Consider the following 144,179-nt stretch of genomic DNA (forward strand, 5'->3'; position numbering starts at 1 on the left):
CTTTGAGTCTAATCCTAAGGTACTCAACATCCCCTCTGCGCATAGTTCTCACCTTCCTGTCCAGAACTGTATCTTCCTGCAATTCATTGAGATATTCAGGTAACAGATCATCAATAGAAGGAAATTGACTCTACTCTTTGTGATCTTCAATCAATGAAGGTTCAAATAGTCTCAAGCTATCTACATTAACGACCGAGTAGATGCGCATGTAAGCTGGTAAATCAAGGCGAAAAGCATTCTCACCAATTTTCTCAAGTATCTTTAAAGGTCCATACCTTATTGGCTTCAACTTCTTACCTTCACCTTACATTTTGTCTTTGCTGATATACAGCTAGACTTGATCACCAACTTGGAAACTATGTTCAATCCGATGCTTATCATGCCTTGCCTTGTACTTGGCTTGGCTCTTTTCCAGCTGCTCATGTACTGCCTGGTGAATCTCTTGGATTTGTTCAATGAACTTGATTGCCTTGTCCACATCACTGTGTCCATCAACTGCTATGTCTTTACCAAAGACAAAATCCAAGGGAGACCTTGGTGTGAAACCAAACAGGTCTCAAAAGGAGATCTCTATGTAGAAGAATGTTTGGCACAGTTGTAAGCATGCTGCACATAACATAAATGTTCAACCCAAAGCTTAGGATGCTTGCTGCAATAGCCTCTGAGCAACTGGATCACTATCCTGTTGACCACTTCTGTTTGGCCATCTATTTGTGGATGAAAGGTTGTGCTCTTCTTTAGTCTGGTGTCCATTAATTCCCACGGACTTGACCAAAACTTCCCAACAAATCGGGAATCTCGATTAGATACAATGGAAGTGGGTAATCCAAAGCGAACCCATACATGCTGAAAGAACAACTCCGTAGTTTGTTCAGTTGTAATCTGTTTGTTACAAGGTATTAAAATACACATTTTGCTGGACCTATCCAAAATAACATATAAATAGTCATGACCTTTTCTAGATTTAGGCAATCCCCCAACAAAGTCCATGGAAACACTTTCCCATGGATGAGAAGGAACTGGTAGTGGAGTGTACAAGCCTAGTTTTCTATTGTTGGGCTTGCTTTTAGCACACATAGTACACCCTCTTACATATCTAGAAACTGTCTCATTCATTTTTGGCCAATAACAAAATCTTTGCAGTTGTGCAACTATTTTACTTACACCAAAGTGACCTGATATTAGAGAAGTGTGTGCTTCTCAAATTATCTTTACTCTTTCAGTTTGTGGAATGCATAACTTTCCAAAATGATACAAGAGTTGGTCCTTAACATGATAATCCAATTCTTCTACTCATTTGTCGCGACTTAAAGTTGCATATACATCTTTAAAATCTATATCTTGAGCATACTGTTCAATGTAGCTTTCATGCAATAGTGAATTATGCTTAAGTATAGTAGATGCATTTATGATTGGTCTGGAAAACATATATGCAACTTTATTGGGTATGCCCTTTTTATATCTAATGACAAGATGAAACTGTTGTAGAAAACCCATCCACCTATAGTGTATTGATTGCTGCAACTTAGTTTGGGAGTGTAAATATTGAAGTGGTTGATGATCAGTATGTATAACTGTCTCTTTGCCCATTAAATAATGTTTCCACTTTTTCACACTCTGTACTAATGCATACAATTCCTTATCATATGTGGGATAATTAACTATTGCAGAATTAAATGTCTCAGAATGATAACATACGGGTTTACCATGTTGCATCAACATTGCTCCCATGGCATAGTCACTAGCATCTATTTCAATCTCAAATGGTCTTTGAAGATCGGGCAGTGCTAGTACTGGTGCTGTAGTAATCTTTTATTTTAAGGTGTCAAAGGCTTTCTGTTGTTTGCCTCCCCACTGAAACACCTTGTTCAATCTGGTTAAAGCATGTAAGGGAGCTGCAATCAAGGAAAAGTTAGCAATAAACTTTCTCCAGTACTATGTTGCTCCTAAGAAGCTTCTAACTTCTATAGCAGATTTGGGTTTGGGCCAATTTACAATGACTGCAACCTTAGAGGGATTTATCTTCAATTCACCACCCCCTACAATATGACCCAAATAATTCAAAGATGTTTTGCCAAATTCACATTTTGAGAGCTTAACATAGAGATTTTCTCTTTTCAAAACATCTAGAGTCTGCTTGACATGCTTCAAATGTTCTTCCCATGTTTTACTAAATATAAGAATGTCATATAAATATACAATGACAAAATCATCAATAAAAGGCCTAAGCACATCATTCATTACTCTCATGAAAGTAGCAGGAGCATTAGTTAATCCAAAAGGCATAACTAACCACTCATATAATCCCTGCTTTGTTTTGAAAGCAGTCTTCCATGCATCTTGTTCTGCAACTCTAACCTGATGGTATCCACTATGCAAGTCCAACTTGGAAAAATAAATGGCTTCTTTTAACTGATCTAGTAGATCATCTATGCAAGGAAGGGGATAACGATTTTTTATTGTTATCTTATTCAGTGCTCGGTAATCAATGCACATTCTCCATGAACCATCCTTCTTTCTCACTAAGACAATTGGAGACCCACATGGTGATGTGCTAGGTCTTATAAACCCTTTCTCGAGCAACTCCTGAACCTGCTTCTTGATTTATGCATTCTCTAAAGCAGACAACCTTTTATACCTGTGGCTGTGATTGTTGTTTCTTCTCCTGAGTCTGACCCCAAATCCTTTTGAATAGCCGCAGTAGTCTTCTTCTTTTTGCCATTGAACTTCTTGGGTCTCAGCTCCAGATGTAGAATCCAGTAGTGTTCATCATCATGTCCATCCTTCTTGCAGTGAGTGCATGAAGGCTTGGTCTTTTGTACAGCATTTGTCTTCCTCTCTTTCCATTTATGTTTTTTCTTTTCCTTGCTTTTGCTTGCAGTGGGTTTTGATGATCCCCCAACTTTTGGGTTCACATTCTTGCCTCTAGCCTCTAGATGTGTAGCCTGAATAGATACCTCATCTATGCTAGTGGGATTAAACATGAGAATGGTGTGCTTTAAATAGTTGTGTAGACCACCTATATACTTCAACAGAGTTTCAGGTGAGTCTAAAGAAATTCCTAGAATCAAAGCTCTCTTTCTAAATTCTTGAGTGTAACCTTGTACACTTTGCCCTTTTAATTGGCGAAGAGTTTGCCAGCTCATCATGGCTTGCTACATATAAGCTAGTGGATAGAATTGCTTTTTAATTGCAGAAACAAATTCACTCCAGACAGAAAGAATTTTACCATGCTTCTTCATGTCAACTTGTGTCCTGCCTTCCCACCATACCAAGGCAGTGCCTCCAAGGCATAGGCTGGCCAGCTGAATCTTACTTTTGTCTGAATCAATGCTCTGCACCTTGCAATACACATCAATCTGTCTAATCCAATTATCCAGCTTCTCTGCATTCAACTCTCCATCATATATCAACAAATCAAATTTAACATCTAATTTAATCAAAGATGTTTTCTTTTTATTTTCAGGGCTACTAGGAGGTGTGGGCAACTTTTCTTCTTTTCCTTTTCCTTTAGAATGGTCATGGAGGAGAGATTCTTCTACTCCTTTCTCTTGTTTGGAGTTTGCTGAATCTTCTTCTCTACCTTTCTTAAATTATCTATACATTTCCTCCACCATGGCTCTCATGGTCATGAAACTATCCATGAATTGGGAGTCTAATTCCAAGGGACTTTCTTCTGACATTTTCCTATTAGGGTAGACTCTTCCAATTTCTGGGTTAGTTTCAACCAACTCTCCTCCTAATTTAAGCTTTGATCTAGTTAGCATTCAACAACAAAATCCAGCACAAGCTTGTCTAACCTTAGTAACCTAGAGCTTTGATACCACTTGATCCACTTGCATGTCACAGGCAGCGATGGAGGCATTGATCGACATAGCAGATTGGAATGCCTCACCCCTTCGAACCTTCATACTGATGTACAGTGCGAAGAACGTTGCGCATGTTTTATCGAATTTTGTCATGGATAAGATCGTCATGCAAAAGGTTGCATATCACATCGCGATAGGATTGTCAGTGAGACTGCACAGGAAGAAGAAGGCACCTTCGCCTGCTCTTCCTTTATGGATCGGATTGTATGAGATCTAGAATCTCAAGCATGCTGAGGCCGAGATAGAGGAATTCAAAAGATTCACTTTCAGCACCAGAAGTTTCAATATATATGACCTGCATTGCTTGGAGAAGGACCACTGTGCGAGAGTGCAACATCCTTGGATCCATGGGGCGTGTCATTGGCCTGAGGAAGACCCATGGAGATACTACTATCACTTCTCAAGGCTCAATGAACCAGTCGGCATAGTTGTAGAGTGGTTAGCAAAGTAGAAGGAAGCAGTATCTCAGAGAGTAGCATCATCAACAGCAGTAGAGGGTAGAAGACCTGTGCGTGACAAAGGCAAGAGAAAGGTTGTTGATAGAGTAGAGGCATAACAAAGTTGCAAGTTCAAATAATATCTACTTGTGTTGAAAGCAATTTTGGATATTGAGGCTAAAAGACGACAGCGTGACAGTAGGATCACGTAAAGGAAAAGAGAGAAGCAGAGGATGGAGGAAATAGAAAAGGAGTTGCAAGAGTTGAAGCGGCAAATCAAGGAAGAACAAGAGCTATGAAGAATAGAGAAGGAAGCATAGAAGGAACAGGTACAATAAGAGGCGCAACATGCATAGATTGATAAAACTACTCCCATACAGGTTATAGACTCATACGAGTAGCTAGCATAGAGCAGACAGGGTGAGCAGTCACAGGAGTAGGACTTGGCTCAAGAGATTGAACAGATGCTAGAGAAGATGGACACAAACATGGTTTAGCTAGAGTCTGATCAGGATATTGACCTCATGCCTCAAAACCAAGAGGTCACCCCACCAACTTCACCAGATCCGGAAGTAGAGCAAGTCCCGAGTGATCAAGAAAACACATAAATCCTTGAAGACAATCCGGAGGTGGAGATGCAAAACATATCTTTTGACGAGTCACAAAATAGACTTGTGCAGTCACGTAGATTTCCTACTCCGGATGTCAATGTATCTCCTGCACAATATGAATAATGAGTGATCATATCCGATGTGCGCAAGCATCTAGCTGCATTAGTCGATGATACCAAAGCATATTCCGAAGCCACCAACTCAAGTGTTAGATTCTTGATAGCAGAAAACGAGTGCATGACTAAGGAGTTACAAGAAACCAAGCAGGGAGGAGAACAAGTTATAACATCTGCTAGAGAAGAGTTGAGGAGAGCAATATTGGATGAAGTATCATCTCTCAAGATAGTGATTCGGAAGTTGTATTCCAGATCGTCAGCATGCATAAGTCAGTTTTCCATCTCGACGGTTGGCAGCAGCGCTGTGCTATGAGAGCACGCATATTGTCAGATCTGCACACTGTTGTCGATCACATGCAAACATGGACAATGTGGTATAAGGGAGCTCCATTGCACTTGTCAAATATTATGAAGCCAAAGGTGGTAGAGTTGAAGGCATGCATCCGGAGTCAAATTCGGAACTACACGGAACTCCCGTAGTTCATCAACAGTTTGCAGGCTTCACATGCACTGGTGTTCAGGAGCATGGATGTCATTGTGCGCACGCATGTGATCCCATCCATTGGCACACTCATCGAGGAAAATTCAAAGATCCAAGTCCAACTGGAGATGGACATGTACTTTGATGAGTTGATGCACGTAGCCACCAGCACTGACTTGGAGATCAGCGCCGACATTATGCATCAGTATTTTGTTGGTCTAATTGCACTCAAGACTATGGTGCGCATGTTATCAGACAAGTTGGACAGAGGTGCCAAATCAGTGTACCTGGATGCAACGAAGGCAAGGGTTCTCTTTCTAAAGGATGTAACCATGGAAAACATGGACACCATAATAGACTACCAAGCTTGGTATTATTTTGCCATCGTCAATCATCGCGAGGATATCAGAGAGTTAGTCTTCCCAGAACTGTTTGAGTCTTAGTGATGTCTTTCATGGCTTACTAAAGCATATATTTTTATCACATTAGTACATGTGCATATTGTAATGTAAACATTTTGTAACAGTGAAAGAACAAGTGTCGATAGTAGAATGTAACAGTCATGTAGTAGTTGAAGAGTCATGAGGGTAGGTGAAGAGTCACAAAGGGGTATGACAAGGGGCACCCCACCCTTTGCTATTTATAGAACCTCATAAATCATTGTACAGGTCTTTGGGAGCCAAGCTTCCTATAGGTGTAACTTAGAGAATGCTTGGAGTGTATTGTAATGAACCTTGGCTTCTCCACAATGCAGAGCTAGTACATCTCTTTGGAGGAGCAGGTGTCAGTGACTATAATGTTCCGCTTTCGGGGCTAGTGGAAGTCTTGGTTGTATGTATGATTGAATCTTTCACTTTCTTAATATAATAGAGCCAGCATGTGTTGTTATTTTTGCATGTATGTATGGACTATTCTGTATGTGTTTGTATGAATCTTGTCGAAGCGTGTTGTTGATATAACCCATCACTTTGGATCATCGACTATCCTTCTTTCCATCTCGTGATGTCTTATTGCTCGTGTGTTCCCTTTCAAGTTTCGTGCTATCACAAGTTTCTATTGGGCACACTCACTCCCCCTTTCATGTGTTAGAGACATGCATGCACCTTCCTTGACTTGTTGAAATGTCACTCCCCTTGCTACCAACAAGGACATATTACTTACCTCTACGCGCAACCGTGGTCAAGGTGATACCATACTACCCACTGTTGGGACTCCTACACCAAACAGTCTGAGGTCTAGTTGGGACTTCTTACCGGGGAGATCCCCTAACATGTTGGCGGGTCCATCACCATCAACAAATATGTAAACATCCCCACATGTGTGAATGGTTATGTATTATTTCACAATAATCTTGCAAGTGAGAGTGAATGTCCAAAATGTCATGAAGCAAGGTATAGACTAGGTTTGAAATCAATTGTGGTTCCTAGAAAGGTTCTTCACCACTTTCCAATAATCCCACGATTACTCTGAATGTATAGGTGCAGAGACATTGTTGAACTTATGCAATGGCATGCCCAAAGTAATAGTACCTATGTAAAACAATGACATGTGCCTAATTCTAAGACATGGATGGAATTTGATAATAGATGGCATGATTTTGCTCAAGATCCTTGTAATATAAGGTTAGGCTTCGCTCTAGATGGGGTGAACCCATTCTCGAATCAAAGTACTAAATGGTCAACTTGACCAGTGTTTTTAATAAATTATAACTTGCCTCTATGGTTAGAAACTAAACCATTTTTCTTAATGTTATAATTAATTATACCAGGAAAGAAAAATGTGACTTCAGATACAATCGATGCTTATTTAGATCCATTATATGATGAGCTAATGGAATTGTGGAAGGTAATTGAAGCAATTCAATATTTAAGGGATGGTCATTCAATCAAATGCTTTAAGAGTCTCCTTATTGTTTACGATTCATGATCTTCTTGCATATGTCACATTGACTCGTCTCACTATTCATGGATACTGTGGATGTCTTACTTGCAACTTTAAGGATTTTGTGAGGCCCTCAAGAAGTTTGTGTAAGTGTATTTATTGTTGACATTTTGCTTACCTTAAAATGGATCGTCCATATCATCAACAAAAAACTCATTTCAATGGTCAAGAAGAGAATCATGAAGAATCATTTCTTATAATGGGTGATTACATTGTTGAGAATGGACAAAAATGAATGTCATTTATTGAAAATGATGGGATTGTTGGTAATAGAGATGAAAAATAATGGTGCATATTCTATAATTAGTTTCCATACTTTAAGGATATATCCATTAGGCATATTGTTGACTTTATGCATACTGAGAAAACTATAGCCTATGTTATTATAGAAACTCTTTTTGGTGCTTCTGACACTATTTTTTCACGTGAATACTTTCGACAACTAAAGATTTGTTGAAATTTTTGGGTTGAAAAATATGATGATGAAAAATATAGAAAACCTAGTGCTCCTTATGTCTGGACAAAAGGAGAATGTGAAAAATTCTTATAGTTGATGTCTCGGACTCACTTTCCCACTGGATATGTAAGTAGTAGTATTCGAAGTCAAATTGACATTAATAGCTTAAGAGGCCTCATGACGACCCATGACTATCATGTCATAATAAAAAATATTTTACCTATTGTGGTAAATATATCAAGTTTAGAAAAGGGGATGAGATTGGAAATTATAAGGTTGGTTGTAGTATCAAAGAGAATGAGTTACATGTATTAGATCCTTCAAACTTTGATAATTTGAGGGAGGAGGTTGTAGAAGTCCTTTTCCTATTGGATCAGGTAATTTCCACCAACAATCTTTAACATTTCTATGCATATTTTGATATATCTAGAATATGAACTAGAGCATTGTGGCCCAGTAAGAATGATATGGATGTATCATATAGAAAAAATATATGAATTTGAAAAAAAATATTTGTACTAGGGTAAAACTGGAAGGCAGCATGTTTGAGGGATATTCAATGCAAGAGGCCATGGAATTTTGCACAAAATTATGAAGGATTTTAAAAATGGAAATCGATGTGTATGGGATGTTGATGAAGATGAGAGAGTTGCAGGTGAAGTATAAGAAGGAAATGTATGTCGCTTCAAGCTATCACATCAATAAAGAAGTGTGATACATGCCTATGTTCTTCAAAACACATATTTGTTCGATGAATGGCATAGGTTAAAAAAATTACACAATAATTTATTTACTCAATTTCATTTACACATTTATATTATTAATCTTACTATTTGTACCTTAATATTCTATGTAGAAAATATGAAGAAGAGAATCAAACATGGATGCAACATTGACCTCAAAAGCACATACATCACTATTTGATTAAATGTAATTATTTTCCAAAATTTGAAGAATGGATTGCTAATGTAGTTAGTGATGCAAAAGAAGAAGGTCAAGATATAAAAACGAAGGAAAGTGATATTTCACAATCTCCACGTCTACGAGCTACACGTTTTAGTGGAATGTGGGGTAAGAGTGGAAAAAAAGACAAAGGAAAGACAAATTATGACTGTGTTGTTAGTGTTCAATTTCTTCACGAAACTGAGAAGAAATTTTATGTTGGATTCATCCAAGAAATTATTCAAGTGGATTTTGGTGAAAATAGTCCTATATTATTAAAATTTAAGTGGATACGTCCATCCGCAATACAACTTGATGAGCATGGATTTGTGCGTGCAAATACACAACAATTTTTATTAGAAACAGATGAGCTCTATGTTTTCCCTCTTCAAATTGACCATTCATTTCTAATTGATGATGTAAGAAGCCCAGGATAGTCATATGTCATTCAAACAAAGTCTTGTTTGAAACAAAAATTCATGGAAATTTTTTATATAATGCCTGATGGGAAATATGTTAATTTACGAGAAACATCTGGAGTGATTGAAGATGATAATGGAATGTTTAAAGAATATATTTTGATTACCCATGAAGAGACTGGGAGAGAGAATGTATTACATGTCACATATGAGGATGAACATTGAAAATGAAGAAAATGCATACATGAGTGATTAGGATTTTAATCTTGGTGGCAATCCAAATGATTATGATGATGTTTTTCCACTTAAACTTTGGTTATATGTATGGTGTAATTTATTATTGAATGTAATAAAGATTTGAGTATAGGTGTGCTTATTAGTCCCTGCCATCTGGCATCCGGCAGGGACTATAGTAATCGTTTCCTGACGAGATAGCATTAAATCGAAGGTGTTATTCGGCTGTTTCGGTGGTTATGCTAAAGTTTCAAAATGCTTTGTTAGTCCCTTATGCTAAGTTTCATTCGCAGCTGAACTTCGCCATCTTATTTGGCCTCTTCCCAAGACGGAAGAGGCTCAACCATAGCTTAAAGCAATTAAGTCCGCTGCATTTTCCGCTAACCGTCACGGGTGTATGGTTTTAATGCTAGCATTACTTCTGCCGGGTATGCAAACTGTTACAATGTACGCGCTCTGTGGAGACATCACGCCCTTTTCATGGTTATATTAATCTCGTAATGCCTGCCCTACACCCGTGTCTTTGTGCATGCCCTGCACCCGTGTCTTTGTGCATGACGTCGGCCCACTGCATCTCATTAAATACACTGCTACCCTCCTTTGTCACCTTGCATTGTGATTGTGACTCCGGGGATTTTCGGTTTTTCTTTACAATCTGCGAGCAGCAGGGTTTAAACTGTGTACAGAGGCCGCCTATGCATGTGTTTACTTTATTGACAGTGAGTATATTTGCCTTTTCTCTACCGACTTTCCTGCTTATTGTATTTGTGGGATTCACTGTGAATGGTGACAAACTTTCCTTTGTAGCCTTATTAATATTGCTGGTATTTGCAGAATAACTTGATAATTGTGGGATTTAATGTAAATTGTTCAATCTTTTCATAGCAGTAATGCTTAGTAATCCCAAACTTGCTGTATTTGTACTTTGGGTTTTATGAAGGGTTTGGCATCCAACGAGATCTTGAACTCCGCTTCGATTGTAGTTGTGGGTGTTATCTGCCCGGTTGTATGTTTCTATTCAGAGAGAAAGCATCCCCTTAAGCCTCTTGATATCTCCTCCAGCGAACCTACCTTCCAGGTTGCGCCACCCTTTATTTTTGGCTCTGTTGCTATTCTGGCCGGGGGCCTTGTAATTTTACAGAAGTAATAATATGTATTTATATTTTCTTATCAAAGAACATGATTTGCGGCCACAGCCATGACAGGTTTTCTTTTATGATTATGCTGTACTGTTTCTTGGAATACCTTCCTTGGGTCGAGGTCGTTGATATCCTCCTGTGTATGCTATCTTGTTTTCCTATTTAATGTAATTTGAAAATTGGTCATATAAGGTTCTATTCATAGATTTACTGTTATTATAATTATGGGTTTCTTGATGTCACCCTATCATCATGAATTATTCTATGAAAGTTTGTTTTCGGAATTACGCACAGGTTTGCTTGTATTGAGTCATAGCTCGTTGATTACTAAGACTCAATTTTTTAGGGTTGCACATATGGAAGTGTGCATGATACATGTATCAATTAGCAATTTAGCTCTAGACCAAGCTATGTACAAATGTATCTAACTTACAGCAGTGCAGCGAAGACTCGGTGAGTACTGGAGAATTCTTCAGTCTCCTTGCGTAAATCCCTTCAGGCCTGTGCTAGAACAGTGTTCCTATTCGGACCTGTGGCAATCTATTTACACTATGATCAAATTCGGTATTGTGGTAAGCCTTCAACCTTGAAGCAACTCGCTAGACAGAGCTCAGATTACACTTTACCTGGACTGTGGCAAACTGTAACATTTGGGATCTGTGGCTTAAGCTTGCACTACCTCGGCACTATGGCAACAGACCTACTCGACACTGTGGAGGATTGTGAAAGGTCTATCAACTTCAGACTGTTGCAGACTTAAAGAGGAGCTCCATTTTGGACTATAGCAGACCTGTGGCACCTCAGACTCCAGAATTCGGACTTGCTTCTGTTGCAATTGGAACCGAGGCCTTCAAACTTGTAATCTCGAATCAGCAGCTTAAACATTCCTTGCATCACTTTGGACCTGTGGCAATCTCAGACTGTGAGAGGACTGTCATTCCTTGCATCACTTTGAACCTGTGGCAATCTCAGAATGTGAGAGGACTGTCTATTTTCGCTCTGTGGAGACTAGCCTGTGGTAGCTCAGACAAACCTGAGGAGTCACCTGTAGCAGCACGGATCTACCTCTAGTGTATGATCTTGACCTTGGAGCATACCTTTCAAGCTTGGCCTTATGCAGTGAAGCATTGTTGAAGCTTGGAGCAACATTGTTAGAGCATCATTGAATGCAATCTTTAAGCAATTATAGACATTTTGGGATCTCTTGCAGAAGAGCAGTCTTGGTCAAGGAATGAACAGACCTTAGCTGTTATAACAGACATGGGGCATCATTTGAAGTAGGCAATCTTGAAGTGTCTTTGAAGAACCTTTTACAGATCTGTTGAAGGATATCCTTCTTCCAGTCTCCGTTCATCGAGGGCATTTTCCAGTTCTTCTGCCAACATTGACGGGTTGCGAGCTTGCTTCAAGATTGTGGGTGATCCCGCAGAAGAGAAGTATCTATACGAAGGGCTAAAATAGACCCAACCATGGAGGGAAAGCCCTTTTGCAGGTCTGGAGAGCCATGTTTCACGTCTGGAGAGCCATGTTTCAGGCACAAGTGTTGCAGATTTGGAGAGCCATGCTGGTTCTCATGGCCTTGTTTCCCACGTTCCGTACAAACACGTTGCTGCATGCATGTCGATCACGTCTCCTGTGTAACGTGTGGCCTCGTCGTGAAAGTTACACGAACAGATCTTATAAACATATTTATTTTATAAAAAACTATGTTCAACGGTTCATAGCAAAACAATTTCATTATATCTATGTTCAATTGAGCAAATTAGCGATTTTTATGGTTGCGTGTCTTTCTGGAACTTTTATACTTTCTCACCCAACGTAACATAGCGTATAAATTATATTTTGGGAAAAGCGTGTTGTTGGGAGCTGGACAAAAAAATTGTATGCGGATTATAAAACAGTTTGTTACCTTACGAATTTTGTGGAACTGGCGGTCTGAGTAGGAATTTGGGTGAACTACCCACCAGCAATACTCTACCCCTTCCTTGCTTTCTTTTGTACAGGCACTCGTCATATCAATCGCCCTATGCTTTATAAGGAAAGCCTCCACCCATCTCCTCTCAAACACTAGACACTGCTTTCACTACGACATTGAACGGTTTAAGTCAAAAGCTATAATTTAAGATATTCAATACCTAACATATGTTGTAACTTTATCGGCAGTTATTCAGTCTCTCCTGAATATTTGCTGGCTGAATAAATCTGAAGAAGTTAGCTTTCTGTTTGCATTCTAACGCTCTATTTTCAGTTGTTCCTGAAGCAATCGCGTTTAAACAAATTGTTGCTTCAAACAAATTGTTTTTCTGGATTTTGGAGATCACAAAATTTAATATTATTTTTTCATATTTGGTATTTCAATCGAAATCTCTTACGCGCTGAGGCAATCTTCTTATTGAGTTTTACTTAGTCACCATTTTAATTGAACCAGATCTGCCATCAGATTCGTAGAGTGTTGTGTGTTTAGCGGGTTCAATACCTAACATATGTTGTAACTTTATCGGCAGTTATTCAGTCTCTCCTGAATATTTGCTGGCTGAATAAATCTGAAGAAGTTAGCTTTCTGTTTGCATTCTAACGCTCTATTTTCAGCTGTTCCTGAAGCAATCGCGTTTAAACAAATTGTTGCTTCAAACAAATTGTTTTTCTGGATTTTGGAGATCACAAATTTCAATCGATGCTGGATCTATTGCATAACCAACTGAAGAAACAATAGCTAAGTATGGTAGGTCAAACCACTGACTGATGAAACCACTCAAAGGTGGTGGTGCAGCTGATGCTACTGATGCTTAAAAGAATCATAATGTACATTGTTGCTGGGCAACTCTTTCATGCAGTGGCACACTCTTATAATTTTAACTTGTAAAAGTAACTTGGCAGGGACTTGCTGTAATGCAGCTTCTCTTGTTTACTATTGTTTTACTAATAAATTTATGAATCTAATCATTATTATTTTACTAGTACATTGTATACAAAAGCTAAGATGTTCACTACATATTTAAAGTGAATTTCACTTACTGTTAAGGGCTAATCATAAAACCACTTGATCATTTAAGCATATGTTTGGCTTTTGGGGCAATTACTAAATTAAATTATGAGCATTGTTATCATTTAAACACTATTGATTTGAATACGAAATCTAACCTTGTATTTCACTTATTTATTGTTGATTGATGGTTGATTTACTATAATAAATAGCTTGAGTATAGGTATTCTTATTCAGTGTTGTTTTACTCATAAATTTCTGAATCTAATCATCATTATTCTACTAATACATTGTATACAAAACCTCATTTCTTCATTGCTAATTTGAAGTGCATTACACTTACTATTAATGGATAATCATAAATCCATTGATCATGTTACTACATGTTTGGATTTTGGAGCGATTACTAAATTAAATTATAAACATTGTCATCATTTAACCACTGTTTATTTGAGTAAAAAATGTTGAGTTTGCATTTCACTTATTTACTATTGATTTATGGTTGATTTACTATAATAAATATCTTCAATATAAGTGTGCTTATTCATTGTTATTTTACTCATAAATTTTTGAATCTAATCATCATTATTCTATTAAAATTTGAGCTATTCACTGCTCATGATTTGAAGTACATTTAAGGGCTAATCATAAATCCATTTTATCATCTTATTACATGTTTGACTTTTGGAGCAATTACTGGATTAAATTTTGAGTATTGTGATCATTTAACCACTATTGCTTTGAGTACAAAATATGAGTTTGTATTACACTTATTTGATGTTGATTTCAAGATATTTTCAAGATATATAAGCAACACTTGAAGGGCTGATTTTAAGTGGCATTCGTTCTTTCACATGTGCACTTATTTTTTAGTACATGCACTAATAAAATATGACAAACTCATATTCCATTGTTGTTCTACTCATTCAAGTTGTTGATTTATACATTATTGTTTATTTGGACTTTAGGAAATGAGGAAAAATACTTTAATATGAAAATTAGATGATATTGATCATAATTTTGAAACATTGACAAAATATGAGTGCATTCACAAAGAATATGTTACCAAGAATAATGAATATTTATCATCTCTTGGTTTAACAAACATGCAAGTTGTAAATCCACTAAGTAGTATATTATTTGTTTAATATTGTTTAATGAAATTTTATAGGCAAGAGTTTCATGTATATAAGACATTATATGATATTATTTTTTGTTTTAGAGGCAAAAAAATAGTGCAAAGAAAATGTAGAGAAAAAACAAAAGGAAAGTAAAGATGCAGTGTCGCCAACTTGTAGAAGCCAACGCATTTGTGATTCAAAAAACGCAGTTGGTCAAAGGAATAGTTGTGATGATGTGTAGCTTGATATAGCACATGGGATGTGTAGCATGATATAGCACATGGTGATGTGCAACCTAATTATCTCTTTGCACAAAGTCTAAGAGATATTGTTGAAAAACATTATCAAAGCAAAGGAATAATAAGTTTGCAGATGATTTATTCAAAAATAAGGGATGTGTTTGAAGTGAAATTTGCAGAGACCGGTAGTGATCTACCTACTATCACACTTGGTGTTGCCAAGGATCATACAATTTTGGTTAATGAAAGTCATGAAGAGAGATCACTTGCATATTGTGTACCTCAAAGTACACATGTTGCATCTACAACTTTTGATGGAGCTAGTGGATCATCTAGAAATGTTGGTAGTGGTTTAGAAGATGTGTCTACTTTTGTCAAAAGGCATTGATCGAGTCAAGATTTGTACATATCTACAAAGGAATTAAAAAGTAATAAATTAGAAGGCATGAGGCCATTATTTCTTGAGGTATCGAGAGATGGTTATACCATTGGGAAAAATGCTACAAGGTGGGCCTCCGAGTTGGGTGTAAGGTGTAGGGCCCATTTGGATATTTGCAAATCAAGTTTTGCAAAGCAAGATCCATGAAGTGTGGAAATTGTTATATGAAAAATGGAAAATGTTTTTGAGACTCCTAAGGGAAAAATATCTAGAAAAAAATTACAAGAACAATATGAGATTTTTTAGAACAATTTTAGATACAATTGCAGAAAAGCAATCATGGAGGGAAAAGAGAGGTTAGAATCCACTCCGTCTCCCAAATAGTGGGAGTTATTGAAAGAAAGTATGTGTTCCAAATAATATTTGACAAAGAGGAACATAGGCAAGAGAGCAAGAGATAATGTGAGGGTTGCATATACATTTGGCTAAAGTGAGTTGCAAGCCAAAATGGGCAAGTTTGCAATAAGAGTATGGATATTTGGTTCAATTTACATTATGGTATTTATTTTGATTTTTTATTGAACTGACTATATCTTGAAATTGACATTATATTTTAGGTGGAAAATAGTAATAGAGAAGCAGGTGCAAAAGTTATTATCAATTATAATATGGAAGCACTAGATCCTAGTAAATCTAACAGTTGGACGAAGTGGAAATCTAGTTCGTCAACAAAGATTTCACAACCATCTATTAGAAGCCTAGTAAGAGCCTCTCCAAATCATGTCAACTCAAATGAAGGGTACCAAGAAGTAATGAGTTGCATATATGAACTCAATGAGACAATTTCATACTTGGTTCCCTTCACTAAACCTATAGTTTCTGTATGGAATGAGCATAATTTCACATATCCAGGTGAGGTAAAAGGATCTATTAATCTCATTTCTTCTTGTTTGGAAATTATATATAAAAATGCCTCTTAATATGTAGATTGAAAGGGTAAGTCTAGGATAATCCAACCCAATTTATTTATTGTTGGAGTGATCTAGACATCACAAATGACTATATAATAACACAGTTACTTGAGATGATGTAAACTGATAGAAATATAACTTGAAATTTTTAATAACATATTCCATTATCCACACATTAAGTAATATATAAATCCAAAAAACACTTAGAGGGCTTATTGGCAAACCTTTGGAATTATGCATGGTAGCAGGCTTTATAGTAGTGACTTTCTTCTTTATTTTCCCATTTACAACTCTAGAAACCCATTTCTCCTATGTTCCTACAGTTATGGAAGAATCCCCATCTCCTTTGTGCTCAGATATTTTTATAGATATCCTTTTTCTTTTGGATGATTAAATGGAATACAAACAATGGATGAAAAACACAGATTGAGTTGAGTACAACCTCGCTCCCATCAACTTTCTCGTCTGATTTTAGAGTTTCCAACCTATTTTTGGGTCATGGAACTTGCATTTTGAACCAAATTTGCATATGTCATAATAGTGAGTTCAATAGTATGAGAACCATCAAGGAAAAACAAAAACAAAAACAAAACTAAACTAAAAACTAAATTACAACAATATCAAAATAAATCAAACAACACAAAACATAATCTAGATTACATCAACACCAAAAGTATGTTAGTTAGCACAAAATACAAATCTTGAATCTCTTTAATATACAATACACTTGGGATTTCCTGGCCTCTCTGGCAGGGACTCATTGTTTATGGTGACAGATGGAACCTAAAGCCACACAACTAATCTACACACCTTTTGATTATTTTTGGATAGTCGCATAATATTCTATTGTCTCCTCACTCTCGCCAAAATAAATCACAATTCCATTCAAAACAATACTGAATGAACCATTCCAGTGTGTGTGTACACTTAATCTAGGGAAGAATTCATTCAAGGTTGAATTATTTCTCCTTTTTTGTCTTTCTAGCAGCATTCACCCTAATCATGGATAAGGGAACCATAAGTTGCATAGGTGTTTATGGCAGGAAAATTGTATTGCTAGATGAGCAAGTTTAAGGACTTTTGTTGTTCTCCCTCTTTAGATGGTTCAGTGATTATGATTGGGACAAATTTTGTCACCATATTTCTTGAATAAAGCTAGAGCTCAATACAAGTTAGAGCATCCTTTCTCTAACCTGAAAAATGCAGTATCAACAAATTCAAAACTCTTTCTACGAATGCAAGTATTAATGTTTCATTTATTTTAGTGCAAATTCAGTTGTGGTCTCCAAAAAATATTCTTTTGGACAAATTTATAGCTTGCATTCTTTACTTAACTATTGAATGCTTTGTATATTGTTTTTCATGATGGTAAAACCAGATGCAGAGAAATTTTATCAAAGAAACATGAAAACAAAAACACCTTGATGTCAACAGAGTTTCCGATATTGATAGTGATCATGATGAACTGGACAAGCAAGTGTAGCATAGTCATAATGGTGTTGAACTTGAGGTAATATAATAGTTTTTGTAAGTTATTTGTCCCAATGTTTTGTCATTCTTCATGTTGAAGATGTTTTCTTCGACAAAAATTCATAGCTTTTCCATTCTTTACTTGACTTTTATTAATTTTTGCATGATGATTAAACCACATGCAAAGCAATTTTATGAAAGCAAAATGAAAAGGAAAATGCCATGTCAATAGAGCTCTCTACAAAGTTGCATTACTTCATGCCAATGTTGATATTGATTATGCTGAACTCGATGAGCATGTGTATGATATTCATAGTGGTAGTGGTGTTGATGTTATGAAACCACATGCAAGTAAGTACTATTCAAGAAAGTAATGGTTGTTTTATTATGTAAATAAGGTTAATCATTTCCTATGTGATAAAAACAAGTTTGAATAGAAGTGAAGTGTAATTAGCTAGTATACATAGATTATGAAATAAGGATAATCTGTAAACTTACATATGGAAGCTCAGAGCTTAGTTGTAATAATGTATTGTTTCCATTGATACGGAAGCTTAACATGTTGTGGAATATGGCTCAAATTGTATGTTATCATATCACACTCAGATCACATACTCATTATCTACATAATTAAGAGTAATGGTGAAGTAAGATAGTCAATTGTTACCATTAAAGCTCATATCCAACTTAAAGTGTTCTATCTCATAAAGCTCAATACATGTAATAGCATAAATATAGTGTTGATACTTCAAAGGGCCTCATATAATGATTAGCTTTAATTAGGTAGATACTTAAGCAATTGGATAAGTACTATTCAAGGAAGTAACAGTTGTTTTCCTATGTAAATAAGGGTAATCATTACCTATGAGATAGAAGCTAGTTAGAATAGTAGAGAAGTGTAATTAGCTAGTATACATAGATTATGGAAATAAGGGAGAAGATATAACTTACATATGGAATCTTAGAGCTTAGTTGTAATAGTGTATTTTTTCCATTGATATGGAGGCTTAACACAGTGTGGAATATGGTTCAAGATTATATGATCTTCTATCACACTCAAATCACATATTTTCTATCTACATAATTTATTTTTTTAACAATAACCAATAATTTTATATTAAAAGGGTTTAGTGTTAAACTTAGAAGTTACATGCCATTGATATCATGAGAAACTCTCTCTATGATTTCTATTTCATCTTGTCTTCCATTTATATGAGCCAAAAATTCAAATTTTTTACCATAATGAGTATTTGTATTATATAGAAAAAGTTGTGCTTGATCACAAAGATACATAAGGATTACATTTTTTTTCATAGAGCCAAGGTTTCTTATGATATCTATCAGTTACAAAAACTTATGTTATGTTATAGAATTTTACCTAATTGACTACATGGAATGCCTAAAATGCAACAAAATTTTCATCCTTGCATAGATTAGTTGAAGATTTCCTCTGGCACTCTATTAAGGTCCAGGAGTCAATTTACCTCATGTTCACTCCATGCATTGGGTTCAATGAAATTATCTTGCATATATTGTAGTTGATCCTGCAAGACCACTATTTGTTGCCTCGGTGCTTCCAACTCATCCATTTGACACACAATCATGCCTTGAAAACAAATAAGTTCCTCAATTATTAAAGATTTTATTTCTCAATACTTCTGTTAGCACATAGCTATGAGTGTGATGTTCTCCTACAGATATTTCAGTTGATCTTTTAGAAGGTTAATATATGCCCATTATGGAAAGAAATGAGGCCTTTCTCTACCACTAATCATCTCCTCCATTTTCTTTCGATTCTTCCAATTTCCTTGAGTAAGCTTGGCAACTCTCCACCCATCTATAGTGTCAATTGTCTTCCCTATCACCTTCTGCGTACTTCCACATTGAAGCCAGAGCCTTCTTGCCTCCTTCATATTACCTCCACCTTGAAACCAAAGTTGTGAATCCCTGCAGGAATTTTTTTCCGCCAAGAACCTAGAGCAAGACACATCAAAATCAGAGTTACCAACACAAGATCCTTGTTGTAGATATATGTCACTATGCAGCTACTCTAACAACTGATAAAAACATTCAAAATTTCACAACGAAGGGCCCCTTTTAGGATAGACACCAAATGATCACATATTATCTCTGTAATGAGGGGAGGCCACAACAAAATCTTGAAATTGATCCCTTGATTGATGAGTAAACTAGAGGACTCACTCGCAAGATATTTTCCTATGAGAGATATAATCCCAAGAAACCACCCCTAACAAGTGTAGAGAACAACGATAACTAACACAATTTTCCTTACACAAATCTTTAGAATGGCGAAGGTTCATAACAAGGAAGAGGGAATTACCTAATTTCCCAATCCATCTCGAATAGCCAAAGCCATCACTTGTATTTACAAGAACTACCACTTCCATCAACAAGAACTTGTAGGAGCTTTGCAAATCTAATCTTAAAAATATCTCCCACAAACTCCCACATGTGTGACCAGTGTTGGAGGATTGAAGGTTCATAATGGAAATCCCATGTGAGCTTTCATCAAAATTAATCGAGGCGTCATATCAAAGCTTTGATTCACATACGGGAGAGGAAGAGCGTACTGATATACTTAAAGGGAGAAATGAAGCTTTCATTAGAATGAATGGAGGCATCATATCAGAGCTTTGATTCACATATAAGAGAGGAAGAGTGTATTGATATACATAAAGGGAGAAATTATGAAGGTTCATGCGTGGTGCCATGAGGGCAGTCACCGCAACACATGTTGGGTGATGTTGCTTACCTTGTCTTTCACATTCATACCTCATCGTGATTATTGTAAATATGATATAAGTCGTTATACTAAGGTAGAGGCCAAAGATTTAGTACCCCATTTAGTTCAATTTTCAAGGATGATATAAGTTGTTATACTAAGATACAAGCCATAGATTTAATACCCCATTTATTTCAAGTGGCAAGGTTCATATAAGTCATCGTACTAAGGTAGAAGCCAGATATTTAATACCCCATTTATTTCAAGTTTCCCCTCGATTGTCCAGCTTGTCCGCTTCAAGATTCTGAGCATGGAGAATGTGGTAGTAATTTATCTCTAGTATGTTTGCTAACGATTTTTTTATCATTTTCAACCAAATTGCCAAGTGTTTGTCTTTGGGTAGAGAATATTTGACAAGGTGTTGTATGATGATGATAAATTCACAAAGGATTCTAATGTTGGAGACTTAAAGATCGTGAGCCAGAATTAGTCCCTGAAGAACCATGTAACTCTGCTTAATTATTTTCCATTACTCCTAATCCCCAAGCATACAATTTTTCTAGGTTTCCTTTGGGTTTGTACAAGACCATGCTCACTCCTACCACCTCTTCCTTTAAGAGTGTTGTTAACAAAAGCATTAGTTTATATAGTTTGTAATAGATCATTGTTGTTTCTAATGATGGAGAAGTTCTAATAATTTGATCCCAGTTGTTTTTAATCATTTGATCCTAATTGTTGTTGTTTATAGAGTTATAGATTTATTTTGTTATCTTTTCATTGGGGAATATGCTAAATATAATTAGAATATAATTATTGTTGAAACATTTTTGATATCTTAATATAATGTGTCTTTTTTTATTTCTGCAGAAATGTATTGATAAACTCTAAGAAGAGGATAAAGTTAGGGTGTTGGATCATGATCATGATTGTTGTTGTCGATAGAGTTATAGATTGATTTTGTTTTTTGTGTGTTGAGGAATATGTTAAATGTAATTAGAACATAGTTGTTGTTGAAACATTTTCATATTTCAATATAATGTGTATTTTTTTTGTTTTTGCAAAAATGTATTAATAAACTCTAAGAAGGGGATAAAGTTAGGGTGTTGGATATGTTTTCCAGTGTTACTATAGGCATTGGGTGGATTCACTCACTATCTATTATGCATGGATTCAAATTGAAGGGAACGTGAGATGAAAATGTAAATATTTTAAATATCACAAGTAACATAACCCTTGCTTATGAAGACAAAATAGATGGATTTATTCATCTAAAATAGAAAGAACGAACCTTCACATGGTGGCCACTAAAATGTTTGCAAAAAATGACATAGTTGATGTTTATCATGTACTAGTTTCCAACACTTGCAAATACACAATCATAAATATCCCTAAACAACACATTCAAACAACTGCATAAAGCAGTGGGCCAAGTTGTCTAACAACTGTGTGTGTGTGTGTGTGTGTGTGTGTGTGTGTGTACTAGTTTCCAACACTTGCAAATACACAATCATAAATATCCCTAAACAACACATTCAAACAACTGCATAAAGCAGTGGGCCAAGTTGTCTAACAACTAGTGTGTGTGTGTGTGTGTGTGTGTGTGTGTGTGTATTGCAGTTCAGTAAAATTATATTATATTTTTTAATTATGGATTACCTTTTTTTGTCATGATGTTGAATCATCTTTTAAATTTTATCATAATGTAGCTTGTTCATGTATATAATATTTCTATTTTCTTTTATGTTTTAATTCAATTTTAATAATATGTTTATTTCTGAATTATATAATTTATGGTAATTAATGAATTATTCATATCATATAAATGAAAATTTACTATATACTAAACTAGTAGTTAACATAATGATTATGAAATTAATAAACAATGTATCAATCATTGGTTTGGATGGTGAGGCTTCCTAGAGTTTTGTCTAGTTCTTGGGTCAAAAAATGTATCGTTGTCAAGTTTATTCGCCCCCTGGATGCATTCAATGGCCTTTCGAGTGGCATGGCCATGCCCATCTCTACACTAGTCCAGGGTTAGGTATATCAAGGAATTAAAGATGGGCGTTGGGGCCTTCCCTATGCGGCGATGCACTCAAATCAGTGAGTGAAAAACCCAGATCTAGCTCTCAAAAGTTTACCTCTATTATGTCTCTTTGTATAGATGTTATTTGTCCCCAAAACGATAGAAATCCCAAACTCATATGCTCAGTAGATCTAGTGTGGTCTCGAAATGGGCAGCTTTTGTTTCGAAAGTATGAATACTTTTTATTTTTATCTTGGTTTTCCATCGAATACTCAAGCTAGCGCATTTGGTGGTGTGGGATGGAGTAAGTACTATTACTATTGTTTTGTTCCCCTATATGTATAGATTAATATGTTTTGGTCGTTGAACAATCAATGAATGAAAAAGACCCCTCCTTGTTTTTTGTGGGCATTGATATGGGTGTGCCAGAGTTAATGAAAGACAACAACTATGGCTCCTCTTGAGCTATAGACCAAATAAAATGGAATCATTCCCTCTCTCGATGGAGTCTTTTGTTCCTCTATCTTGGGGGGGAATCTTTTTCTTTCTAGGTTTTCATTAAAAGTGTTCATGGGTAAACATCTCCTTTTTGGATAAATGCTACAAATACCATTCATGACTTGAAACAAAATATTAAGAAAAAGTGGTATATTTTTTAGTATCAAAACCTCATATATGTATGGATTTTACTCCAGGATTGTACACAAATCAAAGACAATGGTATCTACAAGAATTCGTCCATTATTCTGAATTTGTGGCTGTGTGGTGGAGCTCCCAGATCTAGGACTCAAAATGGATCATTTTCATACAAGGATGCAGCCAAGGGAAAGTCTTCCCTTCCTACCGGTCTACCCCAAAAAAGTAATGGTCCTCATAGTCCCTACATTGTTGAACAAATGGAGATGTGCCTGACATGGATATAAATATTACATAGGTAAACATTATCTTTTCTTCTCTCAAATTAAAGGCTTTCATTTGTAGATTTAATGATTTTTGGCCCAATTCTGAGGGTCTTCAACAATGGATATCAACCCTTTGGAAGCCAAAATGTGACATTTACTTATGCTCCAAATGTTTTTTCATTGTTCAATTTGACACACAAAAATAAATGGATATTGTCTAGAATAACGGACCATGGATTTGGGGTAATGTGGGCCTTTTCATTACGCCATGGTTCCGACAATTTGATGCCACAAATATGGTGGTTTTTACGATGCCATTTTGGGTGAGACTTCCAAACCTTCCCCTTCCATTATGGCACCCTAGGGTCATAGAGGAAATTGGCAATACACTTGGGAAATTCAAGAAAATTGACAATGAATGGATAGAGAAAGGTATCTTTACATTCGCCAAAATATGTGTAGATATTGACCTTAGTAAATTCCTCCCTATCCATATATAAATAAAACATCAAGACTCCAGCTAGACCCAAGTTCTAGATTATGAGAACATGGATTTTAGATGTTGGGAATGTTTTCAAACTAACCATTTATAGAACACATGTCCCTTGGCCAAAAAGAACCCAAAAAAGAAAAAGAGGCCAAAAAATAGACAAAAAATTTGGCAGTATATAGATCCTCACCTATCAGTTGCTAAGGAGGAGGATATTCCAGAAAACTATCTAGAACAATCAGAAGATGATGATTATATACATCATGGCTTACACACAACTGGGGATGCGGTGACTCATGAGGATGCTTCTCCTAAACAAAACATGGTAGATATCGAAACTCTCGTGGTTTGAAAACATCATACTAATGAGAAATACATGGTGGATGGTTTGGTGGGCACAAAATGTGTCCATGTATATGAAAGATCAAACTCAAATAAGGATCATCCTCTGAAGATTTATGAGTGTTCTTTGGCTTCCGTTCTTGTTGGAACGAGTCTGGGGGTTTGGCAATAGGTCTAGAAAAAGAAAGGAAATAAAGGGAATATCAATGTCACTACTTGATCTTCCCCAATGTTTTACTTTTCTATTGTTGTATTTTCACTTCTTTGTATGTTTTTCTTCTGGGCCTTTTGGTCTTTCTATGATATGCTTTTGACTTATGTACGCCACTCATGGATCTAGGCAAATCCAAGGAGAATGCACACATGCAGTGTGTATTTATAGAATGTATTTTCTATATATTATTGAATGAAAGTACGGGTTTCTTTTTGTAGGAAAAAAAAAACAATGTATCAATATACTACCAGTTGGCATAAATTGGTGAACAAAACAATTTAAAAAATTACCAAATGACAGCAATTAAAAATTAAAATGACTAAGTTTAATACCAATTGATAGAAATCATCCAATAAAAATCACTAAATATATTACTAATTGATGTCAATGTAGGTTGGTGGAATTGTAGTTTCAATTCTCAACATTTACTTTTCAAACCAGGGTTTGATGCATGTTTCAGTTTCAAATTTTGCAGCAATATTCAAAAAACTTCAGGCATGTGCTACAACCTCCACAGAGCACTTTCTTGGGTCAAGCAGGAAGAATTTTTCTTTTCTCATTTTTTTGCAGGATTTTTTTTTGGGCGGCGACTTTGCAGATCAGATCTGAAACATTTGGTACAAAATTTACAAAATCAAATACCAGATCTAGATTCCTCTCGAAAAATCACCCAATTTCAAAAAAAAAATGGGTCAAATCGGAGTCCGGATGTGGGAGATATCGCTGATTTAAAATCAGCTATTTTATTAGAATTTTTGTGACGGCGGAACTGTTGCAACACAAATATGAGATCTCAGAGTGCCCAGATAAGGATTTCCATCACATGGGAAGATGCAAAATGGTCCTTCTGCTTCCAAAAACAGGTTATAATAAATATTCTGAGTTATATTGGCCGAGTTATGTCCATTTTAATTCTGGAGCAGCATTCGGAGTGGGTTTCCATTGGAGACGTGCCCTCCCACCCCACTTTAGTAGGCACCTGCTTCACATTCATCAGTTTCAACATAGCAGTAATCGGCTTGGGTTATTTGGAGATGTGCCCTCCCACCCCAGGCTATGTAGGCACCTGCTACTTCATCAGCAACCAACATCACGGTTGTGGGTCATCCACAAACCCACACTTCATTGAAGTCCATTTGCTAGGCCGTACACTGTTAGTATCACAGTTGGTCACAAGCATTACAGGGTATCTCTATCCTCGGATCTTCGTTCTTCATGGTTATGGGTCATCCACAAACCCACAGTTCATCGAAGTCCATTTGCTAGGCCACACACTGTCAGAATCACAGTTGGTCACAATCATTACAAGGTATCTCTATCCTCGGATCTTCATTTATCAGGGTTTTGGGTTAACCACGTAAAACCCTTATCTTCAGTGGATCTTCATATTCAACAAAGGCTTTGCAGGAGGGAACTTTACGCAATGGGGACCATTGCTTCTTAAGGAGGGAGGAATGATCCGAATGAAAAATGGCATCAACCCATGGTACTCATCCACCCATATTATTCATCGACCCATGGAATTTACCCATGGTATTGTAAATGGCATCCGCCCGTGGTATTGTAAAATCCACCCATGGTATTCATTCACCCATGGTATTGTAAATGGCATCTGCCCGTGGTATTGTAAAATCCACCCATGGTATTCATTCACCCATGGAATTGACCCGTGGTATTGTAACTGAAAAATACTATAAGTAACAAGTCACATTTTGTAAAAGGACAGATTGTCCGCCACAATGTAGCCTTTACAGTTATTATCGGTTTTAATAAAAAAAGTTTCTTTGTGGTTTTGTTTATTGGGCATTCTCCTATTTTTCTTCTGGCAATGCAAGTTTTCAGATCTTGGGGGTCTCTCCTCCCAAGATCCATTTCAATCTTTTAGATCTTGGGGGCCTATGGAAAATGGCATCAACCCATGGTACTCATCCACCCATATTATTCATCGACCCATGGAATTTACCCATGGTATTGTAAATGGCATCCGCTTGTGGTATTGTAAAATCCACCCATGGTATTCATTCACCCATGGAATTTACCCATGGTATTGTAAATGGCATCTGCCCGTGGTATTGTAAAATCCACCCATGGTATTCATTCACCCATGGAATTGACCCGTGGTATTGTAACTGAAAAATACTATAAGTAACAAGTCACATTTTGTAAAAGGACAGATTGTCCGCCACAATGTAGCCTTTACAGTTATTATCGGTTTTAATAAAAAAGTTTCTTTGTGGTTTTGTTTATTGGGCATTCTCCTATTTTTCTTCTGGCAATGCAATTTTTCAGATCTTGGGGGTCTCTCCTCCCAAGATCCATTTCAATCTTTTAGATCTTGGGGGCCTCCTCCTAAGATCCGGATCAGCATAACACAATTTATGCCAAAAGGTTTTGGACAAATTTTGTAAATCCTATCTCTATCCTTAATTAAATTAATCAAGTTCAAATAGGCTTCAAATAAAATCCTTGACTTCTATTCCTGTATTGTTCACACAGTAACACCAGAACCATTTCCAAAAACTGGATCTCCACACAAAAGAATAATCAGAGACTCTTCAAAAACATCTCATATCAAAGCAAAAGAACTCATGATTTAATGGCATAATCAATCAAATAAAAACTTTGTTCATGTACTACACAACCATTCGAAATAATTTGTTCATGTGCTAGAAACAAACTTTTTTCTTGCACTCTCAAAAGAATTTGTTCCTGCACTATGTGACAAACTAACTATTTTGGTGTGAAATAAAAACTTTGCTCAAATTAAAGGCACATTCTTAGACTCGACACACATTTTCTTGTAACTGGCAATCAAATCTTGACTTGGAATAGAAACTTGCATTAAACAGAAAGAGAGTGTCTCACATATGTGCACACAAGTTAAAAGAATACCTCGCCAATTATATTCAATCACTCAATGTTCCTTTTTAATTGAAACCCTCTCTCAAAATCAATCTATGTTTATGCAAGATTATGTTATAAGTTACCCAAAATAAGAATTATAATTTAATAATAGGAAAACTATGTTCTTGCACTAAAAATCTCAAGGCGACCGAGTTGCTAACCCGAGCTTCACAAAACCAGTGACACTATGTATCATTTGGATCATAGAACTTTACAAAGGAGAGAGTAAACCTACTCACCAATATGAAATTTCACACAAATATACTTAAGGTTTTTAACACAATACTACAGGTGTCTATCATACACCAGGAGTAGTATTCTATATGTGCTAATCAAAATTAAACATGCATATCTCCATTGTGGACTTAAGCCTTCAATGCAAAAAGGATCTTTTTCACAATAACCCAATCTCCATGTCTCGACTTGTTATCAAATAAAAGGAAATATTACAAAACTAAAAGCTAGGGTTCAAGCCTTGGTTCAAGAAATACCTTTGAAAATGGAGGTTCAATTTTAGATATGAATCACCATTGCTTCTCATACATTATTTTTTAAAATCCCATTCAAGAAATAACTCTTAAAAAAATAGAAACAATCTTCATATATAGACTATTCCCATTCCTCAAGAAAAAAAAAAACACATCCATTATTTTTTCACACACACCCAACACAAGCAACTAGAAAATGCACAATATCTCACACCAACTTCAACACATAATACACCACAGTAAAAGTATTTGAGGGAGAACAAGATGGGTTGGTTGGGCCCTAGCCAACCAACTCGTTTCCATTTGAGAAAGTAAATTAACTTATGTGAGATAGATTAAACATCTATAGAATTACAAAATAATTTCATGAGCCTTGCATTAAGATCATTTTATTGATCAAAAAGTTGTTGCTCAATACATTCAGTGAAATAACATATCCATCTCCAGAGGAGGTTATGGCGATACAATCCTTCAAAGTATCAACACCATAACTTGTCCACAATATCACTAACCTATCTATTCCTAAAATTAGGTATATATATACATTTTACACAGGCTCTCATCCATATCAAGCCAGTCACAAAAATACATATTGTTACCAACTGACTCCTAACAATAGAAACCCTTGCATACTTATGTTTTACTCGAACCATTTGCAGGAGGCCAATAAAAAAAACTATGTTGAAGACCAAGAGTAGAATCACATGATTCCTTCCTTGATAGCTCACATCAAATCCTCAATCAAACTGTCAAAATCAGTGGTCTCCCTTCTTTAGTGCAAGAACCAAGATTAGTGCAGGAATCTCAAGATATGATCTTCCTGTACCATAACACTTTGATTTTGAAATTAGTGACAACCATTGCAAGATATATTTTAGGTAACATGATGGTAAGGTTCTAGTTAAAATATTAATCTATTTGACCCTTTTAATATAGATAAGCAACATTTATCCATTATACCCAAAGAAACATAAGAAAAGTTAAAATTGTATGCATGGAGGCTTGTTTGATTTGTGAAATAGAGGTTAAGGTAGGGGTATTTGGGTAAAAAATAGAACAATTATAGGGCCTAACATTCCCCCAACCTCATCTTGTTGTGTGTCCTCACACAACTGCTCACTAACCTCTGCAAAAAACAAAAATTTGAAATCTTGCCTCCTCATTTCTGGATTTGAATATTAATTCCTGAGCTTCCCGAGCCTTCAACCTGGATATTCTTAACTTGTCTTTTGAACCTCCTTGCATGGGTTTTCATGTAGGTTGCTTGAATCCTCCATTTTGTAACCTAGTTCTTTAATCCAGCCACCTCTACAAGCAACTCTTCATTCCTGGTTGTAAGTGTGGCATTCTGAGTTTTTATGCATCTATTCAACACCTCTAGTTCTTGAACGTGTTGCTTCAACTTATGATTTTACTCAGCCTTCTTCTCACAAGGTGCATCAGGAACAGAAACCTTCAATTCCTTTTCCTTTTTCTTTTGTTCCTGAATTCCTTTGTGGGTCACCTTCTGCTTTTTAAATTTCCTCATCACGGACACTAGAGAATATCATCCTCATACTCTTTTCCTCGTTGCTCCTGAATGGTAACAGGGGTACCCATCGCTGCCACCCCTACTAAAAGATATATTTTCTTCATCAATCCCATTCTCCTTTCTACAAACTGGAACCCTATCACTAGCCATTCCATCATTTCGTTTAGGGATATCCAGTGGAGGCTCTCCCAAAGAAGCACCATCTGATTAATAGTCCCTAATAACTTCTACTTCAAGAAATCCAGGAGATCTTGATGTCTTCCCATGAGAAGAAGCACGACATATTTCCAATAACCCTCATGTTATACTTCGGGGTGGTTCTATCACCACGGCTTCAAATGTCATGATTTTCCTTGATCTATGACTCTTTTCCTCTTATTGTTCTTCTTGTAGAGGCCGAGTAGTTCTAGATTCATTAACCTTTTTAGATTCTCCTCCTTGTTCTTGTTCCTTTGTTTGAAGTTTAGTACCCTTGGATTATTTAGCCTTCTCTTGCTTTTCTCCTTTCTTATTCTTGATATTAATCACCCTTTACTCCTCCACTTTGATATAATTTGAGAAATTTCTCCCAGGTAGAACCCTGGTTTTTCAATTCCTCACTGACTAAAAATTTTATCAACCCATAATGGCACAGCTTGTAGCCTACTTGATTTTCTGAAGTTTTCTTGACAGTCCTAGACATCTTAGGTATGCTCTTTAATAATAAATATGGAAAATTAATTAACTTGTTAGAATCAAAGTGCATCAGGAGGCAAATGTGATACAGGTAATTCATAGAGTACCCACCTTCACAAGTTAAGAATTTCTATAACATAAACAGCTAATGTTGCCATTTCTCAATCATTTCATTCCTTGCTACTCCCTTCTTCCAATCAACTATGCATCCTTCATTTGCCAAAAACCTGCACCATACTCCTTTCACTACTTCACCTTTCTTAAACCATTGTTCCCCCGTGACAGGTGTCTCAATGGCTTGGGAAATGAATTGCTTTGTTAACTCAAATCTCAAGAAACCTATAGTCACCATCTTTCTGTCAAAATTCTATGCAAAAGCCCTAGTGACACTTGAATCATAGCCACTGAACTTATACAGGAAGGGAATCCATTCCACTTCCTGCAAAATGGGAAGGCTCGTTTCATATTCTATTTTCCCCTCAATTTCTTTAGCAGAGAACGGTTCAATTCTCACTAGTGCCATTTTTCCTGTGACACCAATTCAACTTGCAATTCTACAATTTTTCATAATTCAAATACATTCAACACTTGTGTTCGCATATAGGCATAAGACTATAGCGAAATTTGGATGGTGTGAGAATGATTTCATCTCAAGACTCGCACGATTCTTGTACCATGCATTCATTAAAATAGAAGCTCCTTCCACATCCTGATTCCTGCACTAGCACCTCATGCTTAACCCTTTATCACTCAAGATAGTATGCATGTCCCACGAGGTATGGGGTTCAATTAGAAACAATAAATTCGGTAATATTTCCAAATTAAGCATAAAAAAATGATTAGCACCAAAGTTTGAAAGATAACGATCATACAAGTCATAACCCCGAGGCATATAAATCTAGGTGATAGATAGTGGCTGATATTCACATGATGGGAAAGAAAATTCATTTAGTGGTGGCATTAAACATAATGACAAGGATAGATATTAACCTCCATACATGCATTTCAACCTTAATAATGATATTATATGGGGTTGGATTTTACTTATAATGATAAAAGGTTACTTAGATTTTATATTATTGTTATGCTAACCATTCATATTCCTTCAGAACCCTTAACAAAAATGGCCACTTTATATATGAAGGTTGAGGTACTCATACCCAGGATAAGATCATTATTTTGTCAATAAAAATAAAAAAATGACCCATCCCTATGATACTCAAAGAAGAAATTCTTATACTTGATTAAAATCAATTCATAAGGAATATTCCATCACTAAAATAAAAAAATTGACCCATGTTATGATCAAAGGGATTCTTGTATGGTAACAAAAAATAATTATTGCATTGTGTCAGTATTGTAAAAAAATGATTCCTGCACTGTGTTATGAGAAGTTCCAGCACTCTAATTAAAAATAATTCCTGCACTGTGCTGAGAGACTTCATGCACTTGCATTTGTTAAAAAAGTTTCTTGTACTATAATGACCAATCAGTTTGCCTTTGAAGAATTAGCTAGACAAGGTAAAAAACAAATTGCAGAGTTAAGGAGCATGATTCGTTAGGATCAAGTGTTACTATGCTTTAGTCCTGGAACAGACAAGGCTTCAAAGTTTCTAGAACCTAAAAAATAAGAGGGGTCAAAAGAAGTGGGATGGGGATATTGCATAATAAAAGGGAAGGAAAATCATTAGGGACACTTAGAATAAGGTGGACTGTTCCAGTGGGAGATAAGAAAGAGGGACAAGGGGAAAAATTTTAAGGGTATAAGAGGGAAAAAATAGAAGTGGGAATAGGGGATTAGTAGAATAATAGGGAGGGTTTCATTATATATTAAGGAATAAAGATGAAATCATAGGGAATTTTCAGAAAAAAGGAAGGGAAGAAGGACAGAGTATCCACCTTGAATGGTTGATGCCTATTCCAAATAATTTTGCGACATGTTTAAATCAATTTACTCCAGTGGGACATTTTATGCCACTTGTATAAAATTTTGACATGCCACCTACCTTGAACATTGATAAGGACGATGTTTCTGTTGGTTCTTTTTGTTGCCACCAGAAATCCCTGTAGAATCCTACCTCTTCTCAGAAGTAGGTTAGTCATGCATATTAATTACATGTGCCATCCCATTTTATTAGAAAAGAATCTTCCTTCCAGCAAGCTGGTTTTCAAGTAGATCCTTACACAAATGCGCCAGCGAGATGGTTTTCACAGTCATGTGTTATTATTTTTTTCATTTTTTTCTTTTTATTTATTTTTTAATTTTATGAAATTTTTTCTCTGTTAAATTATTCTAGGAAAAGAGAAAATCGAAAGATACTCACAGCAAGTTGGTATTCTCCCCTTCCCACCATTTTCAATTCTGAATGTTGTTGCACTTGCTGCATGAAATTTTCCTTGGTGGTGGGATGAAGATACACTCTAAGCCTATGTCCATTCACCAAGAAAATGGTACCCTATCCATAAATGGTTTTTATCTCCACTGCTCCATTCTCAAAAATTTTGACCACTTCATAGGGCCCCAACCAGCGTGTACCAAGCTTCCCCTTAAAAATTTTAAACTTTGAATTGTAGAGGAGCACCCAATTACCTGGTTGGAGTTATTTTTTCTTGATCAACTTATCATGCCATTTACTACGTTGTTGTTGCATCAAGGTATTATGTTGAACAGCATCCCTTCTTATCTCATCAAGTTAACATAACTACAAAAGGCATTGTTGTTCTACCTCTGAGAGATCTTGTCCCAACTAGACTGCAGTTCTGAAGGTCTTAATCTGGAATTCAAGGGGCAACAATACTTTTTTCCCATACACCAAATCATAAGGTGTGTGACCTATGTTCTACCTCCAAGTATTTTGATATGCCCTTAATGCTTCCAGTAATTTGTTTACCTAATCCTTTCGATGAATTTTTACATTTTTTGTGAGGATGGACTCAATCACCTTATTTGTAGACTCTACTTGGCCATTTTTCTGCAGGTGATATGGTGTAGACTTCTTGTCTCAAATTCTGTATTGATCTACAATTCCTTTTACCAGATTAGAAACAAACTAAGGTCCATTGTCAATAACAATCTCACGTGGTATACCAGATATCGAGTAAAAATTTCAGTAAATAAAACGTCAACAACAACCCTTTTAGTAGCATAAGAAACATCTTTAGCTTCTACCCACTTTGTTACAAAATATGTACAAACTAAGAAATGTCTTTTATTTAGATATGTTCGGGCTATAGGTCCCACAAAATCAATGGCTCATTTTTCAAAGGGCTCTAAGATTATTTGCGGGCATAAATGCATCTCATCGGCTTGACCAAGTTGGCTCATTCGCTGACAACTATCACTGCACTTAACATATTGTTTGGAATCATGTTGAAGCCTCGAAAATCGTTGCAACAACATGGGGGATGACCACCCAGTCCGGACCTTAAAGCAGCTCCTTTTCCATTTGGAATGGTGGTTCTGACTAGTTCAACTAGGTCCAGTTACCTTCTCTCAATCCCCAATGGCTTTAAAATACGATTTTCAATCACCAATGGAGAAGAGACATCAAATCAACTCTCTTGCTAATCAGGCAAGAAATTGATCCTTAAGCTGATTTGGGGCTCAGTCAAGTCACAATTAAAGTCTGTCTCTTTGGGAAGAGGACTTAAAAAAATGTAGAAATTAATCTAAATGCAAACTTATTCTATAATGCAAGCAAAAGGAACTAAATCCTAATCCTATTTCAATTAGGCAATATAGATATAACCCAACCAAGAGTAAGATATTTAAAGTATTGGGATTTAATTATGTCTGGCTTATAATGAATATCAAGCAAACGAAGTAGTTCAATTAGCTAACATTATGAATACCAAACACATCCTATTTAGAAACCTCTCAACTGAAATAATCAACCAACAACACTCAAGAAAAAGTTTGCAGAATGATTTTGATCATTTAATTAGTAACTTGAATTATTAAACAATAATATGCGAAAAAAGTTCACAACATATCACTATTTATTAAACCAGTATTAAAAGACAGATTTCTGAGTAAATAGTTACTTAGAAATCAGAATTCAACCCATAAGAATAGAGATAAATAATAACATAAAATAGAAACAAATTACCCATACTGACAAAAGTACACAAATATGAAAGTAAATTGACACATTCTTGTCATCATAAAATGAAACCAGTAGTATTATAAATACCAATTTATTGAATTCGTTTCTCCAGCTTCAGTCTCTAATAGTCATTTACAATCCCTGAGCTTCTGCTTTCAAAAGCAGAGCTACAATAGTGCAAACTCTGTTCATTATATATAACTCAGAATGTAAAAGAAAAACCTCAATAATCCCCAGATTTGAGATTTCCACTCCTCCCACCTACAACTCTAAATCCCTATTACATAAGTGCTTTTAGAATTCTAGAATTGCAGAGGAGAGAAGCCCTTATTACATTGTCCAATCTGCTATTTATAATATTTACAAAGGAATTCAAACTAGGAAAGTTTGTTGAATAAGAAATCTGTTTAATCAATTTTTATTGGTTCAAAATTTCATTCTTGTATTGCTGGAGCCTTCTCATTGATTGAGATTCTTTTATCTTCATCTCTTCAGCTGTTTTCCTGCAAAATCAAATCAAAACAAAATTAAAATGTAAAAATAAAATCAAAATGTCAAATCTGGAATTAAAACAAATCTAATCAAATTCAATTAAATAAATAATTGAAAAGGAAATATAGGACTTCTATTGATGTCTATGATGATTTAATTAGCTAAGGATATCATTGACGAATGGATTTGTATTCAGAAGAGGCTTGGGCAAATGAAAATGCAGAAAATAAAACTCAGAAAAAATTAGTTTTATTCAAAATTCTGAGCTTGATATTTTGCTAGATTTTAGATCCAATAAATGACCAAATTTGTTAGTGAAACATCCTCAGAAATGTTCTCCTTGATTTTATCTTTCCAATGAGCCATCCTGGGCCTCATTTGGCCAAGTAAAACTTATTCTATGAACCTCTAAAGTTGGTGAGTTAAAACTCCCAAAATTCAAGAATTTCTGTCGCTGGGCTAAAAAATCTTAAATTAAATTTTAATTATCTAATAATTAATTTTAATCTAACTATAAACTAAATTAATTATTTACAAATTAATTAATAATTAATATTAATCTAATTAACTAAAATATACCATTAATTTTAATTTAATTAAATTAAAAATATATATTATATATTAATTAATTTAATTAATTTAAAATTATTTAATTAATATATATTAATTATATTAAAATGTTTTAATATCATATATTACAAGTCTACTTACTCATATGTATGAGTGACGTGAGTTAAATCCCAAACACGCGTGAGGGGAAGTACTTTGGTTAAGTTTTGGTAATGAGCTTACATCGCATTACATGAAGGGACTCTATCGGGGATTTGAAAACTTGATTCATTGTCAACTTTGCGAAGTGCGATTTGCAATGGACGTGATTGTGTTATAAAAATTTTATTATTTATTTTATTTAGGGTCTAAGTTTAATGGGATTTGGTTAAGTTATAAAATGAAGTTAAGTGAGGTTTATTTAGAGTGAGATTTTTCTATTTAAACTACATTTATTCTTGGTAAAAATATGAACTACAACCACTTTGTCATTATAAAATTTTAAGTTTCGTGTTTCGTTTTTAAAATAGGAAATTAGAATGAATTACTAAAATCTTGAAAATCGTGTTTTTAAATGCCCTAAAATTTGGCTCAGTGCTTTAGTAGGATCATTAGTGAAAAATGAAAAATGTTAGTAATAACTGACTAAGAGTTAATATTTACAATAAATATATTTTTAAACTAAAGTATTTACAAAAAATGGAATTTTGTACATTTGATGCATTTTTTAACCCACGCGACACAAATGATCAAACTTCAAAGGTATACCATTTATAAATCGGTTGACCAAATGGAGCGAAACAAGTATCATTGGAAAGCTTGTGAAAAATCGGATTCAATGAAACAATCAAAATGGAAATCCGACAAGAATGAAAAATAACAAAATTGCAGGATAATTAACTTAATAAAAATCATAGAAGGTGTTTAGCCAAAAAATTAATAGAAAGGGTCCCATTATTGAAGTACATAAATAAACAAATGGGGGGGTTGTGTTTTACCAGAACACATCATTAAACAAGGAAGGCCAAAAGTAGCCAACGTGAAGGATTTTATATGATTTCCTTTTGTCGGGAAAATGGCCTCCACAAGGCTCATCATGGGTGGCTCTTAAGATATCAAAGACATCCTCTTCTCTTAAACATTATGGATAATAAGATCAAGTCCTGTGTAGAAAATATCTTCTTGAATCTAGGAGTATGAAGCAGTATTCTAAATGATTCACTGCCTTTCTCTAACGGATAGGTGTGGTGGTGTTTTCCCGTGACAAAGTAATTGGCTATGTCAGCAAACCAAGGGGAGTTTTTCGAAACATCAAAAAGATGTTCATCGGGAAATGAATCATCTACAGGAATTTCTTGACTAGGTTTATTAAATATAGAGAGGTAATCAGCTACTACATTTGATTTTCTTAGCCTATTAATGATGGTAACATTGAATTATTGTAGTAAAAGTAACCACCTAGTTATCTTACTGTGAGTTAAAGGTTTGTTCATCAAATATTTTATGGAAGAGTGATCGGTGTGTATAAATACTTCATATTCTATAATATAGTGTCTGAATTTGTTAATGGAAAAAATCACAGCTAAAAACGCTTTCTCTCTTATTATGTAGTTAAGTTCGGCAGATGACAAGTTTTTACTAATGAAGTAGATGGCATAGGATTGTTGATTTTCTTCCTGTCCCAATTTTGCACCAATGGCAGTATCTTAGGCATCTGAGGAGATATGGAATGGAAGGTACCAATCTCTCCTTCGGATTCTAAAAATCTTGTTATCAAGCCTCGGTCCAAGAGAAATCACTATCCTTAGCTAATAATCAAAAAAGGGGGGCAGTTATCCTAGAAAAATTCTCAATGAAACTTCGGTCATAACATGCATGACCCTGGAACCTTCTCACTTCCCTATGTTTTTTTGGTATAGGCAGGTGTATAATGACATCTATCTTAGCCAGATCTACCTGGATACCCTTATCAGAAATAAGAGAACCAAGGATCACCCCTGCTTTGCACATCAATCTACATTTTTTGTCACTCAAAGCAAGGTGAGCCTCTTGGCACCTATTTAGTACTTTATTTAAATTTTGAAGATCTTCCTTAAAAGAATCGCCAAATACTGAAAAGTCGTCCATATAAACCTCTACACAATAAAGGTCATCAAATATAGCCTATTAGTGTCGGTCTTGAAAGCCCTCCATCAGTGATCAAAGCTCTTTGCATTTGCATTGGTAGGTGTCTCATCAGTGTCAAAATTTGCATCCCGTTAGGCATGCCATAACCCTGATGGAGGAGCTGGTCTATTCATATCCCTTTTGGCTTTGTTGGATCAGGTCATATCAAGTCATTGAGTTTGTCAAAATGCTCTTGTTTGGTCTTAATGTCAAAATTCTAGGTCTAGGGTTTTGGTCAGTCGTCTTAGCAAGGTTAGCAAGGTCATGTTTCTGAGAGTCCTTGAGTGACCAGCAAGCCAGAGGGAGGATGGTAAACATGTTCCTTTGAAATTTTCATCATGTATAGCTCATTTTTAACCTTGGATTTAAAAACCCTGTTTTTAAAGCCAAGGTCATGATAATTTTTGTAAAAAGAATAAGTGTCCAAGAAATCTTCAGAAAGGCAGCAACAACCCTGGTCCCCTTGCCACAGTCCTTCAGATGATCTCCCTGCAAAAAGAATCAAGTGAAAGCACTCAAAAAGTCAACTTCAGGATAAAGGAAACCAAGAAAATCAGTGTTTTTTAAAAAGTGACAAAATAAACTTTATAAAGTGGGTTTTGGATGAAATTTTTTCAAAAGTGAGATTATAAAAGGTAATTCTCCCTCCTTACAATCTTATTATGCATTTCGAGCTTCCAAGAGAGATTGTGAGAGCATGCAAGGAGAAGAAGGCGAAGATACAAGTGTTTCGGGCAGTTTCCAGGTGCGCGACCCGTCCAGGCTCGTGCGCGACCTGTTGGGCGGTGCGCAACCCGTCCAGCAGCTTCCGGCAGTGCAAAAACACAACGGGCGCGACCCGTCCAGGGGTGTGCGCGACCCGTTCGTCTGCCAGCTTTCAAAACTGCAAATAAATTCCATCATTCCTCTTCAAACTTGCTAAATCAATCGAGGTAGGCACTCAATTCATGAATGTTGATATGGGTGGTGGAAATAATGATGTGTGTCATGGTTTCATCATTTAAATTTGCAAGTGAATGGATTAATATGGCTGTTGCTAATGTTTGTAAAATGCTAGGGTTTTGTGACTGTTTCAAGTGTTTATTGTCCCATTGATCCCTTCCTTTTTCCCCTCTTTCATTAATAATCATGCTTACATCTCTGTCCTATTTCATTTGCACATAAAATGTTGCCCTACCCCCATCCCTAAGTTATAAACCCTACCCCTCTCACAAGCACTCAAACCCTAATTCCCTCTACCATACACATGCAAAAACTAAAACAAAAAAGAAAAGATACATTGTAAAGAAAGAAGAGAGTCATGTAAATTTAATGTGTTGTATATTTAAAAGCATGTACAAACTCCTATATATCTTTGACATCTCCTTGTGCATGAACACTTTCCCTTTATGTGAAAATGATGAGTATGTACCCCTTAATGTGCATGCACTCCTTAAGAACAGAAAAAGAGCAAAATTTGCCCTATGCCACACATGAACTCCTGCAAGCAAATTTGTGTATGGTGTCTTTATGTCCCTGTTGATTCATGTATGCCCCTTCATGTTCATTATCATACATGTTTTGTCCCATAATGAGATGTTCTTTGCAAATGATTTCCCAATGATTAAATTGTTCCTATATGCATGACAATATGTAAAGTTTCCCTTAAAAATTCCCTGTTATTATCATATATTCCCATTCCTTGTTAAGAAGTTCCCTCCCCTAACATTCCCCTCATGTTTTTTCCCCTTGAAACAGCATAGAGTTCAGTACTTTTGCAGGCAGAGGCAACAGTTCATTTACTCCTTCAGTTTGCCCACCTTGCTCCAAAACCATGTCAGATACTGAGATTTATGAGCAAGGTGATGACCATTCATCATCTACAGAGATGGAGGAACAGAGGAGGCCTCATAGAGGGGGTAAAGGAGGTCACCATAGGAGGGAGGAGCCCACTTCATTGGCAGAGTTACAGGCTTGTCCTTTGGCACTGAGTTGTTTCCAGTACATGTCATGCTATCAGTTTTGTGAGAGGCTCTCTCAGATTCAGCATCATAGAGAGTTGGCCCGCTTGTTTGTCTTACACCTCCATGATGGACATGTCACTCTTGCAGGGGTGAATTTCATATTGACACCCGAGGTGATCTCAGAGGCTACAGGTATACCAAATGTGGGGGAGGTGTGGTCTAAGCGCAGACTTCTTGATTTTGTTCACTTTGAGCCATATATCCGGCCATCATTTGTGAAATTGTTGACAGGTGTTTTCCCATTCAGATTTCTTCGGAGTGAGTATGCTCCCCTCATGAAACTCATCATGCATTATTTCACATGTGAGGGCAGATTTTCACAGGTGTATTCATATCACATTCGCCTGTTGATGCATTTCACCCGGGTGAGGATGATGAACCTCCCAGTCTTTCTGTTTCAGAACATTCAGAGGATGGTACCTATGTTGCACAGGAAGACCCCGGCCCAGCAGTACAGGAGTCTTTGTCACTATGGTTTGATTCAGCTCATTGTTTTGCATCAGTTGACTCAGCAGGGCATCTCATGGGAGGAGTTCATCTCCCGTGAGTTTTTCACAGTGCCACCTCAGCCACATCAGGAGGCTATTCATGAGGAGGGAGGACCATCACAGCAGCCCGATGCTCCCATCACCCGACATGTCAGCTCTACTCCTATGGTCACCTATCAGAAAGGCCCAAGGGCCTTATTTGCAGCAGCCAGGCGAGTACTATCTCCACAGCAGGTGGAAGGGGTCTCGCCTTCATCTTCAGAGCAGCGAGTGTTATCTCCACAGCAGGCGGAAGGGGCCTCGCTTTCTTCACCAGCAGAGGTATTGCAGAGGGGCAAAGAGCCCATGGTTCATGAGGATCCAGTGATCGATCTTGAGGTCAGTTCTCCTAGCCAAGAGGCCAAGGAGATCATTCAGCAGCTTAGGGCCGAGAATGATACTTTGCAACGGAGACTTGAGGGTGCTCGGTGGACCATCACATATTTAGAGCAGCGGAACACTCAGCTGGAGGAGGAGAAGGCCCTTGATGAGATTTGGAGGATTCGAAGTGATCGAGTCCTAAACCGTAGGAGGCCCGGTGACCTATTGCCTGCTGAGAGAGAATCCATGCTCATCCGGGTCAATGCACACTTGGAGAGGCTGTTGGCTAAGGCCAACCAAGACAAAAGGCTGCTAAGAAACATGAAAAACCACTATTGGGCTAGGATGCACGTTTGTAAAGCAAAGATGAAAGTGTTTCAAAGAAGATTGACCGAGGCTCTTGGGAGGAAAAAGAAGGCCAACCCACTCCGCATCTTGGCCGAGGCTTCTCTCACTCATCATGACACTCACTAGCCTCTTCACAGCATCAAGTACAAAAAAATTTGGAAGTTTTGGCTCATTTTTGGCATTTTTGGGCAATTTACAGGTTTTGGCTTCTCAACGGGTCTCACCCCCGGTGAGACCCTTTGTCATCGTAGCTCCGTTTTGCGGAAACTCAGCATTGGTGGATTTTTCATGCAAATTTACATATGCCCATCCATTACCTTGAGTTTTCATGGAGTTTTGGGCCTCCAAAAGGTCAAAATACAGTCAAATTTTGACTTTCTGCCCCTTTTTTGAGCTGCAGAAGTAGTCTTGGGAGAATTAACTTTTGGCTCGGAAAATGACCTCCAAATCCAAAAATTCTGGTTGGTTTGGAAAGTAGACTCATAGACCTTTCCAACGAGCTATCCTGCACCTGATTCTGATACCGGGAAGGCCTCCAAACAGGCCTCCAAAGTGTGCGACCCGTTGAGCAGATTTGGCCAGATTTGACCAGTTCAGCCCAGAATTTGCAGATTAGCACCAGTTTGACTTGCTGAGGTCGATGATGATCTTTTTGACTGTACTTGTGGCACTTTTTGGGTACTTTTACTCTTGTTTTACTCTTCTAGATGTTTCTCTCATGTGAAAGGGTAAAATTGACTGTATGAACTGGTTTCCAAGTTTTTAGAGGCAAGTTGTTTTGACTGCCTATTTTGTAGTGCTTAGTTTAGGAGTTGTTCAAACAGCTCCTAGGATAGTGAGCTAGACCCCTAGAGGTGGGGAAGAGGTTAGATCATCTATATTATGTACTTTCATGCTCATTTTCATGGTTGGACTTTTGAGGGAGGAACTATCATTGTATATTTTGCTTGTATCTCTGCAATTTTTGGCTAAGGAAGACCAGGGTTTTGCAGTCATCATTGGGATTCTTGTGGACTCATTGTGTTGATGGTGTGTCTCTTCATGTTATTGTAAGCTTTGTTATGTGATTCATTTCCTTTCTATACTGCTGCATATTAAACAAATGAAGTGATAAAGTTAGAATTCATGCTTGCATGCTCTGCTTTAAAATTTGTTTAATTTCTATGTTTTCTACTGTCTAAAGAGAATTCAAATCCATTGTTTGCTCTCTTTAGCCTTCTTATCTTTCTTCCAGATCATCCATTTCAGCTAAAGACATCTACACAATCTCCTACCTTGCTCCAAAGACTTCCCTGCAGAAACTGTGTCCAATCCTCGCACCCTAAATTGCAGATCCTCAATTTGCCACCAAAAACCCCCAAATCAACCTTCAAATCAGTTTACTAGCCTAATATCTGTGTTACCTTGATTGGTCATCTCTTCCCGTTGAAAATTTAACGATATTGACCAGAGAGAGCCTTCTCCTGCCCCGTAGGGCTAGCTACGAGGCTGAATGGTTTGATGTAGCTTTTGAGATTTGCCTTTTCAGCCTGAGGTGAAATTTCAAACGCTAACATAGCCGATACTGCCCCTTGAAAGGTGGTCAGAGCATTACAAAGTCCATAGGGAAGTACTAGGTAAGCGAAGTTTCCCCACGGACAAGTAAAGGTAATCTTGTCCTTATCTTCAGGTTTGATCTGTATTTGGTTGTAACCACTAAAGCCATCTAAAAATGAAAAGTAATTTTTACCTGCAAGGGTATCTAGTACCTGATCAATGAAGGGAAGGGGAAAGTAATCCTTGAGAGTGGCTTTATTTAATTCTCTATAATCAATACAAATTCACCATCTCCCATCTTTCTTCAGGACTATTACCAATGGAGAGACCCACTAGATATCAGATATAAGATAGATAAAATCGGCATCTAAGAGTTTTGAAGTTATTATTTAACAACATCTCTTAGTGCAGGGTTCATTCGCCTTTCTTATTGTCGGACAGGTAGGGCACTGTCCTGAATATGAATATGATGAGTGCAAGTTTTATGAAGGATGTCTCTCATGTCCTCGTAACTCCATGGAAAGGCATCAAGATGATCTCGCAACAAGCTCACAAGTTGCTCCTATTGGGATGGGTCTAGGTCTAAACCAATGTGTAAGGATTTGCCTGGACTTACCTCAACAAGAGTAGTGTCAGGCTCGTGAACATCTGTGGTGGCTACCAAACTTTGTAATGATGATGATGATGAGGATTGGGGATCATAGTTTTCCTAGAAACTTGGACTGAAAATTTGATGAAGTGATTCAAAATTCTGCATAGTGTCTGAGTTATCCAAAAAATCCCAGATCACACTCTCCTCAGTCGACTCAGTATATTGATGAATCATATATAGATACTTATTCTCCTCATCACTATTATCATAATCCAACCACAAGGTATCATGAAGATCCTGGATAGATCTGGTAGGTGGGTATAAGGTGACCTTCTTCCTAGCATCCCCATGGAAAATATACATGTCACCAGAGCAAAAACCTATATAGGCATCTATTGTAGCAAGCCATGGTCATCCCAATATCAAAGGGTGTCCCCAAATAGGATTCTCTGGTTTTAAAGCAATGAAATCTATGGGGTACTCCCATGAATTAATTGAGAGAACCACATCATCTAACACACCCTCGAGCTTACTTTTTGTTGGGGAGAGTTGAGGAAGTTACGAGAAGGGTTTTTTGTAAATTTTTGGTTTCCTCGACCTCCGGATTGATGGATTCTTGGGGAATTGCAGGGACTCCCAAACACACAGAGGCGCTCCATTTATGCACAGAAGGTCTCGGGTTCGAGAGCTCGGACGAGACCGACAGCACTGCGTCCAACACCCCCAGGATCAGATCCTGCAAATCCGAGAAGCCTGACGCGGATGACCGAGAGCATTTCAGTAGTGATGGTCAGAGATCGAAGACTTTCTCCGCAAACGTCCCAGATCTGGTGATTCGGCGCACAGACATCTCTCCTGCAGCTCAAGAAAGTGAGAGTGATGCCAAGAATCCGCTCTGCCCCTTTTCTCCTACAACAAACAGGGCTGATCTTAAATTCCAAAGCAGCAGGCCAAGGATTCAGCCATGGATCTCTGTCTCCTCCTCATCCCATTTCCGAGGTGATCCAGGTGGATATTGGTGGCCACCTGCCAAGTCCACTTGGACCCCCACCATTGTTTCTCTCAACATTTTCAGTTTCCTTAATTGTAGCACAACTTACTATTTTTAGCAGTTTTTCGGGTCCTGAACTTCTGGAGCCGTTTTGAGGCCCTAAACGACGTTTTTTGGGAAATCTGGGGCAACATGGGTCCATGGACCCATGTTGCCTCCCAAAGTGGTAGTGCTCGAATAGATCATTCTAACGAGCTATTGTACGCGTCAAATGGAGATCGTATGCCAAAGTTACGACCCCGGGAAGTTGGTGTACCAATTTACCCAAACGGGGCCCACAGTTTAGCGTTTCATCTTCTAGGGTTAGGTTTTGGAATGTTAAGGGTTTTCCATTGTTTCTCAACAATAAATAGGCCTTCGAGCCTCATTGTAACAGAGTTCAGAGGCATGTAGCCACCACATCTCTTCTCAGAGATAAGTTACCATCGCCCTAGCTAGTTTATTTCCATTACTGTTTGTAAGCATATTTCAGTATTTTACATTAATGAAATGAAGTATTATTTCCGCTACATATCTGTGTTTATGGTTATCTCTGTAATTTGTTGCGTTCCTGTTTAAATCTGGATCAGTGGTATCAGAGTGGGCTGCTTTTTCTCTGTTTTTCTTTGCATGTCCCCAACAAGGTCGGGATATAAGGAGTTAGGGCTTGAACTGGTCGAACCTTTGCAAGACCAACCTCGCAAATCCCGACGGCCTCCCATTGCGGATGAGAAGAAAGACGAGGGGGCAGGAGATCCTATCAAAATCTTGCTCGAAGAAGCCCTCGAGCGACAACGGAACGCGATGATGGACAGCTTTGCCCAAATCCTTCAGCAGCTACCCAGAAGTGACGCATCAACTTCCAGCAGTTACTCTGGAAATGCCACGCCCTTTAAGGTACAAGTTAATTTTCAAATCCCCATATTCGAGGGTCAGATAGACGCAGATGCCATAGATAAATGGTTAAATCTGGTAGAGGGTTATTTTTTTGTTCATGAATTTTCGAGTCGGGAAAAGATTGTTTTCGCTCTTCTCAAAGCAGCCCCCCACGTCAAGGACTGGTGGGAAACCTACTGCGAGCAGAAGGATGAAAGTACTGGCTCACTATTTTCAGCCGCACCCACCTAGAATTCATTCTGGGAGGCCATCAAGGAGCAGTACTACCATGTCGGAAGCTATGAGGATGAATACATAAAGTGGACCACGCTGCGGCAAGGAAGGGACCAAGACGTGCCGGAGTTCACCAATCTTTTCCATACCCTTCGCACAAAGTTGCGTATCAAGGATTCGGAACAGCATTTGATACTCAAATACCGTGGCTGCCTGCACAAGTACATTCAGGAAGAAATACAATTCCTGAACATCTCCTCGCTCGGCACAGCATACCGATATGCCGTCAAGGTCGAGCAGAAGTTTAAACAAAAGAAGAGAGACTTTGGATCTGCGAATCCAAAGCAAGGGAAAGGTGCCCCTAAACGACAGAACAAAGGACAAAGCCAAGGTGGGGCAACCCAAGACAACCAGCCGAAGCTGCAAGCAAAGAACAGCGCCACGAAGCCGAAAAAGGACACGGGAAAATGGTGTGAGTTCCATAAGAGCTCCACTCTGAGTGTCGGGCCAAGCAATCACTGGTGGCTGAGCTGAAGGTTTCAGAATCAGATGCATGTTCCGACTCTGAGTCAAAACCCGATAAGGGGAATGAAAAAGGGAAGCATTACATTTTGGGGAAGGAAACGATCATCCACACAGACCACCGACCCCTGCAGTTCATACAGACCCAAGGGAAATTGCAGAATGATCGCCATCAGAAGTGGTCTACATACCTGCAACAGTTCCACTTGAATATCAAGTATAAGAAGGGCAACACCAATAATGTTGCAGATTGCCTTAGTCGACCACCGATCATGGCGTTAACCACCGTGCTCAACCCTTGTGGGCACGAGACCTCTGATTAGCCACTTCTCTACAAAAGCGACCCAGAATTCGGCCACACATACTAGAAACTCTTGGAGGGTCGGCATGTTCCAGATTTTCACCTCCAGGATACCCTGTTATGCCACCTGGGTCACCTTTGTGTTCCTTCAAGCGAGCGTGCCAAGATGATTTGGGAAGCACACTACAGTCGGGCTGCTGGGCATTTCGGGGTCGAGAAAACAGTGGCAGTACTGCAAAATTATTTCTATTGGCCGAATCTTCGACAGGATGTTGGGAAGTACATCAGATCATGTACTGCATGTGCCATTGCCAAACCGACCATCAAGAAGCACGGCCTCTATACCCCGTTGCCTACCCCTAGTCGACCTTGGGAATCCATCTCCATGGATTACATGTCAGGCCTTCCTTCCACTAAGCATGGAAATCACTGTGTTTTCGTGGTCGTCGACAGGTTCTCGAAGATGGCCATTATGGCGGCCTGCAAGAAGAATATCGCAGCAGAAGCCACTGCTAAACTCTTCTTTGAACGAGTGTGGGTGCACTTTGGGATTCCACAGTCTATCATCTCAGATCGGGACAGTCGGTTCCTCAGCACATTTTGGTCCAGTCTCTGGTCAATGCTGGACACCAAACTCACGAAGTCCACAGCCTTCCATCCTCAAACTGATGGCCAGACAGAGGTTGTCAATAGGATGATTTGCAAATTTTGTGCATGTATAACTCAAAGCATCCACGCACATGGGACGAGAGCCTCCCCTATGTTTAGCACAGCTACAACTGAGCTCTTCACAGCTCCACTGGCCATAGCCCTTTTCAGGTGGGTTTGGGATTCCAGCCACTCTGCCCCATTGATGTGGCCATGCCACTTGCAGCTACTCACATAAATTCAGCTCATGTCCAGTCCGAAACAGATAAGGCCATCAGCTTCATTGAGCACATCCAACATATTCGCCAGCAGGTCCATGAAATTCTAGAGAAATCAAATGCCAAGTACAAGCAGTGACATGATCAACATCGGGTGCCACACAAGTTTCAGGTGGGCGACAAAGTCTGGTTTCATTTGCAAAAGGAACGCCTTACTGGAGTCTATCGGAAACTGAGACCACTCCGATATGGTCCTTACAACATTACTAAGGCTATGGGAGACATTGCATTTGAGCTCAGCATTCCCCCATTCCTTGGCCTGCACCCAATGTTCAATGTGGACCGCCTTCGGCCATACTTTCCACCATTGCTAGACACATCCGACATTGCAGAACAGCTCACACCCACAGAATTAAATCTGGATTGCATGGAACAAGCTGCAACTGATCAGATCATGGACACACAGATCAAGAACACTCGCCAAAAGAATATCCAACTGTATCGAGTTGTCAAAGCAGGCCAACTCCTGCACCAGGGCAAGTGGCTCACCAGGGAACAAGTTCAGCAAAAGTTTCCTCATCTCATGGAGGAACTCAACGCAATGGGGACCATTGCTTCCTAAGGGGGGAGGAATGATCCAGGTGGATATTGGTGGCCACCTGCCAAGTCCACCTGGACCCCCACCATTGTTTCTCTCAGCATTTTCAGTTTCGTTAATTGTAGCACAACTTACTATTTTTAGCAGTTTTTCGGGTCCTGAACTTCCGTAGCCGTTTTGAGGCCCTAAACGACGTTTTTTGGGAAATTTGGGGCAACATGGTCCATGGACCAATGCTGCCTCCCAAAATGGTAGTGCTCGGATAGATCTTTCTAATGAGCTATTGTACGCATCAAACGGAGATCGTATGCCAAAGTTACGACCCCGGGAAGTTGGTGTACCAATTTACCCAAACGGGACCCACAGTTTGGCGTTTCATCTTCTAGGGTTAGGTTTTGGAATGTTAAGGTTTTCCATTATTTCTCAACAATAAATAGGTCTTCGAGCCTCATTGTAACAGAGTTCAGAGGCATGTAGCCACCACATCTCTTCTCAGAGATAAGCTACCATCGCCCTAGCTAGTTTATTTCCATTACTGTTTGTAAGCATATTTCAGTATTTTACATTAATGAAATGAAGTATTATTTACACTGCATATCTGTGTTTATGGTTATCTCTATAATTTGTTGCGTTCCTATTTAAATCCGGATCACGAGGCCGGCTTGATCTAGATCTCATCTCTGCCGTTAGCAAGCATCGAATCTACTCCTCGTTCTCGCTAGATATGATTGCAAAGGTTCCTCTCCTGAAACAGCCAGATCTGTCTGAAGAATCACAGGCATTTCAGATCCAAGTCAAACTCTTGGGTAAGACGAGGATGCAATGGGTTCGCGCAACAGATCTTGTGCAGGACCTTTTGCAAAATCTCGAACGTTGGCTGGGGATCCCTTCCTCTTACCTCAGATTGCTATATAAGGGTAAGCAACTTATGAATCCCCTTCCTCTCTCCTTTTACAGAATTCATAAGGACACTTCTATTGGGGCTTCTGTCCGTTTAAGAGGTGGTTCCTTTGGGTAGACCTCCTATGCCCCTTCTTTCTCTTACAAAGATGCAGCTCGCAAAGACGCTGCCCAACCTCAGTTCTCTTCGAAGGCAGCCCAACCAAATGGCACTCCAAAGTCGTTTCTGGTAGACAAATCAGAGGAAATTCCCTCCATCAATTTCTCTCATCCTGAGATTGAAAATCGCTACCAGATATTTGCAGAATCAGCACTCATATGTAGATTTAATGGGCTTTGGCCTCGCACAGCAGATCTTTACCAATGGGTCCATTCCTCTTGGACTAAAAAATGCAAGATCTTCTTATGTTCAAAAGGATTCTTCATGGTGGTTTTTGACTTAAATGAAGACTACCAGAAGGCCTTAACGAGAGGCCCTTGGTTCTGGGGTTTGGCTGGGCTTTTTCTCACCCCTTGGTTTCCAGACTTCGACCCTTCTACAGCTGTCATCTCCAAGCTTTCCATTTGGGTCAGGCTCCCGAATCTTCCGGCTCATTTTTGGCATTTCTCTGTCTTCTTCGCCATTGGAAATACTTTAGGACACTACCTGGCTACAGATACCTCAAGAAAGGTAAATGGTCTCTACACCTACGGCAGATTGTGTGCAGAAATAGATATCAGCAAAGGACTGTCGGATCAGATTAATCTCAAGTTTGGAGATTTCCACTGGACTCAGCCCTTGGATTACGAGAACACAGCCTTCCGCTGCCACCATTGTCATCAAACGGGGCACCTCCAGAGTACATGTTCCCAGTTCATCGATAAAAAGAAGAATCTGAATCGCAAGCCCAAATCCAAGAGCTGGAATCCTTTTGAGCCTCCCCGTCCTTTGGACGATTTAGATTTCTCTAGTTCGGATGAGGAGGAATCTGAAGCAGTTGTGCAGATTAATGAGGAAATTGAAGCAGATATGCAGAATGATGAGATTCTGATGGACACTCCCTCGGTCGGTCCTACGGTCCCCTCTGACCCTCAGATTTCTCAGAAACGTGCTCATTTATCTTTGTCCTCGGACTCCGATAAGGATATTCCGCTGCCAAATAGTCTACAACTTGTTATGGCTCAGCCAAATTCCACTAGGTGGGTCAAAGTGAGCAAGAAAAAAGGCAAAAAAATGTCGTGTGGCAGGAACTAACCCCTCGGGTTAGCTTTCTCTGCTTAGTTCTATCTTTTTGTATTCCAGTGTTTTCTATGGCCCTTTACTTGACTGTCTCTAAGGAGCGAGGTTGATAGCCCATCACCTCCGGCTCCCTTGCTTCTCTGCTTTGCTTGTATGCAAGCTTGATTGTACTATACTTTTCTTATCTTAATAGAATTAGTCTTTATTCAGAAGAAAAAAATAAAAATAAATAAATAAACACCCTCGAGCTTGATTTTAGATCTATCAACAATGTAATAGCCCTGGTGAAAATTCCATGTAACAAAAGTTAATAAATTCAAAATAAGACCACGGTTAAGGCACACTTATTCCAAGTTGAATGTTGGGAAAATATATCCTAGTGGGCATCACTGGATGTGTTTATGGCTAAAATAAATTGGAAAAGGAAAAGGCAAAAAGGCATTTTTGACACATTTATTTATTAAAATAAAGAAAATTAGGAGAAAAGGGAGGTGAAAGGTCACAGGTTGCATGTGAGGAGGAAATTGAAGGAAAATAATGGAAAATGAAGAAAACAAAGGCCTAATTGATAAAAAGGCTTCTGAGGATCAATTTGTAACCTTTTGTTAGTTCATTTTTGGAGCTCTCTCATTATTCTCTCTCTCTCTCACTCTTGGACACTTAGAGTTTTCTTGGAGCACTCTAGCCTTGGAGCAAGGAAGGAAAAGCAAGAAAAGGAAAGGAAGGAAAGCAAGGATCAAGCAAGGAAGAATAGGATCAAGCAACTTCAGCAGGAATACTTGCAGGTAACATATTGCATGTGTGATTTCCTAGCTGGTTTTGACATGCATGGCTTTGCATGTTGGTGTATGGTTCTCTTGTTGTCGGTGGCATGGTTTTGTCAGGTTATGACAGTGGTTTTTAGCCTAGCCTTGCCTTTTTCCAAATATACATGGTGTGATGGGATTATTTTCTTGGCTTTGAGCTTTGGAATTACCGGATAGTTTCGGAATCTAGGGTGGAGGCGGTCTCAGGAAAATCCCAAAGGCCTAGGAATCCCTTGACCTATTTTAGCGAGATACATGATAAAGCCTGAGGGAGGAATGTTGGTTTAGGGCCTAGTGATTTGGTGTGGATTGTGGTAAAGACTAAGAGACTAGTGTCTCAGTTTATGGCTTATTGATCTGGTGTGGATTGCAGTAAAGCCTGAGAGAAAAGGAGATAGAAAAATCCTCAAGGATAGTGATGGAGTCTAGAGGCGTTCATAGCTCAGTTTGGTTTTGTGATCTCGATGCCGATTTCAGTGACATCCCGATTTGGTGAGGGTGGAGGTGGTTTAACCTCTGGATTCCCTTGGTTGTTTTTAGATTGGTTTATCCGTGAGATCCCACATTCATGCTTGGAATATGGAACAAGGGTGACTGGTTGAAATAAATATTTGGTTCAGCCATGTCTATGATCGAGTGGTACGTGGAAGTCTCAAACCTAGTCGGTCTTGCCTATGTTTACTAAAAGCTAAGTTTTCTTGCTTTTGTACTTATTAATATGTGGATTTAATGGTTGTTATCTCACTGTTATTTTCATGGTTTAATGTTGGTTATAAGCATCGTTATATGACTGGTTATTATCATGGTTATTTCATGTATTTACTTGTAACTAAAAGGATAATGGATATAAGACCTAATTGATGTAAAAATAGTTAAGGGAAGAGGGTGTTGATCCTTCTTATCAAGTCTCATACGAGTTATCAGTCATTTATGCACTGTCTTGTATTTATTTCCTGTAGATTGCATTGACATCAAGTGTTTGACAAAATGATAGTCCTGGTTGGGGATGGTCAGGCCTAGTCCTAGAGTTAGTTTTTAATTTGTAAGACTTGTTATTATGTAAACCATGGATTATGGAAGTGTCATTGAATTTGGGGTAGTGACCTGGGCTTTGGGCCTGAAAAAGTGGCTCCAATCTCGGGGACATTGGCACAGCAATGAGAAAAATAGTCCCTCGATGATGGCATGCCATGTTGTGGGAGCATTTAGAGCCCTCTGGATGCTGGCATGCCCATAGCACGGGACAGTCCGGAAGTTAATTAGTCAAAAAACTTAGTGGGACTCAGGGGTTCGTTACCTAAGAGATTAGGATAATTCTTGAGGGTCTTGTTACTATTGTGGAAGGTTTGTATGGTGTGTTTCTGTTTGTTCCACTTCCTTAAGGTGACTTAGGAGGTCGAATCATATCATAGTAACTTCTCGTCACATGTTTACCTCGGTTGGTTGGTTACTTGGGTAGATGTGGGAGGAGGGTGTTACAAGCAAGTTCAAGCAAAGTGGGGGTAGGACAAATGTGAGTTAATCAAATTTGATCCATGGTTTTCTTAGTCATGACATTAATAGTTGCTCCAATATCTACTAACACATTGGGAATGAGGGTGTCACCTATCTGAACAAAGACAACTGGGTTTCCAGGATCAATATATTTTTCAACTTGAACACATCCTGTCATCAACTCATTTTCTCTCCCAACAAACTGGATAGTGTGGGGCTCAACTCTCTTCCTTCTTGGATTTTTAAGACAAAGTTCCCTAATAATTTTGGTACAAATAGGAATCTCTTTTATAGCCTGCAGTAGAGGAACCTTTATACAAATATTCTTCAACTTGGAAGCCAGGTCATACTCAGGGGTGGGGTCAAATTTCTCCACAACCAGCCTCTCTGGAAAGGGGGGTTGGTTTGAAGAAGAAGGTAAGGACTCTGAGTGTATGGGAGGCTGATAATCAGAATCATTGTTTGAAAGATTAAGAGTTTCCTCCTCAGTTTTCTCCTCAATGAGTATTATCAGTTTTTTTTGCTTCTATTTGTATTTTTCTGAATTTATTAACCTTTCCCATCTCAGTTGGAGGTCATCGACCCCAACTAGCATGGTCTAATAAATAGAGAAAGGGAGTGGTCCAATGGAATGATTCATTTGTACTACTTTATTATTTGGGTTGGGCATAGTCTATGCTAGCAACTGAGGTGTTCAAAATGGTGGTGGTAATGGCAACGGTGGTGGCATGGGTTGCGTCTACTGAGGAAAAGCAACTGGTAGAGTAGGTTGTGTCATAGGATAAGGTGCATACAATGTAGGATATGACTATGTAGGCATGGGGTAAGGAAAATTAGAGTGTGGTGGTCCCCTCCGTCCTTGTTGTCAAGGAGGAGGAGACTACCCATACTAGGAATGATACCCATGTTGTCAAGATTGAGGATAATTCATATTTCGAAAAGAATATTGTGATGCATTATAACTAGGAAAATATGGTGCAAGTTCAGAAATCATACATGTACTTACCTATGGGCATGGTTTTTGTACTCCCATAGTGTGCAAAGGCTTGAGTATTGAATGTTGTCCTTCAAATGTTACCTTTAATCCAAGTATGGATGGCCATTCCTCGATAGGATGCTTTCTTGAACATATTACACAACTATTAACACTTTTGAAATCTGTAGGACACTCACATAAAAGATGTTTTTTTTTACATTTTGGACAATAAATGGACAATGTTTCTTGTTCTTCTACTAATTTCTGCTAAAATTTTAAAGAATCTATCTGTTTACTAATAGTATTCATAATTTCATCCTTCATGTTATCCATTTTATTTTCCAAATCAATAATCATAGCATCAGTCAATCCAAATTTGTTGTTCCTAGAATTATTTCTAGTTCCATTACCAGATTTGGATTGATTTCGTGAAAATTTCCTGCAAAGGTGACAAATATGATAAAAATAATTATGAGCAATTTCCCCTTTCCTAACAGGTTCAAATTATTCCTAGAATCATCAGATACTCACATTGAAACAAGTTCTAACAATGCTCATATCAAACTTATGCTTTTACATTTGAAGGATATATAAAAATCTCTCTAAATAATCCTCCCAAGTTTCATCATCACCCTATGCAATGGTAAAGATTCCATCCTACATTTCTCGTGTTTTGCAATATTCCTGATATTTAGTCAAGAAACCCCTCTTCGTTTTCTCCCAAGAAGTAATAATGTTTCCTCCCAATCCCATGAACCAGCGTATTGATGAGTCCTTAAGGGTTGCAAGGAAAATATTTATCTTTTGGGCATCCAAAGAGTAGTCATAAATTCTACAAACTATATCAAACTCAAAAAGAAAAAAGTATGAATCTTCATGCACCTTACCATGAAAATGTGGAAGAACGGATGGTGGAATATTTTTCATTTGAACAGTTTCATTTGGGTCCACAATTCGAAACCCAAAAGTGGACTTTTCTTCAAGTGGTTGGTTCTCACCCATCCCTTGACCATGCACTTCTTCATTATCTGACATCTTTCCTCCCCCATACAGACCACTTCCTGCAAACTATGAGAGCTGACTATTTTTTTGATTTAGCTTCTCAGTCCAAATGGTCTCCTTCTTCCCTTCTACTGGCTATGAGATTCATAAATTACTATCTCCAGAGTCTAGGTAAAAGGTACCAGCATGTAGCACTCGCCTCCCACATCTACCCAAGTAACTGGCCAACTGGGGTAAACATGTAACGAGAATTTACTATGATATGATTCGACCTCCTAAGTCACCTTAAGGAAGTGGAACCGACGAAAACAAGCCATACAAACCTTCCACATTAGCAATAGGGCTCCCAGGAACCATTCCAACCTCTCAGGTAAAGAGCCCCTGGTTCCCATTGAGTTTTTATGCTAATTAATGCCTGAACACTCCCATGATATGGGAATGAATGCGTCTAGAGTTTGAAAATTCGAGAATCCCACCTGAATCTACTACTACAACCACTGATTAAACTTCTCCTAATTTATAATTTCTAAAATAAACTATTTATTGTTTCTTGTAGCAAATATTGAAGCTAATACACTATATCCTACACCAATTAATTAATTTTCCCAAAACAAGAACAAAACAATAGAGAAATATACACACAAGTGACAGTATTTTTTGGACAAATGTCCCCAGAAAAACCCAATGCAGGAAAACCAGTGTAGCAGATGTGAGGGTTTTTATTATTATGCAAAAGTATTTTGAATACAACTTTGGATGCCCTCCCATAAATCCAGTTACAGAGAAAATAATTTGGCAAGAAAGATTAGTGATATTACCTGACTCAACATTGTTGATCCCGGTTGATCCGGCAACTGAACTGTGAGTTCCCCGACTACTTCTGCGATGCCTTTACGTGGGCCCTACGTCAGCCTCTAACTCACTTTGTTAGCCCAACTGAGAATCAATCTACCTTCAGGAGCCTTTTCAAGCCCTCCTGGCTCAAAAATGTCAACTCCTTCAGCAAATTCGTACCTCTGCACGGGAAGTTGTTGTGTTGCTCTGGGTGGGGCCTACGTAAGCCCTTCCTGGCTCTATGTCACCCTCTTTGCCCTCTACCCTGCCTCCTTTGCGTGTCTCTCTACCTCTCTATTGAGTATACTTGTCTTCAAAGAATATGCCCCAGTCAAAAATCCCTCTGCCCCTCTCTGCAAAATCTCACTATCGAAATTCTCCTGGCAGCTGCTCTGCTTCAGAAAATCAAACTTCTAAACTCTCTATGTGTATTTCCAAGTGACCCTCAAGCCTCCTTAAATAATCTCCTCATTGACATTCAATGACCCAAATTAGAAGTTAATCAATGGCTAAGATCATTTTTGCTTGATCCTCGTCTTCTTCTAGAAGTTACACCCTTAGTTTATATTAATTCCTTTTAATTATTTTATTTTCCTAAGTTTAGACTTACGGTCCCTTTAAAAATAATTATTATTTTAATACAATTGTTTCTAAGTGGAATTTCCCAAAATGCTCTCTGGGTTCTTTGTAATACATGTGCTTAAGCGTCTCTATAAAATTTTAGACTTAGATCACATCCGATGCTACCAGAAATCAACACTCCCTCCTAGCGAGGAATGTGCTCTAGTAATGAAACCTGTTGAAGCATCATTATGTTCTGTAACATCTCCCTCTACATTGTTGATGTCTGACATGTTGTTCACCAACTACTGTGCAAATGCTGCATCTTTATTGTTGCTGACCCTTCCACTGTCAACACTGCATCTGTACTGCAACTCCCTCTCAGTTTTTTCATCTGTGATATTAATGACACTGCCACTTCCAACTGCCCCTACATTTCAAACTGTTGTTGCTATTGTATCAGCTATGGAAAAACATCCCAAATTACTAAAATAATTGTGTTCAGTATGATACCATTTGAATGTTGGAGCCTAATTGTTGCTAGTCTCTGCGCTGGCCCTCTGAATCTACTGCGTTATTGCTAACCTTTATGTTGTGCCATCTACACTACTACCAACTCTCCTTTGTGTTGTTCATTCTCTAGCACTCCTAGCCACTACAACTGTCTCTCCGACACTAGTCCATTGTGCTACCACAAAACTAGGATCTTGTAGCAAGGTAATGATCCAAGAGGTTGGTTCCTCAAGGATCTTTCCCATTTGTAGCTCCTTCAAACTACAGCTCCAAATCAACCCACCTCCCTCCTGGAGGTATCTCAGCTATCATGGCGAACTCCTCCTCCTCTATCTTCACGGGTGTAACCTTTGGATCATGCTTCTCATCCTTTTTCTTCTTCCTGAGAGGACATTGTGTTGCGTAGCGACCCATCTCACCACACCTGAAGCACTTTATCTTCGAGATGTCCTTCTTCTGCCTCTGTTGCTCCTACTACCCCTTAGATGCAAGGATTGCATTCTCCTCCTCCTCCATAGGCTTCAACCCACTGCTACTACTTTCGTCAAGCTTAACTTGACTATATCTCTCCTTAAAGCCTCTTGCTTAAGAGCTGCCCACATCTCATCCCAATTCGGCAAAGTCACCCTGCCCAAGATACTCTAGAAAAAGACTTGCCACTCATCTGAGACAGAATTGAGAGCTAGTCTAACCAACTCGGAATATTGAGGTATAGACCCCACGGCTGATAACTCATCTAGGGTCTCCTGAAGCTTCATGAGGAATGGAGTCACACACTCCCCCTTCTGCATCTAAGCAGATCTCAGTTTTTACTCAAGGTACATCTTCTGCTGCTCGGAATATCCTTGATACAGCATAGACAATGCATCCCACATCTCCTTAGTAGTCCCTCTGTTAGTGATGTGATAGACGACATGATCCTTCACTCTGTCGAGGATCATTCTCTTTGCCTTTGCCATTTCATCCTTGTACTTCTTCAACAGATTTTCATATTTAGGCACAGCCACCACGCTGTCGACATATGACTTGAGGGCATGCTCATCTAGAAGAAATGACAATCTTTCCCTCCATATGACATAGTTGGATGCTCCTTCCAATATATCCTGATCCCTCAAGCCACTGATTTCCATCTCTGCCACGAATGTCAAAAATCTACTCTATGCTTCTCACTGTTGTTGCTCAGCTAATGAGTAAACGAACTTTTTGGTGGGAAGTCATGTGAGGAAAAATTCCCTCATCGTGCTTCTCCTCTTTTGATGTCTTTCTACCAAGAAAAATAGCCTATAGAAAAACTTCTTCCCACCATCTCTTCCTCACACTGAGGTTTCAGTGTTTCTCCGTCTGCCATGGCCAGATCACGATCTGGTAGCCCTTCTCTCTGTCGACTCACTCAAAGAGAGACTACCTTGAAATTCATCCTCTGGATAGGACTACACAAACCCTCTGAGGTTTCGAACTGCTGCCTCCTGCATCTTTTTTTATCTCCCTCTTCTGCTCAGTGTTGGGTTCTCTGGCACTATTCTTCTTGCTTCACCTGCACTCCTCTAATAACATGTGAAAATTCGAGAATCCCACCCAATTCTACTATTGCAGCAACTGATTAAACTTCTCCTATTTGTTAATTTATTAAAAAAAGTATTTATTGTTTCTTACAGCAAATATCGAAGCTAATACACTGCAGCCTACACCAAGTAGTTATTTGCCCAAAACAAGAACAGAACAATAGAAAAAGATACACACAAGTGACACAGTATTTTTTGGACAAATATCCTCGGAAAAACCCAATGCGAGAAAACTGGTGTAGCAGGTATTAGGGTTTTTATTATTATGCAAAATTATTCTGAATACAACTTTGGATGCCCTCACGGGAATCTAGTTACAGAGAAAATCACTTAGCAAGAAAGACTGGTGAGATTACCTCAATCAACATTGTTGATCTTGGCTAATCCAATAGCTGAATTGTGAGTTCCTCGACTACTTCTACGTTGCCCTTGTGTGGGCCCTGTGTCAGACTCTAAGTCATTGTGTTAGCTCAACTGAGAATTGATATTCCTTTAGGAGCCTTTTCCATCCCTCATGTCTCAAAAACGTTAGCGCCTTCATCCAATTCGAACCTTTTCCCTGGAAATTGTTGCGTTGCTCTACGTGGGGCCTGTGTGAGTCCTTCCTGGGTCTACATCACCCTCTCTGCCCTCTATGATGCCTCCTTTGTGTGTCTCTCTACCTCTTTGTTGAGTATCCTTGGCTCTGAAGAAGATCCTCCATCCAAAACTCCCACTTCCCCTCTCTGCAAAAGCTCAATATCAAAATTCTCGTGGCAGCTGCTCTGCTTCAGAAAATCGAACTTCAGAACTCCGTGTGTGTGTTTCCAAATGACCCTTAAGCCTCCTTAAATAATCTCCTTGTTGACATTCAACGGCCTAGATTAAAAGCTATTTAATGGCTAAAATCATTTCTGGTTGATCCTCGTCTTCTTCTAGAAGTTACCCCCTCAATTTATATTAATACCCTTTAATTATTTTATTTTCCTAAGTTTAGACTTAGGCTCCCTTTAAAAATAATTAGTTATTTTAATACAACTGCTTATGAGTGGAATTTCCCAAAACGCTTTCTGGGTTCCTTAGAATACATGTGCCTAAGCCTCTCTGCAAAATTTGAAACTTAGAGCACATCTGATGCTACCAAAAATCAACACAAAGGGCTCTGGACGCTCCCATAGCATGGTATGTCAGCGTCCAGGGACTTTTCTACCCAGTACTGTGCTAGCGTCCCTGAGGTTTGAGCCACTTTTTTAGGCCCATAGCCCAGGTCACTGCCTAAAATTCAATGATACCTTCAGAATAGAAAGATAACAATGGGAAGATGATACAAATGCAATTACTAGACCCCTACTAGGCTTGACAAGGCATTTCATCAAACATATCACAAATATGTAATTTACATGTGTAAACAACAGATCTAAGCATAGGGGTCTCATACTCATCTGAGAATCACTAAGAAGCATTGATGCCTCAACACATTAGTTGCAGTTTCATCCATTAGACCATAGATACATTGTTCATTCATTTACAAGTGAAAAAATGATGAGAGCAATACATAGCCTCTGGCATAATACATATTCATAACCATCATAATAGCAACAGAAATATCAAGGAAACAGCAGCCATATAATCCACATATAAACCAGTATAATGCTAGAAAATGTAACTATGTTCGGTCTTCAATAATGTACTTGAGTCATCAATGTAATGTACTTGTCAAAATAATAAAGAAAAGAATTTGTATTATTATTATTGTGACTTATTAAAGCATGGGTTTCATGCTTCGGTCACCATGCTTTTATTCTGAGTCTATAAAGTCATTGTACATTTAAAGAGACCCTTCTTGGGCTTTTGAATTATGTAAAAAGGTTAAGTTTTGAGTCAAATATGAATTATTTAACCTCCACACCATGTCGGCCTAAGGACCCAATTCAACCCCTCAAGGAGCCTATAAAAGGAAGGTCATCAAATTCATTTGGAGCATCCTTCTCTCAGCAAGTTCGAATTCTCTTGTAGCTAGGAAGAAGTTCGAAAATCTCTTGTTGCTGGGTAGAAGTGTGAAGTTCTCTTGTAGCTAGGAAGTCAAAGAGAATGCGAGTTTGGGGAAGTATAAGGAAACAAAGAAAATAAAAATTTTGTTGTCTCTCTCTCTCTATTTTGTGTCCTGGATTGGGAGATCGAAGTCTTCCAAATTTCACTTTTGTCAGAAGCTTCCAGTTGTCGTAAGTTACTACATAGTCGAAGTTGCTAGGAAGAGGTCGAAATTTTGGGAGGCTGACTTGGTGTGGAGGGAAGGTTTGGTCTTGGCCTAGGGTGAATAGTCTCAAAGAATACTATTGAAATGAAGAATTATCTTGACTGGGTTTTCCCCTTGAGGGGGATTTTTCCCTAGCATGTGCCTACATCTGGTGTCTATTATTTTATGTGCTACTGATTTTGGTAATTTCTTGATGAACTAAAGAAAGAATATATAAAAAAAAATCGTAATAATAAGAAACATCACAAGTAATTATCAAGAACAATAAAATCTTTACTTCCTTTCTGATTTTCTAACATGGTATCAGAGCTTTGGTGAAAAAGGGAGAAAAGGGAAGTCTCAAGCACTTGATCCATTCATAGGTACTATCTCGAGGAGGCAGTTTATTATATTCAAGGAAGATGTCTAACTCAATCAAGGGTGAGAACAAACTTGAAGGAGCATCTAACTTCAAATCTTGGAAGAAAAGGATTGACCTAATCCTCGAGAAGAACAAGGTGTTGGACTTGGTAAAAGGAAATGTAAATAAGCCTATAGAAGAAGCCAGTGATGCTGACAAAGTGAAATTCAGGGATTTAGAATTAGTGGCCATTACTCTTATGGTAGAAGGGATAAAAGACAATCTTGTCCCATTCATAGCTAACATCGATCATGCTCGGGAGATTTATAAAGCCTTGTCGAAGTTGTTCACTATTAAGAACATTGGTTAAGTAGCAAGTTTGAAGAATGAGCTAAGGACTACAAAGATGACTAAAGAAGATATTGTGGCAACCTTCTTTGTGAAGATATGTAGACTTAAGGATGATCTCTTGGCCATCGATGATATTGTTCCAGAAAAAGAACTGATGATCAATTCTCTATTAGGTTTGCCACCCTCTTGGGGTGCATTTGTTGTAGGTGTCGATAGTTGGAAAGTAGCTCCCACCTTTGAATAATTATGGACCACATGTAGTCAAGAATATTTAAGGATCTCAATGGTTTCCAATCCTGAAGGAGTATCAAATGCTTATGTTTCTCATCATTAAGGAAATATATCGAAGGGACCGAGGAAGAAAGTTGATGTGTCCAAGATAGAGTGTTATCAATGTCATAAGAAGGGTCACTACAAAATTGATTGTCCCAAGAATTCAAAGAATAAGAAGAGAGGAAGAGATCAAGCCTACCTTACGATAGAAGGAGACTCAAATAAATTCAAGCCTGAAGAACCTAACAATAGGGACTTACACTATTAAGTCTTTTGTGTGTAGCTTTACGTATCTTGTTTAATATGTTTTAGAATTTTTAGGTTTTTAACATATTTTAGAGAAGACATTTTGTATTGTTTTAAGTTTGTAGGTTTCCCTCAAGCTTTGGAGGGAGCTCCCAACAACTCCCAAAGATAAGTATCTTATGTATTTTCAGTTTTGGGTTCATGTACTCATTTAGTTTTGATTATATTAAAATACTAATCACCTTTCTCCCTTTGTTTTCTTGATTAGGAAAAACATATGCAAGAAGGAGGATCACTGAAGACAAGGTTGGTCAAGAAACGAAGGTATGATTTAAATACATTGATTGAAGGGATTATTCATTTGATGATCTATTACTAACTTTGTTATGACTAGCTATATTGAATCTTAGTGATTCTTGTTTGGGTGATTCATCTCTTGATAAATCTACCCACCCTATTCATATTCTTGATTAACTATATAGAACCCTAGACAGGCTCTGGAAAACCCTAACCGAAGGGTATGCAAACGTGAATATCTAAAACCCTAAAACTGCTTAAGGATAGTGTGAAATGTTAATTGAATTTTTATCAATGATGACATGTTTGGGATTTTGGTATAATCAGGAAAACCTAACTTGTTAGGATGATATGATAAGGTCTAAAATCCCACGTTTTTGAAGTTTTGGTTATGTTGGGTTTTCTATGTTTCTACATTGGAACCCTAGCTCATTAGGGTTTGGTGGAATGTGTGAGAAGGACCTTTATATTGACTTAGAAATGATTTCCTTTATATGTGTGTGTTTTTCTAATCAAACCCTAGCCTAATCTAGTTTGTATATCTAACTCTTATTGATATTTGTGAAGTTGGGATTGACTATCACATGATATGAAATGTATTTGCATGATGATGAAATCTAGGCATATATAGATATGTCCTTTTGGTTGAAATCCTAAGTTGGTCTAGATCATATATATTAATGTTGTTGGATATATGATATGCTTATGTATGATATGTTTGAACTCCTGGATACATGGGTTGACCTAGTAATTGATGGTCATATGTTTTAGGATTTAATGTAAGTCCTCGTCTGAAATTCTAGGATAATGATATCTGGAAATCTAGGGTGTTGTAAGCTAAACCCTAGTGAAGTTAAATTGTCTAGTATGTGTGATATAACAATCTGAAACCTATTAAATGATTGTTGCAAAATGAAAATCTAGGGTTGTACAGTTAAATGCTAGTAGTAACATTGTCTAGTGTGAAATGTAACAATTTGAGATCCATGTATTTAATGGTTGTTGAGATTGTGGAATTATAGGGTTTTGGAGTTAAACCTTAGTCAAAGTAAAATCTATGAAATATGATGATATGTGTAAGATTGTTGAATTTGTGAAAATGGAATTCTATGGTTTCGGAGTTGAACCTTAGTTGAAGTAGAAATCGCTTATGAATGTTGGCTATATGATAATTTGAGATTTGTTGAAATTTGGGTCTTTGGTTGAGATTGATGATTGAATGAAAATCTAGGGTCTGCAACTAACCCTAGTGGTAGTTGGTCATGTTAGTGATTGATTGAAGGTTGATTGAAAATCTAGGGGCTGGAACTAACCCTAGTGAAATCTAGTCAAGTTAATGACTAAGTTGTGATTGACTTTGATTGATTCTTTTGTATGAAATATAGGATTTATATGAATCCCTAGTGAGAAGTCTAACATATGAATATTGAAAGGTTGTTAGATTCCTTGTAGATCTATATTTATCTGAATTGTTTCTAGGGTTTGATATATGTTGGAGTAAGGTATGACATACCTTTGAAAGTAACATTGAAACCTTGGATGAAATGAAAGTTGTTATGAAGTAATCTAGGGTTTGTGAATAAGTCCCTAGCAATATAATGAAGAGTATATGTCTCTTGTTTGTAATTAATTCTAGGTATATGATATGTATAAATTTGAAATGCTTTTGTGGTTAAGATATGACTACCTACATGCTTCTTTAGATTTGGTTGTACTTGTTATCTAAGTTGTGCAGGAACACAATCTTCAATTTGGTGTAGATGGTTGTTCATAAGCATGTTGAGGATGATAGTAACTCTGATGATATGGTTGGTAGCCACGCAATATTCTCTAATATCATAAAGAAAAAGTAGAACTCCCTAGGTTAAGAGGGAGCCTGAATGAAATCTCCCTAGGATAAGAGGATGGTTGAGAATATTCCTTGTATAGGAATGATTAGATCTTCTCAGTTTAAGAGGGAGTGACAGATATGATTCTCTACTTCATGTATCATGCACTAGACTAGGACTAACAGCTATAAGTTTTAGTGAAGGCCATGAGTAGGATAAGGAAATTGGAGAATGCATTTTGAGGTGCTACTAAAAGCAGGAAATCAAGATCCAATTGAATAATATGTCGTTACATATGAAGTAGGAAGAAAAATGTATGATTGAGGAATCTTATGTCAAAGATTCGATTGATAGGCCTACTATGGAAAGCTGAGAAGCAACATTTGTCATCTGGAAGACCCCGGAGGTTTGTATTTAATTATGTGAAAATATTATTGATTGACGTTCTATTTCTACAGGTGAATCTCTCGAAGGTGTTGATAGCATGTTGGTTACCAATCAGTTTGATTGGGAGAGATTGGTTATCCTTGATCTATTGGATCAAGGGATGTTGAGGCTTTGTGAGTGAAGCATTGTCCGGGAAGAAATCTGGCCAACGTTCTGTGTTGATGTCTGGGTCCCGAAGTTGGAAAGGTGGTGTTGGTTATTGAGCTTTCTTTTGGATACACACCTAGATTTTTGGGTTGATGGTTAGAAAGTAGGCCTTAGGGTATCTAAAGGGGTTGAAAGCTTGATTCCATCTTAGTCCCACCTGGATAGGTTGCCTTGTTCAGTAATCTAGTCCATGGCATTGTGGTGCCTAAACTATTGAGTGATTCTTTAGATATATTTCCATCGTCAAGAATCTAGTCCATGGCATTGTGGTGCCTAAATTTCTTCATGGTTTATATAGCTTGAGATCTTCCATTGTATATGTACATTACGAATACCTCCCTAGTTAAGAGGGAGTGTTAGAAAATTTAACTATGTTCAGTCTTCAATAATGTACTTGAGTCATCAATGTAATGTACTTATCAAAAGAATAAAGAAAAAAAATATTATTATTATTATTGTGACTTATTAAAGCATGGGTTTCATTCTTAGGTCACCATGTTTTAGGTCAAAGTCCCCATTGAGGACTTATAAGATTTATTCTGAGTCTATAGAGTCATTTTACATTTAAATATAGCCTTATTGGCCTTTTGAATCATGGAAAAAGGTTCGTATTGAGTCAAATATGAATTATGTAACCTCCACACAATGTCGGCCTATGAGAAGATCAGGTCGGCCTAAGGATCCTATAAAAGGAAGGTCATCGAATTCATTTGGAGAATCATTCTCTCATCAAGTTCAAATTCTCTTGTAGCTGGGAAGAAGTGTGAAAATATCTTGTTGTTGAGTAGAAGTGTGAAGTTCTCTTGTAGCTGGGAAAAGGTGAGAAGTTTGTTTCCGGGAAGCTGAAGTGAATGCGAGTTTGGGGATGTCTAAAGAGACAAGGAAAAACGAAAATTTGGTGTCTCTCTCTCTCTCTCTCTCTATGATTCGTTTCCTCGACTGGGAGATCGAAGTCTTCCAAGTTTCATTGTTGCCAGAAGCTGCTAATTGTCATAAGTTGCTGCATAGTCGAAGTTGTTGAGGTCGAAATTCTAAGAGGCTGACTTGGTGTGGAGGGAAGGTTTTGTCTTGGTCTAGGGTGAAGAGTCTCAAGAATACTATTGAAAGGAAGAATTATCTTGATTGGGTTTTCCCCTCAAGGGGGGGATTTTCCCTGGGATGTGCCTACATCTGGTGTCTATTGTTTTATGTGTTGTTGTTTTTGGTAATTGCTTGATGAAATAAATAAAGAAGATATAAAAAAATTGTAATAATAAGAAACATCACAAGTAATTATCAAGAACAAGAAAATCTTTACTGCATTTATGATTTTTTAGCATATAATACCCATGAAATAACAAGGATAAATAAACTCGTATTAATGATGCAAAGGCCAACTAGTTGTGGGACTTCCATGAACCACCCAACCATAGACATGGCTGAGCCAAAACTCTCTTCAGTCAATCACCTCCATGCCATATTCCAAGCATGAATGTGGGATTTCATCAAATATATCAATCCAAAACCATCTAGGGTTTCCAGAGGCCAACCACCTAAACCCATCAAACATTGATTCCACCTCATGGTCAGACATCATAAAAACCATCATCAGATTGGTCTCTACCCAAGCCCTCCAAGGCTCTAGAGTGCTTGTTCCAACCAAAGCTTCCAGGACTAGTAACTCAACCCACAGCTTACTCTGGGCTTCCAGATTGTTTGTCCAACCAGGGATTCTAGGACTAGTAACTCAACCCACCAAGGGCTTCCAGAGTGTTTGTCCAATCAAGGCTTCTAGGACTAGTAACTCAACCCAAGTTGTTACAGGGATTCCAGAGCATTTGTCCAACAAGGGCTTCAAGGAACTAGTAACTCAACCCAAGTTAAAGGAAACATGAGAACCAACCAAAAAATAAGGAAATAAAACCCGCAACACAATGGTTATCCAGGAAATGGAAAGGCTAGGAAAATCCATTGCCAATCCAGGCAATCCTCCATGCCAATGACAGATCATGACCAAGAAACCACATGCATATGCCATGCATGCCAAAACTAGTGAGAAAATAATACATGCAACTTGGTACCTGCAAGAAAAACCTATTGTAGTTGTTGATCTCGATGTCCTCTTGCACTTTCCTACTCATCCTTTTCCTTATTGCTCCAAAACTCCAAGTATGCCACACGCTCCAAGAGTTCTCCAAGAAAACTCCAAGTGTCCAAGAGTATGAGAGAGAGAGAATAGAGAGAGAGCTCCACAACTGAATTGACAAAAGTCTGTGAATTAATCCTCATAAGCCTTTTTATTAATGAACCTCTATTTTCTTCATTTTCCATTATTTTCCTTCATTTTATTCCTCACATGCAACATGTGACCTTTCACCTCCCTTTTCTCCTAATTTCATTTATTTTCATAAATAAAATGTCAATAAATGCCTCATGCCTTTCCAAAGCCTTTGTCATTTCCTTTGCAAAATTCCTTAGCCATAATAAACCAAAGTGACACCCACTAGGATGTTTTTGCCCCCCATTCAACTTGGAAAATGTGTCCCATGACTGTGGTCTTATATATTTGTACATGGATTTTTAACCAGGGTTGTTACACAGTGTGATTGGTCTGTGTTTGCTTGGAATTCTTGCCTACAACAGAAGGCCCACCATGAGAAAAACTTTTCGATTCATCAATATTTCCTCTACCCTTCTTGGGCTTCGAACCCCTACCTCTCCTATTCATGCATTATAAAAAGAAATCAAATGAGAAATAATCAACAGAACTGTGAAAATTATTGTTGGAACATTTCAATTGAAACCCAAATTTAATGTTGCACTGAATTCAAAAAGTATGTCTAAAACACACAATCAATGCAAAATAAATTCCTTCAAGCAATATAAGTGCACTACAAATCAAAAACAAAGCAGAAATTACCTCTACTGCAGAGAAAAAAATCATAACTTTACCAGAATTCCTTTTAACGCCTCCCTGGAAACGGCGCCAAAATATTGGTTGGAATTGTAGTTTCAATTCTCAAAATTTACTTGTCAAACCAGGGCCTTGTAGACTTCAATGCGTAGCACAATTTATGCCAAAGGTTCTGTATTAATTTTGTAAATCCTATCTCTATCCCAAAAATTAAATTAATCAAGTTCAAACAGGCTTCAAATAAAATCCTTGACTTCTATTCCTGCATTGTTCACACAGTAACACCAAAACCACTCCAGAAACTGGATCTCCACACAAAAGAATAATCAGAGACTCTTCAAAAACATCCCATATCAAAGAAAAAGGACTCAGGATTTAATGGCATAATCAATCAAATAAAAATTATGCTCCTATACTACACAACCACTCGAAATACTTTTTTCCTGTACTAGAAATAAACTTTGTTCTTTCACTCTCAAAATAATTTGTTCTTGCACTGTGTGACAAACTAACTATTCTGGAGTGAAATAAAAAATTTGTTCAAATTAAAGGTGCATTCTTATACTCAACACACATTGTCTTGTAACTGGCAATCAAATCTTGACTTGGAATAGAAACTTGCATTAAACAGAAAGAGAATGTCTCACACATGTGCACACAAGTTAAAAGAATACCTCACCAATTACATTCAATCACTCATTGTTCTTGTTTAATTGAAACCCTCTCTAAAAATCAATCTATGTTTAGGCAAGATTATGTTACAAGTTATCTAGAATAAGACTGATAATTTAATAACAAGGAAAGTTCATTCGTGCACCAAAAATCTCAAGGCGACCAAATTGCTAACCCAAGCTTCACAAAACCAGTGACACTATGTATCATTCGAATCATAGAAATTTACAAAGGATAGAGTAAACCTACTCACCTATATGCAATTTCACACAGAGATCCTTAGGGTTTTTAACACAATACCACAATCGTCGATCATACACCAAGAGTAGTATTCGATAAGTGCTAATCAAACTTAAACATGCATATCATGGTTGTCAACTTAATTCTTTATTGCAAAAGGGATCGTTTTTACAACAGCCCAATCTCCAAGTCTCGACTTGATATGAAATAAAAGCAATTGTTACAAAACTAAAAGCTAGGGCTCAAACCTTGGTTCATGAAATAACTTTAAAAATGAAGGTTCACTTTTAGATCTGAATCACCATTGTTTCTTATACACGATTTCTGATCATCCCATTCAATAAATAACTCTTTAAAAAATAGAAACAAGCTTCAGATCTAGACTATTCTCATTCCTCAAGAAAAAAATATGCAAGGTCCCTTGTTGTTTCACACACACCCAACACAAGATATCGGAAAATGCACAATCTCACATTAGTTCCAACACATAATACACCACACAGTAAAATGATTTGAGGGAGGACGGGTTGGGTTGGTTGGGCCCTAGCCATCTAGCTCATTTCCCTTTGAGAAAGGAAATTAAATTATTCAAGACAGATTAAACATCTACATAAGAATAAAATAATTTCGTGAACCTGGCAATAAGCTCCTTTTATTGGTCAAAAAAAAAATTTCTCAATGCATTCAGTGAAATAACATATCCAACTCTAGAGAAGGTTATGGCAATACAAACCTTCAAAATATCAACACCAGAACTTGTCCACTGTATTGCTAACCTATTTATTCCTACAACTAGGTATATATACATTTTGCATAGGCTCTTGACCATATCAAACCAGTTACAAAAATACATTTGGTTACCAACTTACTCGCAACAATAGAAACCCTTGCATATTTTTGTTTTACTTGAACCATTTATAGGAGCCCAATGTAGATTTTCTTGTAGATTCACAAGCTCGTGTAATCTACTAAAACAAGAGACAAGAATCTACTTCTACTTTCAACTAGCGGAAGCCAATTGATCGATGAAAACAAAATGAACAAGAAGAAGACAAATCAATGGCACATAACACAATATGTATCCGGGGAAAGCAACAGCTCAAAACCCCTACTATCTATATTGCATTAATCATAAATCCAAGATGAAAATACAATGTTTGTTCTCACTAGAACACTTCTTGCACAAGTATAATCAACTCTCTGCTCACAAGATAACTCAAGCCAAACTCTAGGCCTATTTTGCAGCTCTCTAAGCCCCTATTTCCTTGCACAATTCCTAAGATGAATATCCCTTATTTAAAGGGAATTATTGCTTCCAAAACTACGCAATCCTAGTTAGGTCCTCTTCTTGATTGCATGCATGATATTTACAACTCAAATCACTCAATTGATAGTACACTGTCCATGCACTCTATTCTCAGCTAGGTCTTCCTCTAAACTGACATGCATGATTTATCTATGAGTGAATCTTCAGTTAGTTGGTGTGGCACTAAGGATGCACCAGTGCACTAACTCGCTATTAGACCTCTACTAGTTCCTCTAATAGTTAGAACTAGTTTAACTGACTATAACTCAGTCAAACTGAGTTATCTAATTACAACTCCAATAAACTCAGCCTGGACCCCTAGAACTTAGTAATCACACTTACATGACTTCAAATAGACTTCTAACTCAAATTTCCTAAGTTAACTAAGTCAACTTAACTTAGTTAACTATTACAAGTTTCTATGAGGAAAGAATTACAATTTAATTCAAGGACAAATTAAATTGGAATTTCTAGATGTTATTTTTAACATTTCTTGTTGCAAATTTCAACACTCCCTCTAAACAATAAAGGAATTCAACTCTATCTTGATCCTGAACCTTTGGAATTTTCTAAATGCAACACTTCTTTCTAGTGTTGTAGCTACAGCAACTCCTAAAAAAAAACATCCAACCTGAATCAGTATGATGCATCTATTACCAAAGTCTCTGACTGCTACTGCCTTTGTCGACTAAAAACTTTTTGCTTCTACTGACTCTGCCTTTCTGCACTATTGTCAACTCTTCTCTATGCTCTTCAGTATCTGACTACTCTAGCCTCTATCTCTCCGATCTCTAACTGCATCAATCGCCATTGATTCCTCCTACTGTTATGTACTTTGGGCTCTCGTAGCATGGTATGGTCCAAGAGACAAAAAACTTTCAATGTACCCTGCCCATTTTTTTGCCCTCTTGGGACTATTACTTCACATTTCCCCACCTCACACCCAGAGGTATGGTTGCATGTGCTCCCTCTCCCCACTTGGCTCGAAATTTCCCCCTACTAGAGGTCTCTGCATGAGTGGATGCCTCCACTCAATCTCCTCTTTGCTTCTCCAATTGTTGCTTCTCCACAATTTTCTGAGACTGCTTCTTCTCTGCTTGAGTGGATCTCTCCACTCGGTCTCCTCTTTGCTTATCCAGTTGTGGCTTCTCCATAATTGTCTTAGACTGCTTTCGAGGTTGCTTCAAGGGTTGCATGTTGAGAGGTAACTCATTCTCCCTCTCAACCACCAAGTCTCTAACCTTTGCCTTTCTCCTCAAGGCTTTGTATGCATCATGTAACTCAAGTGCATACAGGTTCTTGACTCGCACACTGATCTATTTCACCTATCCCATGGTGTTGTGTCTAAGGAAAACCTTTCCCTTACTAAAAATCACATCATAGCCACAGTATTCCAATACCATGACAGAAACAAGATTCTTCTTTAGTCCTGGAACATACATCACATCTATGATCTTGAGAGGGAGCTAGACTCCCTCTTAAAGGTAACCATACCGATCTCGGTATCTATATACCTCTCGTCATCTCCAAACTCTATGCTCTGCTTGAGGTCTTTCTCCTCAAAATAACTAAAGAGATCTATGTTCCACGTCATATGGAATGAGGCACCACTGTCAAGATACCACATGCCTCCCATTATAGTGTTGTCCATGCATGAAATGAGAGTGAAATCAAGTTTGAATTGTGAAGTTAGAGCTTCACCTGTTGCAGTTACTACAGGCTCCTTCTTACTTTCTTTCTTCTGTGGGAAATTCATGGCATAGTGCCTGTGCTCGTGACAGTAAAAACACTTAACTTTCGACAAGTCCATCTTCTTGCCACCCACCTCAGCTTCAGACTTATTTTCCTTGGCCTTCTTTGCCTTAATCTCTAAAGCAAAATCCTCTTCCACTTCCCTGGAAGAGGTCCCATATTTGGTGTTCTGTTGAAACTCCTCTTGTACCAAATTTCACCATAGTTGTTCCCAATCTGGAAGCTTCTCCCTCCCATTGACAGAGTCCTAATAACTATTCCAACTCTTGGGAAGTCCTAAAAGAGTTTGTCTCACCATATCATCCTCGGCAACAGTGATTCCAACACTTCCAAGCTCATCTCGACAATGAGTGAACTTGGTCAAGTAATTTGGAATTGATTCGCCCGCCTCCGTCTTGATTTTTCGAAGTTTGTCCTTCAGTGCCAACTTCTTGTTCTGAAATAGGTATGTCAATGCTTTCCACATAGCATGTAGAGTTTCCTTTCCATGGAGACTCAAGACAATGTAGTCTTGAAATCCCTCAAGGATAATTTACCTCGTCCTTGCCACGCACTTCTTCCATTCAACCAGATCTTTTGCATCTGATGTTGGTGGCTTAGGAATGTCTTGATCAATGAATTCCTTCACACCATTATCCTCCAACACGACCTCCATATTGTCCTTCCAGGCTATATAATTCGAGTTGCCATCCAACGCATACTCGAGCCGCAAACCGTAGAACGCCATCTGTTGATCCTGAAATATGTAATGCAAATTCGAATTTCACCTGTAACCCTGAACTCAAAAACTTCGAAATATCCTCTACTATAGTGTCTTTAGCTCCGATTCCATGTAGATTTTCCTGTAGATTCACAAGCTCATGTAATCTACTAAAACAAGAAACAATAATCTACTTCTAATTTCAACCAATGGAAGCCAATAGATCAATGAAAACAATATGAACAAGAAGACAAATCAATGGTAACACAATATGTATCCAAGGAAAACCACAACTTAAAACCCCTACTATCTATATTGCATTAATCAGAAATCCAAGATGAAAATGCAATGCTTGTTCTCACTAGAACAATTCTTGCACAAGTATAATCAACTCTCTGCTCGCAAGCTAGCTCAAGCCAAACTCTAGGCCTATTCTATAGCTCTCCAAGCCCCTATTTCCTTGCACAATTCCTAGGATGAATAGCCCGTATTTAAAGGGAATTCATGCTTCCAAAAGTGTGCAATGCTAATTAGGTCCTCTTCTTGATTGCATGCATGATATTTACAACTCAGTAAATCACACAATGGATAGTACATTGCCCCAACACTCTAGTCTCAATTGGGTCTTCCTCTGAAATGACATGCATGAGTTATCTATGAGTGAATATTCAATTAGTTGGTGTGGAACTGAGGATGCACCAACTCACTACTACACCTCTACTAGTTCCTCCAACAATTAGAACTAGTTTAACTAACTATAACTCAGCCAAACTGAGTTATCTAATTACAACTCCAATAAACTCAACCTGGACCCCTAAAACTTAGGAATCACACTTACATGACTTCAGATAGACTTCCAACTCGAATTTCCTAAGCTAACTAAGTCAACTTAACTTAGTTAACTATTACAAGTTGCTATGAGAAAAGAATTATAATTTAATTCAAGGACAAATTAAATTGGAATTTCTAGATGTCATATTTAACATTTCTTGTTGCAAATTTTGACACTCAATAAACAAAACTATGTTGAAGACCATGAGTAGAATCGCGTGGTTCTTTCCTTGATAGCTCACATCAAATCCTCAGTCAAACTGTCAAAATCAACGGTCTCCCTTCTTTAGTACAGGAACTGAGATTAGTGCAGGAATCTTGGGATATGATCTTCTTGTACCACAACACTTCGAATTAGAAATTAGTGACAACCATTGCAAGAGATATTTTAGGTAGCATGATGGTAAGCTTCTACTAAGGTGTTAATATATTTGACCCTTTTAATATAGGTAAGCAACATTTATCCATTATACCTAAAGAAATGTAGGAAAGGTTAAAAATGTATGCATGGAGGCTTGTTTGATTTGTGAAACAAAGGTTAAGGGAGGGGTATTTGGGTAAAAATTAGAACAATTATAGGGCCTAACAATCAATTAATATTTAAATTGACTCAATATAATACCGATTGACATAAATCAGTGAATAAATATGACTAAATATATGACCAGTTGATGACAAAATAATGAATATAATGACTAAATATCTATCGATGGACGGAAACCAATTAATACAAATAACTAAATATAATACCAAATGGACAGAAATCAGTGAATAAAAATGACTAAATATACTACCAATTGATGGCAATTAATGATTACCATGATTAAATAAATAATCAGTTAACAACAACGAATGACTAAATATACTGCCAAATTGAACAATCAAAATAACCAATAAATGACTAAAATTGGGTTAGTCATAAATGTGGTTGCATGATTAATCACCAACAATAAACTATTAATGATCACATGACTAAACTTAGTCATTTATATGCAATTTTTAGTAGTTCTTTAGTCATTTATTGTTGTTTTTCTACTAATTATTTCTCAACACATCATGGGATGAGAGAGTTTGACACCTTTGTGAGACTACAAGGGTTGAATATGAAAATCACTTTTTTTTTAGATTATCCAACATATACCTATATTATATCTCAATTTCAAAAGATTTATCACACTACCAACCTTCCTGACCTTTTAATTCAATGAAACTATGGTGATCTCATAATGCTTCTCCTAATGCTTTATGAGCATAGAAATAAAATGTTAGAGAATCTTGAGTAATCTCTTACTTTCTTAAAGTTTTATAAACCAAAATTGGTTTAACTAGACATTAATCATCATCATCATCAATAAACTTATCCAAATCATTATTGTGCCAAGAGGTTCTCTACAAGTTGTTGTAGTGGTAAGTTAGATGAAACATACCACCACAAGTCTTGAGAATGGACCGAGTTGGAGGTTCTGAAACGTCGACCATGATAAAAAAATATGTGGATCTTCCATCAATCAGTAATCCAAACCACAAAAATCTTAAAATGTTAGATGAAATGTTAAATCCAAAAATATAATAATAAAATATAATATTGTCTCAATTAAAAAGGTAACAAAAAGTAAAAAGTAATAAAAGTAATAAATCAATTCAATTCAATTTGTTATATTGTAATTTTGATTTTATTTATAAAAATTACAAACAATTAAAAAAGAATCATAATATGCATATCACCCTAAAATGAATTTAAACAATAATTTTTCATAGTAGTAGGGTGCTTACAGTTGGATTAGGACTCAACCTCCATGGAAGAAGAGCTATTGGACTACTCAAAGGATCTGTATGAAGGCCTCCAAATTTGGTCCATTCCGAGTGGGACCTCTCCATTGGAAAACCTGACAACTCAGGTGATGGCTTTGTTGGTATTATTATTGCACTTAGAGGGGTGTGTATTAGTGTAATGTCTATAACCAAATTAAACAATTTCAAAAATCATCATAATTGACATCATAATAGTGCATCAGTAAGAGCAATCATCACATCAACACAGGAGAACACCATATATACATGGAAACCCTTGCAAGAGAAAACCACAATTCTTTTTGTCTTATTCTTCAATCTTTGATTATAATAATTCACTAGCACCAACTAGCTTTAGGCTACAACCTGATTGAGGAACCAACCTCTGAAACAACTTTGCAGGCACCAATTTACTACATGTTATACCCTGATTAAGGAAATAACCTCTAAAATATGTGATTTCCCACTTGTTGTAGGAAACAACCTGATTAAGGAACCCACCTCAGAATATCACAGTGAACTCCCTTTCACAATATTTCAAACTAGATCCACAACTGTCAATTCATTCTTCAAATTAGGCTCATCAAAACTACTCAGCCTTCCACATCACATATGAATAGGCTTAGACTCAAATTTGTTCAATAAGTTCAGCTTCTTCAAGCAAATGACCTTGGCCTGGCTAACAGTAGATAAATTCATCCCTTCAAACCATAACAAATAAAAAATATATATAAACAGAACACACTCTCGGTCATGTGGCTCATCTGTTATCGATTACTTCACTCCTCTCTTCAAATGTCATTGTGCTACTCTGCAAGACTATCCAAACACACATGGTTTTATTCACAATTCCTCCAAAGTAAGATCCACACTCAACTCCAAAGCAATCTAAATTATTTATACTTATTCAAGGAAACCATCCATAATAGGGCTGACAATTCAAACAAACATTTTGTATATTTTCCTTCTTGGAAATCTCATTTAGATGACCTGGCTATAGCTTGGCTCCATGGATCTTTGGGGCTTCAACAATTAACTCACATGACTAGTTGATGGGACCACATCCCAAAAACCTTGATATTGTATTCATGGTTCAAGTCCATCATAAAAATCCAATACTCTCAGATGGCCAACATACAGAACCATAACCATTGGAACTTTGACCAAGTGACCTTTTGCAATTATATTATACATTTTGAATGCCTTGGACTTCTTCATTGTATCTGAATCGGGGAATTTATGGAAAATGATGGTATGCCTAGATTTCTTGTAGATGTCAGATATCTAGATAAGCCTTCTGCATATTTAGGGCCATTTGCCTTAGTTGCCGATAATTTCGACAAAGAATAATACACTAAAAACCTTCACCAAACCTATCTCTCGAGCAAGTTCTGAGACTACCACATTAAATATTCAAGAACCAATCATAATCTGCCATGTGTAATATTCGACTATGTGATATCTACCATGTCACTACCACATCACTACCACATCATTTTTCTACCATGTGTCGTGCCATGTCATTTCCATGTGTCACTCAAAATAGGGCCACTTGGCCACCGAAAAAGCCCAAATATTATTTCCATGTATCATGCTCGTAGAGTGCCATGTCATCACTAATGTAACGTTACTACCACTTAGTGCCATTTGTAATCCTACATGTACTTCCATGTTAGTTGGGGTCCATTGCCTGTGAATGAGAAAAAAAATTATCCAGCTATTTTAGAAAGTGGTAAACTTGTTGCATGTCTGGAGGACCGAATACAGTTCTCGGTTCCATGTCAATTAGCCATCCCAGCTCCAAATTCATCACATCATCCAATAATTAGTTCTCACCTGTCATCTTTTCCATGTGGATTCCACATCATTGTTTTTTGGGATAAGTCCAAATGAATCTAGTTCTGAAAAATAATGAGACACCTAGATACTTCACACTTCCTAGATAAGTCTAAATGAATCTAATTCTAGAAAAATAAAGAAACATGGGATACTTCGCACTTCCTAGATATGTCCAGATGAATCTAGTTATGGAAAAATAATGCAACCCTAAATTTCTAAGATGTTCCCGAATATCCAAAATGCCTTAGCCAGCATAAATTACCTTCACTTCAAAACATGTTTTCTCATCAATCCTTGGGATTTTGACCAAGTGCCATGTACCGTTGGAAATATCTTTGAGAGCGATTTCCAACTAAACACTTTGCATGTGATTTTGAATATTTTACCTAGAGACAAAATTCATTCAAATATTACTCGTATCCTTGACCTTGGTTAAGAAACAAAACACATCAACACACTTACCATGCTCCCCCTGCACTTGACACAACCGACTTCAACTGTCAGCATGCTCAACAATCTCATTGGGCTTGACATCTATGACTAACCTTTGACATCAATGACAACACTTACTCAACCGGCTTTGTCAGAATAACTCACCCCCTTCAATATGATGTCCACCTCAATTAACATTTTATAAGGGTTTATTCCATGGGCCACCTCTAGCACATCTACATGTGAATTCTTCCTTACGGTGCTCTCTCCTCTTGACATCCTCGAGAAACCCTACACCACCTTCAATACAACCACTTCTAGTTTTCTTTTGTAAGCAGATTTAGTCATCCCACAATTATCAAAACCATCTTCTATCACCATGTTAGATGTAGAGGACCCAATAACGCTTCCTTTCTTTGCGTTAGTAAACGACTCTACTATTCCTTTCTCCCCTCCCAACTTCCTTAGTAAAAGTTTAAACATGGAAATGCATAGTGGTGGTATATCAGAAAAAATTAAGTCGCCTTACCTCCAAATGGTGAGGAAGGATTCATTAAAAAAAAATGTGTAAAGAGAAAGGTTGACAAGTCGAACCTTGTCCCTGGGGAAGACATCAAACTCAATGATATCATGAAGATGGAGAAAATTGTGTTGGTGGGTTAGTTTGCAAGTAAGAGAATGGCCATGGTAGTCATGAGAAACTGGAACATAAATCACTTTTCTGTATATTGGACTACCCCCCTCATTGCTTAATCCTCGTAAAAAGATGGATGGATCAGCTCATAACATCTCAAGAAGATGTGGAAAAATCGTTATAGTGGTAGTGGCAATGGGGTTCACAACTTTGTATCTGAAAAAAAATGGACTGTAGATTTTGATGTTAGAATGGAATGAATCTTAATGGTACCCATTTGGGTTCGACTTAGGGCCCTTCCACTATAATTTTGGTCTGATAAAGTATTTAGAGATATTGGAAATATTTTTTAGGTTTCTTTTATGAGGTGGATCTCATACAAAAAAGCGAGTTACATGGCAATGGCAAGGATCTTGGTTGGGCTAAATCTAGCCTCTGGACTTCCTCATTATATCTCAATTCATGTTAGGTCCAAGATTCAAAAGTAGGCTTTGGATTACAAGGGCATACCCTACAAACATGGGTGATGCCACTCGTATGGGAACCTAGGATATGATTTCCCTTTCAGAAAGGTCAAAAAGAGATAGATTCACGTATCCTTGAGGGGAACATACTTTGATAACTACCCCCTTCAAACCACAATAGAAGGAGATCAAATTTCCAAGGAAAAGATTTCAGTTCCCTCATCCAACTCAAACTGTAGAGGGCTAGTACCTACTAAATAACCATCAGGACCTCCTATATTGGCTCCTACACCTGCTACAAAGGAATCAAAAAAACCTAATATGGCCATTGCGACCTCCTCGACAAGTATGCAAAAAATTATTCCCCCTTCCTATTCCTTTACTTTTAAAATGGAAAAAAATCGTTGCACATCTAGTCCCTCTACAGTTCCAACATATATATGCATTTTCCCTTTAGATTATCTTTCTATACTATCTGTCTCTCCCCTCTCCCCCATTATCACACTATGCTCCACTCCTCCCTTTGAAAAACCCTCAACCCCTATTTCATTTTTATCCTTTCTCTCACAACGACACTTCCCACCACTTTCCTTGGCCGCTCTCACTGGCATTATAACATTATATCACACTCCTTCCTCCTATCTGAAACTTGCATTTCCTCTAGGGTCTTAGATTTGAAACCTGGAGGGGGAATTGGTTTGTTTGTAGAATATTGTGTTCATATATCTATAAAGGGGTGAAAATCTTACATATAAATTGCTATGAAACATGCCTCTTATGAATTCATGATAAGGAAACAAAAGTCTATACTCAGAGCTTTTAGAGAATCTACCCCTACAAAGGGGTCGTAATGAGGGTCTTATCCCTAAATATCAAGGGTTTGGCCAACCCCACAAAAAAAAATTCCATCAAGGCTTTGATCTCTACTCCTTGTGCTAAAATTATTTTCACACAGGAAACAATGATTTATGGTGTTAGGGAAACCTCCATATTGTCCTCTCTACTCCCCTCTTGGTCTTTTCAGCATATAGATGCCACAGGGTGCTCATAAGGACTTATTATGTGGTGGAAGGATTCTATATTTCATTATACATCAGCACGGTATTCCTGGTCTTGCCTATCAACCACTTTTACCTCCAAGGAAAATGACTTCGCTTTCACTAGACTAAACATATATGGACCATATCAAGATAGGAAATTTTCTAGCAAAATATTTTTGATCTCCCTTGTTTTGGTATGGAAAATATCATATTATGAGGGGACCTAAACATAACATTAAGACAATTTGAGATATGGGGCTCTAATGCACACGTAGACACTTTGGCGGATTATTTTGAGGACAATATATATACCATAGGGCTTGTGGATGTCCTTCCTGCAAATATTCTCCCACTTAGTCAAACAATCGAACTAGGAACATGTACATATTCAAGAGATAGATTAGTTCCTCTGGGGGAGATTCAGATAGCCGGAATAATTATTATTGATTTGGATCCCTTGGCTTCAAAACCAATGAGGCCTTTCAAGTTAAATCTAGTTTGGCTCGAGCACCCCTCCCTCATTGAAAAAATTAAATTTGTTTAGAGTTCTTATAATCCTCTTGAAATCCCTCACCCACCCCCATCCAATTTCAGGAAAACTTAAAAAAAAAGTCAAGAAAAATATATCTTAATGGGCTAAGGAAAAATAATGTCAAGATGAAATACTCTTAATTGAGATTGACGAACAAAATTACAAGATCCCCCCACCTTATCAGATCCCTCCACTTTCTTTTATGAGAAAATAATGCTCTAAAATCCCTAGAAGAGAAAGAAAATATCCCTTTTGTTGGAAAAAGGAAAGGAATGGTATTTAAAAAGTAGGGCTTTATGGCTCCAGACAAGGGATGATAATACAAATTCTTTTCATAAAATTGCCAACCAAGGGAAAGCTATCAACACCATATGGGAGATAACAAAGTTGATGGTTCCGAAACCACAATCTTTAAGGATATTGTGGAGGAAGGTTGCTCATACTTCAAATCCATATTCAAAAAAACTAACAGAGCAAACATTGACAAAATTCTCCAAATAGCAGCTTTCTTCCCTAGATTTATTGATGAAGAAGGAAATGAGGACCTGATGGAAAAATTCAGAAAAGTTGAACTAGAAATTGTCTTACATAGTTTTCAAAAAGACAAAATATTCGGTCTAGATGGCCTCCCCATAGAATTTTACCAAGCATGCTATGATTTTATTGGCAATGATATACTAAGAGTGGTGGAATATTCTTGAATAAATGGTCAGGTCCTAGCCCCCTTTAACTCCACTTACATAACCCTCATTCGAAAGTACAATAATCTTGAATCCTTTGTTCAATTTTGTCCCATCTCTTTGTGCAACACCATCTAAAAATTATCACAAAGATCAGCGCCCTTCATCTAATCCTATTCTGTCAAATCATATTTCCTTAGAACAATTTGGTTTCTTGAAGTGTCAACAAATTCATGAAGCTATAAGGCTTACTCAAGAAGGCCTTCATTATATTCTTATACAAAATCAAAAAGAAGTTATATAAAAAGTGGATTTATCCAGGACTTTTGAAAGGGTGGATTGGCTTTACATTTGGTTGATATTCCTCCATTTGGGGTTCACCCTTCGCTTTTTGGATTGGATTTACAGTTGTATAAAAACCTCTTCAATGGCATTATTGATAAATGGATCGAGTTCCCCTTTATTCAATATTCAAATGGGCATCAAACAAGGTTTCCCCTAGTCCCCTCTCCTTTTTCTACTGGTTCTCTAAGCTCTTAGTCGAGCTATCTTAGATGCAAAAAGAAGACACTTGATTATTGACATTGGAATTACCCAAGCATGTCCTTTCCCTCACCACTTATTTGTGTATGACATCATCATTTTCCTTGTAATGGATATTAGTAGTCTACAAAACTTAAATAAAATACTGGAATTTTTCTCCATGACCACAAGAATGATGATAAGTCATGAAAAATCTACTCTTATTGGGAATTCCTTAGAACAAGATGACACTGAGAATATCTTTAGAACAAAAGATCCCATGCCTCTGAGAGATCCTTTAAAATACTTGGGTTTCTTTTAAAACCAAACAATTACAAAAAGAGGATTGGACATGGCCTATTGCAAAAATTGAGATCATAATTAAATTTGGTGTAACGGGTGGCTCTTCAAAGTTGGAAGGTTGGTCTTGTGCAAGGTTTTCCTAAAGGCCATTCCTATATATTGGGCACTCTCAACAAAATAAAACAGATAACTTTGAGATACTTCTAGGTTGGCAATCAAGGAAGAAGCCCATTTGCTTTAACAACATGGTCGTCCATAGCAACCCCAAAAGCATTAGAAGGTTGGGGACTAAAAAACCTTATTTAACTTTCAAAAGCATTAGCAGTAAAAGGGGCTTGGAGGATGATAAAATGCTCTGGTCTTTGGGCCAAAGTAATATTCAAAAAATACATTTTCCCTTCCTCTACATTGGAATGGCTCAGAACTCCTAGAAAATTTGCTCAGAATGGTTCCATAGTATGGAAGGCCATTATAGATTATTTTGATATTATAGCACAAGACTTAAAATGGAAGGTAGGAGATGGAAAAGATTGTAAGGTGGGAACTACCCTTGGATAGGGAGTCAAAGCTCACACATCCTTTCAGCTCTACTAATACAATATCTTAATGAACAAGGAAAATTCTATCTCCATCAAACTTCGAGTAGGATTGGGTTCCTTGGATAGTAAACATAGAAAGGAGTAGAAGTTTTAAACTTACACGAAAATTTTTCATATGAATGGTCCATTTACAAAGCCTCTCACCAACAAAAGATATCTTAATTTGGTCATTAGCTCCTTTAAGGGCCTACAACCCAACGTATGGATACTTATTGTTATCTCAACAACTAAATGCCAAACTTCCCCCCTAGTGGGAAAATTGTCTATGGTATTCAATAGCAGGCCAAAGACAAAACTTTTTATGTGGTTTTTGCTAAAAAATAAAGCTCCTACTTGGGACAACCTTCAGAAATGATCTTTCTATGGGTCAATTATATGCTCACACTGCCTTGGGGAAGTTGAAATGTTCCCACATCTATTCATATGGTGCCCCTTTTCCAAAACTATGTGGAAGGAAATTCAAATAATAGAAGGGGTTGAATATACATGGCAAGGGAACATTATTGAAGAATGCTTAAAATATTGGTTTGATTGCAAGCCAAAGGAAAAATTTAAAGCACTTCCTCTTGTTATAAATTACAGAATGGCTAGAGAGGAACAGTGCCATTTTTGAAAACCAAGGACAATCCCCCATCAACGTAGTATATAACAATGTTTCTCTTCAGAATTATCTTCCAAAAAAATTGACTACTCAACATGAGCAAAATAACTCTAAAGTTGTTATTCAAAAAGATAGCCTAGCTATGGGCTTTCTTTGATGGAGTGGCACAATATAATTCGTCCATTAGAGGATTCAGAGGACTCACCTACATATCTGATTCACACTATCTTTCCTTTTCTTGTAACATTGGAATGGCAACAAACAATTATATTGAATTATTTGCACTCAAATTAATATTACAGCTAGTTGAATACCTTTAAATTTATGACCTTCATATTTATGGAGATTCAATACTGGTGATAAAATGGATCCAAGGAACAATTAGATTAAAAAATCAGTCTCTTATCCCTATTTATCAAAATATTAGACACCAATTAAGGAATTTCTCACATATTTCTTTCACACACATCTCCACGAATCGAAATAAAGAAGCAAATTAGCTTTCAAAAGAGGATTGGCATTGGCTCAAGGACAATGGGAAATTAAAGAGATAAATGAAAGTCACATTAGCAACCACTAGTTAGAAACCTGGGCATAAAAATCATCTTATGACATTCATTTTCATGATTTTAGGGATAATAGTCTTATATCACAGGTTTTTTGGAATCATCTGGTTGTTTTTTTATATTCACAGGTTGTTTTTGTAAATTTTTAAAGGCATGGAACAATGGATAAAATAATTATTAGTTTTTAGTGTGCATATCAACAACATATGTATGCAATGACACTATATTTTTTGTTTTCTTCTAGTGGTTGTTTAACCATGAAAAACCTTTAGTTCTCTCTATGTAAAACTTGAAGGAACAATACTATGGTGCTTTGCAGCATAGTTATGAATTTCTCTACAGGTGCTCCTTCAAGGACTATTAGTGCAATGACACATAGAAAAGCCATTTTTGGATATTATGAATGAAATTTAATGAATATATACAATTTGAAAAAAATCATGGACCATGAGCCAACTCAATGCTTCAGCATCTGCTGACAATGTATTTTATTTTGATTATAAATAGAACACTGATTTTTTTCCTTGAAAAAAAATCATATTAGTAACTATGATATATATCTATATATATATATATATATATATATATATATATATATATATATATATATATATATATATATATTCTTTTTTTTGTGACACAGAGGAACCCAATAGCCGCCTAACATGTAATTGCTAGTAAACCTTTGGGGAGCTACAAGTCCTCATCTCCATAGTTCAGGTCACTTCAGGGGGATTTGAACCTAGCTCTCTCAAGTTTCCATGGTTTCACTTGTTGAGTTGTCCCCCAAAACATTTTAGAATATATTAATATATAATAATACATATAAAACTTAATACTTTATATATAAATCTTTTTATATATATATATATATATATATATATATATATATATATATATATATTAGGCATAGCACGGAAGGAGACCCTAGACTGAGGATGGCGACCGACTCCGGGCACCGACGCTGTGTAGACCTGCACCCTTCAACCTCTATTGCTTGCCTGCACCTACCCCCGTAACCCTTCCAGTTAACACCCCCCTACCTATTGTCCCTCCTTGGGCCTGGGTTACTCCACCGACTATCCCTCGCTGCCACGGTTTACTCCTTACCCTTGTTGTTTTCCCCTCCTCAGCTGTTCCACTAACCCTCACTATTGGCAGTTGCATCTGTCCCCTTCTGGAAGCTGTCATTGGTTCATATTGATAGTTATGGATGAGCTGGGTGATTTTGCGGATCCTTCGGACGATGTGCCCTTATGGACACCCACCAGGACCATTGTTGTTGGCCTTTTTCCATTCATGTCTAAGCTTACCGACAAAGTTGATGCCCTCCCTCCCTTTTCTCGCTCCCGCATTCCGCTTGTTTCCCTGCCGGAGGACGCCCCTTCTCCTCCCGAACACATTTCACAGCCTCACTCGCCATGCTCTCTGACGTTCACAGACCTTCCGACTAACCCTATCAAACTATCACTTGAAGCTTAACCTACCTTAAACCCTACCTCGTCTGTGGCTAGTATCCCCTCTTCCAATCGACCCTTGGGCACTGTTGTTCTTGGCCCAGCCCTATCGGCTCCCCTGAACCCTGCGGCTCCCCCTCTGGGGAATTATACGGGCATTAGACCTATTTCTGAATTCTTCGCTTCCATTCCGTCAATGGCAGCTGAGCATACTAGGTTTTCACCTTCCTTGGAAGCCACTCAACATACCTTAGACCCGAAACCATCAGATGCAAGGAAATTTGGGTTTTCAAGAAAAAAAGGAATTTGAAGCCTCGGACCAATGCGGCGCTCCTTGACCTCACAGAACACACACAGCTCCTGGACTCTATGGACACAATAGAGAAGGTACTTGTGGGACCGGTTCGTGGCCGCCATTACAGTGTGGAGAAGCTACAGCAATGGGCCTTAGAAGTCTGGGGGGAACATCTAAAGGACATCCCGAAGGTACAGACATTTGTTAAAGGGTGGTTTTCCTTTCATTTCAGTTGTCTTGTGCATACCAACTAGGTATTATCCATGGTCTGGCACATGGATCAGGCCCTTGTTTTACTCCGCATATGGACACCACTTTTTGACCCAGAACGGGAGAAGGTTGATGCTGCCCAATATGGGTTTGTCTCCTCGGACTGCCACTACACTTTTGGACAGAGGATGTTTTCAGGAGGATTGGTAATGCCCTAAGCATTTATTCTACATATGATGGCTCTTATCAGTCTACAGAACAGATGGCTTATGCCAAGATCCTGGTACATCTAGATCTCTTAGAGGGTTTACTCAAACACATTGACATTCGGTGGCGGAACAACACCAAGAGACAGATGCTGGATTATGAGGGTGTGTCATTCTACTGTCAGAGGTGCCACAAGGTTGGGCACCTCTACAAAGATTTCCCCCTATTAAGCAAGTCTCATAAACAGTCCCTGGTACAGGAAGAGGCAGCCCACCCGCCCATTTCCCAGGATGACCAACCTGGGAATCAGGCTTCCACTGATCCACAAAACATGGTAGCACCCGCAGACATGGCTGAAAAGCAGAAGACTCCATCATGAAAAGCATCAGTTACCCCACAGCCGAAGAAGCGAGGTCGACCGCCCCATTGCCCTTAGCGACCTCCACCAGCTCATCCTCAGGAGCCATCCGAGGGCTCCCCCTCGTCAGGTATGAATCCTCACTTAATTTTTGCTTCCACTTGCTGCACATCTTTAATTGATTGCATTATATCTGGAACATCTTCTGGTCTTCACTCCTTGAACCCATCTAGTGTTCCCTTAGGCATGGGTTCGATCCTAGAACGTGCAGCCTCCGTTTCACTCTCTTTCCAGGTTATGGATTGCCCCATCTACTCTCTTGCTCCATCCTCGCCTTCGTCTTCCCCCCTTCCTCCATCTTCATCCTCCTCTCAGGCCCCCCCTACTGTAGGGTACATGACACAATCAAAATCTAAGCAACAAGCCCAGGACCATGTCGGGCTTGATATTATCCTCTCCCCCCCTCCCCCCAAACAAAAAATGGGCAGACCCTCCTACCTATCAATGGCCCAAGATACAGCAGGAGATGAGATCGCATTGGGTATTCAATCTACTATTCTTGGGACCCTTAGAGCCAGAGCATCCCCCTCTGTACCCCCTCCATGAAGATCTTCTCATTTCATTGTAGAGGGCTGGCTAGGCCGGATAAAAAACTAGCACTTCATCGTTTACTTACATCTGTATCACTGGATATCATCTTCCTTCAAGAGACCCTGGGATCAAAATCTGACACTATACACACTCTAAAAAATATGCTTCCTAGGTGGACATTTTTTGGGCTTGATGCTCATGGGAGATCAAGGGGCTTGGCCCTGGGTATTAATACTCGTTCTATCAAGTTTCTCAACTGCTGGGGAGGAGCTGGCCACATCAGTGCAGACATCAGATCTGTGGATCTTGGCATGAATTTTATAATTTTTAATGTTTATGGACCCTGTCAAAATAGACCCGCTTTCTGGCAGAATCTCCTAGGATCTAATTTATTTATGGAATACCACCTAATCATTGGCAGGCACCTCAATTTTTCCGTAGGACACGCTGAGTCCTGGGGACACAGAGCACAAAGAGACTCCCTATCAGATTACTTCCTATCTGTATTGGACTCTCACCACTTGATTGACATTCCCTCCCCAAAATTACAAGCAACATGGAGGAATAACAGGACTGGGGATGACAGTTTGGCTCGTAGGCTTGATCGCTTTCTAGTCAAAGAAAAGGTCCTTGATCTGGGTTTTAATACTCGACAATGGGTCGGAACAGGAGGGATTTCTGATCATCTCCTTATATATATATGGAGATTGATGGAGGGAAAATAAAACCTAAAGGACCTTTCAAATTCTGCTCTGCCTGGCTAAAGGAAGAATCCTACAACAGTATGGTTATTAATTTCTAGAAACCAAACCCTCCTGGGGCATGGGATGACAGCACCAAATGATTTATACACAATCTCACTATTTTGAAGAAAATGTCCAAACATTGGGATTACAATAAGAGATTACAGGAGGAACACACCCTCAGAAATATTGAAGCTGATTTCGTTGCTTTTGAAAATGAACAAGGAGGAATATTCATATCTGAGGAACATAAGGAGAAGATGGCAATGCAATACTCGGCCAGGACAAAAATTCTAAAAGATAGGGAAGAAATTTGGAGACTGAGAAGTAGGGCCATTTGGATACATGAAGGGGATGAAAATACAGAGTTCTATCATAAATTTTCTAATGGAAGAAAGGCGATCAACATCGTATGTCAGCTACAAAATGACCAGGGACAGATGGTCAATACCTTTCCACAATTGGATGAGCTGGCAAAATCACACTTCAAGCGCACATACAGTGCCTCGAGGACATTAACCTGGCTGATATCATCAATGTAGCACAACTCTTCCCTAGATACGTGGATCAAGAGGAGGGGGATGAATTAACAAAGGAAGTTACTCTTGAAGAATTGGAGGCCACCTTAAAATGGTTCAAAAAAGATAAAAGCCCCGGACCTGATGGATGGACAATAGAATTTTATTTGGCTTTTTTCGACATTTTGGGTGGAGACCTGCTTAAAAATGTTGAAGAATCAAGAACCAGAGGGTATCTTAAGTCCTCTATCACTTCTACCTTCATAGCACTCATCCCGAAGACAGACAATCTGACCTCCTTTGAAGATTTTCGCCCCATATCTCTGTGCAAATGTATATACAAGATCATCGTCAAGATCATTGCCAACAGGATGAGACCTATCTTATCTAACTACATCTCACCAGAGCAATTCGCCTTCCTACAAGATAGGCAAATACACGAAGCTGTGGCTAAAGCACAGGAGGTGTTACATACTTTACACACCAGGCGTAGCAAAGGTATGATATTGAAGGTCGATTTATCAAAGGCTTTCGACAGAGTAAATTGGTTATATATTAGAATGATTTTAACTCATTTAGGATTTCCATTCTTGTTCATCAAATGGATCATGAGTTGTATAACTAACATCCCTTTTAGCGTCCTGGTGAATGGAAGTGCTTCCCCTTTTTTACATCTGAAAGGGGTCTGAGACAAGGCTGCCCCCTGTCGCCTCTGCTATTCCTCCTAGTTATGGAAGGTCTCAGCAATCTCATTAATGAAGAGCATAGAAGAGGCAGATTAAAAGGCATAAAGATAACAGAGGGTTGCATCCTGACTCATCTACTCTTTGTAGATGATATTCTGATATTTCTCAATGGCAGTATTGGTGACCTTAGTAATATCAAAGCCACTTTCTCACTCTTTCAAGTGGCTACAGGTATGCTCATCAATGACAGGAAATCCACTTTGACTGCAGCTGATTGCACTCCACATGAGATCTATTTTGCTCTTCAACGGTTTCATTTTACTCAATTGCAGCTGCCTGAAGGCTTAAAATATCTGGGATACAAGTTGAAGCCCTTAGGTTACAAGATTGCTGACTGGACTTGGCTTATTTCCAAAATGGAAAAAAGACTCAATACTTGGTATCTCAAATATCTTTCGCGTGCGGGTCGCCTCACTCTCATCAAAAGTGTCCTTGAAGCCACTCCTGTCTACTGGATGTCTTTGGCTTGGATCCCCAGAGGCATCCTCACTAGAATACAATCCCTCTGTTGCAGATTTCTTTGGCAAGGGAACAAACAGGGCAGGACATTTGCTTGGGTCAGGTGGGAGGACCTGAACCTACCTAAAAAGTGGGGGGGATGGGGCCTCAAAAAGCTTGAAGATTTCTCCTCGGCCCTTGCTGCAAAACTTGGTTGGCACCTAGTTTCGGCCGACAGCCTTTGGACGCGGGTTACCTCTGCAAAATACATTGCCCCGATGCATATTCTGGACTGGATTAGAAGACCTCATCTAGGTACATCGGGGATTTCTATCATCTAGAAGGCTGTCATCAAGGCTTTGAATCCCATCAAAGAGGGTATCACATGGAGAATACATTCTGGAAATAAGGTTCGCATTGGACTCGACCCGTGGGTGGGTTGTGGGAATATGCATCGACTCCCTATGGAACTCATCCAACATCTTCATCAACAAAACATATCAAATATTGCACAAATTGTTGACTCAGAGAATACCTCATTTTTACAACAGGCGTGGAAGTCTGCTCATCAATTAAACATACCTCTCGTATGGAGACATCATTGGGAATATTTCACTCTAGCCCTTACAGAAGCCCACATTCGAATACTTGAAGGTGATGATGAGATCATTTGGGCCTTATCAAAAAATGGCTGATATACGCCCAAAGATGGATATTTGGCCCTGACGGCATCAAGAAAGCCATTGATTACAGCCGACTGGTGGAGACCTCTTTGGAAGCTTAAATCTCCTCCCAAAACAAGGTTATTAATGTGGACTATCCTCCAGAACAAATACCGACTGGTGACAATCTCCTCAAGCACGCACACTTTGGACCCCATTGGTGCAGTCTCTGCAAGTGTGAATGAATCTGTACACCATTTATTTCTTGTTTTCACATAATCTCGTAAATTGTGGGATCATATACTCCCTGTTATCACCTCAGCTACAAATTGGACTGGCATTACTATAACAGAGGCCTGGCAATCCTGGTATAATATAGCATCATCGCATAAACTCCGCAACCTACCCCTACTGATCTGCTGGACCATATGGATAGCCAGAAACAAATTGATATTTCAGTATTTAACGCCGAACTAGTCTGTTTTGGCTGCCAGAGTCATGGGCGACTACTCCCTCATTCCGGATGACCCTCCTCCACGAAACTCTCGCATCCTTACTCCTATACATATAGATCATAGCAAACCTTGGGAATTCTTTGATGGTGCATCACAAGAGAGAGGTTGTGGAGGGGGGGGCTATTCTACATATAAATCATCAACATACTTATAGGATGCTTATTGGATTCAACAGAGGCACTAATAATTATACTGAGTTCCTTGCTGCAAAACACCTCATATATTTTGCATTGGAAAAAAGTTGCAAAGATTTGCAATTATTTGGGGATTCTAAAATTATATGTGATTGGCTAAACAGGATCGCTAGATGTACTACTTATACACTGAATCACATACTGGATGAAACTCTGAGATTAATATCATCTTTTGATTCTTTTACATGTAAACATATTTACAGGGAGCAGAACGGGACTGCTGACAGCTTATCCAAAGAGGTTGTGCTCGGTGAGCCGGGCATCTGGATGATCAGAGAACACCATGAGGGAGAATTCTACCAATACTTCCATCGGCCATTCATGGATTTTCCTGCATAGTTTTTCTGTTATATTTTTGGTTTTATTATGGACAGCCACATAACATATTATCTTGTATATATATAATGACAGTGTTCTTAAACAATTTGGATAAACAGTATGATACGGTTTGGCTTTTAGCCTTATATATTGTTGCCTCCCTGCGTGGATAAAGGCAACAATTTTTGCTTTTTGTCATGTTGTGATCTGAATATGCTTTGCATCTACAGAATGTAATTTCTTTATCTTAATGAAATTACGATTTTTCCTTATGGGAAAAAATATATATATATTAAATTTAAAAAATATAAATAAATAAATAAATAAAATAAAATAAAATTATGAAACGTGTTAAAAAAATGAAATACACACAAATATATAATTGTATATATTGTTATGATTCTAATAAAATTTTAAAAAAAATATTGAGATGTGAAATTTATATAAATATAAATACTATTATTAAGAATTAAACTAGTATAAATTCATCTTAACAATCAAATGTGGAGAGGAATCAAATCTCTCAAAATATAAACTTTTCCTCGAATTTTATATCTAAAGTAAAATTTATATTTTAAAATATTTGATCTTAATTCTTCAAAAAATTAAAATTAAAATAAATATAAATTAATTTATAACCCAAAAAACAAAACAAAAACATAATCTTTTGAAAACAAAAACACTTTACCTAAATTTAAATTACTATTAATAACTCCAAAACCAAAACCAAAACTAGATAAAATCCCATATCATAACTTCATATTAATGAGTCTAAAAACCATATCTTAACTTCATATTAATAAGTCCAAAACTAGATGAAAACCTTAATGCATCATAACTTCATAGAGATACTTTAAAAACTGATGAAAACCTACATCAAACCTTCATAAAGACAATACTCTTTGTACATGAACGGAGGAATCTTAGTAATAACATATTTTTCCTTGGTCAATTTTGGAAAATTAAAAAATCACATTTGGCTTATTCTACAACCCAACGTTGTCTGTTCGTCATTAAAATTGAAATTTTGCTCATGTCCGCCAAAATAAAAAATCTAAAATTAAATAACTATACAAAACATTTAAATAATGTCAACTCATAAAAAAATCATAAATCCTCTCAAATCATATTAAATCTATATCGATGATATAAAATCATATTAAATCTATATCGATGATATAAATGAGTAGAGATTTACTCAAATTAACACGATGTTGGCCATGTTGAATGGCCGTTACTCCGTTCTCGGTCAAATTCAATCCAACTCTAAAATCGAAAGGTTAGAAGAATCTGTAACATGAAGGGGACATTCCCGATAACTCCGATGCCCTATGATGGATTGATATTCCAATTTCACGTAATGGGTGCTTCTAAGCATAAAGTCGATTGCTTTTCACTATATTCGAAGCACAGTCAAACTATTATTTAACACACTTTGTTTTGAAGGATTTGTTTAATTAAATTAATAATATTTATTTAAAAAAAAAAAACTTGTGAAAAAAATTGAAAAGGAAAAATGATGCACGAAGATTATTTAAAAATATTAATAAAATGTTAGTGTGAAAAAATAGTTGAGTTGGTTTAGTTTTTAATTAAGTATTTTATTTAACGGGAAATCATATAGTCAAATATTTTTGATGCCTTTGGGGTTAGGCTTTGCTAGTTTGGTCGACCATAGATCTTTAGGGTCAAATATTTTCGATTCCCTTGGGGTTAGGCCTTGCTAATTTGACCGTAGATTCTTTGTGGTTGATCTACCTGGATTTTCATGTGGATGTAGAGGTCACTCAAATCAATAAGGCATCTTACATCTTTCATCACTTTGTCTACATTGACAGGGACAATCAAAATTGCAAAAGTGAAGACTCCTAATTTAAAATTTTCACATTTAAGTTTGCAAGTCATTTACATATGTGGGGATAGTTTGTGAGAATACAAAGTTTTTATTCTACAACCCAGTATGAGGGCGATGTGTAATTTCGTCCATGGTTAGCGTTGTCATTTACATATGTGGGGACAGTTTCTGAGAATACAAAGTTTTGTCATTTACATATGTGGGGACAGTTTCTGAGAATACAAAGTTTTTATTCTACAACCCAGTATGAGGACGATGTGTAATTTCGTCTATGGTTAACATGGAGTTGAGCTGTGTCCCTCTTGGTTAACATGGAGTTGAGACGTGTCCCTCTTAGGCATGTGTAATTCCATTTGTGGTTAATGTGGAGTTGAGACGTGTCCCTCTTATCAATGTGTAATTATGTTGGTGGTTAAGGTGGAGTTGAGATGTGTCCCTCTTAAAAAATAATATACTTTAAATAGAAAAACAATGTTAACTATAATAAAAACAAAAACAAAAATGAATATGATGTGCATGTTTAATTAGTTGTCCATATGATGTAATATAATTTCAAGTAAAAAAATTAGAAGTAAAAAAATGTGAGTAAGATGTCTAAACCTTATTGAAAAGTACAATCAAAATTGCAAAAGTGAGGATTCCTAATTTAAATTTTTCACGTCTAAGTTTGCAAGTCATTTACATATGTGGGGATAGTTTGTGAGAATACAAAGTTTTTATTTTGCAACCTAGTATGTACATATGTGGGGACAATTTGTGAGAATACAAAGTTTTTATTCTACAACCTAGTATGAGGGCGATGTGTAATTTCATTGTGGAGTTGAGACTGTCCATATTAGTGATGTGTAATTTCGTTTATGGTTAACGTGGAGTTAAGACATGTCCCTCTTAGCGATGTGTAATTTCATCTGTGGTTAACGTGGAGTTGAGATGTGTCCCCTCTTACCGATGTGTAATTCCATCTGTGCTTAAGATGGAGTTGAGACATGTCCCTCTTAGCGATGTGTAATTATGTTCGTGGTTAACGTGGAGTTGAGACGTGTCCCTCTTACGGATGTGTAATTTTGTCTGTGGTTAACTATGTTCGTGGTTAATGTGGAGTTGAGACTTGTCCCTCTTAGGGATGTGTAATTTTGTTTGTGGTTAACGTGGAGTTGACACGTGTCCCTCTTAGAGATGTGTAATTCCATATGTGGTTAAGGTGGAGTTGAGACGTGTCCCTCTTAGCGATGTGTAATTATGTTCGTGGTTAACGTGGAGTTGAGATGTGCGCCTCCTGAAAAATAATCTAATTTAAATAGAAAAACAATGTCAACTATAATAATAAAAAAATGAATATGATGTGTACATTTAATTAGTTGTCCATATGATGTAATATAATTTCAGGTAAAGTAATTACAAGTAAAAAATTGTGAGTAAGATGTTTAAACCTTATACTTCTAAAAAATATTTGAAAATGTATGTTAACTAATATATGTGTGTGTGTGTGTTATATATAATAAAATATTCAACGTAAGTTATCAATAAATTATTTTTATACGAATTAATATTGACATATATTTAAAAATATATTAATAATAATAAATCATTTTAATGTGCGTTGATAATATGTCTCAATGTAAAATATTTTAAAGTCAAATTATGTATATATTGTATAGTGTTTTTAGTATATAATAAAATATTCAATGTGGGTTATCAATAAAATATTTTAATGTGAATTAATATTGACATATATTTAAAAATATATTAATAACAATAAATCATTTTAATGTGCACTGAGAAAATGTCTCAATGTAAAATATTTTAAAGTCAAATTATGTATATATTGTATATTGTTTTTAAACAAATATACATATATCATATAAAACTACTGAAAAAAAAAAAAAAGAAAAAAAAAAAAAAAATAATAATAATAATAATAATAATAATAAGTTTTTATGGTTAAAACATTTGAAGTAGTTTCAGTATCTTACAATTTGGTCCTTTTTTAGGTATATGTTTTTTTTTTCAAAATCCAACAAAGATTTTTTGGACTTACAAGTTTAAGTTGTGCACTCTATATATCATTCAAAAGTACAATTTAAAGAATGAAAAATCACACATTGTATTTTGCACTCTAAAATAAGTTTGCACCTCAAGAAATTTTATCCCTCTTGGCTCAGTTAGATTTGTGCTTAAGACGGCTCTATGTCAGTTTTAAATAAATTTTAGGTTAATTGTGTGAAGAGGCCCTATCCAACATTTTATGGAAGGGATGTTATAATGTTCTATCCTTCCATGTTTCATTGAGTATTTTGATTTGGTCTAATTACATAAAAATAAAAATAAATTAAAAAGCATATAATAAAATAAAATTGAGGTTGGTAGTTTTTGGGCTCCAAGTTTTCATAACTCTTTTCCAATGATATTGTTATGTAAGAATAATATATATATATATATATATATTATTCTAGCAACCTAAATCCATCTTAACTCTGGATCTACCAAGCATCGAAAGGTATCAAATCTCTTAAGGTGCAAACCTCTCTAGGCACTTGGTAAATCTCGAGTTAAGATGGATCTATGTTGATTTAGGAGAGCTGTACTCCCACAGTGTATTGGAATTGCTATATAATATATATATTGTAGTATATTAAACCATGTTAATACATTAAATTTTATTTTAATATTAAGTATCTGAATTATATTAAAACCTTATATTTCTGAAACAATTATAATATTGAAATCATTAAGTGAATTGTGTTAATAATTGGGCCAGAGATGCTCTCCATCCAAGTATTGTAGAGATGTTGTAATGTCGTGTGAACATTTTCACTGGGTCAAAATAAAATAAAAACAACCCTATATGTTAAAATAAAAATAACCTCAAACTAAAATAATAAAAATAAAAATTTTATGTTACCATTATTATTTTTTGTTGGGTAGTTAAGGTAAACTTGACTTGGTCAAGTTACTAGTGGTTTTTGAGGTTTTTTTAGGTTTATAAGAACCCTTGGTATTCATGTGGAATATAGTCTATTTAAAGGGGAAAGTTAAACCAGCCTACATCCATCTTAACTTTGGCTCTACTAGGCTAGAGGGATCAAATCTCTTGAGATGCAAACCTCTTTTAGAGTGAAAAGAGATTTGGTCCCTAATGGCACTTGGTAGATCCAGAGTTAAGATGGGCCTAGGCTTGTTATATGAAAATATTTGAAAAAATACTAAAACTTGATATCAATAAATATTTCTATTTATCTCGAAAAATAAAAATAAATAAATATATAAAATTTGAACATTTTTGTAAAAGAATCTTAACTCGAGTGGTTTGGTGAAGAATTTGTTTCCACCGCTTTGTTTGTTCAAGTCTTCAAAGACATGTTGTAATTGGCTCATTTGTGGAATTTATGAAATTGTTGTATTTGGTGTGGTAGTGGTAGTCAATATTTAGAAGTTACATATTCTCCAGAAATCACAGTTCTGATTAAAATAAAAATAAGAAAAACTTTTTTTGTAACCATAACAGTAAAAAAAATTATAACCATAACAATAAATATTTTATATTATAATTCTATTTCAGAAGCCACAACAGTACATTCATCAGTCCATAGATTTAATTCAAACCTTGTAATATAAAAATGTCTTACTCTACAAGCTAGGACTCACAGCTAAAAACTATGTGATTCATCCCAAAACCATTAGGCCTAAATGTACACACCTTCCAAAATGAACCTAGTAAATGACAAAATTTTAATTCCATGGACTAAACTAATTTGGACAATCTCCATCCCCAATTACCCCTTCCATTTCTTCATCCACAACAACATTAAGATATATCAAATGTTTTGCATCCCTCACTAAATTTTCCTATGAGATAGATATGTGTTGTCCCTATGCCAAATCCTTATGCAAGGTCTACAATTTTTGCCTTGCACTTTGCTACACATCTTCTATTCATTGAATCTGCACTTTTTGGCCAATCAATATCTCCATTGTGGATGTTAACTAAGTAACAGATTCTTGAACCAAATTTACAATTGCAAAATGTTGTCCCTGATTTCATGAAGGTCCTTTGGACTCAACATCACCATTATGACACATATAGCTTCCCTCACAATAAGAGGGTTCTAGTTAAAGGCTCTAGCCTGACACCATAAGAGTTCAAACATCCACTTCAAATCACACATAGAGTTTAAACTCAAAGACACACTTGATGCAATATTAACAACAGAGTGTATTAGTGTGGAGGATATAGAGCATGCCTAGGAGAACTTTGCATGGCTCTACCTTACCCAACACATATAAAATCAACACTTAACTATATCACTCCTTTATCAACATGAACCCATGGATAGCAATGATTACTTATCATTCCATTTAAACTCTAGCCCTATGAGTACAAGACTTCTCCCATAATGAAATTTAAGACTATCCATCTTCCCATCCCCTAAACTTCACATTAACAATCAAGATTGGTATAAGGAAAATTCCAGAGCTTCGTCCCCATAGGGGAATACCTCCACATACCTCAAATCATTTCTTCCCATCATCACTTAAAATGAACTCATGTCATCCCACTCCAACATTTCCTTAGCTTGTCCTCTGTGTAGCTCACAATGCACCTTCATACAAATGAATAGGGAGGATTGCCACATGATCCATGTGAGACCCCTGAGTGTCTATACATATATATATATATATATATATATATATATATATATATATATATATATATATATAATTCTCAACCAAAAAATAAATATAATATTATTTCCAATTGCCTACTATTTTTTTTTTCATTCACAACATATTTATCATTACCACATTTATTGGTATACATTTTAATGGCTTATTTTAAACAAGCACAATTTGATTCATGAGCAATTCATATAATTTGACAATAACAAATATTAAGAAAAATACTTGGATTCAGTGGCTCAATTATGATTCTCTTCCTGGGACCACCCAATTGAATATGTCACCTTGTCTAGCCCAGTTGTAACACCATCCTCCCACATCTACCCAAGTAATCGTCCAACTGGGGTAAACATGCGACGAGAGGCTACTATGGTTGGATTTGACCTCCTATGTGACCTTAAGGAAATGGAATCGATGGAAACAAAACACACAGACCTTCCACATCAGCTACAAGACCCCTGAGAACCATGCCAACACTTCAGGTAGCTTGCCCCTAGGTCCCATTGAAACTTCTGATCACTTTCCCTCTGGACGCTCTCATGTTATGGGTATGCCAGCATCCAGGACCTCTGGATGCTCTCACATGCTGCATGCCAGTGTCTAGGGACCAAATTGTCTAGTTCTATGCCAGCGTCCCTGGGATTTGAGCCACTTTTTCAGGCCCATAGCCTAGGTCACTACCCAGAATGGAGTGCCTTCTTACGAGAAGTAAAATAATAGGGAAATAATGAAGAAGAAGAAATTATTTAAAAAGACCCTTAACCAAACCCCTACTAGCCATGATAGGAATTCCGTCAAACATATCACAAATATGTAATCTACAAGTGTAAACAACAGAATTAAGCATAGGGATCTCATACTTATCTGAGAATCGCTAAGAAGAATTGTTCCCTCATGTCATTTATTGCATTATCATCTATTAGGTCATATATACATTGTCCATTCATTTACAAGTAAAAACATGATGAGCCATACATAGTTGTTGTCAAAATATTAACAACAAAAATACCATAAATATATAAGCCATAAAATCCACATATAAACCAGTACATTTACACATGAAAACCAAGGGAATGAATTTCTCATTAATGGATGTAGAGACCAACCGGAGATGGGACTACCATGTTCCACCCGACCATAGATTGGCTGAACCAAATCTCTCTTCATCCAATCACCCTCATGACACATTCCAAGCATGAATGTGGGACTCATAACCAACCGAAAAGAACCAAACAAGCATGGATGCTACCAGGGTTCTCCACCTACACCGTGATGGATTTGAGTGCCTCCTAGTCTCTCAAGCTTTACAGTAATCCACAGACTGATCCAGGGATCACTAGGCCCTACACCGATACCCACTCTCCAGGCTTTACCGTACATCCCATCCCGAGAGTACTAGGCCCAATGGAGAGAAATCCACCTCTTGGATTTACTGTATATCCCATCATTCACCAGCAAGGATTCCTAGGCCCAGCAAGGCACACAATCATGATTTTAATGCAATCCATAGTCTGGCTCAAGGGTTACTAGGCCAGTGGCTTTACCATGATCCACATTCTAGATTAGGGACCACTAGGCCATGTGTTTGTCATTTCAGAGATCCACGCCACTCAGCTTTGAATCCATTCAGCAATCTAGCTCAACCGAAGTATGAGAACCCATCTCATTAAGGCTATCAGGAAATGGTGGGTCTAGGTTGAAGAACATTATCACATCTAGCAAAACCCATGCCATAATAGTAAAGAACCATGTGCAATAATATTCTTGCCAAATCTAGCAAGGAAAATACACATGCAAATTGATACATGCAAAGAATCTTGTTGTAGCTGCTTGATCCTGCCTTTCCCTGCTTTATCTTTTCTTCCTATTGCCTTCTTTTCCTTTCTTGCTCCAATGCCAAAGTGCTTCAAGAAAACTTGGAGTGTCTAAGAGTGAGAGAGAGAGAGACACAATAATGAAAAAGCTCCAAAACTGAACTGACAAAATGTTACACTGACCAAACCTACACACTGATCCTCGGAAGCCTTTTTATTAATGAGGCCTCTATTTTCTTCAATTACCATTATTTTCCTTCAATTTCCTCCTCACGTTCAACCCGTGACCTTTCAACTTCCTTTTCTCCTAATTTCCAGTATTTTCATAAATAAAATGCCAATAAATGTCGCATGCCTTTCCAAAGCCTTTGCCATTGCCTTTGCCAATTTCCTTTAGCCATAATAACGGAATGAACACCCACTAGGATGTTTTCCCCAACATTCAGCATGGAATATGTGTCCCCATCACCATGGTCTTATATATGTTACATGGATTATTAACCAGGGTTGTTACAGAACCCTCTCCCTTTGGGGAACACCATCCTCAGTGTTCAATGACACCTATAACCAGCAAGACTGCTGAAAACAAAACATATTGCCCATGGAGCTTTATAACATAACTCATTACAATATTTACAATGAACATCTGCTAAAACATGAAAAACATATCGGGATCTTTATAACAAAGCTCATTACGGTATTTACAATAATAACCACATACACGCACATAAACATTTGCTTCACCCAACAAATAATCATACTATCTATGAACCTTTATAAATCTAGCTCGATATAATATTAATAATACACGCATATACGCATGCACATTTTCTCAACCAGCAAATAAAAGGATATGATGCCTGCATTCGCAACAAGGGAATCCAGAGGCTCACACCTCCACCCTCAAAGTAATACATCATTTACCTCATTCTCAGGAAGTCTAGAATCTGTTGCATGGTCAAATTTGCATCCAATGTCCAGCATTATAATCCTGCGCCACTTGTCCTCTCAGTGAACAGTTACCGACTCATTGTTTCAGGGCACACTCCCAATGTGCATCTGATTCCATCTGGCGATTCTCATAACCAAAACAAATATATCCCTGACCTTCCCTTATCTGCTACATAGTCCATTAGGTGATCTAGTCACCCCTTCCGTGTAGTCACTCACCTTCCAAGTTCCCCGACATCCCCTATCCCGGGCGATCCATCCCTTGGCAAGGCTTCCTTGTATCGGAAGGTCAAACAACCAAGGCCTATACTTGCCTCAAAACCATAATACCAGTCATAGCATGCTTATGGAAATCAATGGACACTATTGGGTACTAGTGTCTCACAATGGCCCTGCTCTTGAATGCTTTACCAGCGTCCTGTTGCCTATTTCAATTCCTTTTGTTGTTGCTGCTAATACTTGCAGTCGATTTCAACCACCCAACCAAGAATTTATGTGCTTCCTGTACCAAGCACATAACTTCCATTGGATTTAAAATAAATTGAAATAAAATCACATCATACCTCATTGGTAGCTCATTAATAAGGTACACTTGAAATCCTTTTTACTTCCTGTCACAACAAGTCAAACTAGCATCTTTGACCAAATCATCATGTATAAACATATCACATCAGGTTAGCTCAAAACATAACCATCATAGGTCAAAATCATAAATCACATGTGACCTTCATAAACCTAAATTATTGATCACACATAATCATCATAGACCAAAATCATAAATCACGTGCATAATAAAACTAAAATAAAATATTGATACTTATCCTTTAATCAACCCTTAGCTTCTAGCTTTGCCCTTATTTCATACGCACACCAGATTTGTTGCCGCACTCTAGAAACACCCATTGCCTTCTCCTCAACCATGTGCACATACACATAGTGTGAATCACACACATACAACCACATACGACGTACAACACCATGCAACACATGCACCTACTCCTGACATACCGCACATACTTCTACACCCAGTGTACACAAAACAATACATACACCTAGATCCAGTGTACACCAAAACACAATACATACACCTACACCTAGCATACAACGCAACACAATACATGTACTACACATAGTACAACATAACAAGTACACATGTCATGATACCATGACTACCCAGTGCACATACATATTACCGCACACCCACAACATAGCATGTATGACATGCACACAATACCACATGTACACCAATACCATATGTACAACATGTACACAATACCACCTATACACTTCACCACATACACAATGTGTGCACATCATCACATGTACACAGCACCACCTGCACAACATGTACACAACGCCACATGTACACTACACCATATGTACAGAGTACCATATGCACGACATGTACACAGCATCACATGCACGACATTTACACAGCACCACATGTAGAATCATGCATTCAACACCATATGTACAACATGCACACAACACCATATGTACATAGCACTGCATATACAACATGTACATAACACCCTATGTACACAACACTCCATATCCAACATGCGCACAGCACCATATGCACGCAACACCACATATCCATCATGCACACAATACAATATATACATAGCACTGCATATCCAACATGTATATAACACCACCTATACCCAGCATTGCATATGCAACATTCGCACAACACTATATTTGTCGCCTTGTACATATCATTGCATAAACAACATGTACACACACTATACATACACAACACTTGTTGGGCATGGAATCCCCCCAAGGCATGTTTTGGGGCTTAAAGCCCAAGTTTTGACCGAATCTTGTTGTAAAGCTCCACAAATTATGGGCACAGGGTGCGAAAGTATGATAGAGTCACAGGGTTGTCCGCCCTAGTTTTGTAATGTAGTGTCGGTTGGATAGACCTACCCATGGTTCGCAGACCATGGGATTGTATAAATAGAGTGAGGCTCTAAGTGTAAAAGGGGACAGAGACAAAAGAAATAGAATAGAAACATGAGAAGTCTGAGTGATTGAGTCGCAGTGTGAAGTGTGTCTTTGGGTCATAGAGTAGGAGAAGGCTCTGCAGCTAAGTACGCAGAGGCCTAGTAGTCTGCAACTGAGTACGCGGACCCCTGCAGCTGAGTGCGTAGAGGCCTAGTAGTCCACAACTGAATACGCGGACCCCTGCAGCTGAGTGCGCAGGGCGAGTCGAGTTTGTAACCATGGAAAGAATCAATAAAGAGAAGTTTGGTTATAATTTTGTGTATCTATTCTTTGGTTAATGCATGATTGATATAATTTGTAAATATATTGTTTATTTACTGCGCGCACTTGTATGAATGTTTTATGTTGTTAAGTATAACTTAAAGCACTCAAGTAGGCAAAGATAATTAACTAACATTGGAATATAAGCAACGTCTTGGGTAATACGCAGAGCGTGGTGCACAGCCCCTGGGTAGGGTTGCACGAAGGCAGTATATCAGGCCGCGAGGAATGGGGAAGTGCACGAAGCAACCTACGTGCAAGGACAAACAATGGACCAGTCGAACTCATCAGACATCTCCAGTGTGCGGAAATCTGGTTCTAGCACCCTCCCATAATACTTCAAGTGAGACCTCAATCCAAGTTCTGTGAACTGTTGTCGAAAGGGCCAGTAGTATCGGGATTTGTTTGGCTAATTAAATCCGAACCTGGGTTAGACCCCAACAAACCAACAAATGGTTCTGTTGCGGGATTGGGATCTACATAGAGATGTCTGATGTCATATCACTAGAATCTGACAAAGAAAGGAATTGAAGAGTGGTTGGACAGAAAGATTCACGAGTTCACGGTGCAGGAAAACAAGAATCTACGATTATCAAAAGAAGAGTGGTTAGATTGCTACTTATATACAGAAATCCATAAAATTTTCTTTGCATCCTTCCCTACTGAGTTGTACAAGTGGATCGCGGGGCTAGCAGATAGCCAAGGAAGGTGTAAACTCGACAAACCTATTGTGTGGACTCAAGAGTTGGTGCGCAGACTGGAATTATTGGAAGATAGGATCGTGTGCGCCATCGATCACTGGCTGGATTGGATCATAGGAGGGTTCATCACCGAATTCATGGTAGATACTTCGATCAGCTATAGCGAGGCAGAACAACGCTTCCTCAAGGGACCGTGAGGTAAGTACGTTAAGTCTTTGAACACTTGGATTAAAATGCTACTGTGTGAAAAGCAGGTTATGCGAATAAATTGGTGTTTGGGGCTACGCGGAGTGGGAGGATCTACAAAGACGAAGGTAGCACAGAACTAGAAACTAGACCCTTGATTTCACCTCCGTGCGGAGGCAAAGAAGAGCTCACAAAGGTTTCATCAAGAAGTGAGATCAATCTAAAGATAGAATTCCGCGGATACTACCCCCACCCACACCACCACCAGCTTCACCATCTTCACCCCCGACTTTGCCCATACCACCCTCGCCACCACCGTGAAGCAGTATGGCCAATGCGATCAAGCTACCAGTGTTCAAGGGAGTAGGGAATGAAGATCCGAACCAATTTTGGTTCATGATAAAAGTTGTATGGGAAGCACAGGGTGTCACGGACAATAATATAAGGAAGGCAACGTTGGACAACGCTTTGCAGGATCACGCGCTAACTTGGTACATTAAGAATTCCAATGACAATCCGAATGCGGGGATAGCAGATATCCAGACTGTGCTAAACAAAGAATTTAGCAGGCCAAAGGTGGAGGCACAGTCGATCATTGGATTCAAGGAAATCTCAATGCTATCAGGCAAAACCCCGTGGGAGTTGGATCAAACACTGAATTGCACAATTCACGAAGAAAACATGACCTTAATAGATGGCACACACCGCAAATGGTTTGCAGCCTTGTTAACACCGCATCTACGGAACGCGTTGTCGCAACAAAGGCTAACCACTCAGGCTGAAGATTTGGAGGTCGCGATGAGATTGCACAAGACTCTGATGAAAGATACTAACCTGGGAGTCCAGCAGATTCATGCACAGTTGAAGAAATTGTGCCTTGAGATGTAGAGTTTGAAACAAGATAGGATGGCTCATCCAGAAGTGCGCGACGAGGTATGGTGCGTACAGTGCAAGGGCTAGGGACATGACAAGGACCACTGCCCAGTGTTCGTGAATTACCTCGTAGGAGGAGGACAAATGCCATTGAGGCCAGAGGCACAAGTAGGACCAAGCGTGGTGCCTGCATTGTGGTGCGCGATTTGTTAGATAGGAGGGAAGCATGCTACATATAACTGCCATCTGTTACAGAAGTATACGCAGAATTCCCATCAATTGTTTTGTATTTTCTGCAGGTCAGTAGGCCATGATGAGCACACCTGTAGAAGTTATGAACTGATGATGGATTGGATTCCTACCTATAGAGTTCATACCGAAACATGGCCCCTCGATCAAAATACAGGAATGGCACGCACTGGATTTCAGGGGCACGGATGAGGTCGAGGTGGAATGGGACCAGGAGGAGGTCGTGGACAATTGATATGTTACAGTTGTGGAGGATCGGGGCATTATGCATGCAATTGTACAAATCCAACAATACCATCATGCTTATATTGTACGCAGTTTGATCATGAGACGGAGGACTGTCCCACATTGATAGTGAGGTTGCATGATAAAGGAGCACTCCAGCCTCCCCCGACTCAAAACCAGTAAATGATGAGGTTTGAGCCGCGCGAGGAAGACCCACATGTAAATATCGTGCTCTGAAGTGGTATCACCACAGGGGATGACAAAGGCAAGTAGCCCGAAGAAAGTACCTGGGTTTGCAAGGCTCCAACAAAGGAACCAGAATTTGATTTGGAGCGTGCTAAGGAGACATTCATGGAAGCTAAGAGGAGTTTCGTGGACGCCTCCACTTCAGGAAGTAAAGATAGACTGGATTCGGAAATGGACCCATCGATTCTCACTACATTCTTAGAGACATGCATGAAGTTGCTGCGTGACAGCAAAGCTATGAAGGGGCTGCAAGAACTCATCGCTAGATGTGTTGGGACCACGCCAAGAGAATCGTGTGTAGTTCGGAAGCTTGGGAAGCACATGACGTGAATAGAAGGGAGATGAGATTGGTCGCGCGGATTGGGGAATATGAAATGGATCAAGTGATTTTGGATCTAGGATTAGACGCGAACGTCCTGCCAAAGAAGACACAAGATCACATGGGTAGGCCTGCGTTGCAATGGTCTCCTATCCAACTGCGAATGGTGAACCAGAAAAAGATCCTACCTATGGGGAGATTGCAAGGAATCACAGTAGATATCGAAGGAGTGAGTGCACTAGCAGATTTTGAAGTGATAGAGATTGTTGATGACAGTAATCCCTATCCCGCGCTACTGGGAATAGATTGGACCACTGAAATGAATGGAGTGATAAATCTAAAGAAGCGCAAGATGATAGTGGTACCTTTAGACCCTACGGAAGGATCGCGCTACATAGAGCCAGTGCGTGACAACGATAGTGACAATGATCTACACTGTATCTACAAGATAACTACGCACGAGAAAGACTGGGTAAATCCAACCGCGGATGGTTGAATCTCGTGGGAGCACGAAAGCTTCTGCACATCAGATTCTGACGAAGAAATAGAACGATGGCAGAATCGGTTACTCGAGGTAACCACGCTCAATTGTAACATGATGACAACGTCATTGTGCTGCATAGAAATAGAGGTAAGAGATTTGCCTACGTATGACGGGTTAGGAGAAGTGGAGGAGTTCCTGCAAAAATTTAAAAAGAAGTGTCGGAACAACAGCAGTTTGACACTCTGAAATGGGTATTGAGAGCTACGTCCGGAAGGTGGTGGGGTACGCACCAGCATAATTTTGAGTACTGGCGTGAATGCAGAAGGATGATGCGCCTACGATTTGGGAAGCCTCAAATGTGGATAAAAGCTAAGTATGACGGACGAAACGGCCTACGCACCCACCTTTCCAGATGAATACAGGCATATGGTGCGCAACCTACATGAAGGCACACCGTCCTCACGATAGGAAACACGATCGGTAAGCAGGAGCGGGCAAGACAAGGGCGCGAATGACCCCTCCGTTTAGGACCGGGAAGTATGGTAAGACCAAGCGCGCAGAAGCATCTTCACATAGAAGCTTTTGACAGAGTACGCGAAGCACTGAAAATGGTCCACCATGGGAAGCAGGCTGACTGGGACTTGCGCATACTAGCAGTTCTCTAGGCATATAGGACCATGTGAAAAACCCTGACCACACAGGCACCGCCCAAGCTGGAGTATGAAGCAACTAAAGTAAGCCCTATAATACTTGGAGAACTTAGGCCGCGCATGATCACACCAACAGATGCAACGGTTCACGAAACCTTGGAAGCAGAAATCCAACAGGGAAATTTTAGGCTCCGAGAACTTGCAAAAGAAAGGGTGCGATTAAGGAGGAAAAGCGCTTTGGTAGAAGTGGAAGTCAAGAAGCTGGACGACAAGATAAGGGACGAGTTTCTTGATATGAAGACCAAGGTGTGCACGATCATGCTGACAAGCTTGAGGAATATCGCCGCAAATTGATCAATTTTATGCCTTGGCTTGGACCGCATATTACTAAGAGAATTAACCAGGGTGATGTGCTGCAGAGGATAAGGTGCGCGACGTAGCCAGTAATGGTAAAAGGTAGGTATTTCCCAAAAAAAATGTTGGATGATCAGAGGAAACCGCACATAGGTGGCACGGCCACCTGACTAGCCGAGGAGGGAACAGCCTTAGCACTCCATGCAGTTGAAAGGGAGCGTGGGACTATAAACTATTCTTCCCGGGAGCTGCACGATATTGGGGATGCGTGCATAATCAAAGAGTCACAAGGTCTGCAACTGCGCACGAGGGGGTGTGCTACTGCGTGGGTTGGCCAGAAAGTGACCGTTGAAGTCATTATTCATGATGGGATGCTCAATTTGAGGCCAAATGGAGCAGGCAGCAGGCATTTAAGACGCGAGTTATGGGAAAGATTTGGAAAAATTTGCCTCCAAGGAAGCATTAATGAACCAGATTTGGGGGGAATGGTCGAATTCATATTCAAAAAGTATTATAAAATACAAAGGGTTGCCCAATAAACAATACTTGGTCATTTGCGAATTGAGCTATTAAGCAGAGCCCTGATTGTTGAGTGCCAAGTATTGATTGAGCCCCTCAGATCACGAGTGCTAGATTTCCGGATGAATACGATGGCAACTACCCAGGACGTTATGGAGATAACCGAAATGACCACCAGAGAGGCTGCGTAGGCCCTGGCTATGGGAGATGCTCCAGAAGGAACCAGGATTGTGGCAGAAATCTCGAAATCACTGCGCACGCCAAGACCTAAGAAGGAAAAAAAGTAATGGTTCCTATACGTGTGTCCCCATAGAACCCGCTGCGCAGCAAACTGTCAATGGAGGAGAAGGGGAAAGTTGTCACCATAGAGACGAATGAAGAAGAAGAATATCTGGAGGATCTTATCATCATGGAGGACAAGAATGAAGGCATGGAGGAGGACACTCAACCTACGCACCACACGACAAAATTGACCTCCTATGTCCCCCCACGAAAAGGGAAGGAGAAAGTGCCCAAGGACCTGAATGAGACCAACAACTCGCTCCAAACCCCGCTCCTCCCAAACAACATTATGTTTGAAGGCATGCACCTGGGACGTGTGCTGAGCCTAAAATTCAAATATTGGGACCTCACTGACCATGAGAAGTTCCCTCACTTTGAGATTGGGAACCTTATGAAGCCCAAACAGAACATCGTGGTGGGGGATACAGAACTAGAGCCGCAGAAGTGGTTGCGCAGAGTGGAAAAGGCTAGGCTACTAAACCTGCTCTAGGTGCCGCACTTCCACCGCACACCAATAACCATTTTCGTCATCAGGAAGCTGCTCTGCCAGGTGAATGATGGGTGTTTGTGGCTGGAGGAGCCCATCCCCATCACGGTAGACCTAATTCACCACATCTCTCGGCTTCCATGTAAAGGAGAGGACCTCGCAGACATATCAGAAGGGAAGGGCAATGACTTGGCCATTGCGAAGGCCATGAAGAAAAAGTATAAGCTGGAAAAGAAGAAGAGGGGCTACGCCATCTCCAGCATCAAGGAGAAAGCAGTACGTGTGGCAACCCAAATACTGGCAGGAAAGGTCATGCGCAAGTGCCGCACAGACGAAGTATCTGCGTTGATGGTAGCACTGGCTGAGTAGTGCGTGGAGGGGGTCTAGTTTAACTGGTCTAAGTTCCTCTACAAGGAGTTTTTAGAAAATTATCATGAAGCTCAGGAACAGGGAAAAACATTCCACTATGCATGGCTTATGCTGTCCATAGTGCTCATGACTGGGGAATTGCCGGAGGATAGCCAATTCCCCATAATTGATAGGGATTTACCGGAGGCCGCGAAGTACACTTTGCTCTGGGCCACAAAGGACGCTAAGAGGATACGCGAGAGAAAATCTTCTGGGTGTTCATGGAGATGAACCTTAGAATGGGGATCAACCATAAGTCGTGGTTGTCACCCACTATTTACAACAGTTTGCATATTTTTGCAAAATTTAAAGCAGACATGCATAACATTTATATCAGGGTGCGCAAGGACCCAACTAAACAGTGGACAAACCTACCCTTCATAGCCACAGACAACGTCATTTTCAATGTCCTAGAGGCATGGCCGCCGGAGTCGCGTGCCCCAGACATCACAAAGATCGAGAAGTCAGTGGCACAAAGAAAGAAATACAAGGCCAAGCTGCGCATCGCACATTTGGCCAAAAAATGAAGGAAGGAAGCAGCAGCAACAAAAGTGTGGGCAGCGTGCGACACAGCTCAGAAAGCAGCTGAGCAGGAAAAGGTCGCAGCAATAGCAGCAGCACAGGAAGCAGCCGTGAAGGTGGGCGAGGGCCAAACAACGCCTTCGCAGGGGTAGGAAGCAGAGGAAGCAGACACAGAAGAGTGAGGCGCGAACCCACGAACCTCGTTAATGCAGCTGAAGTGCCAACACCCAGTAGAGCGGGCAAGGTCATGGAAGAAGGTCAAGACCTCGAAATTTTCCATTGACCCGATCACCCTAACTGAGGGTGTTCTGCATGGAATTAGCGAAACTGTGCGCGATGTCACCTCTGAGGCTCTCCAAGATTTCATGCAGGAGAACCAGATTGTGTTGGGGGCCCTCAGAGCACAGCTGTAGGAATTACAGGTGCGACCCCCCAAGCTGGTACCCTTTCGGTCAGCCTCGCAGTTGACTCAACAACAGTAGAGCAGATGTTGCATGCGCGGATGACAAATACCATAGTGTTGTCGGAAGGGGCACCAGTGACATCAAATGACACCAACAGGCCTACGGTCATTGCGCTGAAAGGTCTCGGTATCAATATAGTTTCACTCCCGCACGAGACCTTATATGTGTTGCAGGATGGGATAACTGCAGAGCTGCAAGCTAGGGAGAGTTGCACACTCCAAGTCCTCAGTGAACAAAAAATAAATATGGAACAACTAAGCTTGCAGCGTGACGAATTGGTGTCATAGAATCAACAGCTGGTACAGGTGATAGACAATGCTTGCCAAAGTGTCCCAGAGCTGGCCATCTCAGTAGATCTACCAGCAGAGGCACAGATCCACAGGTTAGCAGCAAGGGTCTGCGAGGCGAGGGAAGAAATGACAAAGGTTCAGCTGGAGCTGAACCTTCAGATCACCGAGCTGCGGTTAAAGGCGCAGCCATCCACTCCCCCGGAAGTCAGAGAACAGCGCACTAGTGCTATCACAACGGGATTGGAGGAAATTGGAGGTGCAGTGCGAGACTGCACTAGTATGTTGGAGGAATCACTTGAGGTCCTCTCAAATCTGCAGGAGGACCCAACATCCAATGCTTAGAGACAGAGGCGCGAGAACTCCAATAGCAGTATGACAGTGTCCAAGGAACTGCGCAGACGGTGGTCCTCACTCAGAGGCTTGCACAGATGCAGTAGGCTAAAGCACTGAAGGAGCAGGCGGACTTGGCACGACATAAGGAAGCAGTCTTGAAGGCACACTTTCAGCCTTGGATCGATGAGGCCTTCACCATCACAACAAAAATTGAAGGCAAGCTCGCACACATGCAGGGGATGCACACATTGATGCAGAGAAGTACTCCCAACATATAGGTCTCGGAACAGCGTATGCAGCAGATCCAGCAAGCAGCAGCTCAGCGCGCTACTGACCTTTGTGCAGTTCGAGAACAGTTGGAGGGACTCCATGCAAAGATTGTCGCACCGACAAAGTGACTCGAGGGTGAGTCACGATGTTTGTGTTGGGGACCTGTTGGGCATGGAATCCCCCCAAGGCATGTTTTGGGGCTTAAAGCCCAAGTTTTGACCGAATCTTGTTGTAAATCTCCGCGAATTGTAGGCGCGGGGCGCGAAAGTATGATAGAGTCATAGGGTTGTCCGCCCTAGTTTTGTAATGTAATGTCAGCTAGATAGACCTACCCATGGTCCGCAGACCATGGGATTGTATAAATAGAGTGAGGCTCTAAGTGTAAAAGGGGAGAGAGACAATAGAAATAGAATAGAAGCATGAGAAGTCTGAGTGATTGAGTCGCAGTGTGAAGTGTGTCTTTGGGTCGTAGAGTAGGAGAAGGCTCTGCAGCTGAGTGCGCAGAGGCCTAGTAGTTCGCAGCTGAGTGTGTGGACCCCTGCAGCTGAGTGTGCAGGGCGAGTCAAGTCTGTAACCATGGAAAGAATCAATAAAGAGAAGTTTGGTTATAATTATGTGTATATGTTCTTGGGTTAATGCATGATTGATATAATTTACAAATATATTGTTTATTTATTGCACGCACCTGTATGAATGTTTTATGTTGTTAAGTATAACTTAAAGCACTCAAGTAGGCAAAGATAATTAACTAACATTGGAATATAAGCAAGGTCTTGGGTAATAATGCAGAGCATGGCGCACAGCCACTGGGTAGGGCTGCACGAAGGCAGTATATCAGGCCGCAAGGAATGGGGAAGTGCACAAAGAAACATGCGCGCAGGGACAAACCGCGGACCAGTCGAACTCATTAGGCATCTCCAGGGTGCGGAAACCTGGTTCTAGCACCCTCCCATACTACTTCGGGTGATACCTCAGTCCGCGCTCCGTGGATTGTTTCTGAAAGGGCCAGTAGTACCGGGATTTGTTTGGATAATTAACTCTGAACCTGGGTCAGACCCCAACAAGCCAAAAACACTACATGCACACAACATCACAGATGCAACATGTACAACACATACAACATATGCACAACAACAGTACCACACATCCAAAACCACATTATCTCTACCAAGAAACCTTTCTACTAGTGTCTTTCTACCATCCATGCTTATCTTAGCATGCCGCAAAGCACATTGTTTTCATTCCTCTGATGTATCCTTCAACGTTACATGTCATAACATAAACATAGGAATAATACAAGCATATAATATCAATTCATATCCACATGATACTAACCTCATATATTTTTCATGACCACTCTTCCCACTTGATTCCCATAAGACCAGGAACCTCATCATTCCATTCACCTGCTTAATTAATCATTCCTCCACAAGAATGACCCCTAACAACCCTGTAAGACAATGACATAAATACATACATACATATATACATACATATATAAACATTACCATAAAAAAGCATGATCTTGTTAGACAATGACATACATACACATATACATATATATACATTGACACAATCATGATCACAACATAACTACCAGATGTCATAAGTTCAAGGTTAAGAGAACTTCATTTATCCATGCAACGCATGTACAACATCGAGAGCAACAGTTCCCAACATAGCCAAGGCATATGACGCCTCAGATCCATTTACTTCACCTTTCTTGTTAGTTTTCTCATGATTGTACTGCCACTGTCCATTTACACCAATGGACCGAACCAATCTAACTAATTCTCATAGTCTTACCTTCCGTTCCTCTTACTCATGCAATGAGATTCATCTGTGTCGTACATTGTTTGCTGGTTTTCATTCAGCTCTCTCCGAACTCCACTAACTTTACTCTTTCCCAACAATTCCTAAGACTCAAAACTTAAAAGGAAAACACAAGAAACAAACAAGAATAAACCATGAAAATCAATAACAATATGACATCGCAAACGAAGTGGCGAGGCCTTTCACCAGACAAAAACAAAACTGCAAATCAAGCTCAATCAAATCACAAATATTGAAAGCACAAAACTAGAAACAGACACCATGACTCAATCCCCATGGCTCCCAGTGCCTCCAAAGGAAAGCCCAACCTGATCCTTCTTCAAAATTTCATGGCAGTCTCTTGCCATGCAATCCCCTGCATCATACTGCCATAAACATTTAATTGTCAGTGCTTAAATAAACATAACAATACACTAGTTGCCTTATCTCGTTATTCCACGCACATTGCCTTGCAACTGAACACATCCACGTCATCTCTCAAGGGACTCAAATTCCCTTGACAAATCCACCTGTAACTAGAGACCAGCTAATATACCTGTCAAATACATGTTCATGAATATAGCATATATCCCCATAGTGCCAGATAAAGTCAAGGTTAAGAAGACTTCATGCATGCAAATCACTCATTCATTTGGAATTAGGGTTTCCAAACATAGCCAAAGGAATTCTTACCCAATTCATTTCTTTTACCTTTTTACTTTGTTGCAATAGAGTCTTACTATGCATCATCACGTCACCCAACTATTAGTTATATAAACACATCAACTATTGCCTTGTCAAGCTAATACCAAGCATGTTTCCTGCAGTGTTTACACATGTCAACACATGTTCCAAATATCAAGACAATCATATCTATCAATTTGAAATCAACCTTTACCAAGACTAGCAATCATGTCATAATCCATAGTCAACTCATAGTCATTAGACATAATGCTACAAATGTCACCTACTACACTCAAGTACATATCAATTGTCTCAACACATATGTATTAGTACAATCATCTTAAAACACGATCATTGGAAAGCATACTCATATTATGCAATTCATCAAACATTCAACCAACTTGAAAACATACCATGTTAAATAAATCAACTAGACGACATAATAAACACCAAACACTCAAAAACCAAATAGACGTCATAATAAAATAGTCAAGCACAAAGTAGATTATATAAGCAAGTTCATACCTTAATGTATCTTAGGGGAGGCAATCTTTTATGCACAATCAATCCAAGTTAGCACAATATAACTTCACAACATACCAACTCAACCATAAATAAGATCATGATACCCATAACAGTAACTAACTAACATGTTCACATCATAAGCTCATAAAAATTTATCATTCATACATAATAATAACATCTGCACAGTCAGTCTAGATTAGCACAACACAAAGTCACAATTAAGTTGACTCATACCTGAATTCCATAACCCTAACCATCTGCATAGGCCAATCCAATTTAGCATGATACATATAACATCAATATCATATTTTATTAACCCTAATCATCAAGTTATTAGCATATAATAACAACAAGTCAACCTATAACATACTCATCAACAACATATAACATATAACATAATCAGCAAGTTACCTAACATAAAATAACAATAGCAATGCATACAACCAAAAATTACTATCATTCTTGGCCATCTTGTTGATCTATATTGTCATTAATGTCAATACGAAGCCAAGGAGCTATCAGAGCAGAGCTATCAAAGCAGAGAAGAGAAGCAAGTCTAAAAGCGGAAGATTGAGGGGGAGCCACATCGAAGGAGCCATATTGGGAGTATCGCGTGTAATATATGCCCAAGAAGAACCAAGAGGAAAATTTCATCAAAAGAAGCAAAGAGGAATCATAATGGGTCTTTGAATCCGATTGAAGAATCAGAGTGAAGCTCAAAGAGAATCAACAATGTATGAATTAACAGAAAGTAGGCTCAGAGAGAGTTGAGCAGCGGAAAAGTGAAAGGCCGAAACCCTGAAGAAAACCCAAAACCATAGGAAAAACACTAAATAAACGAATTAAAGTCAAAGTGAGCATACAGATGAAGATTGAACGCACAGGAACCGTTAGATCTCGGAGATCAACGGACGAGGTCAAAGGAAATGATCGACCAAGATTAAATCGCACAAACTGGCGTCAAGAAATGAACGGTGGAGATTGATTTAAGCAGTAGTGGAAGAGGAATCCGAAGAAGACATCGCAGCCGTTGATGGAAGAATATCTACGGTCATCGGGTACAAACAAGCTTGGGCATTAGTCAACGAAGAAAGGCGGATTTAAAGCTATAAATAGGATTTCGGGCGGATGCAAAATGGTAAGTGGAATTTAGAGGAGAGTGCCCGATTCCATTCAATGGTTGACACGTAGCAACTAGAGGAGAGAGAAAAATCACTCATTTCAGGCAGGTAACTTTCGTGCAAGCAGTCCACCCAAAATCACTATAGACCGTCGGATTTTGGGGGTTGAAATCTACGGTGGAGAATGAACCCGATAAAGTCAAACCTCGGGAATTGTGTCCAAGCGGGTTACGTCATCACCATCATAATACGCCCTAATGCTATATCGCGTCCGCCGTATTGGAGGTTATGCATCGCAAGTTATAAGGGAATGGCACACTATAAACTACGATTGCGATATATATATACGGATCCAATAGAATTATTAAAAACAGTTTATAATCATATCACATCTAGTAGGGGCAATCGGCAATTGGCCATCGGTGATGTTATAGGCACAATGTAGAAAAGACCTCCAAAAACTTGCGATTGAGATTATTGGATTATTGATGTATATTGTATGAATATTAAAAAAATGGGGCCTCTTTGATATTTTCTTTAATATGCAACATTATTGTAATTCGGCCTCTCTTCCACATTAACTTGTCGTGTGAGTATTGAAGAATTTGAAGAGACAGAGGAAGCCGAAGAGTGAGCGCAGAGGAAGCTAAAAGATCAAGTGAGCGTTGAGGAAGCTGAAGCTCAAGCGAGCAAGGAGGAAGCCAAAGGTCAGGCATAGCAGGCATATAAAACAGAGAACAAGGAAATTTTAATGAAGCTGGCAAACTATAAGAAAAAAAGGAAGATGAAGTTCTGGCAAAAGTGGAAGGAACAGCAGGACAAAAGTAAGTCATAGGTCCAGCAGGGTTGGGAGCAGAGAATTACAACCAAATAGATCCAGATAGTTTACAGCAGAGGGTTGGAGCCCTTGAGGTTGGTGCCTCAGAACTAAAAGGATTGGTGTCCAGGGAGTTGGTGCTCCTAAATTCAAGCTTGGTGCCTTGACAAGACAGAGTTGGTGCTCTGGAGGTTGGAGCCTCACAAAGAGTCCAAGTTGGTGCTTGGCAACTCATTGAAACCTATATATATATATATATATATATATATATATATATATATATATATATATATATATATATATTGTACTTGATTTATTGCAAAGATCATATTAATAAAAGCATCTGTTCATGTTATCTATTTTTGTGTTCCAAATATAAATGTTTTTTAACTGATAAAAATGATAATTGAAAAGAAATATTGATTCACCCCCCCTCGGTATTTCCAACAATTGGTATTAGAGCGGGCTTCTTCATATCAGCCTAACAGCTTGAAGAAGGATTCTTAGTCATGATGAGAAATCAAGAAGTGTCAGGAAGACCTCCTCTGTTCGATGGCACAAATTTTGGTTTCTGGAAAAAGAGAATGTCCTACTACTTAATGTCCCTTGGACCTGAAGTTTGGCATTCGGTCTTAAATGAGTACATAGCTCCTTCCACTCTTCCAACAGATCAAGACGAGAGGAAAGTCTACGTTGCAAATGCAAAAGCCTTAAACTCCATCACTAGTGGAATCACTGATTCTGAATTTACAAAAGTCATGAATTGTAACTCTGCCAAAGAAGTATGGGATAAGCTAATTAGCTTATACGACGGGGACTCCAAAGTCAAGAAGGAAAAGCTTCAAACTCATAGAAGGAAATTTGAAAGTCTGAAAATGGATGATGAAGAAGATATTGCATCATACTTTCTCCGAGGAGCTAAAGTGGTCAACTCTCTTAAAGGATTGGAAGAAAAAATTGTAGAAAGTACCATTGTTCAAAAGATCTTAAGATCTCTCCCAAACAGATTTGACTCCAAAGTAAGTACCACAGAAGAAATTAAGGATCTAGATACTCTCAAGATGGATGAACTCCATGGAATCCTCATTGCCTATGAGATGAGAAAAGGTTGCGCAAGTTCCAAAGATGCAGCATTCAAGGCCTCGAAATCAAAAAAGGGGAAAGAAAGGATTATCAGTAGTGATGACTCCGATGTTGAATCCGAATTGGCACAATTTGTATGAAGGCTGAAGAAAGGATCTAAGCTAAAAGGTAAATACCCTCTTATTTGTTTCAAATGTGGAAAAATAGGTCATTATGCTGCAAGATGTCCTCATAAGCATGATAGTGATGATGAAGAAAATTCTAAAAGGATGGTATATAAAAAGAAAGGGTTCAATAAGAAGAATTTCCTCTCTAAGCAAGATGAGTCTGATGAAGATGAATTTGTAGTCATCAAAAAGAAATCAACTAACCAGTTCCCTCACCACAAAGAAGGTAATGAAGAATCAGATGATGAAAATGACCATGCTGGAAGCCAAGAAGTATTATTCATGGCATTCACAAATGATGATGACTCAGGGCTAGATGGAAATGTAGATGAATTGTTAATAAGTTCAATTGAAGAAAATGAGAAATTACGAAATAAATCATTTCTCTCAAGGTAGAAAACGAGGAAACAAAAAGAAGGGAAGATCTCTTGAAAAATAAGCTAAAAGAAAAAGAAGAAGCTTTCGAAGAACATGAAGCCGAATTAGTATCTCTGAGGAAGGAATTGGAGCAAGTTAAAAAGGGTTGGAAAAGCTCTCAAATACTTGACACTATCCTAAATAATCAAAAACCTCAACATGACAAATCTGGAATAGGTTTTAAAGGAGAATCATCAAGTACTAAGAATAATGTGAAAAGCTATGCCGACGTACTTTCCAGCAACCCAAAAGAAGAAATATTATTTCATCAAAGGCTCATCCTAGATCCAAAGAATGAAGAGAGAGTAACTCCAAGGAAGAATGTTGATTCGAATCATGGATGTTACAACAAATACAAAACAGTATTTCATCAAAGGCCCATCTCAAATCCAAAGAATGAAGCAGGAGTAACTCCAAGGAAGAATGTTGATTCAAATCATGGCTATTACAACAGGTACAAAACTATCTTTTTTGGGCATTGTTTCCATTGTAAAAATTTTGGTCATCAAGCTAGACATTGCATGGCTCATAAGAATGACACACCAAAACTGAAGGATCAAATAAATAAACCATATGGCCCCAAAGGGCAAGGAAAAATCAAGACCTACAACTCTTTTGATCCCTTGGCCAAATTTGATCTGATTTTCTCATTATGTAATAATAATGGACACATTGAACAAAATTGCCCACTCAAAAGAGGAAAAGCAAGAAGTGAGAATCCCAACAAGGATAAATGTGGCCTAGATCTATGTGCTCAAAATAACGAAAATCATTGGTTTGTGGATAGTGGGTGCTCCAGACACATGACAGGGGACAAAAGGAAGTTTGTCTCATTGAACAAAAAGGAAGGAAATGTATCCTTTGGAAGTGGATCTGCCAAAATTGCTGGAAAAGGAACTGTTACTCTTATTAATGGAAAAGGAAAAACTCAAAATGCTTTGCTAGTAAACGGGCTCAAAGATAACCTCTTGAGTGTTAGACAAATCTATGATCAAGGGCATAATGTTGTCTTTAGCACCAAAGACTGTGAAATAAGGAACTCTTCCTCAGGGGAACTTGTGGCGAAAGGGGTTAGAACACCAAACAACATCTACATTTTGAACAAGATTCAAGAAGATAAATGCTACTTAATTCAAACAGATGAAAGTTGGTTGTGGCACAAGCGACTTGGACATACAAGCTTTGATAACTTGATCAATATCAGCAAGATTAAAGCAGTACGAGACATTCCAAAGTTATTCAAACCAAATCAAGGAATATGTGGTCCATGTCAACATGGAAAGAAAACCAAAACCAGCCACAAGACCAAGGAGTTTTCTACATCAAAGCATTTGGAGATCATCCATGTTGATTTATGTGGACCAACTAGAACTCCAGCACTCCAAGGAGAAAGGTACTTTGCTTTATTTGTTGATGACTATACTAGAATGATGTGGATATATTTTATAAAATATAAATCCGAAGCATTTGAGTGTTTTAAGAATCTTAAAGCTCTTGTAAAAAATGAAAGGGACTCAAAGATTAAGTGCCTCAGAACAGAGAGAGGGGGAGAATTCACATCAAAAGAATTTAATGAATTACGTAAAATACATGGAATTAAAAGAGAACTCTCTACTGCCAAAACACCCAAGCAAAATGGGGTAGTTGAAAGAAGAAACCGAACAGTTCAAGAAATGGCAAGAACAATGTTAATAGTAGCTGACTTGCAACCAAAATTCTGGAGAAGCAGTCAGGGCAGCTGTCTATACCTTGAATCAAACTCAATTAAGACTAAATAATGAAAAGACTCCTTATGAATTATGGAAAGGAAGACCTGCTTCAGTAAAATACTTTAAGATTTTTGGAAGCAAGTGCTTCATAAAAATCAATGATGGCTCACCAGGAAAGTTTGATTCTCGAGTTGACGAAGGGATCTTCCTTGGATATTCTACACGGAGCAAAGCCTACAAGTGCTATAATAACCAACTACAAAAAATAGTGGAAAGCATTGATGTGAAGATTGATGAAGACCTTCCAGAGAAAGAAATTGAAGAACATGAAGTTGATCCTCTCATTGAAGAAGAAGAACCTGAAGAAGAAGAAAAAAATCAAGAAATACCCAAGGAAAAAGAACCATCTCAAACTCCTTCAAAGATGAAACTTCTCCAAAAATATCACCCGGAAGAGTAGATTATTGGAAATATAGATGAAGGGATGAAAACCCGAAGAAGAATGACAAATGCACCAAAGAAAAATGATATTGCTCTTCTATCCATGATAGAACCAGAAACATTTACTCAAGCAAGTAAGGATCCTCATTGGGTAAAAGCCATGGAAGAAGAAATGTCTCAAATCGAGAAGAATGAGAAATGGGAGCTCGTACCTTGTCCAAAGGACAAAAACATAATAGGAACCAAGTGGGTGTTTAAAAATAAAATGAACGAAGATGGACAAATCATCAGAAACAAGGCAAGGCTTGTTTGTAAAGGTTATTCACAAATTGTAGGAATTGACTTTGAAGAAACATTTGCACTAGTAGCTCGTGTGGAAGCTATCAAGATGTTCTTGGCATTTGCTTGCTCAAAATGATTCAAAATATATCAAATGGACGTAAAATTAGCATTTCTGAATGGGGAACTCAAGGAAGAAGTCTACATGGAGCAAACAAAAGGGTTTAATATAACAGAAGAAAAATACTTTGTTTGTAAGCTGAAAAAGGCATTATATGGGTTGAAACAAGCTCCTAGAGCTTGGTACGCAAGATTGGATCACTATCTACAACAAAAAGGCTTCAAGAAGGGGGTGGCAGGAAATAATCTCTACATAAAGACGGATGAGGATAAGTTACTAGTCACACTTGTTTATGTTGATGATCTGATTTTTGCTAGTAATAATGATGAGATGAGCCATGATTTTTCTCAAAATATGTCAAAAGAGTTCGAGATTTCAATGATAGGATAGTTATCTCACTTCCTTGGACTACAAGTATCTCAAACCACGGCAAGCATGCTTATATCTCAAGCCAAATATCTTAAAGACATGCTTAAAAGATATGGAATGGAAGATTATGCACCCATGAGCACACCTATGACCACAAGTTGTAAATTGAGAAAAAATGATGACTCCCCTCCAGTAGACGCAACTCATTACAGGTCAATAATTGGAGCCCTTCTGTACTTAACTGCTACGAGACCCGACATTATGCAAGCAGTAGGAATGGTGGGAATATTTCAATCAGCTCCTAAACAATCCCATTTGTTGGCTATAAAAATAATTCTCAGATACCTGAAAGGAACTCCTGATTTCGGTCTCTGGTACCCTAAGAGCTCAACTCTTACTTTGACTGCATACACCGATGTTGATTGGGCTGGAAGTGTCGATGATCGGAAAAGTACTAGTGGAAATGCATTCTTCCTGGGAAACTGTTTAGTATCTTGGCTCAGCAAAAAACAGACATCCATATCACTATCTACAGCTAAAGCCAATTATATAGTTGCCGCAGATTGTTGTACTCAAATACTACGGATGAAGGAAGCTCTAAAAGATGTCAACATAGGTACAAATCAACCAATTACCATCTATTGTGATAACAAAAGTGCGATCAGCCTCAACAAAAATCTAGTGATGCACTCAAAGACCAAACGTATACCAATCAAGTATCATTTCCTTCATGAACAAGTCGCTGAAAAAAAACATCATCTTGGAATATATCAATACTAAGGAGAAAATAGTTGATATTTTCACAAAACCTCTTCCTCATGAAGCATTTGAACATCTTTGTCAAAAGATGGGGTTATCTCTTTAGCGTCGCTTAAGTTGATTCATAAAGATGTTGCAGGAGCAATTCAACAGGGGGAGTCCTTGTACACTCCTTTGCCACTGATGTCAAAGGGGGAGAGAAGAAGAATATTGCCATCAATGACAAAGGGGGATATTATTGATCTAGATTTTCATTAATGTCAATACGAAGCCAAGGAGCTATCAGAGCAGAGCTATCAAAGCAGAGAAGAGAAGCAAGTGTAAAAGAAGAAGATTGAGGAGGAGCCACATCGGAGGAGCCGTATCGGTAGTATCGCGTGTAATGTATTCCCAAGAAGAACTGAGAGGAATAATTCATCAAAAGAAGCAAAGAGGAATCATAATGGGTCTTTGAATCCGATTGAAGAATCAGAGTGAAGCTCAGAGAGAATCAGCGATGTATGAATTCGCAAAGGCAGGCTCAGAGAGATTTGAGCAGCGGAAAAGTGAAAGGCTGAAACCCTGAAGAAAACCCGAAACCATAGGACAAACATTGAAGAAATGAATCAAAGTCAAAGTGAGGAGACAGATGAAGATTGAATGCACAGGAACCATTGGATCTCGGAGATCAATAGACCAAGTCGAAATAAATGATCGACGAAGATTAAATCACGCAGACTGGTGTCAAGAAATGAATGGCATAGATTGATTTAAGCAGTAGCAGAAGAGGAATCTGGAGAAGGCGTCGCAGCCATCGATGGAAGAAGATCTACAGTCATCAGGTACAAACAAGCTCGGGCATTAGTCAACGAAGGAAGGCGGATTTAAAGCTATAAGTGGGATTTTGGGTGGATGCAAAATTGTAAGTGGTATTTAGAGGAGAGTGTCGGATTCAATTCAATGGTTGACACATAGCAACTAGAGGAGAGAGAAAAGCCACTCATTTCGGGCGGGTAACTCTCGTGCAAGTATTCCACCCGAAATCATTGTAGACCGTCAGATTTTGGGGGTTGAAATCTACGGTGGAGAATGAACCCGATAAAGTTAAACCTCGGGAACTATTTCCGAGCGGGTTATGTCATCACCATTGTAATACACCCTAATGCTATATCGTGTTCGTCGTATTGAAGGTTATGCATCGCAAGTTATAAAGGAATGGCACACTATAAACTATGATTGTGATATATATATAGAGATCCAACGAAACTATTAAAAACAGTTTATAATCATATCGCATCCACTAGGGGCAATCGGAAATCGGCCATCGGCGATGTTATAGGCACGATGTATAAAAGACCTCCAGAAACTTACGATTGCGATTGTGGGATTATTAATGTATATTGTATGAATATTAAAAAATGGGGCCTCTCTGATATTTTCTTTAATATGCAACATTATTGTAATTCGGCCTCTCTTCGACATTAACGTGTCCTATGAGTATTGATGAATTTAAAGAGACAGAGGAAGTTGAAGAGTGAGCGCAGAGGAAGCTAAAAGATCAAACGAGCATTGAGGAAGCTGAAGTTCAAGCGAGCAAGGAGGAAGCCAAAGTTTAGGCGTATCAGGCATATAAAAAAGAGAACAAGGAAAGTTTAATGAAGCTGGCGAACTGTAAGAAAAAAAGGAAGCTGAAGTTCTGGCAGAAGTGGAAGGAATAGGAGGACAGAAGTAAGTCATAGGTCCAGTAGGGTTGGGAGTAGATAATTACAACCAAACAGATCCAGACAATTTACAGCAGAGGGTTGGAGCCCTTGAGGTTGGTGCCTCAGAACTGAAAGGATTGGTGACCTGGGAGTTGGTGCTCCTAAATTCAAGGTTGGTGCGACAAGACAGAGTTGGTGCTCTGGAGGTTGGAGCCTCACAAAGAGTCCAAGTTGGTGCTTGGCAACTAATTGAAACCATATATATATATATATATATATATATATATATATATATATATATAATTTATTAAAGAGATCATATTAATAAAAGAATCTATTCCTGTTATCTATTTAGGTGTTCCAAATATAAATGTTTTTTAAATGATAAAAATGATAATTGAAAAGAAACATTGATTCACCCCCCCCCCCCAGTATTTCCAACACATATGACACATGTGCATATGACTACACTAATCAACTAGCATCTATCAATATATGTAACCATAACATCAATAGACATGTACATAAACCTAATGTATATACCAATCCTTAACCTACATACTTGCATGCCCAATATACAAACTTGTATGACAACGTGATCTTGCCTCGAGGTCCAATGTTGCAACTTCATTTTAATGATTTGCATCTCTTGCTCTATCTCAACCAACACATTAGCATCATAGCAACCAACAGCATCATGAAGACCTAAAATGCATACAATGAGCTCAGAATGCATGTCTAACCTATTATGCATGCATAACCATAACCTTAACAATGCATGCATAACAACCCATAGACATTGACATGTATAAAAAATGCATATACAACCATACACTCATGACGATACCTTCCACAACAACACCATCAAGGTTCACATGGCGACATCACTCCAACCATGAACGACAGCATGCATATGCAACAAGCACATAGACCACAAGGATGAGTAACACACGTGAAACTAACATGAATGCATGACCATCACAAACCGACCATCCAATCTAAGGGGTGAACCATGCTCTAATACCACTCTGTAACACCCTCCTCCCACATCTACCCAAGTAACCAGCCAACAGAGGTAAAAATGTGACGAGAGGCTACTATGGTTGGATTCGACCTCCTATGTCACCTTAAGGAAATGGAATCGATGGAAACACAACAAACAAACCTTCCACATCAGCGACAGGACCCCTGAGAACCATGCCAACTCTTCAAGCAACTTTCCCCTAGGTCCCACTAAAACTTCTAATCACTTGCCCTCTGGACGCTCTAATGCTATGGGCATGGCAACATCCAGGGACCTCTGAACGCTCTCACAGGCCTGCATTCCAGCGTTCAAGGACCGATTTATCCAGTTATGTGACACCGTCCTCGAGATTTTAGCCACTTTTTCAGGCCCACAACCCAGGTCACTACCTAGAATGGAGTGACTTCTTAAGAGCAGTAAAATAATAGGGAAACAATGAAGCAAAAGCAATTATTTAAGAAATCCCTTAACTATACCCCTACTAGCCATGACAGGAATTTTGTCAAACATATCACAAATATGTAATCTACAAACAACATAATTAAGCATAGGGATCTCATACTTATCTGAGAATCGCTAAGAACCATTGTTCCCTCATGTCATTGCTGCATTATCATCTATTAGGTCATAGATACATTGTCCATTCATGTACAAGTAAAAACATGATGAGAGCCATACATAGTTGTAGTCATAAAACATATACATAACTAGCATAGTAACAATAGAAATACCATAAATATATCAGCCATAAAATCCACATATAAACCAATACATTTACACATGAAAACGAAGGGAATGAATTTCTCATTAATGAATGTAGAGATCAACTAGAGATGGGACTACCAAGATCCACATAACCATAGATTGGCTGAGCCAAATCTATCTCTAACCAATCACCTCCATGCCATATTCCAAGCATGAATGTGGGACTCATAACCAACCAAAAATAACCAAACAAGCATGGATGCTACCAGAGTTCTCCACCTACATCATGAGGAATTTGAGTGCCTCCTAGTCTCTTAGGCTTTACTGTAATCCACAGTCCTACCTAGGGATCTCTAGGCCCTACCCTAAGACACACTCTCCAAGCTTTACTATACATCCCATCCCGAGACTACTAGGCCCAACGGAGAGCAATCCACCTCTTGGATTTACTGTATATCCCACCATTCACTAGAAAGGATTCCTAGGCCCACCGAGGCACACAATCTTGGCTTTACCGCAACCCACAGTTTGGCTCAAGGGTTACTAGTCCAGTGGTTTTACTGTGATCCACAATCCAGTTCAGGGACCACTAGGCCATGTGTTTGTCATTTTGGAGATCCACCCCACTCAGCTTTGAATCCATTCGGCAATCTAGCTCAACCGCAGTATGAGAACCCATCTCATCAAGGCTATCAAGAAATGGAAAGGCTAGGCTGAAGAACATTGCCATGCCTGAAAAAACCCTTTCCGTAATAGCAAAGGACCACATGCAATACCATGCCTACCAAATCTAGCAAGGAAAATACACATGCAAATCGATACCTGCAAAGAATCCTATTGTAGCTGCTTGATCTTGCCTTTCCCTGCTTGATCTTTTCTTCCTCTTGCTTTCTTTTCCTTTCCTGCTCCAATTCCAAAGTGCTCCAAGAAAAATCTAAGTGTCCAATAGTGAGAGAGAGAGAGAATAATGAGAGAGCTCCAAAATTGAACTGACAAAAGGTTACACTAACCAAACCTACACATTGATCCTCATAAGACTTTTTATTAATGAGGCCTCTATTTTCTTCAATTTCCATTATTTTCTTTCAATTTCCTCATAACATGCAACTCGTGATGTTTCACCTTCCTTTTCTCCTAATTTCCATTATTTTCATCAATAAAATGCCAATAAACGTCTCATGCCTTTCTGATCCAAAATGTATCTAAAATAGACTTCTGAGTCTAAAGTGTTCCTCATAGAGGAAAATGAAAGTCCAAGGATGCTCCTAGAAATAGTCCCATTGCGTAGATCTTTTCATTATGAATCTATTGCAATTTGAATGGGTCAAAATGGACTTTGGATGCAGAAGTTATCGCAAAAAGAAGTTTGCCTTTGTCCTTTGAAAAGGAGGCAAAATCTTCTAAAAATGGGCTTAAGGCCTTAATAAAGGGAAATCGCATTGGAAGGGTTGAGCGGAGGACTTAAAGCGGAGGCGGAAGGAACCTCCGACTGCAACCTCTGACTTATCGCATGAGAGGTAGGCCTTCGCCCGATGTCGGGATCCCAGGCTATGCAACATGCGATTGCAGATTATCAGCATTGGCGGATCGGCGTCGGCGTATGGCATATGAAAAGACCTGGGCCATAGCAATAGCGATATGTGATGTGATATGGACCGTCCGATCGGGGAGCAGATCAACGGTCCAGATTTAATCCGTGATCGGTGATTGGCGAACCCCGATGTCAGGGGCAATGCGATTCCGATAGTGATATGCCGATAAGGGCCAGACCCTATGGGAATTATAAGCTCGATTGCATAATATTTGAAATTCAGAAATTTGGATTTTCAATGTATTTCCCGTGTAAATGGGGTTTTGTCCATTATGCCATGCAATAATGATTTGCGATAGAATGACAAACCCGAAAGGTTTATAAATGCAGCCCTATAAACTTTGAGTTCCATGGTAAGCGGGATTTCAAGTGTACCTTAGGCGATAAGTGGTATTGGACAGGCTCCGCCCGAACCCATACATTGGCCGACACGTGGCATGGTGCAGGAGAGAGAAAATCGCCTTTTTGGGCGGGTAATCTCCATGCACTTAAGCCACCCGAAACGGACTATCAGCCATTGGATTGAAGATCATGTAAATAAATGGTGGGCGTGCGATAACCATAAAAGGTGGACCTGAAAGGGTTTATAGGGGAGATTGCAGGGAATTTGAAGTCCGGATTTCACGCCCGATAGTGTAATTTTTGAAAAATCTCTGTGTATTGGAATTTTTGTCCATTTTCGGGTTTTTCCTGGAAAAAGGCCCTAATCCCTTTGTAACAGCTACTGATTGTTGTACCACGCTGCAAGTGGGAATTTTGCAGACAATGATGCATTGGGGAACGCGCAGAGCCACAAAGTCACAGAGCCAGATGTCCAGTCGAACAAACAAGGAGCAGAGAAGCCGCAAAGATGCATAGGGATGATTACACATAGAGAAATGGTTGGGGAAGCCGCAAAGCCTGAAAAATGCCTCAAGAGAGCCAGAGAGCCCAATTGACAAAGCAGCTAGCAAAAAGCTAATGCACAAAGCAGCTAAGGGAGTCTTGGAGTCGCTTGGAGGTCAAGTGGAAAAACCAAAGAGCTGAAAGTTGCCGAGACAGTCACTTGGAGGTCAAGCGGACTACTAAAATCTCACAGAGACAAAGCCAAGTGCCAGAGCCATAGCCAAGAGCCAGAGCCAGAGCCGAGAACCAGAGCCAAAGCTAGAGCCGAGAGCCAGAGCCAGAGCCAGAACCGAGAGCCAGGAAGCTGAGAGATTCAGGGCTAGGGATGAGATGGTGTTCTAAGCCCATTGTGTTATGTGTAAACTAGTGGATTTCTATGTGGAGCTTGTAAAAGAACTGCTACCATAATCCTAGAGAGCCTAGTTGAGTTGACTAGAGCTCAAGGAGACGTAGCCCAAGAGTTTTGGGTGAACTCCATATTAAACTTGTTGTCTTGTGTGTTTTTTATTTGCTGTAATATTTTATTGTTATATGTATGTTATATCAGCATAAACAACAAAATTTTAAAGCACATAAATAGACAAAAATAAAAACCAGCATACACCTTATTTTCAAGCACATTATTAATTCTGCAATTGGTTAATCATAATATATTGAGAATATTTAAGCTTTGGAAGTGGGGGAGGTTTTTGTAAGCTTGACAAGAAGCCTTTAGTGCCCCATTTTCAGATCAGGTGGTATCAGAGCCTGAGATTGATTAACCCCACCTTCAAATAAGGTTATATCAGAATGCTTGATTGATAGAGCAAAGATTGCTTGTCTGAAAGGTGTTTAAACAGTCAGAGGTTGATTGTATGCTTGTTTGCAGATTGACTATTGTTTGAGTTTGCAGAGGTGAAGGGAAAGCTATTGATAGCTCAGTCCAGGAAGGACAAGAAGGAAGAAGGGCTGAAGGCATTCTTCTTATCCCAAAGGACCTCAAAGCAATCCTTGGAGCACAAGAGGTTTGTTGCAAAAGGTTGTTGAATAAGCTCTTTATTAGTCTTGTTTGAAGTTCTTTTGTTCATTTTGATAACGAAAACTTCTACAAGTGAGTCCTCAAATTATTCTTTCTTCACAAAAGTATTTGATGAAGACATAAAGACTTGGCCACGATGATGGATATGGTGAGAGAAATGTATGAGGATGGAAGGAAAAGCAGCATACTTAGAAAGCAGTTGACTTCTGTGGAGGAAGAGAAGCAGTTGCTTTCTGACAAATTGCAGGAAATGTAGAGGCAACTTCATATTGAAAATATGAACCTAAAATGGATGCATGAGTTGGAGTCATAGCTCTTTGTTGCCAAAGAAGCCTTAGTCATGTATCAGCTTGAAGAAGAGGTAAACCATTCCAGTTTGTCTTCAAATTCTTCTAAGAATGCTTATATTGGTTCTTTTGAAAAACATACCAAAGGCATAGGTTCCAAGCTAATGTCCAAGATGGGCTATGAAGGAAAAGGCTTGGGTAGACATGCACAAGGTATTGTTGAGCCAATTATAGTTGAGGAAAGGCCTAAGTATTTGGGTCTTGGCTATGGACAAGCTTACGGAGAGAGTTCCAAAGCTGCCATGAAGGCCATTGAAACAGCTCCAAGAAGGAGTTGCATTGCAGGTCTTCTACCTCAAGAGTGTGAAGATTGTATTCAGGAGGAATGCAATAGCTTGAAACATCATTTGCAGGATGCAGGTGTTCAGAAGCACACACTTGAACCAGAGAGTTATGGAAACTCTGAAAGCCTTGAAGAGATTGATAGTGTTCCAAAGGGAGCCACTTCTTCATTTGATTCACCTCCTCATGAAGGCAATAAAGGTGAAAGAGAAAGGTATAAATCTGGTTCTAACCATATTCCTTTTGATTATGTTCAGCATGGTAAATTTCCACATAGATATGGGAAAAGAATTGCATGTTCCTTTTGTGGTTTGGATAACCATAATGTTTCTAGATGTTGGAAGAGGATAGCCACATGCAGGAAACTTTTGAAGGAAAGGAAGCAAGAAGCCAAAGGTCCATTGGACAAGGCAAATCATGCTGTCAAGAGGATGCACATGTGTTGCACTTACTTCCATAAGCAAGGGCATCTTGCTGAAAAGTGTTGGACTCTGAATCCAACAATGCTTCCACAAAAGCTGAAGAAAGTGGAAAGAGAAGATGGTAGAAATGGAAAGGAAGTTTCCATGATTGATGTGTTTCAAGATGATTCACATGTTGATGCTGATGTGCAGACAAAGGAAAGACCTTTGAAATGGATTGGTAAGAAATGGCTAAAGTTCTTATCCGATTAAGATTGCATGTCTATTGATGCATCTATTTGCATTTCTTTGTTAATTAGATGCAAGTTGCAGGTTTTTACCAAGAAGGTGAATGGAAAAAGTTGAGTAGGAGACTCACTTTGTTGTTGCAACATTATGTTCATTTCAACTTTGAAAGTACAATGTGCTTAAGAGAAAGTTGAAGGATGAACTGCATGCATGAAAATGATATGCATGAACACAAGGATGTTGATGATTGTCCTTGTATTTGAACATGTATGTGTAATTAACTTGAAGGGTTGATTGCTTTGTTTTAAAAATGCATGTAATATTGACTTGAGAAAAGTTGATTTGGTCTCCAAGATGGAAATGATGATGAAGTGGTTCATCTTTTGAAAAAGAGTCCTAAAGGTCTTTTTCTACATGCTTGACTTCAAGGGTCATTTGTTTTAAAGGCATGTTTTGTTGGCTTGTTATCTAGTCAATCATTTTTATGCAGATGTAAGAGGTGTTCACAAGATGTGAAATCTGTTTCTTTTTTTGAAGCAGGAGTTTAGGCCATCCAATTGTTGTTGTTAACAGTTGTTGTTGACAGCTTGTCAAACAGGTACAAATGAAAATTTTGTGGAGCAGATGTACTTCACATTTGTTTGAGACACCTTGGATCAATGATCAAGGCAGAGAAGTTAAAACTACCTTCTGTGACCATGTCAACAGGAGTTCTGCATGAAGTCAAGGACGAAAATAGTTCTTCCCAAGAGGACTAGCACATCCAGGAAGGAAAGTGGTCAGAGACTTTGGTTCAGAGGCACTATGCAAGGAAAGTGTATGGAGGCTGAAAGAAGAGGGTGTTGTTACTCTCATTTACTGTTCAGATCAGTATGTCAGTCTTTTGGAGACCAAAAGTTCTTTTAGTGGGAAGGTGTGATCCAAAATGGATCTAAGATAGACTTCTAAGTCTAAAGTCTTCCTCACAGAGGAAAATTAAAGTCCAAGGATGCTCCTAGAAATAGTCCCATTGCATAGATATTTTCATTTTGAATCTACTGCAATTTGAATGGGCCAAAATGGACTTCGGATACAGAAGTTATCGCAAAAAGAAGTTTGTCTTTGTCCTTTGAAAAGGAGGCAAAATCTTCTAAAATGGGCTTAAGGCCTTAATAAAGGGAAATCACATTGGAAGGGTTGAGTGAAGGACTTAAAGTGGAGGCGGAAGGAACCTCCGACTGTGACCTCTGATTTATCGCATCGGAGGTAGGCCTTTGCCTGATGTCGGGACCCCGGGCTATGCGACATGCGATTTCCGATTATCGGCGTCGACGTATGGCATATGAAAAGACCCGGGTCATAGCGATAGCGATATGCAATGCGAGATGGACCGTCCGATCGGGGAGCAGATCAACGGTCCTGATTTAAACGATGATCGGTGATCGATGAACCCCGATGTTAGGGCCAATGCGATTGAGATAGCAATATGCCGATAAGGGTCGGACCCAATGGGAATTATAAGCCCGATTGCATAATATTTGAAATCCAGAAATTTAGATTTTCAATGTATTTCCCGTGTAAATGGGGTTTTGGCCATTACGCCATGCGATAGTGATTTGTGATAGAATGGCAGACCCGAAAGGTTTATAAATGCAGCCCTATAAATTTTGAGTTCTGTGGTAAGCGGGATTTCAGGCGGGCCTCAGGCAGTAAGTGGTATTGGACGGGCTCCGCCCAAACCCATACACTGGCTAACACGTGGCATGGCCTAGGAGAGAGAAAAACGCCTTTTCCAGCGGGTAATCTCCGTGCACTTAAGCCACCCGAAACGAACTATCAGCCATTGCATCGGAGATCACGCAGATCAACGGTGGGTTGGCAATAACCATAAAAGGCAGACCTAAAAGTGTTTATAGGGGCGATTTCAGGGAATTTGAAGTCCAGATTTCATGCCCAATAGTGTAATTTTCATAAAATCTCTGTGTATTGGAATTTTTGTCCATTTTTTAGTTTTGCCTGGAAAAAGGCCCCGATCCCTTTGTAACAGCTCCTGATCATTGTGCCATGTTGTTATAGACATTTTTGTGCCTTACAGCTCTAAGCATGAAATGTCCATAAACCAAGGGATCCTAAGTCCCTAAAAGTGTTGTTCTGACCCCTAGAGGAACAAGGTCAACAAATTACAGCTTCTCTCAGAAGTTCTCCACCAGAAACTGCTCAGAATCAGTCAAATCAGGATCATTTCAGCTGCTCCACTAGCTAGCTGCGTTGCATAGCACCCAAGTACACTAGCTAGGTGCGTTGCAATGCACCTAAATGCACTACCAGGGTGCGTTGAGTGGGAAATGACAAATGGCAGTGTCATTCCGCGAGGTGGCCAGACACTGGAAGCTTCCACAATCTTCCCCAATGACACTTGCCTCACTGAGTTCGACCAAGGATGAGTAAGAGGCTCTCAGTCTCCAAGTGGAAGCAAGAACTGACAGAGAGAAGCCACTAGTCAGATCATAAGCTGACTCATCCTCTTTGCATACATCTATATATGGATCCCTCATCCCAGAGATCCAGAGGCTGGAATTTTGTACATTGCAGAGAACTGCTGTTGGTTTTGAGATAGATATCAGAGTATTGGGTTATTTAAGCTTTGTTGGAGGTGAAGAGGGGATTCCTTTGCTGGGAGGTTGATGCTGGATCAGGAATCATCGGTTGTAACTCCTCCTGGACCTTCTTGTTATATCAATAAAACTATTTGAGTTTCTCCTACATGCTTGTATATCATTGATGTTTGTTATATTTGCATGTTTAGCTTAAATCTGATCCTAAGCTATTTATGAATATAAATCCATGTCTTTGTGTAGTTTTCTTCTTCTGTGATCTTACAGGAACTTGGTGAAGCTGGGCAAGTAAGGGAGCAGGTAGCTGGAAGCTGTCAAAGAGGAGAGAGATTGGGTCAAAAGGACTAGCGCAAGACACAGGTTGGTTCATCCTATTCCTCTTCGTTTATAGTTCATAAAGAAGAATACGAAAGTAGTTTTCCTTGTTTGTTTCTAAGGTCACTGTCACACCTTAGTGGGATAGGGTCGTTCTGAGTAGACACTTTTCCCGTTAACACATCTTGCAAGCGGGCATTTTGTAGACAATGATGCATTGGGGAACACGCAGAGCCAAAAAGTCACAGAGCCAGATGGCCACTGTTATAGACATTTTTGGGCACTGCAACCCCAATCATAAATGTCCATAAACCAAGGGCTCTTAAGTCCCTAAAAGTGTATTTCCAACCCCTAAAAGAACAAGGTCAACTGATTACAGCATCTCCCAGGAGTTCTCCATGAAAAACTACTCAGAACTGGTCAAAACTGGACCATCTCACCTGCTCCATGGTCAAAGTGCGCTACATCCCACCTAAATGCACATGATAGGTGCGATGCATCTTGAAAAGCCCTTCTATGGGGTGCGATGGATGAGAATAGACAAGTGGCGGAGATAGTTTGCGAGGTGGATGATCATGGAATCTTCTAGAAACTTCTCGTGTGACACTTGCCTCTCAGAATCGTCCAAGGATGAGTAAGAGATCAATGAGATCTCCAAGTGGAAACAAGAACTATCAGAGAGAAGTCACTAATCAAAAACCCAGAGCTGACTCACACCTCTGCAAATATCTATATATAGATCTCTCATCCCAGAGATCCAGAGGTTAGAGGCTGGAATTTTGTATCTTGTAAGGAAGTGTTGCTGGTTTCTTGGTGTAACATCATAGTGTTGGGTGATCTAAGCTTTTCATGAGGTGAATAAGGGCTTTCTTGTTGAGAGGATGACGTTGGGTTAGAACAATTGGTTGTAATCCTCTTTGTTATTCTTGATTATTAATAAAGCTATTCAAGTTTTCCTCCACATTCTTGTATGATTGATGATATATGCATTTGTGTGGTCAATATATATCTGGTCCTATATTGTTTATGATAGTAGATCTTTGTTCTTGAATAGTGTTATGCTGCTTTGATTCTACAGTTGCTCTTTGAAGCTGGGTAGACGAGGAAGCGAGTGGCGCAAGACAGAGGTTGGTCTCCTTCTTTCCCCTCTTATCTACTTCTCATAAAGGAAAACGAAAGTGGGTTTAGTTTGTTTGTTTCTAAGGTAGCTACCAGCCTTAGTGGGCCTAGCAGCTCTGCATATACACTAGATTTCCCGATACCAAAATGGCGACTCCACTGGGGACCGAATATATTGTTTGTTTGTCTATATTTGTTTGCTTTATAAACTTACAGACGGATCCTGAAGTCAAGCCAGCTAGCCTTTGAACTGCATTTGCTCTGCAAGTGAAAAGTAGATCAACGCTGCTTCAGTCTATCTCCGGGTTTTGTTTATGAACTGAACAATTGATTTACAAGCTCTCTAATTGCCCTTGTGGTGGCTCTAGTAACCTCCTTAGATCTACCCCTGTGATTGATTTACTGATTACCACTTGCTCGACCTAAATCCCTTAACTGAGCTACAAACTGTGACCCGGAACCCAGTTGAAGTCTCGTCCGTGGATCATCGCACTCTCTTCTCTGGAATCTGGATGCATCACATTTCCCGAGTGTGGTAGGTGCGCTGCATCTCACTTTCCCTGTGTTACAGTGCACTGATCGGACAGGACCTCTTTTGCTCTTAGATTTTGGTTTCTGTGTTCACTCTTTTCAACTTTATTCAGGAGTTTTGTTGTTTGTAGTCAATATACCTCTGTTGAAACCCCCTTCCTTGCCATTATTCCGCCTCTATTGTGCAAATAACTGTAAATGTTTTATGTATTTTGAGCCATTTTTAGTTCTCTTTTACAAAAAAGTAGCGTAATTGAACTGTCGTTTCTTGATTTGAAAGTGTCGCAAGTGTCTTTTTCAGTCATAGAAGAGAATCTGATTGTTCTTGATAGTCGATTACACTGTTCCTCTTGTATTTGATTTGAATTAGTAGTTTTTCAAGTGTCGAAAGCAAGTTTTCAATTCCAAATCACAAAGTGTCGTCATTGTCTTCATTTTGTCTTGAAAAGAAACTTGTTAGTAAAGTCGCTTTGAAATAATTCATATTTGCGCTTAGGTTTCTTTTTATCATTCACACATTAAGAAGGCTGAAAACAAATACATGCATGTGCATTTGCATTTAGACTGTTTGTTGGTTTGATTTAGGACAGTGCATATAGTGTGTGCTCTCTGCTCTATGTTGAAAGAATATCATCTCTCTTTCCTTAGTAGCTAGGATTTTCATTGCAAAAAGAATATTAAACGATTGTTTATCATCTTGGATTGCATTTTAGGAATTGTATATCTACATCACGCGGTGAACCTGAAAGGAAAATTTCTTAAGCAAGATCAACTGTAAAATAAATTTAATGAATCTAAAAATGCTTTGGAACCTAACGCACAACATTTAGAAGTCTAGGCTAGAGACGTATTCCGACGTCGTAAAGCCTGGTAACTGTTGTTTTCATTGCTGGTTGGGTGATTCCTCCACTTTGAGATGATAAGTGCCAGTACGGACTTGTGCTCCCACGTACCGTCGAGTATATATTGGGAGACCGCAATAGGCTTTATGCTTTATCCATAGGAAGCCGTGTCTGCCTCCCTATCGATCGCAATGCACTGAACACAGCATTCGGGAAGATTGACTGCCGTACCGTAAAAAGTATTCTGCAGTTTTGCGATTGGTTTGGTAATCCCTCTGTCTAGATTTCCAGAGTAGTCTCTTTCATTCCTTTTGAGACTCATTAAAGGAAAAGGTCCATCTAAGCACTTGTCACTTCAAGCTCATTAAAAATCGAAGGCGACTAGAGTCATCTTTTGTTTTTTCTCGACTCTTAAAAATTGAAAAAACAAGTTGTGTCAAAGTGTCTAAAATTCATTTAATTCGGAAACATATTTCCCCTTGATTTTTAGTTGATCGAGTAATCCACAATCGTGGAAGAAATTAAAATCGAAATCGCTAGAAAATCTTTTGGATAGACTAGATATGTCTGAACAACCGTCGACATCCAAGACTGTGTCATCCGACGCAGCAGCGACAGAGCCTCCTGCTGCTACTCCAACGATGTTCGCTGGTATACCATCTGTCCCGACAAGTTATCAAAAGCAAGGCGGAGTCCAATCAGGGACTGTTTCGACGACATGGTCAGTTCCTATTTCTTCATCTGAATTATCATCTGGTATTTCTTATGTTGAAACTCAACAAATTGATCCAATGTGTCTTCAAAGGCCAATCTACCCTTTAAGTATTGGATTGCCACCATATGGAGGGCAGTATGCCTTTTCATTGTTCCCTCCCGGAGAACAAGCATATGGGAGTTTACAACAAAGTTCAGGTCAAACTGGAATTACATCCAGCGGTTGGGTACCAATACTGCCTCAGCAACCAAGGGTTGTATATTCAATGCAACCAGTCCACCCTATGTCGAATATTCCCACTATACCTGCTATGGTGACTGCGTCGCAAGTACAAGCGCTACCTGTTGTATGTCAACCCCAAGTTTCTCAGGTTGCAATATAACAGCCTCTTGTCTCAACGACTCAATCACAACCTCAGGTTAGTGCCTCTTTATCTGGAGCGACTCAGGCTCAAACAAGTACTATGACTCCTCATCTTGGTCAATCATCCAGTATTGGGCAATATCAAATGGTCCAACAACCATGGCTGGTTCAATCTCAACAACCGCCATTCCAACAATCATTTCAAGGACCTGAGCAACAAGTCTTTGTAAGTAATTGGCAACCGCATTTCCAAAGCAGTTATCAACAACCATATTATAATGGTTATGCCCATCAGCCTTATCAAAGTTACCAGCATCAAATACATTATGCTGGTATGCAAAGACCCACTGCTCAAGCGATTCCATCTTATCCTGGGTATGCTTCACCTAACCTGAATCAACAATTGCCCTTTATAGCAACTCTAGAATTACCAGATCTAAACCGGCTGACGAATGATCCAATTACTTATGCCCCTTGGTGGCCGGTGATTCTGCATAAAATTCCATCAGATATTCCTAAATTTAATGGAAATCTGGGTGAAGACCCGTCGAATCATGTGATGACCTTTCATCTGTGGTGTTCATCTAACACTCTAAACGATGATTCGATTAGGCTTCGCCTTTTTCAGCGAACGTTAATTGGTCCGGCAGCAAAATGGTATATCGAATTGCCTAGAGCTTCATTCAATAACTTCAGCACCCTAGCCACAACCTTTTTAACCCATTTTCAGTTACCAATAAGGTACGAAACAGGAACAGAGCTTCTTACCAATTTCAAATAGACAACGGCCACTCACATATCTGATCATATTCATGAGTGGCAACGTCGTCGCAGAATGGTAAAAACATATGTTCCTGATCAGCTGCTAGCTGAATGGTTTATTAAGTCATTATTTCCTTCTATCGCAGAAGATGTGGCAAAAGGAGGAGTCGCCACTGAAGGGAAAGTTATTGCTCGTGCACAATATCTAGACTTGATCTATACTCAGTCTGGCACGCTCTACGATAAAATACCTGATGCTCCTAGACCGGAATTTTCCATTCCTCCCCCTCCTAAATCAAACAAAGACTCTCATGTCGGCGATGGCGTGATAGGTACGACAAGCACGAAATCGACAAAGGCTACATCTAAGAAAGCCCGTAAGATTTCTGATCAAAATGCAAATGAAGAACTTCTCGCCTCGGAGGTAAATGTTGTGTCGACCGACAAGGGCAAACAACTGAAGCAACCAGGGGGCAAGAAGAAAAAGAAAGGGAGAAAAAAGAAGCAGGATGAGTCATCTCCTGAAAAACCTTCTGCAAACCCTTCTGGGCAAAGGAAACCCCCTGCGGGGTGTCAGATATGCAATGAGGATCATCGGATGAGAGATTGTCCATATAAAGCTAAAGTTAAGAAACTCTTTAAGAGTTCAAAAACCTCAGCAGTATTGACTGATCCGTTTCAAAATGCTTCCCGATCCCAAGTGCTTATGTTGTCTATCTCAAAGCAGCAAAATGATGCTTTGACACGGAATAAAGATTACGGGAATCCACAGCTGTCGAATAACAAGGCTAATGAACAACCTAGTAGTTCGACAACAGCTTTGATCGAAGTTGTGCCACCCATCATTCCTGAACCAATGATAAAGATTCCAAAGGGAGTAGTACACAAATCGACATTTAATCCTCATGCCAAAGTAGCACAGAATTATAATATAGTAGAGGACCTGGCCCAATCGTCGTCCGCTATGTCGACACTTGAGGTACCACAAAATTGCCTCTCCCAAAAGCAGGATCTATTATCAGTAATAGGTGGGATTGACCCAACGGATTCCAATCTTGTATCCTTTAATCACAAAGGATATGACCCTCAGTTACCAGCTCAACTAGCTTTCCTTATTCAAGTGAAAGCCCTCAACAAAACTGTTCATCGAATAATTATTGATGAGGGGGCATCTACATGTATTATGTCGATGAGTTGCTAGAAAACTTTGGGCTCACCACCCTTGTCGTGATCGTCAACAATGTTAAAAGAATTTGATGGACGATCATACACTCCATACGGGATTTTAAGTAACTTGCAAGTTGAACTAGGGGGCAAAACAGTAGAAATTGATGTTGAAGTAATCGACGAAAACCTCGATTACAACATCCTACTGGGAAGGCCCTGGATATATGCCATGGCCGCAGTTGTGTCGACCTACTTTAGGAAGATTTCATTCCCCTTTCAAGGAGGAATTACAATCATCGACCAACAAACATTTCTCCCCAACAATTCACAAGTTACGGGAAGCATTCCAATGATCCATGGAAGCAATCATTCGCTTCAAAATATCGGAGTAGGTCTCCTAAAAGACCCTGCCTTAATGGGTACTTTTGCCCTACCGCCTCCAAGTAATCTGGCGGAAGTGGCCACAGTGGAAACCTGCAATATGAAATCTTCTATATCTAATGGATTCGGAAGATTCCTAAACATTTTGTCAGCATGGATCATCGCCATTTTAGAAATATTGTAGCAATCAATTTTCTTGGCCTGGGGGGCAAACCCAAATCAATGCTCATCAAGTGTTTGGATAGATAGGTCTAAGGAATATGGTACCTCTTCAGATCCTTGGTCGCATGTACATTCTACAAACAAAGGAATCATTCAGTCAATGATGTTAGGAGAGGCACCATGGGAAGATTACCACCATCATTCCCATCTCCCGAATTACAACGAAGATTATTCCAATGACCTTAATCATCCTTCAGTTTTTATTTTCTATCAAATACTGTAAATACGGTGGATTCCGAGGACGGTTCTTATCTCGTGTCGACCTCATTAAAAAATGAAACAAGGAGTCATGAGGATAGTTCTTTTACTGTGTCAACCTCATTAAAAAATGAAACAAATCCCTTTCCAAATCTCAAAGGTAAACCTTCATTCCAACCACCGAGTTGAATGCAATGAAGCTTGGGGGGCATGCACCTCGATTTGTGTTATTATGCTGGGGGCATGCAAACTTATCGCGAGCAGTGTTACTACAGGGTTCAAGCTCGTTAAAAAATAAACCTGCCTCAAGCAGTTTTAACGCGGAATTCAAGCTCGTTAAAAAATAAACACAAGCAATGAGAAAACGTTCCCCCAAAGTTTAAGCTCATTAAAAAATGAACCAATTTCCAGTAAATAACCATCGTGAATGCATTATCATCAGCCTTTTAAGCCTTGTTCGTGTTCTCATCATCACCTCCACTCTGTATTGGCCAATCATTCACCTCCATTTGATTGTTTACCCTTTTTGAGGAACAGCTGCGAAGAGTGATCCTGTTATCCATCCTTGTGACACTACTATGATTGGAAAATTCCAAACATTACCTGGAATTAGTTGCTACCCGAACTTATCACTCATTCCTCGAAAAATGAGTCTCCTTTAAGCTCTCTTCATCTGGCTTGTAAAATATGAAAATATTACCGAGCAATTGGCCTCTCCAGCTCGCTAAAGTGACCGGAAGTGCTATCCCTCCTTTAGATTTTAATCTTTTTGGACTTGAGGGATTATTACACAAAAAGATCGAGCGCTTGTTTTGTTCGGCTCGTTAAAATTACCGAAAATTCATCCCTTTTGTATTATTTTATACTTTTTCGGACTCAAGGGATTATATGACGAAAAAGGATTATTGGAGTTTTCTTTACGTCCCTTTTCAGACTCTCTAAAATTGAAAAGGACCGAGTTTTTTTTTTTTTCGATGTGGTTCACGGGGCACCGAAGGTGGGCCGCTACGTCCACGTAGAGAAGCACGGCCATCAGGCCTAACCCCGAGGGCGTCGAGGAGATTTGACCCCGTGACCTCCCAAACCGGGAGAGTACTATCAACGGGAACTCGACCATTTGAGCTATCCCTCGGGGCTGAAAAGGACCGAGTTATCTTTGTCGTTAAACTCGTTAAAATCGAATAGCAACAAACTTGTCCATACAGAAAAGAATGAGTTTCACTATCGCTAGGCTCGTTAAAACATAGCGATGGGTTTGCCCGAAGGGAAAATTATAGAACAATCATATGTTATCCTCCTCAAGCTTGACAAAAATAAAGAGGTACTGGTCAGCAATGACTGAGGAAAAATTGGGAAGAAAACTTGAAGAAACTTTATTGGTAGCAAGTCGCTCTTGAACATGACACTTTCACTCTGCATCCGAGTCGGGTTGGGTTGTTCCGTTCACTGGTCATATCACCATTAGTCCATCACACCATCCATATTTGGGGTTAACACTACCAATACATCATGTCATTGTCACTGATATGTTCAAGAGAAGTCGCTCAGAGAATTCACCTGTGTCTCATCTACTGCAATACATTTACGCTCCATTCTTTCATGACCGCCACCCTGAACCTTATGTCATCACATCGTTTTCACCTCCATTAAAATCATTTACTCCGTTCCGTGTCATTGATGTGGGATTCACCAAGGCCCTCCTATGATGGATCGCTTCTTGTCGACATCAGCTCATTATCCGAGAAGTCGATCTAGGAACAACCCTTTCAGTACTTTGAAGCTTGCATGCCTCCATGGCAAGTTTCTCACTTCCAGCGACAGGTTTACATCAATGGCCTTTGACCGAAAGATTTTGCGTGGTGTTCGACGCCAAGTCCCTTATTCACACCACATGAATTGTACTGTAGTACCTTGAGGGTCATCATCATTATCGGTGACTCCTCTCGCACCTGTTAACAACTTACATCACTGGCTGGTAATTAGGCGATGTCTTTCCATGTTCGACTCTAGAACATCTCTCACATGGATCGAATTGTACTCTGAGTGAAGATCGAACGAGGTTGAAGACCCAGATCTAGTTTCATCCATCCGGGCTGCGATATATATTCAGGAAAATAAAGACATCAAATGTACATCATTACTGCATAGATAATCATCCAATCCAAGGGATGATGGCTCTACCAAAATCATCAGTCTGCACACAGACGATTGTCTATCTTATGTACATGAAAATGAATTTATAAAGCTGAGCATGGGAATGCCTGCCTCAGCTAGATCATGAAAATGTTATGAAGATAATGTGTTGTATTGTATCTTATTACAGGTCGCCTTCCATCTTGGAAAAACTTCGGATCCTCATGATAAAGCATTTCACCCGACATCAAAAAAAGATTAACGACCTCATGCTTTAGGGGGCAACTGTTATAGACATTTTTGGGCACTGCAACCCTAATCATAAATGTCCATAAACCAAGGGCTCTTAAGTCCCTAAAAGTGTTATTCCAACCCCTAAAAGAACAAGGTCAACTGATTACAGCATCTCCCAGAAGTTCTCCATGAAAAACTACTCAGAACTGGTCAAAACTGGACCATCTCACCTGCTCCATGGTCAAAGTGCGCTACATCCCACCTAAATGCACATGATAGGTGCGATGCATCTTGAAAATCCCTTCTATGGGGTGCGATGGATGAGAATAGACAAGTTGCGGAGACAGTTTGCGAGGTGGATGATCATGGAATCTTCTAGAAACTTCTCATGTGACACTTGCCTCTCAGAATCACCCAAGGATGAGTAAGAGATCAATGAGATCTCCAAGTGGAAACAAGAACTATCAGAGAGAAGACACTAATCAAAAACCCAGAGCTGACTCACACCTCTGCAAATATCTATATATAGATCTCTCATCCCAGAGATACAGAGGTTAGAGGCTGGAATTTTGTATCCTATAAGGAATTGCTGCTGGTTTCTTGGTGTAACATCATAGTGTTGGGTGATCTAAGCTTTTCATGAGGTGAAGAAGGGATTTCTTGCTGAGAGGATGACGTTGGGTCAGAACAATTGGTTGTAATCCTCTTTGCTATTCTTGATTATTAATAAAGTTATTCAAGTTTTCCTCCACATTCTTGTATGATTGATGATATATGCATTTGTGTGGTCAATATATATTTGGTCCTATATTGTTTATGATAGTAGATCTCTGTTCTTGGATAGTGTTATGCTGCTTTGATTCTACAGGTGCTCTTTGAAGCTGGGTAGACGAGGAAGCAAGTGGCAAAGATCTATCAGAAGGGAGAGGAATCAAGCAAGGAACCAAGGCAAGACAGAGGTTGGTCTCCTTCTTTGCCCTCTTATCTACTTCTCATAAAGGAAAACAAAAGTGGTTTTAGTTTGTTTGTTTCTAAGGTAGCTACCAGCCTTAGTGGGACTAGCAGCTCTACATAGACACTAGATTTCCCGATAACAACCAGTCAAACAGACAAGGAGCAGAGAAGCCGCAGAGCTGTGATTACATGCAGAGAAATGGATGGGGAAGCCGCAAAGCCATAAAAATGCCTCAAGAGAGCTAGAGAGCCCAATTGACGGAGCAGCTAGCAAAAAGCTAACGCGCAGAGCAGCTGAGAGAGTCCTTGAGTCACTTGGAGGTCAAGTGTAAAAACCAAAGAACTGAAAGTTGTCGAGACAGTCACTTGGAGGTCAAGCAGACTGTTGAAAGCTCACAGAGCCAGAGCCAAGTGCCAAAGCCAAAGCCGAGAGCCAGAGCCAGAGCTGAGAGCCAGAGCCAAGAGCCAGAGCCAGAGCCGAGAGCTAGAGCCAGAGCAAGAGCCGAGAGCCAAGAAGCCAGGAGCTTCAGGGCCAGGGATGAGATGGTGTTCTAAACCCATTGTGTTTTGTGTAAACCAATGGAGTTGAGCGTAGAGCTTCTAAAAGAACTGCTGCCATAATCCCAGAGAACCTAGTTGAGTTGACTAGAGCTCAAGGAGATGTAGCCCAAGATTTTTGGGTGAAATCCATATTAAACTTTCTATCTTATTTGTTTGTTATTTACTGTAATGTTTTATTGTTATAGGTATGTTATATCAACATAAACAACAGCATTTTAAAGCAGATAAACAGTCAAAAATAAACACCAACATACGCCTTATTTTCAAGCACATTATTAATTCTGCAATTGGTTAATCATAATATCTTGGGAATATTTAAGCTTTGGAAGTGGGAGAGGTTCTTGTAAGCTTGACAAGAAACCTTTAGTGCCCCATTTTCAGATCACTTTCCAAAGCCTTTGCTATTGCTTTTTCCAAATTCCTTTAGTTGTAATAACTGAATGAACACCCACTAGGATGTTTTCCCCACCATTCAGCTTGGAATACGTGTCCCATCACCGTGGTCTTATATATGTTACATGGATTTTTAACCATGGTTGTTACACCAGGAAACTCCTTAAGTTCCCTATCCCTCTAAGCCCAAATCCAAAATACAGCCATAGTGTGTTCAAGTTATTAATCTAACACCTTACTAATGTCCCCATCCCAATTCACTTCATTGTCCTAGAACTTCCTTTGGCCTTCTCTCAACCTTGCTCCCCCCTTCTCTGTGATCACCCCAAAAATATCTCCCCATCAAAAGTCTCCCAAAAAAGGTCCTCCTCCAAGAGTCTCTCTCCCACACTTATCTTCCTTCCATTAATTAATTCCACCTAACACCATCCTCAAGCCCACCCCCACCTTATCCTTTCCACCTACCCCACCTCTTTGGTTAATGCCTTGGGTGGGAAATTCACCTGCCCCTCAATGAATAAAATAATAAAATCTTTTAAAGGTCATTCTAATCAATGTACTCATAAGAATTCTATTATATTTAAATATTAAATTAATCATGATAAAATATAATTCATTAATTATTAATCATGATTTAGGGTTAATCTATTAGCTAATCACTAATCAAGATTAAGGCTAATCATAATCCTCATAATTAATCAAGCTTAAATTAATCATAGCTTAACCATTTACTGATCATATAGCATTATAGGTAATAGAAAACTAGCATATTCATGCAAGGTATGGGTATTTAGTTAGCGTGCATGTACCTTGTATGCATAGTAATAACACTAATAAAGGTCTATCACATCAATAAATCTCATAGTAGGTAGGTTAACAACCTAACATAGCATAATAAGATAAGGGAGTGGGCATTACATACACCCTCCCTTTAGAAAATTTTGTCCCGAAGTTGGAGTTCATAAGATACAATAGTCGAGTAAAATGACAACAAGACATAATCAAACATTAAGAAAGTTGTGGCAATTGAAACCAAGTAAAAGCATAAGAATAAATCACCTCCCATCAAGAGTTCAAAGCTAGCCTATATCCTCTCATCTTCCCTAACCTTCTTCCACTCCCACCCTATCCACCCTCTACTACAATATACTATGGCATTGGTTATATCGATGTACCACTCATAGAACCAAAATGGCGAGAGTGTTGACTATATCGACCTAATTTGCATAGAAATAAATTGGTATCCATCATCACACGTCTAGGGGAGGGTGTTCATCAAAAACCTCCTACAACTCCAAGTTTGGATATTACACAATATGAAATTCCTCCATCCTTCCTCAAAGAACTAGGGTCAACACCCTAACATGGACAATGCTACGACACCAGTTCTAGATACTTCACTACAAGGAAAATACCTTCTAGCGGAGGTTATAATAGAGGTTTTTAGTAATAGCGGATGTTTTAGCAGAGATTATAACAGAACTTCATCATATTGAAAAAATTTGGCAGGCCAGAGGTTTTAGTGAATGTTTTTTTTGTTGTGTGCTTCATGGAACAAGTAGCATCGGTGCACTACATATATAAAAGCATTGGGCTTCATACATAACTAAAAGCACTGAGTCATTGAATGAAAAGAGCACTGAAGCCTAAAATTTATATCACCCTGGTGCGTATCTATCAAAAAATTCCCCATGGCATTCTTTTAAGGAACAAAACCGAGACGTACTTTTGTTTAAACTCAAAGCATTAATGTGTATTATTTGTATAAATGCAGTGGTGCATTAGGGATATAAAAAGACCGATGTTGTTAATTTTAATAATGTGTTGGGGTCATCAAGTCCCACTAGCACAATTGGTTAAAGATGGGCCTCGTCAGTAAGGCCACCCAGGATCAAACCTCACGGGGGGTGGTTGTGCCCTGTGTTAGGGGGAGGAGACATGCTAAAAAATCCAATCAGATAAGGGTTGGTATGTCCCAAGCCGGGTGCTATCCCTGGGTGACCGTAACGACTTAAATGCCCCTGGGTTGCGGCTCCTTAAACCACAGGTCAAGCCTGAATTATCATAAACAACTTGACAAACAAAAAAATACGTTGGGGTCACAAGTAATATTTTGTAGGAATGGGGTGTTAGTTCTATGAAAACACTAGTGTGTTAAGAATTACAATGCATAGAGGCGTTAATTGCAAACAATATCGGTGTTTGTAGAAATAAATGCCCTGGTGCCGTCATTTTTCGAAAAGGCACCAGTCATGTAAAAAGATTTCGTCATAGTGCTTTTATATAACATAACGCATCGGTGCATTTTTATTTTATGGACGCACCAATTTTTTATATGAGATTTTCTCTTTTTTAGAAATATCATCTTGTGACAACGCAATTATTGTAAATTTTGAATCTCTTATTCATTGAAAAATCAACATATATCTTATAATAGTATTCATATAAATTAAAATTTGATTAGTGCATTTGTATATGATGTTTTGATTAATTTGCTATATTATCACATTTCGCATCTCTTCATTATAATATTTAATCATCCATATATTTAATCAGTGGTATAACAGTTTACGACAACATTAGATAACACAATAAAATTAATTAAAATGTATTTTATATATATCAATAAGAGACTCTTTATCATACAAAATGGGATTGATATTGGTAACCTCTTGCCTTTCAATTAGGACAATATGTCCATTACAATCAAAATGTCTAATTTTCACAAACAATTATTTCAAAAAATACAATAGGTTGCACTAATATCCAAATATATCATCATTCTTTGTGGGAACTATTGTCAATGCTTGAGCTATTTTCATGAGTTCGGTTATTTGGAGGAATGTTTTGTTGATTGCATCAATTGTTTTCGTCTTCTTGATCTTGTTCCATTTGCAAACACAAAAATAAAGTGTAATGAGTGTATCTACATTCGTGAGAATAATGAAAATTGAAATAAATAATATACATCAATGTAAATTGAATAGCAATGCACCATAGCAAAAAGTAACTCATAAACTGTGCACATGGTTTCCAAACCAAGCCTCATCCCTTGTTGCAACAAGTCTTTTGTTGACGTAGTTCCATACTTTGTTGCCTACATGTTTTAAACCCCATTATAAATCATTGATTTAATATAAAAGTTTTTTTGTTCTATTAATTATAAACTCAAAGAAGTAAAACAACATAGATACTTACAAATTTCACAATTAATTTTTGATATGCTAACATATACTCACAACCCATATTTAACCCAATCTCAATCAATTCTTCTAATGGCTCTTCCTTGTATGTTAGCATGTATTTGAAGACACTCAAGGATGGTTGTTGTAAAACAACTTAAAATATACAAAATTGAAACCTTGAGTTGTTATAGGAAAATATTAAGAATTACTCACAAACTTTGAAATAAAGCCTTTTCTTCCTTATCATCTTGTTTTATGTGTTGAACGAGTTCTATTTTGTTTTATTTTCTGCAAGAAAATACTTGCAAATTAATATTTAATGCTAAATTATTTTTTTATATGTACAAAGTCAATCGTGATTACACACATTTGAAGCACATTGTTGTTGACATGGCTCCTTTTGTGATGCAATTATGTCAATTTCTTTAACCACCTCATTGTACACTTTTTTGGACATTCCTACTCACATGTTTTGCATATTGCATATCAGCTCGTTGATCATTTGGGATTTTCATAATCTTCCTGAAAAAAAAGGTAATAAACTATTTTTATATTGATATATGAAAACTAAATATAACAAAATTGATATTAATAAATGAATGGTTTGTAGTAATATATACATATAATTCTAGAAAATCATTTTAATTAGGAATATTACCTTTTGAATTATCTTTTTTGTATGTTTTCGCTATTGCAAGTCTGACATGTCACATTGACCA

At 38.6% G+C, this 144,179-nt stretch overlaps 1 long non-coding RNA gene across 1 annotated transcript; it reads left to right on the forward strand.

The window, feature by feature from the left end:
* The first annotated feature begins 9,651 nt into the window (after positions 1–9,651).
* Positions 9,652–11,449, forward strand: LOC149219669 (uncharacterized). The gene is made up of 2 exons (XR_016248716.1): positions 9,652–10,226; positions 11,316–11,449. It is a non-coding gene; the product is annotated as an uncharacterized LOC149219669 (long non-coding RNA).
* The last annotated feature ends 132,730 nt before the right edge of the window (positions 11,450–144,179 follow it).

Source organism: Pinus tabuliformis, chromosome Q (genome assembly GCF_031772625.1).
Source record: "Pinus tabuliformis cultivar Carrire ecotype Pingquan chromosome Q, CPIR1, whole genome shotgun sequence".
In the NCBI taxonomy this organism is placed as follows: domain Eukaryota; kingdom Viridiplantae; phylum Streptophyta; class Pinopsida; order Pinales; family Pinaceae; genus Pinus; species Pinus tabuliformis.